The 144,179-nt window shown below is 42.6% G+C and overlaps 1 protein-coding gene across 2 annotated transcripts; it reads left to right on the top strand.

The window, feature by feature from the left end:
• Positions 1 to 29,866: 29,866 nt before the first annotated feature.
• On the top strand, positions 29,867 to 111,701 carry ints13 (integrator complex subunit 13). 2 transcript variants are annotated; one of them, XM_072562333.1, is made up of 18 exons: positions 29,867 to 30,260; positions 33,202 to 33,288; positions 40,683 to 40,757; positions 53,861 to 54,063; positions 56,578 to 56,658; positions 57,413 to 57,503; positions 59,518 to 59,646; positions 59,797 to 59,820; positions 66,506 to 66,590; positions 83,429 to 83,518; positions 86,713 to 86,802; positions 95,035 to 95,213; positions 97,115 to 97,285; positions 99,291 to 99,445; positions 103,490 to 103,720; positions 109,731 to 109,870; positions 110,947 to 111,082; positions 111,356 to 111,701. In XM_072562333.1, exons 1-18 carry the CDS (start codon positions 30,036 to 30,038, stop codon positions 111,393 to 111,395), a joined length of 2,232 nt encoding a protein of 743 aa, XP_072418434.1. In that variant the 5' UTR covers positions 29,867 to 30,035; the 3' UTR covers positions 111,396 to 111,701. The 2 variants fall into 2 exon arrangements, with proteins under 2 accessions (XP_072418434.1, XP_072418435.1); XM_072562334.1 differs by lacking the exon at positions 59,797 to 59,820 and having other exon boundaries at positions 29,869 to 30,260.
• The last annotated feature ends 32,478 nt before the right edge of the window (positions 111,702 to 144,179 follow it).

Raw genomic sequence — 144,179 nt, 5'->3', positions numbered from 1 at the left:
CAGCTATGGCCTAACTAATGTTATATACTGCTTCATCATAACCTCTGAGTTCTCAAGAAGAGACACTGGGCTTGAAACTTTAACTCTGCTTTTTCTCCACAGACTGACAAACCTGCTGAGTTTCTTCAGCAATTCCTGTTTTTGTTTGCTCCATCATAACCTCCTTGGTCTTGCGTTCAGTCCCTTGACTAATAAAGTCAAGAATCCTATCTGGCTTCCTACCCACCCTACCTACCCATCCTCTTACCTTCAAGGATCTATGGACAGGGACACCTCTGTACTTCCTGGGGTCTTACCATACACCATATGCCTTGTTAGTCCCTCCAAAATGCATCACCTTGCACTTTTCAAAATTAATCTCCATTTGTCACTGTTCCACACATCTGACCAGCCTGTCTATGTTGTCTTGTAGTCCTACACTTTCCTCCTTCTTATTTATCATACCACCAATTCATCTATGAACTTACTGATCATTCCCCCTACATTAATATCGAGATCATTAATGTACTCAACAAACAGCGAGGTGCCCAGGTCTAACCCATCCATGGTTCACCAATGCACATAGGGTTCCAGTCACAAAAAATACCCATTGACCATCATCCTCTGCAACCTGCCACTAAATCCATTTTGGATCTAATTTGTCAAATTTCCCTGGGTCCCTTGGGTTCTTACCTTTTTGATCAGTCTCCCATGCAAGACCTCATCAAAAGCTTTACTGAGGGTGTGTGTAGAGTCATAGAGTTATAGAGATGTACAGCCTGGAAGCAGACACTTCTGCCCAACTCATCCATGCTGACCAGATATCCCAACCCTATCTAGTCCCACCTGTCAGCAGTTGACCCATATCCCTCCAAATCCTTCCCATTCACATACCCATCCAGATGCCTTTTAAATGGTGCAATTGTACCAGCCTCCACCACTTTCTCTGGCAGCTCATTCCATACATGTACCATCCTCTGTGAGAAAACGTTACCCCTTAGGATGCTTTTATATCTTGCTCCTCTCACCCTAAACTTATGTCCTTTCATTCTGGACATCCCCTCAACCCAGGAAAAAGACCTTGTCTATTTAGCCTATCCATGCCCCTCATGATTTAATAAACCTCTATAAGGTCACCCTTCAGCTTCCAATGCTCTGGGAAAACCAGCCCCAGCCTATTCAGCCTCTCCCTATAGCTCAAATCCTCCAACCCTGGCAACATCCTTGTGAATCTTTTCCGAACCCTTACAAATTTCACGACATTCTTCCAATAGGAGGTGGGCGGCACGGTGGCACAGTGGTTAGCACTGCTGCCTCACAGCGCCAGAGACCCAGGTTCAATTCCCGCCTCAGGCGACTGACTGTGTGGAGTTTGCACTTTCTCCCCGTGTCTGCGTGGGTTTCCTCCGGGTGCTCCGGTTTCCTCCCACAGTCCAAAGATGTGCAGGTCAGGTGAATTGACCATCCTAAATTGCCCGTAGTGTAGGTAAGGGGTAGATGTAAAGGTATGGGTGGGTTGCGCTTCGGAGGGGCGGTGTGGACTTGTTGGGCCGAAGGGCCTGTTTCCACACTGTAAGTAATCTAATCTAATCTAATCTAAAAGGAGGGAGACCAGAATTGCACACAATATTCCAAAAGTGGCCGAACCAATGTCCTGTACTCAATGCTGTGACCAATAAAGGAAAGTATACTAAATGCCTTCTTCACAATGCTACCTACCTGAAACTCCACTTTCAAGGAACTATGAACCTGCACTCCAAGGTCTCTTTGTTCAGCAACACTCCCCAGGACATTACCATTAAGTGAATAAGTCCTGCCCTGATTTGCCTTTCTAAAATGCAGCACCTCACATTTATCTAAATTGAACTCCATCTGCCACTCCTTAGCCCATCAGCCCATCTGATCTAGATCCTGTTGTACTCTGAGGTAACCTTCTTTGGTATCCACTACACCACCCAAATTTCTATACCGATGTAGTCTGCTTCATCATTGTGACACCAGCACCATAGGACAGAATGTAATACCACAAACACACTGCATGGGCAGCAAGTAGGCAGTCATGTCTCAGTCTGAGGGAACATACCTCACCAACATGGATCTCCATATCAGTCAGGGGGTCAAAGGGCAGCCTCCAATATAGTCCATGGGCTTGGCCACGATCAGGTGTTCATGGGTGCTCCTAGTCAGGAGGTTCATGCTTCCATTCCAGGGAATGGGTCACCAGTCCAGGGGGATGGAGTCAGGGGCATGTATAGGTGCCAGTCAAGGCCCAGGTCTGTCTGATTATGTTGCTCATGGTGGGGGCTGGGCCATAGTCAGTCACATATTACACACAACCCTTTGTTAGACACTAATGGTCCCCAGTAACAGCTATTCATTCCCCTAGCCTGACCATTATCCATTCCTTTGGCTGTCCAACTGTTCTCTCTCTTTGAGCTCTATCTCCATCTATCATTTACTCTTTAATCCCCTCTCCCCCAACTCCCATATCTTCTGCATTTTTCCTAGGTACCATCAGATCTGAGGAATGGTCACTGGACCCAAAACACTATCTCTGGTTTCCTTCCACACATCCTGCCAGACCTGCTGATCTTTTCCAGCAATTTCTGTTTGGTTTTTGAAATTTTGAAACATTTTGTTTACTTTCACCTTCTTCCAACTTGCTCGTTGCAATCCCCATCTCTCCAGGTTCCTGTGTTCTCAAGGCACTATTACCCAGAAGGCCTCCGTTGATCGCTGGTGGGTAACATTCGCAAAGTGACGGCTGAAAGATGCAGTGAATATAACACCTTGGGAAGGGCATATGGCTTAAGGGTTGGAACATTTCAAGATCAAAATCGTAATTTCTTTCCCAATGAGACTGAACTATGGAAATTTAATCCTCAGTCTGACATGAGATCAGAAATTTAAAACAGTGCGTTATTTACATTCACAGACACAAACAAGGTTAGGGAGCGGAGCATTCTGCAAGATGGATAAATATTTCAATTAATACTGTAGGGGAGATGTTGGTGCAATGCTATTGTCACTGAGGGAGTAACTAAGTAGGTAGAGACCTAGATGGGCGGCACGGTGGCTCAGTGGTTAGCACTGCTGCCTCATAGCGCCAGGGACCCGAGTTCAATTCCTGCCTTGGGCAACTGTCTGTGTGGAGTTTGCACATTCTCCCCGTGTCTGCGTGGGTTTCCTCTGGGTGCTCCAGTTTCCTCCCACAGTCCAAAGATGTGCAGGTCAAGTGAATTGGCCATGCTAAATTGCCCATAGTGTTAGGTGCATTAGTCAGGGATAAATGTAGGGGAATGGGTCTGGGTGGGTTGCTCTTCGGAGGGTCGGTGTGGACTTGTTGGGCCGAAAGGCCTGTTTCCACGCTGTAATCTAAACTCACACCCTGAGAATATCTCACCAACAAATAAAACTGGGATATAAAGGGATATTATAAATTATCACCATTATGAAAACCCACCTGATTCACAGATACCCCTTAGGGAAGGAAGTCTGATACCTGCCCTCTAAAATGGGGCAATTGGGGATTGACAAGAATCTGGGGCTCTTGTGATGCAGCGATAGTGCTTGTACCTTTGGGCTAGAAGGATCTTGTCAGGGTGGTGGCCTGCCTTGGGGGAGAACTCACAGGAGGTGGTGTCCCATGTATTTGCTGGCTTCATCTTTCTAGATGGCAGAGATCATGGGATTTTGAAACAGAATGGGTGAAATCATGTAGGCATTAGATGTGTGTCAGTGGCAGAGGGAATGAATGTTGCTATGGTACTAATCAAAGGGGTTGCTTTGTCCTGGATAGTGTTGAATTTCTCAATTAATGAAGCTCCACTTATCCAGCCAGATGGTGAGTATTCTTTAACATCAGAGCAGAATTACTTCCTGACTTGGACCTTGTAAATAGCAGACAGTCTTTAGGGAGTCAGAGGCATTACTCAACACTGAATTCGCAGCCTCTGGTCTGTTCTAGTGTCCCCAGTATTTCTATGTTTGGCCTAATTTCTGGTCAATAATGACCACAGGGTAGTGGGGCATATATGTAATAGTAGCACCATTGAATGTCAAAGGGAAAAGGTTAACTTCTTCCTGAGATGTTAATGTCCTGGCACTTACGTGGGCAGGAATGTTAATCCACTGTGAAATTGTGCTATGGGCATCTTTAAATTCACTTGACTGGTTTAAATTGTCACCCAGGAGCCTTACATCAGTGGTGTGCAAGTTATTGGAGGGAAACCTGAGGGACAGGATGTACATGTATTTGGAAAAGAAATGACTTTGTGTTTGGTGTTTGGTATGCTTTCCTTTATTAGTCAGAGTATTAAGTACAGGAGTTGGGAGGTCATGAATTTGTGCGTGGGAAATCATGTCTCACAAACTTGATTGCGTTTTTTTGAAGAAGTAACAAAGACGATTGACGAGGGTAGAGCAGTAGACGTGATCTATATGGACTTCAGTAAGACATTCGACATGATTCCTCATGGTCGACTGATCAGCAAGGTTAGATCTCATGGAATACAGGCAGAACTAGCCATTTGTATACAGAACTGGGTCAAAGGTAGAAGACAGAGGGTGATGGTGGAGGGTTGCTTTTCAGACTGGAGGCCTGTGACCAGTGGAGTGCCACAAGGATCGGTGCTGGGTCCACTGCTTTTCATCATTTATATAAATGATTTGGATGTGAACATAAGAGGTACAGTTAGTAAGTTTGCAGACGATACCAAAATTGGAGGTGCTGTGGACAGCAAAGAAAGTTACCTCAGATTACAACAGGATCTTGACCAATGGGCCAATGGGCTGAGAAGTGGCAGATGGAGTTTAATTCAGATAAATGTGAGGTGCTGCATTTTGAGAAAGCAAATCTTAGCAGGACTTATAGACTTAATGGTAAGGTCCTAGGGAGTGTTGCTGTATAAAGAGACCTTGGAGTGCAGGTTCATAGCTCCTTGAAAGTGGAGTCACAGGTAGATAGGATAGTGAAGAAGGTGTTTGGTATGCTTTCCTTTATTGGTCAGAGTATTGAATACAGGAGTTGCGAGGTCATGTTGTGGCTATACAGGACATTGGTTAGGCTATTGTTGGAATACTGCGTGCAATTCTGGTTTCTTTCCTATCGGAAAAATGTTGTGAAACTTGAAAGGGTTCAGAAAAGATTTACAAGGATGTTGCCAGGGTTGGAGGATTTGAGGTAGAGGGAGAGGCTGAACAGGCTGGGGCTGTTTTCCTTGGAGCATCGGAGGCTGAGGGGTGACCTTATAGATGTTTACAAAATTATGAGAGGCATGGATAGGGTAAATAGGCAAAGTCTTTTCCCTGGGTTTGGGGAGTCCAGAACTAGAGGGCATAGGTTTAGGATGAGCGGGGAAAGATATAAAAGAGACCTAAGGGGCAACTTTTTCACACAGAGGGTGATACATGAATGGAATGAGCTGCCAGAGGAAGTGGTGGAGGCTGGTACAATTACAACTTTTAAGAGGCATTTGGATGGGTATATGAATAGGAAGGGTTTGGAGGGATATGGGCTGGGTGCTGGCAGGTGGTACTAGATTGGGTTGGGATATCTGCTCAGCATGGACGGGTTGGACCGAAGGGTCTGTTTCCATGCTGTACATCTCTATGACTCTATGACTATGACTCTATGAGGACTCATACACTTAGTAGTGAGGTACTGGAGAATGTTGCTGAACAAAGTGACCTTGGAGTGCAGGTTCATAATTCCTTGAAAGTGGAGTCTCAGGTAAGTTGGATAGTGAAGAAGTCATTTGGTATGCTTTCCTTTATTGGTCAGAGCATTGAATATAGGACTTGGGAGGTCATGTTGCAGCTGTACAGGACATTGATTAGGCCAGTTTTAGAATATTGCGTGCAATTCTGGTTTCCCTCCTATTGGAAGGATGTTGTGAAACTTGCAAGGGTTCAGAAAAAATTTACAAGGATGTTGCCAGAGTTGGAGGATTTGAGCTATCGGGAGAGGCTGAATAGGCTAGGACTGTTTTCCCTGGAGCGTCAGAGGCTGAAGGCTGACCACAATGGCGGTTTATAAACTCAGGAGGGCATGAATAGGGTAAATACACAATCTCTTTTCCCTGGGATGGGGGAGTCCAAAACTCGAGGGCATAAGTTTAAGGTGAGAAGAGAAAGATTTAAAAGGGACCTAAGGGGAAAAACTTTCACTCAGAGGGTGGTGCGTGTATGGAACGAGCTGCCAGAGGAAGTGGTGGAGGCTGGTACAATTACAACATTTAAAGGGCATCTGAATGGATACATGAATAGGAAGGAATTGGAGGGATATGGGCCTCACAGCGCCAGAGACCCGGGTTCAGTTCCCGCCTCAGGCAACTGTCTGTGTGGAGTTTGCACATTCTCCCCGTGTCTGCGTGGGTTTCCTCCGGGTGCTCCGGTTTCCTCCCACAATCCAAAGATGTGCAGGTTGGGTGAATTGGCCATTCTAAATTCCCCCTCGTGTTAGGTGAAGGGATAAATGTAGGGGAGTGAGTCTTGGTGGATTGTTCTTCGGAGGGTCGGTGTGGACTTGTTGGGCTGAAGGGCCTGTTTTCACACTGTAAGTAATCCAATCTAACCTAATCTAAGGTGCTGGCAAATGGGACTACATTAATTTAGGATATCTGGTCAGCATGAATGAGCTGTTTCCGTGCTGTACATCTCTATGATTCTATGACTCTATAACTCAACATCTCCAACAGTGCAGCACTTGCTTAGAATTGCACTGGGGTCTCAGCCAAAACAACATGCCAAACCTCTGATGTGAGGCCTGAACTCACAGTGTTCTGACTGAAAGGTGAGCGCGAACCACTGAGTTACAGCTAAGAGTCTGACGTTAAATGGATAATACTTCATGAAGTCAATATTACAACGTCAACAAAGTAAACACTATGCTGTAAAGTATTTGCTAATTTAATCAATAAGTCACCGGGTCTATCAGTATTCTCCGAACATGTAGACATTCAGATAAGTTGTAGAGTTTTCTTGTTTAAAGTACTTTCTTTGAAAATAAAAAGTGTGAGGAGCTCCGGGCAATTCCTATTTATAAATTAATAAGTGGCTGAAATGACTACGTTTGTGTGTCCAGCCTGAATTCATAAAGCGCCCTTATCATATTAAAGCATCTCACAGTGTTTAAAAGAGGCATTATAAAAGATATATACTGAGCTACTGAAGGAGATATTAAAGCAAGTTACAATATACATTTTTAAAAATTTATCTGTTGATGCAAGTGAGCTTTGCTAATAAGACCAGCATTTATTTCAATTCCCTAATTAGTCTGGAGAAGGGATTGGTTAAAGCCTGGTCAAGCAAGTAGCTTAAAGAGTGTATCGAAGGCAAAAAATGAGATAGAAAGGCAGACAGGTTTAGGGGAAAAAAGTCCTGAGCTTAGGACCCCTCACCCCCGACCCCAACCTCCTGAAGGCACAGCAACCAATATCAGAGCAATTACAATCAGAGGTTCTCACCGAGGCTGGACTTAAAGAAATGCAGATACCTCACAGGGTCAGAGGGTTGAAAGAGACTGCAGAGATAAAGAGGGGGCAGACCATAGAGGGATTTAGAGACAGATTAAAATTTAACATTGAAGCATTGCTTCACTGGGAGCCAGTGTAGGTCAGAATACACATGTCATGATGGTTAGGAGATTAGACTCAAGTCAATACACGGGCTAAAGAATTATGGATAATCTCCGGTTTGTGGATTGCAAGATGTCAGAAGCCCACCCTGAGTGGTGTGGAATAGTTAGCTCTCATGATACCAAAGGCATGAATGAGAGAGTCAGCTATGAAGAGCTGAGAGAGGGCAAATTCAGGAGATGTAGTTAAACTCATCTGGGGTTCAGATATAACACTGAGGCTGTGACCAGTCTGGTTCAGCTTCATTTATCTGTCAGGAAGAGGGAGGGAGTAAGTGATCTGGGAACTGAGTCTGTGACAGCAATCAAGTAGGATGGGTGCAATTTTCCCTTCACTACCCATTTGCAGAGAGGTGCGGAGCTGGGTAAATAATGGGGCAAGTTGGTTTGAGAGAGGGAGTACACCCCTTCTCACCACCTCAGCAATTAATTGTTTGGTGTGCAGGTCTGTTAGAGATTTGTTTGACTCACAAGCATTTAAGGCCCTTAAGTGATCAATTAATGGCCTTAACCCATCAATTCCCTGATCACCTCCATCCTTGGCAGGAGAGGAAGATAGCTAGTTTCCCCAATTGTGAAACCATGGCAGCCTGCCTTGCTTGGGAGGTGGCCTATTGCCCCAAACTGGGGCAGTTCAACCACATACCCACACCATCACTTAGGAACACCTAATTTGTATCAGCACCTGAATCAGCTCTCTCTCAGCTCTTCTGTAGCTGACCCTAAAACTGGAAGCATGGATGGTGAGGCAAGGAAATAGTCTCTGAAACCTACCCCCCTGACATTAGCTTGGACTCCCAGATACCCTTCTTCATGTAAATAATTTAATTCTAGGTGCTGGATGCCCTAAGGTGTAGGACCCAGACGTTACTGGCCTATAATTGGCTGGCTTCTCCAGGTCTCCACTGTTGAGGCCTGTAATTGGTCAAGGAAAAGGCCAATGCTCTTAGTGAACTGGTTGCCAGGCAACGGGGTGAGTTATCTCACCAACTGGTATTGCATGTTAATTGCCCCTGATCACACCTTTGCCTGCACGTCAAAAAAAAAATTCTGTCCAATACCTTTGCTCCTCGCACTATTTAATGGGGGATCTTTCTGCTTATTCAGTACTGTACATAGGATAAACGGTCTGATATTTTATAGACAGTGACAACACTGAATAAATAACCCTGGAGATGAGAAGGAACTAAAAATAGGTAAGAGTGACCAGAACGGAAGAGTTACTGGGTACAATACATTTCTGTTCATGAAACATACAATCAAATTTTCACAATGGGCCTGTTTACTTCTCAAACTGAGACTAAAACCTTGCGGGTTTTGAATGACTGTTTTTTTTAAAATCAATTAACTATCTCGAGGGCAGAGACATCTGCAGAATTCTTCTAAGCAGAGTAATGTAGCTGTGGAGACTCTAAAAACAAGCACTGGCTATTGACATAAGATCCAGGCTAAATTCTGATTGCCAATTGTATTTGAAAAAAAAATCTCTCAACACCATGGTTTCCATTTCAAACAGAAATCACCTACCAGTTGGCAAATTAGAAAGGTGTTGTGGTTAAGCATGAATATTTTTATAATTGTACCAAGTAACATATAATGACCCCAAATCAAAAAAACTCATGTGAAATGTGGGGATTATCAGTGAAAATTTATCCTCTTTTGTTATCTCCGTACACCATCTGAAGATTTACATCAAAAAGAACGTTTTGTGCATTTAGCTATCAAAAGAGAGTTGAACCATAGCTTTTTGCAAACTTTTTAACATTGAGACAAAGTAAGTAGTGTTGCAAAGCTCCTGGTTTCCTGGAAATTTGTCTAAATTTAGCCAGTAATCCGTAAGATTGGACAATTGAGGAATGATCTGATTGAGGTATTTGGAATGCTAAAAGGATTCAATAGAGGGATATGATAAAACTATTTCCTCTTGTAGGGGAATTTAGAACATGGGGCATGATTTTAAAAAGTAATGTTCGAATGGAATGGTGGAACATGGTCAAGGAGCTGAATGCCTTCCTCCTGTTTCCAAATCTTACAATTTATTACAGATACAGTGATTTCACAAAAACACATTTTAAGAGATTTATCTCTTAATCCTGAAATTTCAGCAGTTCAGAGTCAATGTGAAGTGTGTTATTATTTATTTCAGAGATATTAAAATTGAGCACACATTCCCTCAAATTTAATGTTGCTTTCTTAACATTGTAAAGGTTGATGAAATGGTCATGTCACCACCTAGTGATAAAATTAAGAATATACAAGAGAGTTAAGCTATCACAAAACTGTGGGATGGATCAGGCAGTATAGTTTGTCTGTTTATTCCAGCTTGTGACTTAAATCAATACTGCAGCCTGCACAGTGAGATCCCAGTCTGAAGTATCTCTGATGTACCTGTGTCGTTTTTTATTCATTCATGTGATTAGGGCATCATTGTCTAGGCCAGCATTTATTGCCCATTCGTAATTGCCTAGAGGGCAGTTAAAAGTCAATCATATTGCTGTGGTCTGGAGTCACATGTAGACGGGAACAGCTAAGGATGACAGTATCTCTGCCTAAAGGACATTAGTGATCCAGATGGGATTTTCCTGATGATCAGCAATGGTTTCATGGTCATTAGACTCTTAATTCCAGATACTTATGGAACTAAAATTCCACTATTTACTGTGGCAGGATTCGAAACAGGGTCCCCTGACATTATCTGGCTCTCTGGACTAGCAGTCCAGTGATAATATTATTAGGTCATTGCCTCCCTCTAACAACCAGCGTTCATCTGCAATTTGACCCTGGGATCTCTCTCATGCCAGTCAAATACAATTTCCTAAGCGAGAATCATACACCTAGACTAATTCATGATGCAGGTCTGTTCATAAACAGTTCCTAAGACTGCTTGTTGCTGATTACTAAGTAGGCTTTTCAACTCCTTATGCACTGTACCACCCTTTATCCTGTAGATAGCCAGCCAAACAAATCAGCCTCACTATGACTGGATTCCCAACACAGTGAAATTAAAATGACTTGCAGGAGAGAGGGAGAGAGAAAGAAACCCACACTGCTAACTGACACAGCAGTGAACCTGCACAGTTACTGCCTTTGCTGTTTAATTCATGTATTGCTGGACACCAGAGTGCGTCTGGGAAAATTAACTAACAGTGAAATTCACAACTGATCGTGAAGGAACTTGTTTGGGAGAGGTCACAGCACAGAAACAGATAAGTGAATAGTTTTAAGTGTAGCCTTGGGGCTGAACTGTAAATCTGCAGTAGTGAATAGAGTGGGTTCTTTCTTGACGATATGTTTTATTGAGATATGTCTCTTGATTAAACTTAAAAATATAAGCCGTAAGTATTAAGTTAGCCTGGAGCAGCATTTTGTAGAGGAATAAAACAGTGCTATTTTCTGAGTCTGCAGATTGGAAGAAGCAAAAATGGTCCTCAGTAGAGTGATATGGTCTTCTTGTCGGATGTGGGAATTTAGGGAGAGTTTACAGGTTACTGAGGATTATATCTGCAATAAATGCCATTGGTTGCGAATCCTATCAGATTGAATGGAACGGTTGGAGCAACAGTTAGAGGCTATGAGGAATTTACAAGAGCAAAGGGGTGTGATGGTTGGCACTTATAGGAAGGGAGAAAAGTCACAGATACAGTCACATAGATGGGTTAACTTCAGGAAAAGTAAGAGATGTCGGCAGTTAGTGCAGGAGTCTTCTGTGGCTATCCCTATTTCAAACAAGTATGCTGTTTTGGAAAATGTAGGGAGTGATGGATTCTCAGGGGAATGTAGCACGCACAGCCAGGTTTCTGGTATTGACACTGGCTCTAATGCAATGAGGGATACGTCGGGTTCCAAGAAATCGATTGTGTTGGGGGACTCTCCAGTCTGAAGTACAGACAGACATTTCTGTAGCCAGCAGCGAAAAATCAGAATGGTGTGTTGCTTCCCTGGTGCCAGGATCAAAGGTATCTCAGAGAGGATGTAAAATGTTCTCACCGGGGAGAGGGACCAGCAGGAAGTCATTGTACACATTGGAACCAATGACATAGGAAGGGAAAAGGATGAGATTCTGAGGGGAGAATACAGAGAGTTAGGCGGGAATTTAAAAAGGAAGTCCTCGAGTATAGTAATTTCTGGATTACTCCCGTTGCTACAAGCTAGTGAGGGCAGGAATAGGAGGATAGAGCAGATGAATGCATGGCTGAGGAGCTGATGTATGGGAGAAGAATTCACATTTTTGGATCATTGGAAACTCTTCTGGGGTAGAAGTGACCTGTACAAGAAGGATGGATTGCACCTAAATTGGAAGGGGACTAATATACTGGCAGGGAAATTTGCTAAAGCTGCTCGGGAGGATTTCAACTAGCAAAATGGGGGGGCCGGGACCCAGGTAGATAGTGAGGAAAGAGATCAATCTGAGACTGGTACAGTTGAGAACAGAAGTGAGTCAAACAGTCAGGGCAAGCAGGGACAAAGTACAGAACAAGGTAGGACTGATAAATTAAACTGCATTTATTTTAATGCAAGAGGCCTAACAGGGAACACAGATGAACTCAGGGCATGGTTGGGAACATGGGACTGATTTATCATAGCAATTACAGAAACGTGGTTCAGGAATGGACAGGACTGGCAGCTTAATGTTCCAGGATACAAATGCTACAGGAAGGACAGAAAGGGAGGCAAGAGAGGAGGGGGAGTGGCTTTTTTGATAAAGGATAGCATTACAGCTGTACTGAGGGAGGATATTCCTGGAAATATATCCAGGGAAGTTGTATGGTGGAACTGGAAAATAAGAAAAGGATGATATCTTTTTGGCTTTGTATTATAGACCCCCTAATAGTCAGAGGGAAATTGAGAAACTAATTTGTAGGAATATTTATTATTTGTAACAATAATAGGGTGGTCATGTAGGGGATTTTAACTTCCAGACATAGACTGGGACTGCCATAGTTTTAAGGGTTTAGATGGAGAGGAAATTGTTAAGTGTGTACAAGAAAACTTTCTGATTCAGTATGTGGATGTACCTACTAGAGAAGGTGCAAAACTTGACCAACACTTGGGAAATAAGGCAGGGCAGGTGACTGAGGTGTCAGTGGGGGAGCACTTTGGGGCCAGCGACCGTAATTCTATCAGTTTTAAAATAATGATGGAAAAGAATAGACCAGATCTAAAAGTTAAAGTTCTAAATCGGAGAAAGGCCAATTTTGATGGTATTAGACAAGAACTTTCAAAAGCTGATTGGGGGCAGATGTTCACAGGTAAAGGGACGGCTGGAAAATGGGAAGCTTTCAGAAATGGGATAACAATATTGCAGAGAAAGTATATTCCTGTCAGGGTGAAAGGAAAGGCTGGTAGGTATAGGGAATGCTGGATGACGAAAGGAATTGAGGGTTTGGTTCAGAAAAAGAAGGAAGCATATGTAAGGTGTAGATTGGGTAGATCAACTGAATTCTTAGAAGAGTATAAATGCAATATGAGTATACTTAAGAGGGAAATCAAGAGGGCAAAAAGGGGACATGAGATAGCTTTGGCAAATAGAATTAAGGAGAATCCAAAGGGCTTTTACAAATACATTCAGGAGAAAAGGGAAACTAGGGAGACAATAGGGCCCCTCAAAGATCAGCAAGGCAGCCTATGTGTGAAGCCGCAGGAGTTGGGGGAGATACTAAACGAGTGTTTTGCATCAGTATTTACTGTGGAAAAGGACATGGAAGATATAGACTGTAGGGAAAGAGATGGTGACATCTTGAAAATGTCCATATTACAGAGGAGGAAGTGCTGGATGTCTTGAAATGCATAAAGGTGGATAAATCCCCAGGACCTGATCAGGTGTACCCGAGAACTCTGTGGGAAGCTAGGGAAGTGATTGCTGGGCCTCTTGCTGAGATATTTGTATCATCGATGGTCACAGATGAGGTGCCAGAAGACTGGAGGTTGGCAAACGTGGTGCCACTGTTTAAGAAAGGTGGTAAGGACAAGCCAGGGAACTACAGACCGGTGAGCTTGACATCAGTGGTGGGCAAGTTGTTGGAGGGAATCCTGAGGGACAGGATGTACATGTATTTGGAAAGGCAAGGACTGATTAGTGATAGTCAACGTGGCTTTGTGTGTGGGAAATCATGTCTCACAAACTTGACTGATTAAGTGTATAAGTCCTGCTCTGATTTGCTTTCCCAAAATGTACCACCTCAAATTTATCTGAATTAAACTCCATCTACCACTCCTTGGCCCATTGGCTTATCTGACCAATTTCCTGTTGTAATCCAAGGTAATCTTCTTTGCTGTCCACTACACCTCCAATTTTGGTGTCATCTGAAAACTTACTAACTGTACCTCTTATGCTCACATCCAAATCAGACACTGAAAAAAATCTTTGTGATATGGAGTTTCCTGGAAGAATTGGCATCGGACAATGGACCTCAAATTGTAAATGATTTCTGGAATGAGCTGAAAATGTGTTGCTGGAAAAGCGCAGCAGTTCAGGCAGCACCCAAGGAGCAGGAGAATCGACGTTTCGGGCATGAGCCCTTCTTCAGGAGCCCTTCCTGAAGAAGGGCTCATGCCCGAAACGTCGATTCTCCTGCTCCTTGGATGCTGCCTGAACTGCTGCGCTTTTCCAGCAACACATTTTCAGCTCTGATCTCCAGCGTCTGCAGTCCTCACTTTCTCCTAAATGATTTCAGGAAGACAAGCATCAGCCAAGTGACAAGTTCCCCACTCCATCCTCAGTCACATGGAGAGATGGGAAGACTGGTCAAGAGTGGAAAGTTGCTGACACGTAGGAATCCTGACTGGAAATTAGCTCAACTCAATTACAGAGCAACCGTTGAATAAGGGGTGATCCCCAGCAGAACTGCTACTCGGGAAGAAGTTAATAATGGATGAACATAACCGCAAGCCAAGCACAACCTCTGAAGACTGCAGGAAGGTAAAACAACTCGAGAAAAAGCAGCAGAGATTATACAACTGTAGATACAGGGAACAAAGTGTGTCAGCCTTAAAATCAGGGCAGAGGGTCTGGCTAATGGACAGGCAGCCAGAAGCCATGGTTGTTAGGGAAACAGAATCAACTTATATTGCTGGAATACCTGAATGAACATTCAGGAGGAACAGTAAAGTGTTTATCTTACTCAAACCACAAAGTAAGACCAAGTATGATTATCACAAAATCTGGGACAGCCGGACCTTAACTGTGTCAGTGTGGGACAGTGAGACCTATAAGCTATCAGATAATGAGGGACAGTCAGACGTATACTGTGTCAGTGTGAGCTATGATGAGGAAGTGCCAGTGTTGGACTGGGGTGGACAAAGTTAAAAATCACACAATACCTGCTTATAGTCCAACTGGTTTATTTGGAAGTACTAGCGTTCGGAGCACTGCTCCTTCATCAGGTAGCTGTGGAACAGGATCATAAGACACAGAAGTTATAGCAAAAAAGCTATCACTTCCAAATAAACAAGTTGGACTATAACCTGGTGTTGTGTGATTTTTAACAGTGTGAGATAGTCAGACCTATTCTGTATTAGTGTGGGACAGCCAGACCTATACTGTATAGGACAGTGTGGGACAGTGGGGTTTGGATTGTATCAGTGTGGGACAGTCAGACCAATACTTTTTAAGACAGTGCAGGACAGTCAGACCTATACTGTATCAGTGTGGGATGGTCAGACATGTACTGCATCAGGCAATATGGGACAGTCAGAGCGATACTGTAATAGTGTGGGACAGCCAGACTTATATTGTGTCAGACAGTGTGAATAGTCAAATCTATACTGTATCAGTGTGGGTCAGCCAGACCTATACTCTTTCCGACAGTGTGAAAAGGACAGACCTATACTGTATCAGACAGTGTGAGACAGACAGACATTCTATCAAACAGTATGGGGCAGACTGACCTTTATTGTATCAAACAGTGCGAAAAAGATCGACCTATACTGTATCAGGCAATGCGGGACAGTCAGACCTAAATTGTAGCGGTGTGGAACGGCCAGAGCAATACTGTTCTACCTGTTTGTGAACAGTCCGTTGTCCAAGGATTTCATGAAGACTTCATATGTATTGTTCAAGTCTGGAAACTGGCAAATTATAACTTCTTTTATGCTCTGTTTATCCCTTAATTATGTCTGTCTGTCTGTGAGTGGAGGTTTAGAACATGGAGTGTTCTTACATCAGTAATAATAAATGGTTAATTTTTACTTAAGTTATTAACTTGGTATCCAGGATCAATTCTTCATAAAGTCTGATTGACAACGGTTGGGTAACTTAGAGTTATAGAGTCATAGAGATGTACAGCACAGAAACAGACCCTTCAGTCCAACCCATCCATGCCGACCAGATATTCCAACCCAATCTAGTCCCACCTGCCAGCACCCGGCCCATATCTGTCTAAACCCTTCCTATTCATATACCCATCCAGATGCCTATTAAATTTTGCAATTGTACAAGCCTCCAACACTTCCTCTAGCAGCTCATTCCATACATACACCACCCTCTGCGTGAAAAAGTTGGCCCTAGGGCCTCTTTTATTTCTTTCTCCTCTCACCCTAAACCTATGCCCTCTAGTTCTGGACTCCATGACCCCAGGGAAAAGACTTTGCCTATTTACCCTATCCATGCCCCTCATAATTTTGTAAACCTCTATAACGTTCACTCCTCAGCCTCCGACGCTCCAGGGAAAATAGCTCCAGCCTGTTCAGCCTCTCCCTATAGCTCAAATCCTCCAACCCTGGCAACATCCTTGTAAATCTTTTCTGAACCCTTTCAAGTTTCACAACGTCTTTTTCTCTTCATATTAACTGTGGTATAACTGTTCTCTGGTTGTAAACCAATACACCTTCCACCATTATCAAGTGCTCTATCTGCTGATTGGAACTTTTGAAGCACTTGATTTGCTGGATTATATTTCAATCTGTTCTTTGTACATCCCATGTCAGATTTTTCTGCTCCATGAATTTGTCTGAGTTTGCTTTAGATGTTGATAAAGTGTTGGATATTACTGTCCAATGAGACTCCCCTGCATCAACCAGAATATGATCTTCTTTTTCTGTTGAATCCACTGTTTGCCTTCAGCGTGTATCCATTTTTCCCGCAACATTGACCGTATTAGTCTAAGCCCGGATGTTTGGATGTGCAGAATATTTTTTGAGTGTTCTTTAGATCCCAATGACATAGAACATTAGAACATAGAACATTACAGCGCAGTACAGGTCCTTTGGCCCTTGATGTTGCACCAGCCTGTGAAACTAATCTGAACCCCATCTATCCTACACTATTCCATTCTCATCCATGTGCCTATCCAATGACGATTTAAATGCCCATAAACTTGATGAATCTACTACAGTTGCAGGCAGTACATTCTATGCTCCTACTACTCACTGAGTAAAGAACCTACCTCTGACATCTGTCCTATAGTTATCACCCCTTAATTTAAAGCAATGCCCTCTCATGCTAGCCATCACCATTGCTCTCACTGTCCACCCAACCTAACCCTCTGATTATCTGATATGTCTCAATTAAGTCACCTCTCAACCTTCTTCTCTCTAATAAAAATAGCCTGAAGTTCCTCAACCTTTCCTTGTAAGACTTTCCCTCCATACCCGGCAACATCCCAGCAAATCCCCTCTGAACCCTTTCCAAAGCTTCCACATTCTTCCTATAATGCGGTGACCAGAGCAAACGTCACCAAAGGCTTATCATCTGTCACAACCTGGAATTTCAGTCCCATGTGATAGTCTGTGAATCTTTCACATCACCATGGAATTGCAAACGCTTCCTTCTCTATGGGTTGAGCATCTCTGTTCAGTCTTCATTGAGGACCTTGATGTTAAACTGAAGTTTAGGAGAATTGTGGGGGGGGGGGGAGGGATCTCATAAAAACCCATAAAATTCTAACAGGACAGGACAAGAAGGATGTTCCTGATGTCCAGGGAGTACAGAACCAGGGGACACGGCACAAGGATACTTTTAGGCCATTTAAGACTGAGATAAGGAGAAATTTCTTCACCCAGAGAGTGATGAGCCTGTGGAATTTTCTACCATAGAAAGCAATTAAAGCCAAAACATTTAATATTTTCAAGAAGGAGTTAAATATAGTTCTTCGGGATGAAGGGATTAAAGGGTGTAGGGAGAAAACAGGAACAGTGTACTGAGTTGGATGATCAACCATGACCATATTGAATGGTGGAGCAGGCTTGTAAGGCCTACTCCTGCTCCTATTTTCTATGGTTCTATGTAAATAGTTAAAAATCACACAATATTAGGTTATAGTCCAACAGGTTTATTTGGAAGCACTAGCTAACCACCTGATGAAGGAGCAGCGCTCCGAAAGCTAGTACTTCCAAATAAACCTGTTGGACTATAATCTGGTGTTGTGTGATTTTTAACTTTGTACACCCCAGTCCAACACCAGCATCTCTAAATCTATGCAAATAGATTTGTTTAAATGTTCTGCCAGCTTGCACTTAAATCAGAAATGCACCTGATTCTGACCAAGATGCATTTGAAGCTACTATAGTAAATGGGGAAAACATTAGTAGAAGGTAACTTTTCTTCAATGTTTTCAAAAATTGTTGCTGACTCCAATATCATTGTTGGCCTTTTCACAAAACTTCTCTCATGGGCTGAGTAAAGACTGATTAAATTGGGAATAAATGTTCCCACTTAATTCATCAAACCCAAGAAACATTGTATATCATGTATACACTTCAGCACTGATGTCCATTGATGGCTCTTGCCTTCCCTTAGGAATGGCATGGTGGCTCAGTGGTCAGTACTGTTGCCTCGCAGCGCCAGGGACCTGGGTTTGATTCCACCCTTGCGTGACTGTCTGGGTGGAGTTTCACATTCTCCCCATGTCTGTGTGACTTTCCTCTCACAGTCCAAAGACATGCAGATTAGGTGGATTGGCCATGCTAAACTGCCCATTGTGTCTAGGGATGTGCAGGCTAGGTGGAGTAGCTCTGGGGGATGGGGGGTGAATCTGGCTGGGATGGTCCTCAGAGGGTTGATCTAGACTTGATGGGCTGAATGCCTGTTTCCAAACTGTAGGGATTCAATGGTTCCTTGGATCCACAGTGATGCCTTTTGTAGAAATGTAATTATTTTCCAGAATTGATTTTTCTCATTAAGTATAAGGTACATGTTCTGCAGTGCCTGAGGGCATGTTCCTTCTTTGTTTTACCAATTACTGGGCTATCTTCCATGTGGCAAACTATTCCCTTCCAGGATTCGAAACATAGCTGTTTGAAAAATCTCTGGTGCAGAGAAAATCCCAAATAGTAGATGTTTGAAGAAGTACTACTTAAATGATACAGTAAATGAGGTCAGCAATCCTGATTCTTGGTCTAAGAATATCTGTGAGATCTCACTATTGGCTTCCAGTTTTGTAAAGACTTTGCTTATTGCCAATTTTGCCAAACTATCATTGACACGTGCAATGGGATGGATTTCTGTCTTCACTCCCTTGTGTAACTGAATGAGATCCACACAGAATCTTGGTTCTCCATTTGTCTTGGGGCAAGTTACTCACTCTGAGCCCTATTGGTTCTGTCACTGACAATATGACTCCGCTGTCAATTATGCTTTCTAACTGGAGTTCTGCTTTACTGAAGGATGAGGAATTTCCTGGGAGTATATGGCTATAAAGCAACTTCTTTCTTTATCCTTCATGCTTGGAACTTCTTGCAAAAGGTACTGAATCATAAGTGAAAATATTCAACAACAAGGGTGTTAAAATTCTTATCACATGCAATGACTTATTCTTTATTGTGATTTGTGTGGTGTTGCCAAGACCAGCAGTTATTGCACATCCCAAGCTGGCCTTAAACTGAGGGGTTTGCTCGGCCATTTCAGTGAGCAGTTAAGGGTCAACCCCATTGCTGTGAGTCTGGAGCAACATATAAGCCAGACCGGATAGTGACAAGATGTTAGATCTTAGATGATTGTGTGCAGAACTGCATGCCAGGAGAAGCATCATATTGATCATGAAATTGTAACAGACAAATGATTAATCTTTAATTACATTGACTGATTTAATATCTCACACTTCCATTTGAATGAGCCAAAGCACTGTGTTTTCAAAGGCCACAGAAGTCACCTGACCTGAAAGTCGACCAAACTCCAGACGGCTTTAGAAAATGAATGCTTTAACAACATTGAATGAAGAGCTGATTTGCATTAAGGTCATTGACACTGGAGATTAAAAAATCATCTTCATTGCAGGAACTCCAAAGTCAAAAATTATGACTTACCAATGCTGCCAACTCACCAAAACCTCTTGTGCGTTTAGGGATGCTGTAGATGCCCACAGGTATCTTGATAGCTTTGACAATGGGACAATGAAACCTTTTCATTAACATGGATACCCCCTATTGTGTGCCAATAGTCAATTATCACAGGATCAAAACTCCTCTTGTGAAAAGTTATAATTGTAAGCCTGTCAATTGGTTACAGAAGGCTGTAAAATCCAGAAGACTTGTGGGTTGGAATAACAGCTCTCTCAAAGGCTTAATTGGACCCTATCTTTGTTACAATTTGGAATATATCACAGAAAGGGAGAACTTAAGAATAAGAAGGATTCCCTAGAATCTTACAGCCACTCTGAGAAAGGGCTTATTGCAGTTTGGAAGACACTGCCTCCAGAAGAACATCTAGCTTCCATCAGTAACAACATTGCTGGACTTCCCGTCCACAGAAGGAACTTTGGAATGTATGATTTCTTTTCAGTTTAGACTTCAACATTTTTCCATTTCTATTTCCCTCAGATACTACTTCTCAAAAGATATTTTCTGGGAGAAGACACCCTATTCAACCAGGGCTTTAAGGTAAGTCTTTACTTGAAATGTTGATGGATACTCTGTGCTCTGATATGGTTAGATATTTCTTGATGTTCTTAGATAATATCAAACTGGATTTTAGTAGATTTGGAAAGGCATTTTTGATAGTTTTTAATATAGCTGTATACTTATTCACTTAAACAGAATTGTCTGTGAATTTTTGTCGAGTAAATTGTAAAATTAGTAAACTGTCTCATTGAAGTTCTTATTTCACAGCTAAGCAGAATCCACTCTCTGTGTACTCCTTAATGGGGGTGTGCTGGTGGGGGAGTGGAATATATTTTCTGCAGAGAGAAATCCCAGAACCTTAAAACATTTTGGATGTATATAGCATAGCTACGGCTTATTAAAATTAAAGAGGGTTTTTCAGAAGAAGCTAACATTCTTAGACAGTTTCTTCCCCTGTGGGATGGTCACGTCAAACCTACAGACTCAAGACTACGCATTTGATGGTGATTTATTGTCACTTTACTCTACTGTGAACAACACAGTAAAATACAGTGAAAAGCTTCAAATGTCGCCACAATCCAGCGCCATTCAAATACCTCAAGAACAAAAAGAAGACAAAGCTGAAAGAAAGTCCATCTTCGCTCTGCTGCCTTCACCATGAATCTCAAGCCTTGAGTCAGCTGACCAAGATGTCTGTTCTGCTGCCTGCGCTGGACTCACCAACATTGGAGTCGCTACTCTTCAGGCGCCATCTCTTTGTCACTGGACCCACCCCGAAAGGCCAACAATGCTGGGTCCCATGCTGGACCCAAACTCTTCCTGCTGCCACTGTTGATAACCAGGAATCCCTGCTTTGGTCCTACTGCAACCAGGAGCCCCTGGGTCCACTGAAGCCACCACCTCACTGAGGCCTGGAGTCCCCAGTCCAGGCCCATCACAGCCACCAAGCCAGGCCTCCACCTCACCAAGAGTTCTACTATGGTCACTGCTCTCCATGATGTCGTCTCCTCTGCCAACACCAACAGGAAGGAGACGAAGAAAATGAAAAAGAAAGAAGACAGGGTGAGGAAAGCAGGGAGAAAGCAACTGCCTAGAGCAGATGGGCCCAGGAGCCTGATTGCTGTCTATCTTGATGGAGCCGCCAACTTGCTTTTGTGGAATTGACTGACTTGAACTCAGCGGAAAGAAGTCATCAGGGAAATACTCCTGATCAAAATTATCTCTAAAACAAAATTTAAATGCAATTAATCACTTTAGCTCTGAACTACTCTACTGTAATATTAACTACTTCTCTTCCTGATCCTACAGCCACACTGCTATCTCTGAGAGTGCCACCTTCTCATAACCTCCTGTGCAAATAAAGGTTTCTCCTATTCTCTGCTCTCAACTTGCTTCTCACATTTAACTCCAACTTTGTCAAATTACTTAGAGTCATAGAGAAGTACAACATGGAAACAGATCCTTTGACCCAACTCGTCCATGATGACCAGATATCCTAATCTAATCTAATCCCATTTGCCAGCAGTTGGCCCATATCCCTCTAAACCCTTCCTATTCATATACCTATCGAGATGCCTTTTAAATGCTGTAATTGTACCAGCCTCCACCACTTCCTCTGGCAGCTCGTTCCATACACACACCACCCTCTGCATGAAAATGTTGCCCCTTCAGTCCCTTTTATATCTTTCCTCCCTCTCACCCGAAACCTCTGCCCTCTAGTTCTGGACACCCCCACCCCAGGGAAAAGACCTTGTCCATTTATCCTATCCATGCCCCTCATGATTTTCTAAACCTCTATAAGGTCACCCCTCAGCCTTCGACGCTCCAGGGAAAACAGCTCCAGCCTGTTCAACCTCTCCCTATAGCTCAAATCCTCCAACCCTGGCAACATCCTTGTAAATCTTTTCTGAACCCTTTCAAGTTTCACAACATCCTTCCTGATAGGAAGGAAACCAGAATTGCATGCACTATTCCAAAAGTAGCCTAACCAATGTCCTCTACAGCCACAACATGACCTCCCAACTCCTATACTCAATGCTCTGACCAATAAAGGAAAGCATACCAAATGACTTCTTCACTATCCAACTTACCTGAGACGCCACTTTCAAGGAACTATGAACCTGCACTCCAAGGTCTCTTTGTTCAGCAACACTCCCCAGGACCTTACCATTAAGTGTATAAATCTTGTTCTGATTTGCTTTCCCGAAATGCAGCACCTCGCATTTATCTAAATTAAATTCCACCTGCCACTCTTTGGCCTATTGGCCCATCTGGTCGAGATCCTGTTGTACTCGGAGGTAACCTTCTTTGCTTCCACTACACTACCAATTTTGGTGTCATCTGAAAACTTAATAACTATACCTCAAATGTTCATATTCAAATCATTTATATAAATGACAAAAAGTAGTGGACCCAGCACCGATCCATGTGGCACTCCACTGGTCACAAGCCTTCAGTCTGAAAAACAATCCTCCACCACCACCCTTTGTTTTCTACCACCAAGCCAGTTCTGTATCCAAATGGCTAGTTGTCCCTGTATTCCATGAAATCTAGTCTTGTTAACCAGTCTCCCATGGGGAACCTTGTCGAACGCCTTCCTGAAGTCCATACAAATCACGTCCACCGCTCTGCCCTCATCAATCCTCTGTCACTTCTTCAAAAAACTCAATCAAGTTTGTGAAACATGATTTCCCACGCACAAAGCCATGTTGACTATCCATAATCAGTCCTTGCCTTTCCAAATTCATGTAACTCCTGTCCCTCAGAATTCCCTCCAACAACTTGCCCACCACTGATGTCGGGCTCACCGATCTATAGTTCCCTGGCTTTTCCTTACCACCTTTCTTCAATAGTGACGCCAGGTTAGCCAATCTTCAGTCTTCCAGCACCTCATCAGCGATACATATATCTCAGCAAGGGGCCCAGCAATCGCTTCTCTAGCTTCCCACAGTGGTCTTCCAGCATCCTGCCTATCTGCATGGTGGTTGGGCTATGTTCACAACTCTCTATGGTTTCTTATGGTCCTGGGCAGAGCAGTTGCCATACCAAGCCATGGTGCATTTAATAAAATTGGTGAAAGTCTTACTGACCTCACAATCACTGGAAAATGCCTTGTTTGAACAATCAAAATTATGTAGTGCCTTTTAGCATTGTAGGGCATTTCAAAACATTACACAGTGGCGTTATTGTACAAACCTTTGCAGTTGTGTCAAAAGATATTCAAACAGGTGGCTAAAACCATTGATAATGAAAGAGGCTTGAAGTAGCATGGTGAAGGAGCAGAGAGCTGGGATCTTCAGGGAGGTGAACACCCCAGACTTGATCTTCAGCAGCTGAAGGTAGGCTGATAGTAGCAAAGTGAAGGAAACTGAGGAATCTGGATGAGGCCAGAACTGGGGAAATAAAGTCTATGCCCTTACTTATTATTTTACAAAATAATTCAATTTGGACTTCCTAATACGATGCAGAGGTTGACAGCTGGGGTGATTCAACAAAAGTTCATTGCTTCCCTCAGTTGCAAAGCTGGCATTTTCTTTGGCACAAGTTGCATCAATAGACAATAGAAAATTGGTGCAGGAGTAGGCCATTCTGTCCTTCGAGCCTGCACCACCATTCAATATGATCATGGCTGATCATCCTTAATCAGTATCCTGTTCCTGCCTTATCTCCATAACCCTTGATTCCACTATCCTTGAGAGCTCTATTCAACTCTTTCTTAAATGAATCCAGAGACTGGGCCTCCATTGCCCTCTGGGGCAGAGCATTCCACACAGCCACCACTCTCTGGGTGAAGAAGTTTCTCCTCATCTCTGTCCTAAATGGTCTACCTCATATTTTTAAGCTGTGTCCTCTGGTTCAGCACTTACCCATCAGTGGAAACACGTTTCCTGCCTCCAGAGTGTCCAATCCTTTAATAATGTTATGTCTCAATCAGATCCCCTCTCAGTCTTCTAAACTCAAGGGTATACAAGTCCAGTCACTCCAGTCTTTCAGCGTAAGGTAGTCCCGCCATTCCAGGAATTGACCTCATGAACCTACGCTGCAATCCCTCAAAAGCCAAAATGTCTTTCCTCAAATTTGGAGACCAGAACTGCACACAGTACTCCAGATGTGGCCTCACCAGGGTCCTGTACAGCTGCAGAAGAACTTTTTTGCTTCTATACTCAATCCCTCTTGTTATGAAGGCCAGCATGCTATTAGCCTTCTTCACTACCTGCTGTACCTGCATGCTTACCTTCATTGACTGGTGTACAAGAACACCCAGATCTCTCTGTACTGCCCCTTTACCTAAATTGATTCCTTCCCAAAGTGGATAACCATACATTTATCCACATTAAACTGCATCTGCCATGCATCTGACCTCTCACCTAACCTGTCTAGGTCACCCTGTAATCTCCTAACATCCTCCTCACATTTCACCCTGCCACCCAGCTTAGTATCATCAGCATCTTCTATATCATTAACATATATTGTAAAAAGCTGCGGTCCAAGCACTGATCCCTGCGGTACCCCACTGGTCACTGCCTGCCATTCTGAAATGGAGCCGTTTATCACTACTCTTTGTTTCCTGTCAGCCAACCAACTTTCAATCCAAGTTAGTACTTTGCCCCCAATACCATGCGCCCTAACTTTTCTCACTAACCTCCTATGTGGGACTTTATCAAACACTTTCTGAAAGTCCAGATACACTACATCTACTGGATCTCCCTTGTCCATCTTCAGAGTTACATCCTCAAAAAATTCCAGAAGATTATTCAAGCATGATTTTCCCTTCATAAATCCATGCTGACTCTGACCTATCCTGTTACTACTATACAGATCAAGCATTTCATTTGTTGCATTGTGCAAAGTGCTTTCCCCTATTGCAGAGGTTGTTGCAATGTCAACTTCCCTATTGCAGTGGATGCATTCCACTTGCTATAACTTGCATAATTTTGGTGGGAATATTGCACTGGGAAACAAATCTCAGCAGCACACAAATTATCATAAATATGAAATAATGAGGAATTTAATCTCTGCGATGGTTATTACCTGACTATGAACACTGTCTAGGATGTAATAAACTCACACTGGGTTTTATCAATGAACAAGAAAACCGAAAAATAGGGATAAAACTGAGTTCTTTGCTAAGCACAGATTGTTCAGCAGACAGCAGCTGAGAGTATAGTGAATACACAATGAAAGGTGATTAGAGGAAGTAATTGAGTCAGAGGAAAGGGCAGAGGAGGAAGAGTCCAGAGAAATGTTGGTCCTCATATATGGTTGGAACTTGTGTTCCTTAACACTTGAAAAGAAGAGAGAGGAATGTGGTAATCTGTGAAAATTCGAGGAGCCAAGAAATATCCCAAAAGTCACTATTTAAAGTAAAAATTAACAACTTTAATTATTCTCCGTCAGACTTTTAAAAATAGCTAACGACTATTTACAAATTCTTTCTTGAACCTATCTTTTACTTCCCCTTATACAGTACTGGTCCAATAAAACTCCCGATTAAGATTTAACAAAAAACTCCAATTTCAAAACAAGCCAGCTGTTGAATCTTCTCTTTGTATCTTCCTCTGTCTTCTTTTCTTCCTGGGGATTATGGTTCATAGGTTGTTGATGGATAAAAATACCTCTAATAAAGCTATTCTGCAGGCAGTCTGTATAAGTTGTTGGAATGGCAGTTCTCCCTCAACTGTTCAATGTTTTTTGGTTTTATACCCCAAAGCATCCGATCATTTAATTGGTTTTAATATTGTCAAAATACCAAATTCAAATTTGATTGGAGTTTGGTATCTTGTACATAATTTAAACTGATTGGCCAAATTCAAATTTGTTTTTGTATCCAGGCAACCCAGCTAATTAGCTATTTGACCAAATGTTACATTTTAAGTTTTCCAGTACTCTGTGTGTGCTTCTCTAAGTCCTTCAACTCTTTTAAAGGTAGAGTACTCCTACATCTTCATAATAGTGAACCACATGAAAAAGACAACACCTAGTCGTACAGAAGAGCATAACTTTTTCAAGTTTGACATCTGTGAAAGAGAGGTGGCAATGAATTAAGAATTAAACAAAAGTAAAATTATTGCAGATGCTGGAGATCTGAAACTAAAACAAAGTTTTAGAGAATTTCAGGTCTGGCATCTGCATAGAGAGAAATAGAGTTAGTGTTTTGAGCCCAATATTAGTCTTCATTGGAACTGAGGAGAAGTTGATAACAATATTTTTTTTCTGTTGGAAAAGGGGGAAAGAGCAATTGTAACAGAAGGGAGATATCACGGCTGTGCTAAAGGAGGACACTATGGAGGGCTTGAGCAGTGAGGCATTTTGCGTAGTGCTGAGAAATAAGAAGAGTGCAGTTACATTGTTGGCGCTGTATTACAGGCCTCTTAACAGTGAGCGTGAGGTAGTAGAACAAATAGGTAAACAGATTATGGGAAGATGTAGAGGCAACAGGGTGGTGGTGATGGGAGATTTTAATTTTCCCAATATTGACTGGGATACACTTAGTGTCAGAGGTCTGGACGGGGCAGAATTTGTAAGGAGCATCCAGGAAAGTTTTCTGGAGCAGTATGTCAATAATCCGATGAGGGAACAGGCCATATTGGACCTGGTGTTGGGGAATGAACCAGGCCAGGTGGTACAAGTTGCAGTGGAGGATTTCTTTGAGGATAGTGACCACAATTCTCTAAGTTTTAGAATATTCATAGACAAAGATGAGAGTGGTCCTAAGGGAAGAGTACTGAACTGGGCCAAGGCCAATTATACCAAAATTCAGCAGGAGCTGGGAAATGTGGATTGGGAGCAGCTATTTGAAGGAAAGTTCATGTTTGATATGTGGGAGGCTTTCAAAGGTACGTTGAAGATAGTGCAGGATAGGCATGTCCCTTTGAAAACAAGACATAAGAAAGGCAAGATTCGTGAACCATTGATGACAGGAGAAATCATGCAACTAGTCAAGAGGAAAAGGTCCAGGCAGCTAAGAACAGAATGGGCTTTGGCGGAATTTCAGTAGAATAGGACCAATCTTAAATGAGGAACCAAGCGGGCTAAAAGGGGTCATGAAATAACTTTAACAAGCAGAATTAAGGAGAATTCCAAGGCCTTTTATTCTTATATAAGAAGTAAGACAGTAACTAGAGAAACGGTTGGCCCACTAAGGGATAAGGGAGGAAGGTTGTGTCGAACCTGAGAAAATGGGTGAGATTCTCAATGATTACTTTGCATCAGTGTTCACTGAGGAGAGGGACATGATGAATGTTGAGATTAGAGATAGAAGTTTGTTTACTCTGGATCACATTGACAGAAGGAAGGAGGATGTGTTGGGTAGGCTAAAGGACCGGATGGGATCTATCCCAGGTTGCTGAGGGAGGCAAGAGAGGAAATAGCTGGGGCATCCTTAAACATAGGCAAAGTGGCAGAGGACTGGAGGGTTGCTCATGTTGTCCCCCTGTACAAGAAGGGTAGTAGGGACATTCCAGGTAACTACAGTCCAGTGTGCCTGACATCAGTGGTGGGAAAGTTGCTGGAGAAGATACTGAGGGATAAAATCTATTTATATTTGGAAAAGAATAGGCTTATCAGTGATAGGCAACGTAGTTTTATGCAGGGGAGATCGTGCCTTACCAACTTAATGGAGATCTTTGAAGAAGTGACCAAGTTGATAGATGAAGGAAGGGATGTAGATGTCATATACATATACATAAGGCATTTGATAAGGTTCCCCATGGTAAACTAATGGAGAAAGTGAAGTCACAAGGTGTGCATGGTGTTCTAGCTAGGTGGACAAAGAACTGGTTGAGCAACAGGGGACAGAGTAGTAGTTGAAATGGAGAAAGGTGACCAGTGGTGTTCCACAGGGATCAGTACTGGGGCCACTGTTGTTTGATATACATAAATGGTCTGGAAGAGAGCACTGTTGGTATGATCAGTAAGTTTACAGGTGACACAAAGATTGGAGTAGCAGAATGCATAGGGGACTGTCAAAGAATACAGGAGAATATAGATAGACTGGAGATTGTGGTGGACAAATGGCAAATGGAGTCCAATCCAGACAAATGTGAGGCGCTGCATTTTGGGAAGTCTAATTCTAGAGTGAACTATGTTGTAAATGGAAGAGCCTTGGGAAAAGTTGATGCGCAGAGGGATCTGGGAGTTCAGGTCCATTGTACCCTGAAGATGGCTGCACAGGTGGATAGAGTGGCCAAGAAGGCATACGGTATGCTTGCCTTCATTGGATGGGGTATTGAGTATAAGAGCTGGCAGGTCATGTTAAAAATGTACAAGACATTGGTTCGGCCGCATTTACAATACTCTGTACAGTTCTGGTCACCACATTACCAAAAGGATGTGGAAGCTTTGGAGAGGGTGCAGAGTAGTAATTATGAGGATGTTGCCTGGTATGAAAGGTGCTAGCTCCGAAGAGCGGTTGAGTAGGTTAGGATTGTTTTCATTAGAAAAAAAGGAGAATGAGGGGACCTGATTGAGGTCTACAAAATCATGAAGGGTATAGACGGTGGATAGAGGTAAGCTTTTTCCCAGGGCGAGGGATTCAATAACGAGAGGTCACGTGTTCAAGGTGAGAGGTGAAAAGTTTAAGGGGGGTTACACTCAGGAAGTACTTTACACAGGGTGGTAGGTGCCTGAAATGGGTTGCCAGCAGAAGTAGTAGAAACAAGGTAAAAACAATGACTGCAGATGCTGAAAATCAAATACTGGATTAGTGGTGCTGGAAGAGCAAGGGCTTTTGCCCGAAACGTTGATTTCGCTGCTCGTTGGATGCTGCCTGAACTGCTGTGCTCTTCCAGCACCACTAATCCAGCAGAAGTAGTAGAGGCAAGCACGGTAGATTCATTTAAGGTGCGTCTGGACAGATGTGGAGCAGGGGATACAGATGCTTAGGAATTGGGCTTAGACAGTGGATTTGGATCAGCTCAGGCTTGGAGGACCGAAGGGCCTGTTCCTGAGCTGTAAATTTTCTTTGTTCACACTTATTCTCTAACATATGGTCATATGATGCCATAGGATCTCCAGTAGACTTCCCCATTTCACTTAATACAACATGAAGCCCTATCGCATCACCTCACTTGCTACGTTTTCTCCATTGTAGTGATTGCATTGCATTTGCAGCAATCTGTTTTCCCTATTGCAGTGTTGCACTGCACTTGCTACACGTTTCCCCCATTGTAGTGATTGCATTGCATTTGCAGCAATCTGTTTTCCCTATTGCAGTGTTGCACTGCACTTGCTACACGTTTCCCCCATTGTAGTGATTGTATTGCATTTGCAGCAATCTGTTTTCCCTATTGCAGTGTTGCACTGCACTTGCTACACGTTTCCCCCATTGTCGTGATTGCATTGCATTTGCTGCACCGCGTTTGCCCTGTGGCAATGGGGTCCTCAACTGGATGGATTGGGCAAGACTGCGCATGCGGGGTATCGCGGTCGTGCAGGAGTCGGCGCGCATGCGGCCTGCCGGGTCCCCAGCTCCTCACGTGATGCAGGTGTCTCTGGGCTGTGGGTTGGTGACCCTGGGGGAAGCTGTCAACCCGCCCGCCCGCCCGTTATCATTTTAATGTTTCACAGGCCGTGCTGCGCGGTCGGCTGATTCTGTAGGTTTAACGGGTTTGACGGCGCCGCCCGCCTGCCCGCCATCTCGGTGAGGATGAAGCTGTTCTCCGAGGCGCACAAGACGGTGTTCGTGGTGGACCACTGCCCGTACATGGCCGAGTCGTGCCGGCAGACGGTGGAGTTCGACATGTTCACCAAGAACCGGGCCCCGGGCATCATCCCGCTCGCCCCCATCTCCAAATCCCTGTGGACCTGCGCGGTGGAGTCGGCCATGGAGTACTGCCGCATCATGTACGACATCTTCCCGGCTCGGAAACTGGTGAGAGGCCGGGGTCCGCCTCACAGGGGGCCCGGGGGAGGGCTGACGGACTGGGGGGGGGGGGGAGATGGAGTGGGTGTTGGGGGGGGGGGGGGTGCAGGGGTAGGAGGGGGGGGGGTAGGGGGGGGGTAGGGGCGCAGGGGGAGTAGGGTGCTGGGTGAGGGGTTGCATAGGTAGAGGAGTGGGTGCCAGGGTGTGGTGTGCGGGGGTAGAGGGTGCTGGTGCGGGGGTGCGGGTGCAGGGATAGGGGGTTGTGGGTGCAGGGGTAACGAGTGCAGGTGCAGGGGCGGAGGGGAGAGGGTGCAGGGGCGGAGGGGAGGGGGTGCAGGGGCGGAGGGGAGGGGGTGCAGGGGCGGAGGGGAGAGGGTGCAGGGGCGGAGGGGAGGGGGTGCAGGGGATGGGGATGTGGGTGCGGGGGTAGTGGGTGCTGGGGTAAGGGGTGCAGGGGTAGGGGAGTGGGTACAGGGTGAGGGGTAAGGGATGCAGGGATAGGGGAGTGGGTGCAGGGTGAGGAGTACAGGGTAAGGGGTGAGGGGTGCAGAGGTAGGGGAGGGGGTGCAGGGTGAGGGGTAAGGGTTGCAGGGGTAGGGGAGGGGGTGCAGGGTGAGGGGTTGGGGTGCAGGGGTAGGGGTAAGGGGTTAGGGATGCAGGGGTAGGGGAGTGGGTGCAGGGTGAGGGGGCAGGGGTAGGGGAGTGGGTGAGGGGTGAGGGGTGCAGGGGTAGGGGAGGGGGTGCAGGAAGTGGGGTGCAGGGGGAGGGGTGGGGGAGTGGGGTGCAGGGGGAGGGGTAGGGGAGTGGGGTGCAGGGGGAGTGGAGTGGGTGCAGGCTGAGGGGTAAGGGGTACAGGGTTGGGGAGTGAGTGAGGGCTGAGGGGGTGAGGGGTAAGGGATACAGGCTGAGGCATGAGTGGTAGGGGGTGCCGAGTGAGGAATGCAGGGTGGAGGTGGGGTGCGGAATGAGTGGGAAGGGAGGGGGCAGAGTGGAAAAAGCAGGCTGAAGGGCTGGGAGCAGGTGGTGGGAGGAATGGGGGGATGGGGAAAAGGTGCACAGTGACGTAGTCAGGAAGAAGGGCCGGGTGATAAGGGAGGGGTGAGGAGAAGGGGGCAGAGTGCGAATTGCAGGATGGAACAGTGTAGGGGAATGGGTGCAGGGGTAGGGGGTGTAGGGGTAGAGGAGTGGGTGCAGGAGTAGGTGTGTGTGGGTCTGGGAGTAGGGTGATGGAGGGTTAGGAATGGGTGAAGAGGGGGTCAGAGTGAAGGTTGGTAATAATGAGGGGGAAGCAGAGTGAGTGGGGTTGGCTCAACAAGGGGCATCATAGAATGGAATGCTGAAAGCAGAATGGGGGTATTGGTGTGAAGGGGGTGACACTGAGTGAATTCAGGGTGCGGCTGGAAAGGTAAGGTGAGCCAGCGCTGGATGGAGTGGGGTGGGGGACTGTTGGATGGCTGGAGTGTTGGGGCTTGTCCGGGTTGGAGGGCAGAGGAACGAATGACGAGTTCCTCATTAGGGATGAGTGAAGGGTCCCGCAGAGTTGATGGGGGCAACAGACTGAAGAACACTGGATGCTTGGTTGGAGGGAAGAGAGAATGAGAGACTGGGGACTATTGGCTGTGTTCAGCGGGGGATGCAGGTGTCAGAGGTAGGTTGAGGGCAGAATCGGAGCGGTGTCTGTGTGTGTGTGGAGACGGGTTTGCCAAGTTTGCACCAGAGTTAGGACAGGTTATGGGGACAATAGCCAGTGAGCACTGGGGCAAGGGAGGGCATGAAATTGAGCTCAGTGAGTTTGGATAGGCACTGGGTTGGGGGAAAGCAGTGAGTTCTCAATGGAGAAAAGTGTCCAATTTCAGCAAGATACTTCTAATGTTCTCTGTTGGCTAGGGGCCTGCAGTGAATGGTTAGCCACTAAAAATATACTAGTGTACTGTACTTAATTATACAATCACTCTACTAAACCTCTCAGTAGCTTGACACTCAATGCATTAGTAGATATTGAATCTTAACTGTAATTTTCCTTATATACAAGGGTCTGATTTTAAATAGTGGGAAATAGAAGTTAAATTAAGCCATGGTTAGCATGTAGTACAAACCAATAGTATTTACTGCTATTGGAAGTAGATGATGTCTAATGTTTTATTTCTTTATGCTTTCAATACCGGTTAGCTCAGTTATTTATCCATTAAAAAGGTGTTTTTCTTGATAATCAATGAGTTTTTGAACCTTCTAAAAACAGATTAAACATTTCCTCCTTAGCAATAATGCTTCTAATAAGTCAAAGATGTGTGGTTTTATAAATGCAGGACCCTTATAAAAGCACAACTATAATGAATGATTACAGATTCAAGTGTTGCTTCATATCAGGCTACAAGTGTCATTTATTTGCTAAATTCTCTGCATTGAGTCAGATTTGGGTTCTCATAACACTGCCTCTTTGAAGTGCTCACTTCAAAGAAACTAGTTTTAATTGTTAGGAGACAAGAAACTGGAATTAGTTTCTTTAGACAGAATGATGGGTGTTTAGTAGAAGTAATCATTATTATGGCAGGTTTAGATGAAATAAACAAGGAAGAAAATGTTTCTAAATGGCAGATGGGTTTAAAGCAGGTTGAGATTTTTTTTAATGCTGTAGATTGTGATAATCTGGGCTGCATTGCCTGAAAGGGGGTGGGAGCAGATTAGTCATAACTTGCAAAATATAGATATTGAAGGCAAATAAATTGCAGGGCTATAGGGAAAGTGCTGCTGAGAGTAAGTAATTGGTTTGATCTTTCAAAAGAGCTGTACAGGCACAGTGTGCTGAATGATGGTCTTCTGTTCTCAACAATTGCATGAAATATAGAATGGAAAGTGTGTGGTTCGTGGAGTGTTGACATTCCATTTTTAATATATATTGCCAACTGCGTATAAAATATGTTGTTCTATTTAATTTCCCTATGTATCTCAGCCAGCAACATTAAGCAGCATGACGTCAACATCTGGTGACCAAAGGCTGCTAACAGTTGCTCCAAAGCAATTAATGGGTGCAACCAGGGTAAGTAAAAAAAAGTCCTTTTGAGATGCATTTTTTTGTTGGTTTATGCTAGTGTTGAAATGGATTAACTAACAGTGAAAAAACAATACTCTAGACTCTCGAGGGTGTAACGTTTTGTTTATAATTTAGAATCAGCTGGTCTCCTAACAGAGATCAATTGGAGTTCAATTGGACCTGGGTGGAATTGCATTTGCTGCCTGTTTTTGGTTTGTAGTCAACATATGTAGATATGGTGAAAGTTCCAGCAGAATAGTAACTTTCTTTTAATTGGCAAGTGGTGGATGTTACTGATAATGCAGACCTTCGTTAACAAACCCTGGTTTGCCTGGGCAGGAGATGGTCCACAGTGAGTTGCCTTGAGCCACTTCACAACAGTTCCTTTAGTGCCAAAGGGGGTAGTGGAGGCTTGTACAATTACAACATTTAAAAAGCATCTGGATGGGTATATGGATGGGAAGGATTTAGAGGAATATGAGCCAAGTGCTGGCAAATGGGACTAGATTAGGTTAGGATATCTAGTCGGCTTGGACATGTTGGACCAAAGTGTCTGTTTCCATGCTATACATTGCTATGACTCTGGTTTGCTCAGCTGTGCTGAGGAGTACTGGCCTCGGAATTATTCGAACCATGGCACCTCTTACAGATCCTAAGTACGTTTTATAAAGTTAAAAATCACACAGCATCAGGTCCTCACAACCTCCTGATGAAGGAACGGCATTCCGAAAGCTAGTGCTTCCAAATAAACCTGTTGGACTATGAATTTTATGAATTCATGAATTTTAACTTTATCCACCCCAGTCCAACGCCAGCGCCTCCAAGTCATCACGTTTCATAAGCGTTGACTAAAAGCTTGAACAATCAAGGACCAATCTTATTTAAAAGCAAAATACTGCAGGCACCGGAAATCTGGAAAAAGAAACACAATGCTGAAGAAAGTCAGCAAGTCAGGCAGCATCTGTGGAGAGGAAAACAGTTAATGTTTTGAGTCCAATATGATTCTGAATTGAAATCATTCTGGACTTGAAACATCAACTGTTTCTCAACTCCACGGATGCTGCCAGATCTGCTGAGTTTCTCCAGCATTTTCTGTGTTTGTTTGAGTACAATTTTTAACTCTCCACTAAAACAGTAACAGATAAGTAGTCTGTAAACATGGTTTTGTAATTGCGTCCATAATGTATTTGGAGAGCACAGTAATTGTCTTGCGCTTAATGCTACTCATTGAAGCCATTTGTGTGTTAAACTGTTTCTTTTGCAAGTCCATGTTAGTGTCAAAGGAAAGCATTCAGAGGTTCTGACATGTTTCTCGTATTTGTGGCTAAAGGTAACCCCCTTTATTGAAAGGGGTGCTGTGCAGAAGGTTGAAAACTGTAATTAGATAAGTGATATTGCCTTATTTAATTGATGTTAAATCTCTCAGGAGTATCAGGTATTTTTACATGTTCTATCATTTAAAAATCATCAAATCACTTATGCCATTCAAAATTATCCTCCACGCACTTGCTAGCAGGTATTTCAGCAAAATGTGCATTTGGTAACGTCACCAGCTCTGCATCCTTGTTCATTAGCTGTTAAATGTGTCCTGTTTTAAATATTAATTATTCTCTGCTTTTCAGGGCTTTCCTTCTCTTTTGCGGTTTTTTAAATTGCAGAAACAGCTTACACTTGGATCCCGGATTCAGGGTAGTAAAATTTCCCAAGGGACTTTGCAGGAATACCATCAAAAAGAATTTGACGCCGAATAATGTAAAGTGTCAGGGCAGATAACTTGAGCTTCAAGGAGTTTTTTTATGGGAGGCAGTGAAGTGGAGTGGTTTTGGGAGTAACTTTCAGATCCAGGCAGTTGAAGGCATAGTGCCAATGGTTGAGAGATTTAAAATCAGGAATGTATGAGAGGTCAGAATTGAATCACTGTGACTGACTCGGAGCGGAGTGGGGCCATTCGGTGCAGCCATTTTGGCTCGAACGATTTGACGCGGCCTGCTTGGCGCAGCCCACTTTGCCGCAGAACTATTTTGGGCAGCTCATATTTATTTCTTTTTCAGACTTAGTTAGAAGCATTAATGAAAGCAATAAAAATAATGTTTATTCTCTTTAGTAAAAATGTTAAAAATAAAAAAAAGAAATGTTGTTGTGGTTCTGTTGTGGAAGCAGAATACAAGCACTCATAAGAAGATTTAGTGAGAGAAATGATGTTGAGTATTTACAAGGGATTGCCCATAATTTTGAATAAATGTCATATTTTAGTTTTTTTGTAGTTAACATTTCTTTTCAAAGTTTGGTAGAAGATTTGTAGCTCGGGTGCTCGTTGTTGTGGTTCTGTTCGCCGAGCTGGGAATTTGTCTTGCAAACGTCCAGCAAGTTGGCTATTGTTTCTTTGGCTAGTGTTTTGTCGATGGAGGTGAACAGTGCCGTTACATCGAATGAGACCATGCAAAAAGCACAACAAAAAAGAGTACATGCAAAAAGCACAACAACTACTTGCAGATACAGACACCTACCAAAAGAGGGAGTTTGACCCCACCCCACAGCTCACCAATAGGATAAACAACACACTGAGGAATCTACAAAAAAAACGGACATATAACTAGGTCTGACCTACAAAGAATGAAACCTGAAAGCAACAACACCCCCAGATTCTATGGACTACCCAAAGTGCACAAACCAGACATCCCACTCAGACCCATAGTATCACTACCAGGGACACCATCACACAAACTGGCCAAAGAACTACAGCAGAAACTGAAACACCTGATCAGCAGATCCAGACAATCTATACAATCGACACAGGAATTCTTGGACATCATCAGAAATATACACATGGACAAGGAAGAAACTATAGTCTCATTCGATGTAACGGCACTGTTCACCTCCATCGACAAAACACTAGCCAAAGAAACAATAGCCAACTTGCTGGACAGACATAACAGACAACAGGACGTTGAACCTATCAACAAAGACGGCATACTTAAACTACTGGACTTGTGCCTCACAACACACTTCACATTCAACAACCAAATATACGAACAAATCAACGGAACACCCATGGGCTCACCGATCTCTGGACTCATAGCAGAAGCAGTAATGCAAAGGTTAGAACAAACAGTCTTATCACAACTTCAACCCAAACTCTGGGTCTGATACGTGGATGACACCTTTGTAATAATCAAAAACACAGAAATAGAGAATACACACCAGATCATCAACGCCACACTTACAGGAATCCGATTCACTAGAGAGGAAGAAAAGGACAACCAACTCCCATTCCTAGACGTAATGGTACAGAGAACACCGAACGGAGAATTCACCACAAAGGTTTACAGGAAAGCCACACACATAGATCAAGTCCTAAATTATGAAAGCAACCACCCCAACACACACAAACGAAGTTGCATCAGGACACTATTCAAAAGGGCCACAACACACTGCAGCACACCAGAACTACAAAAAGAGGAAGAGGAACACCTATACAATGTATTCACCAAAAACGGATACCCTCGCAATTTCATCAACAGATGCCTAAGGGAGAGACAACGGAACGAGGACATGCCGCAACCCAAAGGACTAGCCACACTACCATACATCAGGAGCATTTCCGAACTGACAGCCAGACTACTGCGACCACTGGGACTCAATACAGCACACTAACCAACAGCCACTCTCAGACAACAACTCACCAGAACAAAGGACCCAATACCCAACATGAGCAAAACCAATGTAGTGTACAAACTACCATGCAGGGACTGCACAAAACACTACACAGGACAAACAGGAAGACAGTTAACGATCCGTATACACGAACACCAACTAGCCACGAAACAACACGACCAGCTATCCTTAGTAGCCACACGCACAGACGACAAGCAACATGAATTCGACTGGGACAACACTACTATTATAGGGCAAGCCAAACAGAGAACAGCCAGGGAATTCCTAGAGGCATGGCACTCATCCACAGATTCAATCAATAAGCACATCGACCTGGACCCAATATACCGGCCACTGCAACGGACAGCTGGAACTGACAACCGGAAGCGGCAGAGACAGGCCACTATAAATGCCGGAGGAAACAACACAGAAGCGTTTCACAGGAGGCTCCCAAGCACTGAGGATGTCACCTAGACAGGGGACGAAATGTTTGCAAGACAAATTCCCAGCTCGGCGAACAGAACCACAACAACGAGCACCCGAGCTACAAATATTCTACCAAACTTTGAAAAGAAATGTTAATTACAAAAAAATCTAAAATATGACATTTATTCAAAATTATGGGCAATCCCTTGTAAATACTCAACATCATTTCTCTCACTAAATCTTCTTATGAGTGCTTGTATTCTGCTTCCCTAAATTTCTTTAATTTCAACGGAATATCATGCCCTGCTGCGAGATGCTCATAGTAAATGTCCCTTCCTCTCTGAACTTTTCATAAACTGTCAATAAATTTCCAAATAACTGGATGTTCCACTCCAAGTTTGCATTGTAATCTCCTGTGGGCAGCTTCTGCATGATTGTTTGTTCTGTCCTCATTGTTTAAAGTTCTTTCATATAAATTCCACATTCCAACTGGAAAAAGCAATGGATGCCTACCATTAAAGAAATTCAGGGAAGCAGACACTAGAACACAAACACTCGTAAGAAGATTTAGTGAGAGAAATGATGTTGAGTATTTACGAGGGATTGCCCATAATTTTGAATAAACAACATATTTTAGACTTTTGTAATTAACTTATTTCTTTTATTGTTTTTTCTTTTTAGCATTTTTACTAAAGAGAATAAACATTATTTTTATCGCTTTCAACTAAGCCTGAAAAGGAATAAATATGAGCTGCGTCTAAATGGGTCTGCGGCAAAATGGGCTGCGCCAAATCGCTCGCGCCAAGATGGCTGCACCGAATGGTCCTAAACTGTCTTGGAGTGTTATAGTCATGGTGCTAGTTATGGGAAAAAGAAGGGTTATGATATAGAGGGATTGGTAGACAAGGATGCCAATTTTAAAATGGAGACCGTCCTTACCTGGGAGCCAAGCTCAGCAAGTGTGCCATGGGTGATGGGTAAATATGACTGCGCAAATGAGAGTATAGACAATGGAGTTTTGAGAGGATTCACATTTGGGGAATCTTGAAAGCTGGCTAGGAATGTTTTGGAGCAGTTAGTTCACAGGGAGCAAAGTATTGATGCACGTTTCAACAGCAGATGTTATGGAAGTGGAAGGAGATTTTATTAGCGATGCTGCAAATATATAGGTGGAAACTTAGCTTGGGGCCATGCTTGGCACCATGGTACGAGCAGTCTAGTTCTCTCCAAAAATTTGCCAAGATAAAAAGTGGAACCAAAGGCTAAGGTACAGAGTTTGTACCAGGGACAATGGCTTTGGTCATTAGAATAACTTAATTCTTCATAATTTTTTTTGTCTGGTTGCACGTCATGCTTTATTCTTAACTGTTTGGCTCACCTCCATTTATCCTTGTTTTAGTTTTCTTCTAGACTAACATGTTATTGACATGAGCTGACCTTTCTTTAATATTAGTTAGTTCTTGCTCGTAATTTTAAGCAACATCTTTATTTAGTTGTCTTTACCAAATGTTTGACCATGACCTTAATCCTAGTATTGATAAAATTTGTTTTCTTTGCAACTGAAGCATTTTACGTTGTACACAGATATGCTCCATTAATAGGTTTCCAGTTGATTTATTTTTATCGTTGCATTGTATAGAACCAAAGAAGGCTGCAGCACCAAAAGAGACATTTTACCCTTTTGAGTCTTTATTGACTCTTTGCAACAGTAGTCCCAAAACTAGTCCCACTGTTTTCCCCAAAGGTCGATATAGTCTTCATTGTCAAATACCTATCCAATTATTTTACTGCAGTAGTCTGAGAATTTATTGCATCCTTTAAAAATAAATAAACTGCCTTAATGCCTGCAGATGCTTTCAAATTCTTCATAATAGTTCTGCAGGTTGCAGGGTTCAGCTGCAACAATAAGCTAAATTTCAAGATTATGTTGTGTGGGATGGATTGTAGTCTCTTGCCCTTGTTTTTGCTTAAAATGAGATCCTATGGGTGAATGCCTGTTTAGTAGTGTTTATCTGCAAAGAGAGAAAAGTGATGAGTTTTCAATTATTAGAATAATTTGTTCACTAAATGCAAATTCTATTATTTATTTAATGATGCGGCATGTGTTTACCACTTATTATTTGGAAACTATAATCTGTGAGGTCGTAGATTCATTTGCCGAGCTGACAGGTTTTTCTGTAGATGTTTCATCACCTCGCGAGGTGACATTGTCAGTGTGGCTCTGATGAAGCGGTGGTCTGTCCTGCCTGGTATTTAAGTCTGTGTTCTGGTTCTTCCGGTTCTGTATGCGACTGGTTAGTATCCTGCTTCCCTAAATTTCTTTAATTTCTTTAATTTAAAGAAATTCAATATGCTTGTTAATTTGAGTTCTGGTTGGTGTGCCAGGCTTCAAGGAATTCTGTCGCATGTCTCTGTTTTGCCTGTGCTAGGATGATTGCATTGTCCCAGCTGAATTTGTGTCCTTCATTGTCTGTGTGGGTGGAAATGAGAGAGTACTGGTTGTGTACGACAGCGGTGAGCTGATGTTCATACTCTTGTATAGTAAGTTTTCTTCCTGTTTGTCTTATGTAGTAATTTTTGGTCTTTGCAGGATATCTTGTAAACTAGACTGTCGGATGTGGGTGTCAGGTCTTTATCTTTTATGAAGAGCTGGTGAAAGGTGTTTACAGATTTGTGGACCGCTATGATTCCTCAGTCTGAATAGTCAGGTAGCCATTTCTGGTATGTCCTTGATGTACGGTATGGTCGCTATTGTCTGGCTGCATGGTGTTTTCTTCTTTAGGTTTGTTGCGTTAAGTACAGGAGGATAGAGGTCTTTGGGCGCCTGTTCCATTTAAATCCCTTCAATAAGTGTTCCTGTTCTGCCCTCTGGATTTCTGGGTTGCTGCAGTGTGACCGTGCCCATTTAAATAGTCTCCTAATGCAAAGCTTCACTGGAGGTGCACTGATGATGTGACCTAGCGAGGTGATAAAACATCTGCAGAAAAACACGCAAGCTTGGTGAATGAATCTACAACCCACAACCTGAGCCACAAATCTTTTCGAAGACTCTAACTATAATTATGTTGAAGTGCAGTGATCACTATATCTGAAAAACAATACAACGCTTGTAAAAATCTGCTTGCTAAGTTTGGATGAAATGTGTTGCAGACAGTTCTCTCAATATGTGAATAATTATTATTTCTAAAGATTGAATTATCATATGCCAACTATGTTCTGTAAATTTATTGTATTTTGTTCACCCTTTTAAAGTACTTTAACATTTACTTCATCTGTATGTTTATCGCACTCATTTTTAGTTTTGACTTTGTGTTTTTCAGGTGAATTTCATTGTCAGTGACTCAAGAGCACACACCTTGAACTCCTGGGGGCAAGAAGATCAGAACCTTCAGGAGGTATAGCAAAGTTTGTTGATTTTAGAGTAGGGAGTGAATTGTTACAATCACCTGCATTGGCCTCGATAATTTTCAATCTTTATAGTTCATTTTCTAGCAACTGTTCTTGAAAGCACTGTTGCATTTCAGATACAAATGATTTAGCCTATTTACCTATTGTCTGGTTGCACTTCATGCTTTGTTTTCTAACTATTCTTCTCATCTCCATCTAACATTAGTGTTTTTCTTCTTAATAAATATATTATTGACATGAGCTGACCATTCTTTAATATTAGCTATATCTTATTGTAATTTTAAGGATCATTCAGTTTGCTTTACAAATGTTTGATAACCATGACCTTAATCAGGTTATCGATAACATTTGAAACTGAAACATTTTACTTTGTAGAAACTACCACAGAAATGCTCCATAAATAGATTTCCAGTTGGTTTATTTTCTGTGGTTGCACTTTATAGAACCAAAGAAGGCTGCAACACCAAACTAGACATTTTATCCTCATGTGTTGTGTTTTTGCAACCGTAGTCCCAAAACTAATCACTGTTTTGCCCATAGTTCAAAATTATCATCTTCATCAAATACTTATCCAATTAGTTTACTGCAGTAGTCACTGAAAATTTGTGGTACCCTTTAAAAAAATAACCTACCCTAATACCTGCAAATGCTTTCAAATTCTTCATAATATCACTGCAAGTTTATTTTAGCCTAAAATTGAATAACTGAAGGGCCAAGTAACCTGATAGCACATGAAAAGCATATCAAAAAGCAGGAAAGTGAATCTAAGTCGATTTAGCTAGGGATTTTCAGTCTGAAGGTTGCTTCTGAGTGTCCGCAAAGTCAAGCAGAAAACTTAATGGGAAAACAAAACCATGGAAGAATACTTAGATATGCTAAAGTAGGTGGAACAGAGTGCAAATATGTAGAATTTATAATTGAACAACAGCATAGGCCAAACCACAGGGATGGAGTTTCAGTAGCTTGGTTGAACCAGAGCATTGAAGCTGTTTCGGGAACAACCATAGGCTATCAAAATCAGAAAAATGTCAAGTTGACAAGCTGGCGATTAAATTCACAAGGAGTGAATTGTTTCTCCGTTTGGAATTGGGACTTGATTTTTATCTAAGTATCATTTAAATTGACATTACACTAACTGTGTAATTTACTGTGACAAATAATTTTTATATTTTTGAGATGGTGCATAGAAACCTCTAATCAAACTCACTCCGAGAACATGTACAAATAACTGAAAAATGCTGGTGAATGTGATTTCCTGGAATGCTATCTTTAATTCTGCCACCTATTCTCACTAGTGTCTTTGTCCGGTGGGGAATAGAAATTAGTGAGTTAACTACTTGGTTGGCTCAATAACTTCACTAATGTCATTATATTTGCATCCTACAGTTTCAGCTTGTTTATTGTACCACCAGATGCAGAATAAAACTTGCATTGATTTGACCTAAAATTTACCATCACCCCGCAATTGCACCAGTCAGTCTTTCCTTTTTGCATGATTATAGTTCAGTTGTTCACCCCAAAAAGTCTTCTGAGTTCATAACAAAAATATAGGTCGGAAGTGGCAATGAAGGTTTCTTGTGGTGCAGTGGTAGTATCCCTACCTCTGGGCTAGGAAATGTGGGTTCAAATCCTACCTGCTCCAGAGGCGTGATCATCTCTGAACAGATTATTTCGGAAAATAAACAGAAATGAAGATGATTGCATGTTGCTTAGTACCGTTCAGAGTTCCTCAGTTATTAAACTATCCTTATCCGCATCCATCCTGTGAACTGGGCAATACTCAGACCTGGCCTGTGCTGATGATTGAAAATTCACATATGTGTCACATAAGTGACAATGACTATCTTCAGAGGATCTAACTATAACATTCAATGACTATATCATTGCAGAATCTCCTGACATCAATGTCCTGAACCGGCCATGTAACTTCTGTGGCTGCAAGTAAAGTTCAGAGGCTGGGAATTCTAAGGTGAATAACTCATCACCTACCTCCCCAAAGCCTGTTCACCATCCAAAAGAGACAAATAATGAGAGTGATGTGGGTATTCTTACCTGAACAAGGCCAACTCCTACAACACTCAGAAGCTCCATACCATTCAATACAAAGTAGTCTGCTTGATCAGCCACCTATCTACCACCTTCTACACATGCACTTCCTCCTCCTCCACTGATGCACAATAGCCACAGTGTATATCATCATAACAAAATGCATCACTATGACTCCACCAACTTCAAAAACACCTTCTAAATCCAAGACGTCTTCTATCGTGAGGTGCACATGCATGAGAACACTATCACCACCTGCAACTTTCACTTTAAACTACACCGTCTCCTGATTTAGAGTTAATGTTTATCACCATTCCTTCACTGTATCCAGTGACACACTCATCTAATGAAAGAATAAAAGAGAAATATTCAAAATTAAAGCACATCATAAATGTTGACTGAAGCAATTCCTGAACACATCGATTAGAACTAAAATAAATCCTGAACGTTTCCCATCTCTGTTGGGTAAAAAGAATACAAAAATAAAGTCACTGTAGTCTTGCCAGACCATAGGCCTGCTCTCTCATTAGAGAGGGATGACTGGTGGTGGTTTAACATGAGGATCACCACACCTCAGGGAGAGGCTGAGGAGGAGTCTCTCTTCAAGTTAAGGTTAGCTGGTCCAGGGATCAATGCCCTTTTTTTATTTGGTAGGCCTTTTTAGAAACATAGTACACTTCCAACAAAACTTCCAATTTTTGCAATTCTTGTTCTTGCCACTATCAATAATACTATAAAGAATTACAAAGTTGATGTTCCCAGTGCAGTAAGTAAGTCAGATATTTTGGGTGGAAGCAGGTATTCTGTGGGTAGTTTATACCTTATTGTGTACTTATCCAGTGCACTTAATCAGCTGTTGTGCAAGCTGTAATCTGACACTACTCAGCATTGACTGCAGCCTTAAAGTAGATAGTACTGTTGTCAAGCACAAATTAACCCACAGATAATCTTTCATTTCTGCTGTGGCCTGGCCAACACTGCCAATCCTTAGAATGCTATTGCATGTTTCAACTTGTTAAAAATTGATTCTTGAATCGACCCGGGAAAATGGGAAGGCAAGTACAGAGGATGACGCAATGATTCTACAGAGAGATACAGATATGTTAATGAGTGGGCAAAACATGACAGATGAGATACGATGTGACGAAAATGTTATGAGCTGAGTATTATCCGAATGGAGCGAAACTGCAGCATAGAAGGATTTTGGGTAGCTCGTGCATGAATCCAAGTTTAGCAGATAAAAAGGAAGGAAAAAGGACTGATGGCTTTCATGTTAAAGGAAATACAAGGCACTGGTCAGACCACACCTGAAATACTGTGAGCTGTTTTTGTCCCCCAGTCTAATGAAACACATGCTGACAGTGCAGGCAGCCCAGAAGAAGCTTACTTGGTTGATTCTAGGTATAGAGGGTTTTCTTCATAATGTGAGTTTGAATAGATTGGGCTTGTACTCATTGGAGTTCAGAAAAATGAGAGCTGATCTTATTGAACTCTTTACTGTAAGATATCTGCTGAGGCACATTCTAGACTGCGATAGATTTTTAATTGGTAATGGGGGGAAAGTGGACTTGAGGGTTATCAGATTAGCTGTGATCTCACTGGTGGAGCAGACTTGCTGAGCTGAAATTTCTGCCCTTGTGTGTTAGCATCTTAAGACACTGAAAGAACAATGACGTAGTTCAAAGTCAGGGTGATGTGCGACTTAGAGGGGACTTTGCTTCCATGTATTTGCTGTCCTTGACCATCTAGGTTGTAGAGGTCCCTAGTTTGGAAGGTGCTGTTGAAGGAGCCTTGGCAAGTGCCCCTGCTCTTGTGTTGTGGACAAAATGAATATTTAAGGTGGGGTGCTGATCAAGCCAATCAAGTTTTTGGTTAAATTGGTGAAGCCAGTTTCTGGAATTAACATTAACTGCAATACTTGTATTTCAGCACAGTTCAACCAGGAGAAGCTTTCTTCTTGGTAATTCTATCGTCTACATCAAACATTCTATTGTAGGGGAAAAATCCTTTACTCATTTTGGAATTTTGAAAGAATGCAGTTATTCATGGGCTTAAAAGGTCTTAAAATTGACTCTGTACCACGTTTGCATACATTGGGATGCAATGGCATGGTGGCATTATTGTTGGACTAGTAATCCTGAGGTTACGTTTTGGTTTGCAAGCAATGGTCGACTTTGAATTCAGGAAGACAGTCTGGAATTGAAAGTCTGAGCATGACCATTAAACCATGGCCAATTGGAAAAACCCATCTGATCACTAATGTCATAGAGTCATAGAGATACACAGTACAGAAACAGACCCTTCAATCCAACTCATCTATGCTGACCAGATATCCTAAACAAATCCCATTTGCTAGCATTTGGTCCATATCACTCCAAACCCTCCTTATTCATATACCCATCCAGATGCCTTTTAAATGTTGTCAATGTACAAGTATCCATCACTTCCTCTGGCAGCTCATTTCATTCAGGTACTACCATCTGTGTGGAAAAAGTTGTCCCTTGGGTCCCTTTGAAATCTTTCTCCTCTCACCCTAAACCTATACCCTCTAGTTCTGGACTCCCCCATCCCACGGGAAAGACTTTGCCTATTTACCCTATCCATGCCCCTCATGATTTTATAAACCTCTATAAGGTCAGTCCTCAGTCTCCGATGCTCCAGGGAAAACAGCCCCAACCTATCCAGCCGCCTCCTATAGCTCAAACCCTCCAACCTTGGCAACATCCTTATAAATCTTTTCTGAATCCTTTCATGTTTCACAACATCCTTCTGATAGGATGGAGACTAGAATTGCACACAGTATTCCAAAAGTGGCCTAACTAATGTCCTATACAGCTGTAACATGACCTTCCAACTCCTTTACTCAATGCACTGACCAATAAAGGAAAGTGTACCAAACACCACCTTCACTGTCTTAACGGCCTGCAACTCTACTTTCAAGGAACTGTGAACTTGCACTCGAAGGTCTCTTTGTTCAGCAATAGTCACATGTACCGAGATATAGTGCAAAGTGTTGTTTTGCATGCTTTACAGGTAGATTGTACTTACAAAGTGCATCAGGATAGCAGAACAGACTGCAGAATACAGTGTTACAGCAGCCCAGAAGGTGCAGAGAGAGCAGTCAACATTAACATGAGAGGCCCACTCAAAAGACTGATAACAGCAGGGAAGAAGCTGTTCTTGAGGAAGGGTCACTCTACCTAAAGCATTAACTCTGATTTCTCTCCACAGATACTGCCAGACCTGCTGAGCTTTTCCAGCAAGTTCTGATTTTGAAGCCCTTTAGGAAAGGAAAATTGCTGTGGCCTGGTCCAGTTTGCATGTGACCTCAGACCCACAGTAATGATTGACCTCCTTTAAAACAAGGGACGGCGCGTTGGCTCAGTGGTTAGCACTGCTGCCTCACAGCACCAGGGCCCCAGGTTCAATTGGGTGACTGTCTGTGAGGAGTTTGCACATTCTCCCTGTGTCTGTGTGGGTTTCCTCCCACAGTCCAAAGATGTTCAGGCCAGTTGAATTGCTAAATTGCCCGTAGTGTTAGGTGTATTAGTCAGAGGGAAATGAGACTGGTGGGTTACTCTGCGAAGGGTCAGTGTGGACCTGTTGGGCTGAAGGGCCTGTTTCCACACTGTAGGGAATCTAATCTTAAAAACCCCACTGGCCTAGCAAGCCATTCAGTTGTATCAAACCATTAAAAAAAACCGAATGAAGCCAGACAGATACCTGGTATTAACCTAGGCACCAGAAACGGCAGTGGCCTTGTAACTTCGTTGCTAATGGGAGATAGTGGCAAAATATGAAGAGCTTTCATATGAAAAGTCATATCATACACTCATACCTTATAGGAAATATGCAAAACAACAACAATATCATCCCTGGGTCTGTCCTCTCCCACCAGCAGTCCAGGCTCAGAAAAGTGTTGTGCACTTGGATGGACTTTGTGCTGGGAAACTCCACATTAATGTCAGACCCCACCCAGTCTTGTGGTATCAGAACAAATATGGGCAAGGAAACCACCTGCTGACTGCCATGTGCTTGTCAACCTGCATGCTGCAGATGCATCTGTCCAAGACAGGATCAACAGGACTGAGCACCTCACAGTCCTTATTGAGATGAAGTCCCACCTTCACATTGAGGATGCCCTCTATCGTACTGTGTGACACTGTTGCAGTGCCATATGAGAGAGTATTTGAACAGATCTAGCAATTCAACACTGGGGATCCATGAGGTACTGTTAGCAGAATTGTGTTGCACATATGTAACATCATGACCTGGCCTACCACTTATTCTTGCAATACTGTCAAGCCAAAGCATCAACCTTGGTTCAGTGAAGAGGGCAAAAGGGCACACCTAAATATGAGATGTTTACTTGGTAAAGCTACAACACAGTGCTGCATTCACATCAAACAGCATAAGCAGAAGTTAACAGAGAGGGCTAAGCAATTCTATCAAGCAATGGATCAGATCTAAGCTGTGCAATCCTGACACACCCAATTGTATATGATGGTGGACAATTAAACAAGTCCCCCAAGGAGGGTGTTCCAGAAAAATGAGATGGGTGAGGCAAGCATATCAGTGCAATATATAAGGCTGAATCATTCACAATGGTTCTCAGCCAAACTGCTGACTGCCATGTGCTTGTCAACCTGTGGATGATCTGACTCATCCTCTTACAAGATCACAGATGCCAGTCTTTAGCCACTTTGATTCATTCCATGTGATATCAAGTAGCTGCTGAAGACACTATATATTGCATGGTCTGTGGATTCTGACAATGTTCCAGCAGTGCTACTGAAGACTTGTGCTTCAGACTGTGCCATGACCCTAGCCAAGCTGTTCCAGTACAGCGACTAGGAGAAAGTGAGGACTGCAGATGCTGGAGATCAGAGTCAAGTGTAGCGCTGGAAAAGCACAGCAGGTCACAGCACCAGTGAAGCAGGAGCATCAACATTTCAGGCATAAGCCCATCAGGAATGTGGAGGTGGAGCGAAGGGAGTGAGAGATAAATGTGGGGTGGCTGGCTTTGGGGGGGGAGGGAGGGGGAGTGGGGGAGGAGGAGGTAGCTGGGAAGTTGAAGGTAGATGCAGGCGATAGTGGTAGGTCAGAGGGGAGGGTGGACCGGATAGGTGGGAAGGAAGATGGACAGGCAGAACAGTTCAAGTGGGTGATTTTGAGTTGGAGGACTGGATCTGGGATGAGGTGGGGGGAGGGGAGCTAAGGAAACTGGTGATATCGACATTGATGTCATGTGGTTGGAGGGTCCCAAGGCAGAAGATGAGGCGTTCTTCCTCCAGTCATTGGGAGGATGCCCAGGACTTGCATCTGCTTGGCCAAGTTGGGCAGAACGGGGAGTTGAAGTGGCTGGCCACAGGATAGAGGAGTTATTTGCGTGTCCCAGAGATGTTCCCTGAAACGTTCTGCGAGTTGGCGTCCTTTCACCCTAATGTAGAGGTGACCACATTGAGAGCAGCACACACAGTAGGTGAGGTGTTTGGATGTGCCGGAAAATCTCTTCTAGATGTGAAAAGATCCTTTGGGGGGGGGGCCTTGGACGGAGGTGAGGCGGGAGGTGTGGGTGCAGGTTTTACACTTCCTGTTCCAGTACAGCTACAACACTGGCATCTACCTGACAATGTGAAAAATCCTCCCAGCGCATTCTGTTTACAAAGGGATGAATCCAACATGGCCAATTACTGCCCCATGAGCCCCTCAATCATCAGTAAGGATGGAAGGGGTTGTCAGCAGTTCAAGAAGTTGCTCATGATAGTGTGGGTTATTCCAAGACCAAAATTAACCTCTTTGTGGTTCAAGCATGGACAAAAAGCCTGAATTTCAGATGAGGTGAGGTGTGAATGACTGAGCTTCATACCAAGGCCGTGGGTGGCTGAATGTGGCAGAAAGAAGCCCTACGAAACTGGAATTGGGGGGAGATTCTCTCCATTGGTTGTAATCATACTAGAACAAAGGAAGATGGTTGAGGTTAGTGGAAATCAGTTATCTCACCTCCGGGCCAGCTCTAGAGAAGTTCCTCCAAATAGTATCCTCAGCTCTATCAGCAACTGCTTCTTCAATGATCTTACTTCCATCATAAGGTCAAAGTGAGAAGTGCTGTGATCAGAGCTCAGTATCATTTGCAACTCCTGAGAGAAGAGGTAGTCTGTCTAAATGCGGCGAGACATGAATAATGTCCAGGCTTGGGCTGAAGAGTGGCAAGTAGCATATGCTCCACACAGGCAGTGATCCTCTCCAACAAGAGGGAATCTATCCATGCCCCAAGACAGTCAATGGCATTACCATCTCTGAATCCAAAGACTGAACTGGATTAACCATATAAATGTGTTAACAAAAGCAAATTAGACGTCCTTTGAGTTGGAATATTATAGGTATGAAGAGAAGCTGGATAGGCTGGGGTGATTTTCTTTAGAGCAAAAATCTGAGGGCCATTGAGGTATACAGCATTGAGCAGTGTGAACAGAAAGCAGTTGTTCCCCCTAGTTGAAGGGTCAATAATGAGGGGGCATAATTTTAAGTTGAAGGGAAGGAGGTTTAGAGGGGATTTGAGGAAAAATGTTTTCACCCAGAGATTAGTGGGAATCTGGAATGCACCACCTGGGAGGGTAGTAGAGGTTGGTAACTACTCAGATGAGAACTTGAAATGCCATCACATTTAAGATTATGGGCCAGGTGCTGGGAAGGGATCAGTGTAGATAGGTTGGTGCAAATTTGATGGGTCAGTAGGCCAGTGAGCCTCTTCTGTGTTGTAAGAATCTATGACTAGAGGTAAAGAATCTTGCTGCAAGCAATTGACCACCTACCTCCCCAAAGCCTGTCCACCATCTATAAAGCACAGGTGCGTGACTGAATACTTGACTAGGAGTGCAGCTCCAACACTTGAAGGTTGACACAATCCAGGAGAAAGCACACTGCTTAATTTGCACCACATCCAGGAACACTTAGCTCTATAGTAACTAATGCACAGTAACAGCAATTTAATCTATTTACAAGATACCATGCAGAAATTCACCAAGACATTAGCTCCACATGTTCACTGTTTGATGTATTATAAACCTATGCTTTTAAATGTAATATTTATTTGAGACAGATTCTAGTTGAAAGAGAAACAGAATTATAAAGGGGCATGAAAAGGTAGATAAGGAAGGTAACCAACCTTCCCATTTTATAAGAAGACTAAAAGCAAACTGAGATTTAGAAGCCAAAATTTCTAGCACATTGAACCTGGTTAACAGGCATAAAAGAACACATTAGACTAGCTGTACTAACCAGAGATTGATGAGTCCCTTGTGCATTTCCAACTTGAAGAAGATGAGAAGTTAGATCCAGAAGCTGAGAATACATTGCTGTCACTATTCCAATCTGTAGCTGTGTGAAGCTACTGCCCATGGAACTCTGGTGAATTGTGTGTTATTGAGAGTTCAAGATCAGACCTGCTCCTGGAGGAGAGGAGCTGAAATCCCTCATGAGAAAGACACAATACTTGTGTACTACACTTCCAATTCCTATTATACACCTTCGTTGTATCTGCCATTTAAATGTACAATTGATCATTTATTTTTGACCACAATTTGCCTGCTAATGCATAGTTAATTTTGAGTATCACAGTACAAGATAAAATTTAATGTTACTTTGATTTTTGTATTGTGAAAAATGTAAACTGTAGATTCGTATGACTTAATTCTTTTAATAAATATCTGGAATTTGAATTTTGTCTACTCTCCAAAAAAGCTGCTAATGATCTTTCTCAAGATCATGGTAATAGTTAAGGTACTGTATTCAGTGTGTTCTAATAAACAGGAGAAAGATAAGCCATCTTAACACGTGGAAATTTTGATACCACTGGAGATGAGATTAATTACTGTTTGAATGCACTGACTTAGGGTTCAATAGAGTACAGAGTTGAGTGCCAAGGGTCATTTGTTATTTATATGGACTTTATGCCCGGTGAAGTAGCACATAATAAATGTTGCAAGTTATAGGGAAAGAAACTGTATGGGTATAAAGTTGGCTAAGGGAGAAAAGAGCATAGAGTCACAGATGTCCAGCACAGAAACAGACCCTTTGGGCCAACTCGTCCATGCTGACCAGATATTCTAACCTAATCTAGTCCCATCTGTGAGCACTTGGCCCATATCCCTCTCATGTTACAATTGTACTAGCCTCTGGCAGTTCATTCCATACACACACCACCCTCTGCGTGAAAATGTTGCCCCTTAATTCCCTTTTATATCTTTCCCCTCTTATCCTAAACCTATGTCCTCTAGTTCTGGACTCCCCCAACCCAGGGAAAGGACCATGTCAATTGATCCTATCCATGCCCCTAATTTTATAAACCACTGAAGGCACCCCTCAGCCTTCTTTGCTCCAAGGAAAATAGCCCTAGCCTATTCAGCATCTCTGTTTAGCCCAAACTCTCCAACCCTGGCAACATCCTTGTAAATCTTTTCTGAATCCTTTCAAGTTTCACAACATCTTTTCTATAGGAAGGAGACCAGATTGTATGGAATATTCCAAAAGTGGCCTAACCAATGTTCTATACAGTCATAACATGACCTCCCAACTCCTGTACTCAATGCTTTGACCAGTAAAGGAAAGCATACCAAATGCCACCTTCACTATCCTATTTACCTGCGACTCTACTTTCAAGGAGCTATGAACCTGCACTCCAAGGTCACTTTGTTTAGCAACACTCCCTAGGACCTTATCATTAGGTGTATAAGTCCTGCTATGATTTGCTTTTGCAAAATGCAGCACCTCGCATTTATCTAAATTAAACTCCATCTGCCACTCCTCAGCCCATTGGCCCATCCGATCAAGATCCCATTGTAATCCGAGGTAACCCTCTTCGCTGTCCACTTTTGATCCAATTTTGATGTCATCTGCAAACTTACTAGCTATACCTCTGATGCTCACATCCAAATCATTTATATAAATGAAGAAGAGTAGTGGACCCAGCACTGATCCTTGTAGCATTCCACTGGTCACAAGCCTCCAGTCTGAAAAACAACCCTCCACCACCACCCTCGACCTTCAAGCTCTGTATCCAAATGGCTAGTTCTCCATGTATTCCATGAGATCTAACCTTGCTAATCAGTGTCCCATGGGGAACCTTGTCGAACACCTTACTGAAGTCCATATAGATCACATCTACTGCTCTGCCCTCATCAACCTTCTTTGTTACTATTACTGAAAACTCAAATCAAGTTTGTGAGATGTTATTTCCCACACACACAGCCATGTTGACTGTCCCTATTCAGTTCTTGCCTTTCCAAGTACCTGTAAATCCTGTCCCTCAGGATCCAACAGCTTGCCCACTACCAGTGTCAGGCTCATTGGTCTATCGTTCCTGGCTTGTCCTTGCCACCTTTCTTAAATAATGGTACCACGTTAGCTAACCTCCAATCTTCTGGCACCTGTGACTATCAGTGATACAAATATCTCAGCAAGGGACCCAGTAATCACTTCCCTAGCTTCCCACAGAGTTCTGGGGTACACCTGATTAGGATTTATCCACCTTTATCAATTTCAAGACATCCAGCACTTCTTCATCTTTTAATGTGTACATTTTTCAAGATGTCACCATCTCTTTCCCCACATTCTATATCTTTCATGTCCTTTTCCACAGTAAACACTAATGCAAAATGTTTGTTTAGTATCTTCCCCATCTCCTGCAGCTCCACACAAAGGCTGCCTTGCTGATCTTTGAGGGTCCCTCTTTGCTTCCTAGTTACCCTTTTGTCTTTAGTGTATTTGTAAAAGCTCTTTGTATTCTCCTTAATCCTATTTGCCAAAGCTATCTCATGTCCCCTTTTTGTCCTCCTGATTTCCCTCTTAAGTATACTCCTACTGCCTTATTCTCTTATAAGGATTCACCCGACCTCTCCTGTCTATACCTGACATATGCTTCCTTCTTTTTCTTAACCAAACCCTGGTGAACAGTTGTTTATTTGTTAATATTCAGTGATCATTTCCAAGGTTGGTAGAGAATCACTACACTATTTTGATACGTAACTGACCTGAACGTGGGTATGCAGGGCAAAATCTTAAAGTTTGCAATGACAAGAAACTTGAACATATAACAAATAACGGGACAGGAATGGCTTTCAGGAGGGTATAGGTGGCCTGGCAAAATCGTCAGCCTTGGAACAAATTAAATATTAATGCAATGATGCATGAAGTAATAGATTTTGATAGAAAGAAAGAGAGGTAATATCAACTAAATGAAAGAGTAGATTATTGTGCTGGAAATCTGAAATGAAAACTTCAAGTTGTGAATAATCAATGCTGCTGGAAAAAGTAATTGATGTGAAGCATGAATTAAATGATACAATTTCGAAGCAGGTGTAGGAACAGGGACCTGGGGTGCGTGTACACAAATCATTCAAGATGATAGGGTAAGTTAAGAAGAGTTTTATTTTTAGAAAAGCAGTATGTGGAGTTTTGTTTTTGAAAAGACAGTTCAAAGTCAAAGTTCTGCTAAATTTTAATAAAACTCTGCTTTAGGTCCCAGGTGGAGACTTGTGTCCAATTCTAACACCTTCCAGTTCAGGAAGCAGTGAGAAGAGATTGACCAGAATGGTACTAGAGATGAGGGTCTTCAGTTACGTGGAGAGGCTGGAGAAACTGGGGTTGGCCTCCTTAAAGTAAAGGATAAGAAGAGGTCTTTCTAGAGGTATTCAAAAGCATGAGTGATTTTAGATTTTAATAGAGTACATGAGAAACTGCTTCTACAGACAGGATTTGATATGCTTGACAGAAGAAACTGAGGTGACATGAAGTATTTATTTTACATAGTTGGCTTGAAAAGAGAATTAGATTAAAAGGAGGAGATTTGGCCTAAATTATTAGCTTTGCCTTTTGCATAATGGGCTGAATAGCCCTCCTTTGTCTATCTATTATGATTTTATGACTTGGTTTCAGAATTTCTCATTTTTCTGAAATAGCTATCATTATCAACTCTATGCAGTATGATAATTCACCAGAGTTCTTTTATTGCATCAATAATAATGGATCATATTTTCTGTACCAGTTGATGGCAGCCTTAGCGGCCATTGGGCCTCCGAACCCTCGCATGGACCCAGAGTGTTGCAGTGTGCTGCATGGTTTAGTCGAAGCAGTGGAGGTCCTGTGCAAATGTACCGATTATCAGCATGAAGCCCGGACCACATTAATGGAGAATGCAGATCGTGTCAGCAATCGGGGTCGTATCATCTGTATAACTAACGCCAAAAGGTGTGCTGCTTTGGTATTCTCTGTAGCATTTGCAATAATTCTTATTCAGTATTTTGTTGGCGTCTATTAGATTGATAACTTGAATTGCTTTAAATTGATTATTAATTTCTGAACAAAATGCATCAAAACACACAAATTTGTCATCTTTGCAGAAAATGCTTCCATTAATTTGATTTATATTTTGGGAGGATGCATGAAACCTCTTTAATGGTTCACATTATCCACTATACAGTCGTTTTATGACTTACAATTTAACTGTAGTACTTTGGAACATAACTGAATATATTTAAAACCTTTTAATTGAACTCAGACCAATTTAGATTGTTATAATAGATTTTGTTGTGATCGGAGTATAAATTTGGCATCTTCATCAAACTAAAGCTTGTTTCAGATTGATTTTTGTCTTGTCCCTTTTTGCACAGATTACTTCTAAATTAGCAGCCATCACCTGCTGCATCAAAAATCAAATCTTACAGCTTACAATTCTGTCTCTTGATCTCTCTCCAAAGTCCTTGAATATGTTGCCTCCCAAATTTGCGCCCATCTTGCCCAGAATTCCATGTTTGAATCCCCAAATAAGTTTCCACACTGAAACCGAACAAAATACCACTTACCAAAATTACTAATTGTGTTTTTTTAATTCACTCACGGAATGTGGGCATCTCTGGCTAGATCAGCATTTATTCCCATCCCTGATTGTCCAGAGGACAGTTAGAAGTCAGCCATATTACTGTGCATCTGGAGTCACATATAGGCCAGACTAGGTGAGGATGACCGATTTCCTTCCCGAAAGGACATTAATCAATCTAGTTTCTCGGGTTTTCCAACAATCGATAATGGTTTCATTGTCATCATTAGACCCTTAATTCCAGAATCATTTTATCGAATCATGATAGGATTTGAACCCAGGTCCCCAGAACACTAGCTGGGTTTCTGGGTTAATAGTCTGTTATGATACCACGAGGCAATCACCTCTCCACATTGTCTCCCATTCTATATGACTGACAAAGGTAAGTGTTGCCTCCTTGCACTTGTCTGCAGCCTTTAACATCATTCACCAAGCTATCCTATTTCTTCACCACTCCAGTTTTGTCACTCTGCTGGGATTGCACTCACTCAATTCTGTTTTTATCTGTCTCCCTAGCCAGAATATCACTTGCAGTGGATGATCTTTCCACTTTTTCCCTTTTGCCTCTCTTGTGCCCCCAGTAAGCTATTTGTGAACCCCATGCTATATCCTGTAGTACCCCGGGGAGGCTTTGAAATTGCATTGTTAATTTTCACAAGTGCGCCGACAGCACCCAGTTCTACCTCACCATCACCCCTCTTGATGCTACTGCTGTGAATGAAATTATCAAGTTTATCCAATATCTAATATCAGAAGAACATAAATGTGAGCTGTTGTCATCAACTCGGAGGACGCTGTTGAAAAGACATCTGGATCGAAACCAAAAAATGCTTGGATCTGTGTTAAGAATTTTTTTATTTCTTATACTGAGAATGTGTTTACATATGTTGTGGTTCTGTTCACCGAGCTGGGAATTTGTGTTGCAGATGTTTCGTCCCCTGTCTTGGTGACACCCTCAGTGCTTGGGAGCCTCCTGTGAAGCGCTTCTGTGATGTTTCCTCTGGCATTTATAGTGGTTTGAATCTGCCGCTTCCGGTTGTCAGTTCCAGCTGTCCGCTGTAGTGGCCGGTATATTGGGTCCAGGTCGATGTGCTTATTGATTGAATCTGTGGATGAGTGCCATGCCTCTAGGAATTCCCTGGCTATTCTCTGTTCGGCTTGTCCTATAATAGTAGTCTTGTCCCAGTCGAATTCATGTTGCTTGTCATCTGAGTGTGTGGCTACTAAGGATAGCTGGTCGTGTTGTTTCGTGGCTAGTTGGTGTTCATGGATGCGGATCGTTATTGTCTTCCTGTTTGTCCTGTGTAGTGTTTTGTGCAGTCCTTGCATGGGATTTTGGACACTACATTGGTTTTGCTCATGCTAGGTATCGGGTCCTTTGTTCTGGTGAGTTGTTGTCTGAGAGTGGCTGTTGAGCCAAACAGAGAACAGCCAGGGAATTCCTAGAGGCATGGCACTCATCCACAGATTCAATCAATAAGCACATCGACCTGGACCCAATATACCGACCACTGCAACGGACAGCTGGAACTGACAACTGGAAGCGGCAGAGACAGGCCACTATAAATGCCGGAGGAAACATCACAGAAGCGCTTCACAGGAGGCTCCCAAGCACTGAGGGTGTCACCTAGACAGGGGACGAAACGTCTGCAACACAAATTCCCAGCTCGGCGAACAGAACCACAACAACGAGCACCTGAGCTACAAATCTTCTCACAAACTCTGTGTTACATATAATTAATCAGATACTATTGATTGGCAAGATTGCTTCAAGATTTTAGTTTGTGATTTCTATATTGCGATCACTGTACACTGTGAACTCTGAACTATTTTGCCAAGTTCATTCTGATTCCCTGCTATTTCTCTGTTCTAAATCTGTTGTGCAGTGACAGCCATGTGCGAATGTTGGAAGACTGTGTTCAAGAGACTATCCATGAGCATAATAAGTTAGCAGCCAGTTCTGATAAGTAAGTTTTGGGTCTGTTCTTCAATGCAAAGAATTTACTTGAACAATATTCATATCGTGCGTTGTATTTAACAAAAAGCTTGGTTCCTGAGCAGTTGTCTCATGGAAGAATATTTTTTCACAGTTAACAAACGTGTAAGTTTCTAAATACTCAGTATTCTGATGCATCTGCTCTCTTTCATGTCAGTAATGTGTCCAAGTGGTTTAAAAAAACTTGCTTTCTGAAGAATCATCAGACTTAAAATGTTAACTCTGCTTTCTTCCCACAGATGCTGCCAGACCTGCTGAGTTTCTCCATCAATTTCTGTTTTGTCCCTTGGTTTTGCTGTTTTGTTTTGATTGTAATTCAGTATTGTTCTAACTAGTTTTATTTGGACATTCTCTTTTTGTTTTTGATTGAAGATAGGCCAATTTGGAAATAATACCGATGACATGAGTAATGTCAAGTGATGATTTTTAGTTGATTATTTCCAAGTCTCTTTGTGGCAGCTTTGTTCAAAACTTGCTGAACACAGATTGCTTTGCATAGCAACCTCATCTTAAAAGTTTACCAAATTTCCTATTTAGCATGGAGTGAAAAGATCTTGGTTTTAAAACATTTAATGTTTATTGATCAAAGTTAAGGACAAGTATGCCAAATTAGCTTATCAATTCAGTGAGAAATGTGATGGACAACTGCTGATTTACAGTAGGTGTAGACATGCGGCATTGTCTTTGCACAGATGGTCTGCTAAATATTTCTTCTTTCCTTTCAGCTTGATGCAAATTCAACATTGTGAGCTGGTCTTAATACATACCTACACTGCGGGTGAAGACAGCATAGTTTCGGATCGTCCAAGGAAAGATGTGAGCCCTACTTACAATAAAGATTTGGCACATTTTGCATTTTAGCTTCGATTTAAACTCTTGATTATAGGGACAAATCGTATATGCAATGTCCTTATTTTAACGATGTGCAACAGACAATATATTCATGTCCTAGTTGGATGCAAATATAAAGCAGTGTGAGAGCATCTTGGGGAGAAAGGTATTCCAGGACATTTAGGCGTCATGCCATGGGGTCCCATATGTTCTCTGAAACAGAGCAGGATTTGGTTTATGTTTTGACAAAACAGCTGTTGCTGCTCTTTTTAAAAAAACGTGTGACGGAAAATGGTGCTGTGTGTATACACATAATGTTTGTGCAGACTCCTCACTGGTGTCTGGATCACAGCTTATGACAAAAAAAATCAACTGTTTTAAAGGCTGTGACTAGCAATCGGTAGCATGTGGTGGGGCTGTGTGGTGATGGCTTGTCACTGGCCAGCCGTGTGATGGACCTGCAGCTTGAGTCTTCTAGAAAGGAGAAACCAATGCCATGAACATTACAAAAAATTGAAGGAGCCGAAGTTGATGTACTTAATTAAGATGTATATTTAATTAATATGCAGCAATAGAACAGTAACCAAAGGCTGTATATTTACAAATCTGTTTCATTTACAAACAATAAATGACGCTGAAATTAAACTGTGCCATTCATTGTTTTCTATTAAGTGCTGTAGTTTTTAAATAGAAAGGTGATAAAATAATATTTTCAAGGATTATTTTATTAAAATGGTTTGTTTAGATGTGGTCAGTTTTTAGTGCTAGAGCTAATCATATTGCTGTTAAGGTTCCTAAAATGAAGCTCATTTCTTCCGTCCCTGTACTAATTTAATTATTGCAAAAAGTGTGTTCCCTGTTTTGTTTTGAAATAGTTTTTTGAAGGAACTTTTGTTGAACTGTGGAGTTTGCTGGGTTTATTAGTGTCACCGATGATGCAAAACAAAATGCAGCATCCCCAGAGAATAATGCAGTTCCAGCTGTGAATAACCTTGGAAAGTTCAGAGCTGACTTTCTTCAATGTTTGGGATGCTTAAAGGAGTTGAAAATAACGGGAGTAATTTAGTTTTTGTCAATTGGTATAAGATAGCTGGCATTGAATTAGCTGCATGTTCTGATGATTTCTTTTTTTCCTTTCCCTCTATTGACTTCAATGAGTGGAAATTTGAGCATGGTAATAAACTATTTTAAAATCTAGCCCCTGACTTTAGAATTTCCCACCCAAACTTCTCAATCTCTTTCTCCTTTAATGATGCTCCTTAAAATCTACCTCACTGACCAAGCTATTAGTCAGCTGTCCTAATATTTCATCCTTTACTCAATGTTGAATTTTGTATAATTTCAATAGAAGCACCTCATGATTTTTAATTATATTAAGCATGCTAACCAACTAGCCACAAAAAGACATGTCCCTCTCTCACTAGTATCCTCACATACGGATGAGGAAGGACACCACCTTGACTGGGACAACACATCCATCCTAGGACAAGCCAAACAAAGACACACACGAGAATTCCTAGAAGCATGGCATTCCAACCAGAACTCTATCAACAAACATATCGAGTTAGACCCCATCTACCATGCCCTGAGAAAAGGAACAGGAAGTGACTTCATCACAGGAAATAACATCACATGAAGTGGCATCACCAATCCAAAGAAACCCAAACATATAAATAGCAGGAATTTTCAGCATTGTTTCGCATGAGGCCCACTGAAGATGTTACCTAGTAGGGTAACAAAACATCTGGAAATGAACCTTGCAGCTCAGCGAGCAAACCTACATTCCAAACTTGCTAAATAAACAAAAAATAGTTTAAAGTTATTCCTAATTAAACAGACATCTTAATTTTGTTGTAACTTTAGGTATTTAGGATCAGTGTTCTATTTTACATCTTGACTGTTAAAGGGGTGAATATATCCTATTGGTGTCTTGTAAAAACAATGTTATTTAACTTGGTTGTCAAAGATTTTGGTCACCGTTTAAAATTGTTTTTTGTAGATCTCTTTGGCTTTAACGAGTGAAGTACACAGTGTCCGTGCAGGAAGACAGTTACCTGCAAAGCTCACTTCTCTTGTTCAGCAACACTTTGACCTTGCCTCCACTACTATAACTAATATACCCATGAAGGTACGTTTTTTCTTCCCCTCAAAACTGTCTATTTAAGTAGAGTGCAGCATCTAATTGTTTTTTAGTTCTTATTTTCAGTTTGTGAAAATTAACATTTTTCAAAGTAATTTTCGAATTATTTTCTCTCCACATCATATTTCTGTTTGCTAGCCTACATTCAGTGTCAGTGAACAGGTTAGTAAATTTGATTTTAAATCGAACATTAGATCATGAAAACTGATCAATAGGTTATATTGCATGTAACACGTGGCGGTGTGCAATATAATCTTTCTTTTTGGTTGGATAGTTTTCCTTTTCAATTTTGCAGTCACACTCAAGCTGTCTGCTCTTGTAACATTACTTTATGATCCTTTGTATGATAATGTTGCTGAGACTGTTACCCTATGTCTGTACTGTTCCTCCCATTTTATGTGTTTATATGTATTACCCTGTATCGTATTTGTGTGGCATGCAGTGATAATGTACCTGCTGCGATTTGTTCATCATTGAAAGCTTTCTACACCCTGGGACCGGGTAAGGGGAGAAAGTATTTTATTGAATTATCAAAATAAATGACATTCATTGATCTTTTGCATTGTTGAAATGCTGTGAGGTTCAATGTTTCTTAATTTTGCTGTTCAATGTACAGTGAGATTACTAGGACAACTTTGAGTGTTAATTGTGTTGTGTATTTTACTGGAACAACTTGTGCCAGTATTCCCTGATATGTTTAACTACTCTATCAAGTGAACTGGTTGCAAGGCAGCCACAAGGTGGCATGATAATCCAATCAAAATACCAGGTTTTAAGTGTGGGAAAGGGGAATTGGGATTGTTCCTTCCCTATCAACATTGTGTTGACTTAAAAGGAAGGGTAAAGTTAATGAAAATTACAGATTAATATTTTTGAAAATAACTTCAAAGCCTGTTAAAGTTGTAATCTACATAATTTATTTAGAATTCAGTGATAGAACAGAAGCTGCTGGAAATATTTCAGTATTGCAATATTGGAGAGAGAAATGGAGGTTAACATTTTGTTGCCAACCCCTCCTCTCAAATTTTATTTCAGATTTGGCATCTGCAATATTTTGCTTTTTTTAAAAAGAACTTTAAGGGCTAGCAGTTTTCTTGAGTTTGCATATGATTCTGATTGAGCTGATGAGGCAAATGTGGAGCTGCCAAAGGTCCACTAATTCCTTTAGGGAAGGAAGTACGTCATCCTTACCTGTTGGATCTACATATGACTCCAGATCCACAGTGATGTGAAAGACTCAAAACTGCCCTCTTCAGTGGTCTAGTAAACCACTCAGTTCAATTAAGTATGCAGACAAAATGACACGAATAGACATGAATGCGAGCATCTGAAATAGGCCATTCAAACCCTTGTGTCTGCTCCACTATTCAGTAGAATCATAATTAATCTGTTGTGTTTTGAACTCCAAGCCACCTACCCTGATAATCTTAAATTCCCTTCTCTAACAAGAATCGATTTACCTCTGCCGTAGAAATGTTTGTTGACCCTGGCCCCATTGTCTTCTGAGGCAGAGTGTTCCAAAGTCGCACTACCCTCTGAAAGGAAAACAATCTCCTTACCTCTGTCCTCTAAGGGCAACCTTCATTTTTAAACACTGCCTCAGGTTCTGGGCTCACCCACATGTTCACGTCGTCAGGACCATTAGAATCTTGTAAACTTCAATCAAGTCATCGGTTCTGCTTCTGAAGTCCAGTTGAAATAAGCCCAGCCTGTCCATTCCATTCCTATAAGGCAATCTACTTATTCCAGGTATCAATCCAGTGAACTTCCTCTGAACTGCCTCTAATACATTTACATCCTTATTTAAGAAAACTAAAACTCTGTACCATTTTCCAGATGTCTCATCCGTGTTCTGTATAACTGAAACACAACATTCTTAGTTTTATGGTCAATTCCTCTTGTAATAAAGGATAGCATTCCATTAGCCTCCTTAATTGCTAACTGTATCTGCATCTTAATTATTGTAACTCTTGCACTAGAGCACCTAGATCACCTAGATCACTGTACGTTGCTTGCTTCGTTTATATTACACTCTGTTTTTAGTTCTTCCTGCCACAGTGAATAATGTTTTCCCACATCTTCTAGAAATTTGCTCACTCACTCAGTCTGCCTGTACCAGCCTTTGGCCTCCTTACATCCTCTTTACCTTTGTGTCATTTGCAAATTTAGTCTTCATCTTTGATCCCTTAATTGAAGTCATCAAGACTTTCTTGGTATAATATGTAAAAAGCAGCTCCCTTTAGGAGCCTCCTTGCAATGTCATACCAATCAGATAAAGACCCATTTGTGTGTTGTTTCTTGCTATCCAGCCAATCATCATTCCTTGTTAGTATGTTCACCCCAACATGCTGAGGCTCCTACTCTGTGCAGTAAATATTTTAGGTGGCATCTTCTCAAACGCCTTCTGACAATCCAAATTTAAATCCCTATAACTGCCGTTCCAGTTCCTCAAAGCACTATGATAATCTGTTTAAACATGATTTTCCTTTCATAAAATCATGCTGACTCTTCTGATTACATGGAATATTTGTAAGTGTCCAGCTGTGATCATCTTTATGGTTTGTCAGGGGGCACGTGTTTGAATCAGATGTCAAGCTAACCGGTGTTTAGTTTCCTATTTGCTGCCTCCCTCCCTTGAATGGAGGAGTTATATTTGCTACTGTCCAGAATCCAGCAAATTTTGGAAAATTAACGCCAACATATCTCCCATTTTAGCCACCTCTGTTATGACCAGAAAATGAAATCCATCTGAACCCAGAAACTTGTCAGCCTGCCCCTCCAACAGTCTGCTAAGTCCCACTTCCCTGGTGATTGACATTTCACTAATCTCTCATTCTCCTTTCCACCTTCAGATTTATAGCTATTATTGGAATGTTTTTGTATACTTTGTAGCGAAGATGGAAGTAAAATATTTGTTCATTTCTTCTGCTATTCCTTATTATTTGTTAACTCCCTTTTCTCATTCCTTATAGGACCAACACTCAATTTATTTACTCGCCTTTTTAAATCGCAGTAAAAACATTTGCTATTCATCTGAGCATTTCTAGCTTGCTTCCCCTCATGCTCAAGTTTTTTTTCCTCCTGAATAATCTTTGAGTTATTCTTCTGCTGTTTTTTGTTCCGTCCAATCCTCTGACTTGCCTCTCATTGTGCAATTGTACATTTTTCTTTAATTTGATGCTCTCCTTAACTTCAGTTAAACATTGACGGTTGGTCTTCCACTTAGAATTTTTCTTTATAATAAGAATATACATATTCTAAGTACTGTGTTCTGAAATATCTGTTTAAATAAGTTTCTGTAGTGCAGTGATTATCACATTCGCCTAACATGCGAAAGGTGTCTGGTTCGGAACCGGACAGCTACCGCTTTGTTCACGACTGAAGTCTTTTGATGGGAGGCACAGTGGCTCAGTGGTCAATACGGCTGCGTCACAGCGTCAGGGACCTGGATTCGATTCCCACCTCGCGTGACTGTCTATGTGGAGTTTGCACATTCTCCCTGTTTCCTCAGGGTGCTCCGGTTTCCTCCCACAATCCAAAAATGTGCAGGCCAGGTGTATTGGCCATGCCAAATTGCCCATCGTGTTAGGTGCATTAGTCGGGGTAAATATAGGGTAGGGGAATGGGTCTGGGTGGGTTACTCTTTGGAGAGTCGGTGTGGACTTGTTGGGCCGAAGGGCCTGTTTCCATACTGTAGGGTATCTAATCAAATGTCTGTCCCTAATTCTCTGTGTGGATCTATCCCCTAGCATAGCTTTCGAATTCAGTTAAGCTAGTTCAAAATAGTTGACCTTATTTAGGTTTGAAATATCAATCTTCGATCCAATCTTCTCACTTTCAAACTGAATATAAAGATTCATCATATTGTGGTCAATGCTCCCTGCGGATGCCTTTACTCAGAGGTCATTAATTCTGTCACATTACATAAACCTAACTCTACTAGAGCCTGCTGTCTAGTCTGTTTCATATGTGCTGCTCTAAAAAACTATCTCAAAAACATTGAGTTCTTCATGCAGACTATCATTGCTAGTGTGACTTTTCCAGTAGACTAAAATGAATTAATTATTGCCATCACTTTATCACAAGAATGCAGTATTCCTTGTGTACTTTGTCCACATTGTGGTTACTTCTGAGGGGCTTGTAGACCACTCTCACGAGTCATTTATTTTCTGCCTACTATTCCTCATCTCCATCCAAACCGGTTCGACAGCCTCATTTTCTGAACCAAGCTCATCTCTAATTAATGTACAAATGTCATCATCATTAAACAGAGCTGATCCCCTGTATTCCCTTTCCTATCTTCCTGTTTTTGTTGAACCCCATATGTGCCTCAATATTCACGATACAATCCTTGTCATCCTGTAGCCACATATCCGTAATGGCTCTCTGAGAGGAGAGGCAATGGTGGTAATATCATTGGTATCAATCCAGAGAATGTTCTGGAAATGCAGGTTTGATCCCGCCATGACAAGTGGTGGATTTAAGTTTGATAAGAAAATCTGGAATTAACATTCCAATTGTGACCTTGAAATTGTTGTCAGGAAAAATTCATCTGGGTCACTGTGTGCTTTAGGGAAGGAAACTACATGTGGCTCCAAGCTGCTAGCAATCTGGTTCACCCTTGACTGTCCTCTGGGCTTTAGGGATGAATGATAAATACTGGTGTCCAGGCATTAATTTAATTTTTAAAAATCTGCTGTGGTCAATCTGAAGGCATGGGAGATCATCAGAGATTTCATCACTGCAATAGGTGTGCTTAGGGAAGATTACCGAGTGAGTGGGTTCCCCACGCCAGCTTACTCCCACTGCTATCTAAATTGGGCTCATTTCTCTCCAGTGAGGATGGGCATTGTGACTGTGTAATGATATCAATAAATGTTTTGTTGAAAGATTAATACCTAGAGTAGCCTTCTAGCTGAGGTAGATGCACAAGGAATAATGGAGCCGTTCATAAAACAAATGGGGATTAATTGGTGTCTGTAAAAGTGTGGACTTGATGGGCTTATGCCCGAAACATCGATTCTCCTGCTCGTCAGATGTCGCCTGACTGGCTGTGCTTTCCCAGTGCCACACTTTTTGACTCTGATCTCCAGCATCTGCAGCCCTCACTTTTTCTCTTAATGGTCTTGATGGCCCAAATACAACCAAGTAATGGTGGTTGAGAGTTTTAGTGAGAGAAGGAAAACTAGAAATTAGTCAAATCTGAATGGCTATGGCATCACTTGCGTAAAAATCTATTTCAAGCCGGTTGATTTGTGTTAGGAAATAAAACTTCAATTGTTTTAAACTTTGTATACATCTGATATCTTGACTGGATATGCATTGTTTCTGTCACCTTCTCAAAGTTGTAAACCATCTACAGAGATGAGACTTGATGCTGCAGCAAAGCGATAGGACTCAACAAATTAAAAGTTGCAAAGTGGTTTAGCAATTGTGAAGGTCCTGCACCATCTAATACACTAAATGTTATGGAAGTATTTATAGTAACATGGTGAAATTCACACCAACATTGTTCTTGTAAGTTCTGTGTGTACTGTCTGAATATTGCAATCACATGTGACCACAATTTGTATATATACAGCATGCTTAACAAAATATCCTGAGGAGCATTATGAAATAAAATATGATGTAACCTGGATAATGACATTTGATCAGATGCCCAAAAGCTTGCGTAAAGAATTTAGGTTTCAGCAAAACCAAGGCAGAGATGATTACGAAGGGTATTGTCTAGTTTGGAGCTCAGGTAGTGCAAGACTTGATCAGCAGTAATAGAGCAAATAAAATCAGAGATGATCAAAAAGCCAGCATCAGAAGAATTCTGATATCTCCGATACACTACATGGGAGGAGAGAGGTCATCATGTAAAGGGCAAATTGTAAATGATGAATAGGAGGTGTGAGGGGGCTGAGGATAAATCCTTGGGAACAATAGAGATAACCATGCTGGAGTGGGAAGAGAAGCCTTTGTGTACACACACACAAAACTAATATGTTAGTCATCTTGTTGCTAAAGATGGATAAGATCATTTTTGCTTGCCTACATACAGAAAAGAACAAACATAACATTACTGTTCAGGCCACTTGTACAAAGCATAAGCTGTATGCAAGGATTAAATGGTGCTGAAGGTAATAGAACAGTATAACCTTTATTGTCATGTATAGTGCAGGACAGAAGCATAGGAGTACAGTGAAAAGTTTTTACAATGGCTGTTTTTAACGGTACCACCTTAGGTACAAATACCTAAGTGCAAATCTTGGATACAAAAGAGGAATAAAAGGTAAGTAGTAGCATTACTTGGTATCCAAAACATTAGTTAGAAATAACATAGGAGTGTGAGGGGAAGCCTGGATTCCAGAGCAGCGTAGCTGAGTGTCGGAGCGGAGCGGACTGGAGGCTTGGAGAGAAGCAGAACGTTTGTTGGACTGGTGCCTGGCGCGGATGGTCCGACCACATGCTGAGCTGCTGCTATTTGAAATTCTTTACTGGTTGGAATGTTATAGCTATCTTACTTCTAACTTATTTTTTAGACACTAAGTAATGCTACTACTTTGCCTTTTATTCCTCTTTTGTATCCAAGATTTGTTTCGCACTCTGATGTGGTGCTACCCTTGAGCCAGGTCGTACCTTACTTTGCAGGTAAACTACAAAAAATTCTCTTCTAATCTTAAAAATGTGCTTTTATTAAAGCCAAAACTGACCTATCTTAATGGCCCCAAAAGATAAGTACAAGTTGGAAAAGGATTTTATTGATGTGGTCAGTTCCCTGCAGCTTAGGTATATAACATTGGTTTATTGACTGTAAGCAAATACATATTACCTTTACATTCTGACTGTCCTTCATTTAAAGGAAGAACAACATGCAAACACTTCAGCAAATTATGACGTAGAGCTTCTCCACCAAAAAGATGCCCATACTGAACTACTAAGAAGTGGTAAGTGACAGTTTGGACTTGATCTAACCAATACTTGGACCATGTAGCATATAGTTCTATAAATTATTATGTGCGAGGATTTAAGGAAAAATAAACCCTCTCCTTTAAGTGTTCATTCCTTTGGTTCCAAGAGCACTTTTTATCAACTAGGGATCAAACACCATTGCATTCTTGACTCCCCTCCTGACTTATATCCCATGAAGAGCTTGTACAAAACTCTGTATCCCATCCTGCAGCCTGCCGTGTTCACCCATCTCCCCAGTGACAGCGTGCTATAACCATCATTGGCAATCGATATTTCAATTTAAGAGTTCTTGGTATCATTGTTTTCTAATCCCATTGTGGTTTTGCCCCTCTACCTCAGTTATTTCTTCCAGCCTGGTGATATAAAATGCTCTACAAGGATTTTGAGGAAAGAATATATCCTGAAACATAGAACCATAGAGATATACAGAACATAAACAGACACTTCAGTATGACTCAGCCATGTTGACCAGATATTCTAAATAAATCTAGTCCCATTTTCCAGCATTTGGCCCATATCCCTCTAAATCTTTCCTATTCCATATACCCATCAAGAAGCCTTTTAAATGTTGTAATTGTACCAGAGTCCATACAGCTCATTTCATACACGCACCATCCTCTGCGTGAAAAAGTTGCCCTTTAGGTCTCTTTTAAATCTTTCCCCTCTTGCCTTACATCTTAGCCCTCTAGTTCTGGACTCCCCCACCCCACCGCCACCACCACCACCACCTTGTCCATTTACCCTATCCATGCCCCTCATGATTTTATAAACCTCTATAAGGTTGTAGCTCAGCCTCCGATGCTCCATGGAAAACAGCCCCGGCCTGTTCAGCTTCTCCCTATAGTTCAAATCCTCCAACCCTGGCAACATCCTTGTAAACCTTGTCTGAACCCTTTCAAGCTTCACAACATCTTTCCGATAGGAGGGAGACCAAAATTGCACGCAACGTTCCAAAAGTGGCCTGACCAACGACTTGTGCAGCCACAAGATGACCCCCCAATTCCTGTACTCGATGCTTGGAACAATAAAGGAAAGCATACCAAACACCATCTTCATTATCCTATCTACCTGCGACTCCACTTCAAAGGAATTATGAACCTGCACTCTAAGGTCTCTTTGTTCAGCAACACTCCCCAGGACCTTACCATTAAGTATATAAGTCCTGCCCTTATTTGCCTTTCCAAATGCAGCACCTCACATTTATTTAAATTAAACTCCACCTGCTACTTCTATGCCCAGTAGCAATGTTCCTCAAGAGTTGGCCCACTCTGAAATAGGAAGTCAGGGAAGTGGAAAAGCCTCAATATAACACTTTTTTTTCCATACAGCTCTAGCACTTTAACATTTCTAGCTATCATATTCATGGTTTGTAATCTACTGAGGAAAGATTGAGCAAGTTGTTCTGAACTTGGTGGAATTGAAAAGAATGAGAAGTGATCTTATTTGAAACCTACAAGATTTTAAGGATGCTTGAGGGGAGATAATGTAGAAGAATCTAAAACTAGAGGACACTCTTAAAGATCAGGGAACTCTTATTTAAGATGGAGAAGAGGGATTCTCTTCCAGACAGAATAGTGGTGGTGAGGACATTTAATTTATCTAAGGCTGAATTAGACAGATTTTGATCAGAAAGAGAGAATTGTGGGAGTTACAGGAAAGCTAAGTCACAATCTAATTAGGCATGATCTTATTGAATGATGGAGCAGTCTTGATATGGCAAATGGACCACTCCTGTTCTCCTTGTAAAATGTTGTTAGATAAGCTCATGTGATATCCAGCTAATCAGTGAGTTCTACACTGTTGTCAGTTTTCTTCATTAACGTTTTGGACAAAAGTGACATTGAGTCACAAAACACATTAGCGCATCTGACCAAACATTTCTTCAAAAAGCTAGGTTTTCAAATGGCATCTGAAAGAAGGAAAGTGAATAAGTTTAAGGGGGGATTGCAGATGAAGGCACAACCACCATTGATGGATATAGGGAATTATGAGGATTCCTGAATAGCCTGGGTTCTCAATGTCAGATGGAAGTTTGTCAGTCTACAGGAGGCTACAGAGATAGCTTGGGGTGAGACCATGAAAAGATTTAAACTAAGGTTGAGAACTTTACAGTTGAAGTGTTGATACGGTAAAAGCCTCTGCAGGTCAGGGACCACAGAGGTCAACTTAATCAGACTTGTAACAAGTTAGGACACAGGCAGCAGAGTTTTCAATCAGCTCAAGCTTATAGAAGAACTAGCAATCAACATTACAGAAAAATGCAGTTTGACCCTTCACATCTGCTCTGGTCAAAAACAACTCCTAACTATTCTAACCCTATTTTCTAGCACTTGACCCATAGAGTGTACATTTAAATATTTAAGTTCTCAGTGTTTCTGTCTGTACCACCCTTTCAGGCAGAGAGTTCCAGCTTCCTGCCACCTTCTGGCTGAAAAAGATTTTCGTCACATCTCACCAAACCTTCTGCCCTTTACCTTAAATCTAGCTCCCAGTCATTGATCCCTCCATCAAAAGTTTTTTTCCCCTGTATAGCTTACTCTGTATTCCTCCTAATTTAATACTTCTCAATTATGTCCCTCTCTTAATCTGCTCTGATTCAAGGAAAACAACCCCAGTCTGTCCAATTTCTCTTCATAATTGAAACTCTCCAGCCGAGGTAGTATCCTGTCAAATCTCCTCTGCACCTTCTTCAGTGCTCATATCCCTCCTATAATGTGGATTCCAGAACTGCACACAAACTCTAGCTGTGAACTAACCAATGTTTTATGCAATTACAGCATGACCTCCCTGCTCTTGACCTTTATGCCCAGCTAATCAAGGTAAGTATACCCATATACCTCCTTAACTACTTTATCTACCTCTCCTGATACGTTAAGGGACCAGTGTACATGCACACCTAGGTCCCTCTGATCCTTGGTGTTCCCCAGGGTCCTAATGTCTATCATATATTTCCTTACCTTGTTTGTTCTGCCCTACTGTAATACCTAATTTATTTGGATTGAATGCCATTTGCCACTGATCAGCCCATCTATATCCTCTTGTAGTCTGAGGCTGTCCTCCTCACTATTTACTAACCTAGCAATTTTTGCATTATTTGTGAACTTTCTGATCAACACTTATACATTTTAGTCAATTTTGTTAAAAATTGCATCCACAAGGTCCCCAGCTCTGACCCCTGCAGGACCCCCGCTGGACAGATTTCAAGTTGGAAAAACGCATTTCAACCATTGCCCTCTTCCTGCCACTCAGCTGATTGTGGATCCAATTTGCCAAATTTCCTTGGGCTCTTACCTTTGCTATAAGTTTCCCATGCAGGACCTTATCAAAGGATTGTTCCCACTTAACAGCTTGAGGGATAATGCTGTATGCTTATCAACTGCCAAGTTACCTACGCAACAATAACCACTGTTCAAATGTGCTTTATTATAAAGTGCTTTAGATATCTGAGATAATGGAAGCTGTTATGCCATCAAAAGTCCTTATGAGATAACTATTGATTACAATTCAAAAGGAAACAAAAAGATAAGTATACATGTAACAAAAAAATAAGAATTGCTAGGGAAACTCAGCAAATCATGCAGCATCTGTGGGGAGAAAGCAGAGTTAATGTTCGAGTCCAGTGATCCTTCAAAATTGTACTTGAAACATTAATTCTGCTTTCTCTCCACAGATGCTGCCAGACCTGCTGAGTTTCTCCAGCAATTTGTTTTTACTTGATTCAGATGTCCACATTCTTTATTTTATTGTTATGTGCATGTGTAGTAGCTTCATATACCAGAGAGCATCTGTCTTCTAAATTGTGTACCAAAGGAAAGTGTCCAATTCAAGACAGGCATATTTTGTCAACCCACTGAAGTAGAGGTTGTCATTTGTGCAGTTATTTTTCTCATGACTGGCCTTTTAATTGTTCTTCCACAGAATGGAAGAACATGACACCAATGACATGTTTGTTAAATTCTAACATAATTGAATTGTAATATTGGTATAACTAATGTAGATTTTTTTTGTTGTTTTAATTAGATTATCCACCAGCTGCTACAGGGTAGAATAACAAAATACGTTCTCTACAAAGAAAAAAAACATGAGAAATTGTGAAGTTCTAATTCTGCAGCAAGTGATTTTTTTCATTTTAAAAACAATCCAGTTTTTGTGTGCATTTCTATTACCATGTTCCCTCCTTTTGACAGAAAGTAATAGTTACAATTAGATTGTTGTTACAACCACTCTTGATCAAATAATGGGGGTCCATGAACCCTCTATCATGATGGGCTGTATTAATTTGCCAGCCCCATTGAGATGAGGATCCTTCTGTGAAGTCACTGGTGTTAATTCTCCAGTTGCCTTTCAAGCAAAACATTTCCCATCATAAAACCTAAATTCAAACTTGAATCTACAAGTTTAGTACATCAGATGCTGAGTTGGCTCAATTTCTAAATGCAAAACATTTGTGATTTAAATTAAGAAGTTCACGATACCTTTCTTTTACAAAATGAAACAGCAGGAATAGACAGGGTTGATGCAGAAAAAACATTTCCTCTGGTTAGGGGAGTTTAGAACTGGATGCACCATTTAGGATTGATATCAGGAGAAAATCTGTTTTAACCACAATGGTGAATCTTTCGAACGTTATAACCAATGGACCGTGGAAGCTTAGTTTTTGGGAATATTTAAAAATGTCGATAGATTTTTGATTATCAGTAGTGTAAGAGAAATGGAGATAGTGTAGATAAAAGGCAATGAAGTATTTGATCAGCCATAATCATATTAAATGATGGAATAGGCTGAACTGTCTATTGCTGTTCCTATGGTTGTGTAATATGCTGCTTGTTTTTAATCTCTCACTGAGCACACTTCTTGCCAGCAAGGAACAGACCAAAAGTTTCACCTATGTAACTATTTATCTGCTTGTAGGTTGAGTGCATGCGGATAGTAATGAGGTTTTGGTGAGTTAGAATGTTATCAATGGTGGCAGTCTCATCTTAGACAGACCACATGCTTGACAAGGCAGTCTTTCAGATTAATTGTACATAAGGACCCTGTTCAAGAGGATATAAAAGATCTTCAGTTACTTATATGAAGGGTAACTGAGTTCCTCAGAGGCTGACATTTGTCCCTTAATTGACAGTATCAAAACAGTTACCTGGCCTTCTCATTTGTCTTTTGGGGGAGATTTTTCCCTTATGGAGTTGATTCATAAATTTGGACAGAAAGAGGACATTTGATCTATCACGTGCATGGAAGCTCTTTGAGTCATAGATTCATAATCCCGAACTAAACTAGTCCCACCTGCCTGTTCCTGGCCCATATTCCTCCAAACCTTTCCCATTCATGTATCTATCCAAATGTCTCTCAAACATTGTAATTATACACGCATCCACCACTTCCTCAGGAAATTAATTCCAAACATGAGCATGTGTGAAATTTGCCCCTCATATTTTTTTTAAATCTCTCTCTTCTCACCTTAAAAATGTGCCCCCTAGTCTTGAAATTCCCCATCCTAGGGAAAAGACAGCTATCATTAACCCTCTATACTTCTCTTTATTTTATAAATTTCCATCAGATCACTTCTCAACCTCCTACGCTCCAGTGGAAAAATGTCCCAGCCTTCCTTTATAACTGAAATCTTCCATACCTGGCAGCATCTCTTCTGAAGACTCTCCAGCTTGGTAATATCCTTCCTATAACTGGGTGACCGGAACTGGACACAATATTCCAGACGAGGCCTCACCAATGTCCTGTACAACCACAACATGACTTTCCAACTCCTATACTTAAAGGACTGAGCAATGAAGGCAAGTGTGCTAAACACTTTTTAAATGCCTTTTATGTGGTAAAAACTTCAAAGAATTATGTACCTGCACCCCCAGGTCCCTTTGCTCTGCAAACGCTACCCAAGTCTCTACCATTAATTGTATAAGCCTTACCCTTGTTTGTTGTACCAAAATGCAATACCTCACATTTATCCAAATTGAATTTCATCTGTATTTTTCAGCCCATAGACTCATTTGATAGAGATCCCTTTGTAGTCTTAGAAAACCTTCTTCACTGTCTATAATGCCACTAATTTTGGTGTTGTCTGCAAACATTATGCATGCCTTCCATATTCTGATCCAAATCATTTATATAAGTGACAAAACAAAAGAGACTCAGAACCGATCCCTGTGAAACACCGCTGATCACAAATCTCTGAAGACTAACCCTCCACCATTACTGTATCCTACCATTGAGCTAATTATGTATCAATTGGCAAGATCACCCTGAACACCATGTGACCTAACTTTACCATTTAGTCTACCTTTGTCAAAGGCTTTACTAAAATCCAACTAAACAATATCTCTGCTCTATCATCATCAATCTTTTTGGTAACTTTCCCAAAAAACTCAAGTTGTAAGACATGATTTTCCTCATACAAAACCATGCTAACTATCCCTAATCAATTTTTGCGCCTCTAAATGTCCATAAATCCTATCTTTTATAATCATCTCCAACAATTTGGTGGCATGGTGGCACAGTGGTTCGCACTGCTGCCTCACAGCGTCAGAGACCTGGGTTCAGTTCCCGCCTCAGGTGACTGACTGTATGGAGTTTGCACATTCTCCCCGTGTCTGCGTGAGTTTCCTCCGGGTGCTCCGGTTTCCTCCCACAGTCCAAAAATGTGCAGGTTAGGTGAATTGGCCATGCTAAATTGCCCGTAGTGTTAGGTGAAGGGGTAAATGTAAGGGAATGGGTCTTGGTGGGTTGCGCTTCGGCTGGTCAGTGTGGACTTGTTGGGCCGAAGGGCCTGTTTCCACACTAAGTAATCTAATCTAATCTTAAAAAAAAAATTTACCCACAACTGTAGTCAGACTCTCAGGTTTATAGTTCCCCTATTTCTCCTCACAACTTTTCTTAAACAAAGGTACAACATTAGCTACCCTCCAGTCATCGGGCACCTCACCTGTGGTTATGAATACTATCCCTACCTTTTCCCTTTTCTCCTTGCTCCTCTCTTTCCCTTCTTCGCTATTAGCATTTGTAATGATTAAGGTGAGTGGCTAATCATTCATTGAAATATTTTCCATGCTGGAACAGAATTGTAGTTTATCCAGTCTGACAAAGGTGGTTATAGGGTTGCTATTTTAATTTTGACATACTTAAGTCTTCTTGAATAATTAAGTGTTAATCTAAATGATTTAAATGATGCAGGATTGTTGATGTGCAAAATAAGCATTCTTTCAAATGTTTGCCTCTATTTGGAAAAGGTACCCAAACACAAGATTGAAACATGCTGAAATCCTCTTTAACTTGGTATCAGCATAACAGAAAATGGCTCAGTCTTTCCAGTTAGTTTGTAAATATTCTTGCTGTCTTTCTAAGTTGAGGCTACATTTCCATTGCCTTCACTGGAATAGCCACAGCCCTAGTTTGGATTTCTATTGCTTGAATTCCTCTTTATGTAAGAAGAAAAATCTTAATATTACTTCTGATGTTTGTAGGTGACCACTTCAAGGGAAAGAAAGGTAACTGATTGGTAGACACTTCTGATGGTATCCCTCACAGGAGTGTATAAAACAGGAGTTAACTTATTTACCCACAGTAGCAAGTTGACCCTGTAACTATCAATATTTTGATCCAAATGTCCATTGTAGCTATATGTAGTAACTATATGTGAATCAGTATCTTGATATTTTTAGCTCGATCTTTGAAAACAATCTCTGAAATTTGTTTAATTTTGACTATTTAAGTGTCCTACTTTGCATGAGACATCAAGACTGTAGAGGGTGGAGCAGAGTTTCATGAAGGTGGTAATGAGAGAGGAAACTCATTTTAAGGGTAGATGAGAATGGAACAACTTGCAATAGAACAGAGAATATTGGGAAAAGATGTAATCTTTTACTCAGTGCACTTTCAAAGTATATAAAAAAAGTCACAAATCCAATGGCATCATTTAGAGAACAAACGAGAGAGTTTAGGAGAGACCTCTTTATGTATTGGATTGTTTTGTTCTTTGATGGAATATGGGCATCACTGGCAAGGCCAGCATCTGTTGTCATAATTACCTTGATCTGAATGGCTTACTTGGCCAATTCAGAAAGCAGTAATGAGTCAACCACATGTGGGTCCAGAGTTGCATTTGGGCCTGACCAAGGAAGGATGGTAAATTTCCTTTCCATTAGTGAAGTGGGTTTTTATGACAATTGATTTGTCATGGTCCCCATTAGTGAGAGCAGCTTTATATTACAGATTCATTCACTCTGTCAGTAACAGATTCACATTCATTTGATTCATCATCTGTTTATTAAAAACAAGTATGTTTAAAAGAATAACTGAGGGTGGGGTAGAGGAGAAAGGGCAGGTCAGTGGGTTTAATGGAAGTCTTTTTTTCAGAGAGCCAGTCCAGGTGTCATGGGCCAAATTCCGGTTTACCAATAAACTGCAATGGTTGTTTATTTTGAAGTGGATGTGTTTTTGTTTTTCTGTGAATTTTATTTGGAAGTTGTTGGTTAAGATTTATAGCAACTCATCAAATATGTGATGTATGCTCCCAGTGCAAAGGAAAGGTATGTACTCTTGCTAATTTTAAAGAACTTGACCAAGTTGGAGCTTTTGTTTTTCTCGTCCAGTCACGTTCATTTGAACCAGAAGATCATAACACAATGAGATATAGGAACAGAAATAGCCCATTTGGTCCATCAAGTCTTTTCAGTCATTCAGTTAATCATGGCTGACCTGACAATCCTCATCTGCATATCCTTTGTTATCCCTAATATCCTTGAATCACTTACTGAATAAAAATCTGCCCGTATCAGCCTTGGATATGCTTAACAGTCCTCCCTGTCAAGAATTCCACAGATTGCAACTCTGAGAGAATAGATTCCTCATGTCTTCAATGGTTTACCCTTATTGTGAGTTTATGCTGTCTGGTGTTTGACTCCCCACCAGGGGAAACGCATCTGGGCATTTACCCTGTTGTGCCCTCTAAGAATCCATTTTAATAAAGTATCCTCTTGTTCTTCTAAACTACAACGAAGACAACCCAATCTTCTCAAGCTTTCCATAAGAAAATCCCCTATACCTGGAATTAACATAGTGAACTTTCTTTGCACTGTCTCCAATGCCATATACCTTTCCTTAGGTAAAGAGACCATATGATTGCCAGAGGATACGGTAGGCTACAGATAGGCTGGAGACTTGAGTGGAGAAATGGCAGATGGAGTTGAACCTGAACAAATGCAAGGTCGTTTTGGAAGATCTACGCAGGAGTAAAGTATACAGTAAATTGCAAAACCCTTAGTAGCATCAATGTGCAGAGGGATCTGGGCATACAGGACCACAGTTCCCTGAAAGTGGCAACACAAGTGGATAAGGTGGTCAAGAATACATATGGCATGCTTGTCGTCTTCAGTCAGGGCATAGAGTATAAAAATTAGCAAATTTTGGAATATTGTGTACAGTTCTGGTCATTACCAGAGGGATATGGATGCTTTGGAGAGGTTGCAAAAGAGGTTGATCAAGATGTTGCTTGTTTTGGAGGGATTAACCATGAGTAGAGATTCGACAAACTTGGTTTGATTTCACTTCAGTGTCAAAGGATGACGGGTGACCTTTATAGAAGTTCACAAAATGAGGAGAAGAATAGAATGGACGGTTGTCGTCTTTTTCCCAGGGTGGTAAATCAATACATGGATTTAAAGTAAAAGGACATGAGTTTACAGAAGATCCGAGAAGCAAGTGTTTTTACACAGATGGCAAATGCCTTGAATTTGTTGCTAGAGGAGGTGGTGGAGGTAGATACAATAGCAGCATGTAAGAGGCATCTTGACAGATATATGAATAGGCAGGGAGTAGACAGATATAGGCCATGTAGAGACAAACAGTTTTTAGTTTAGAAGGGAATTGTGTGTGGATTGTTCCTGTGCTTTACTGTTCTTTGTCCTTTGAAACTGTTCATGCTATTCCATTTATGCCTTGCAAAGATTTAAAAAGACACCCCTACCTTTATATGCAATCTCATTTGAAATGAAGGCCAACATTCCATTTTCCTTTTCTATTACCTGCTGAAGTTGGATGAATCATGCAGAAGGGCCCTCAAATCTTAGTGTTAAATCTTTCTTTTTGGCCCCATATAAATAATATTTAGTTCTTCTGGTCTTCTTGTTGAAGTGGATAATTTCACATTTTCCCACAATATGTTCCATCTGCCGAGTTTTCACCCAATCATTCAACCTGTTGCTATCCCTCTGTAGACTTTGTCATCCTCACTATTTGCCTTTCCACCCACTTTTGTGTCAACTGCAAAATTGGCAACCGTGCACTCACTTTCAACATCCAAGTAATTAAAATAAACTGTGAATAATTGACTCCAGCACTAGTCCCTGTAGAATACTAATGCTTACAGGTTGCTATACTGAAAATACCCCTTTTATCCCAACTGTGTGTCTTCTATTAGTTAGCCAATCCTCTATCAAGCCATGTTGACTCAGCTTTCCAATCAGGTGCAGAGGAATGAGAGTGATTTAATAAATAATGGAAATAAAATACAAAAGAGACAGCAGATCAGGTGATGCGTTCCAAATGCAGCATATGGGAACTGCTGGATGCAAAGGTGATCCACAATTAATATGTCTATAGCAAGTGTTTGCAACTCAGGTAACTTCAGATTTGAACTGAGGAGCTGTAGTCCAAGCTGTGGACATTGTGCTACATCAGGGAGGGAGCAAGTTACCTGGACACTTTGCGCAGGTCCTTAGATTAGGTAATCCAAACCTGGTCTTTGATCAAGAACAGGGGGATTGATTATCAGTGAGACAGGCATGGAGACCAAGAGAAAGCCCCTGCAACGGTCCAACAATCTTGCAAGGTGTGTGGACATGTGGGAATGGATAAGCAAACTGGCCATAACACCATTCAAATGGGGTAAGAAATAGAACAGCCAGGGTGAATAATATAATTAGGGGATGGATTCTGTGCAGCTGTAATCATGAGATCTGATGGCTGTGGTTTCCTGCCTAAAGGAAATATTCTTAGGGTTGGACAGGAACTTCGGAGTGGGAGGGAGGGATCTGGTTGTCATCATCTATACTAACATCAATTACATGAGGGGACTGGAAAAGAGGCTCTGCGGGAAGAGTTTGAATATTTGGAAACCAAACAGGAAAGAAAAAGCAGAACCTCCGAGATGATATTTTCAGGATTACTACCTGAGCCATGGATAAACTAGCACAAGGTAAAAATCAAGGAATAAATGCGCTGCTGTAAAGAGTGATGTAGCAGGAATGGTTTTCAGTTCATGGGGCCCTATCACAAGTACTGGGACAGAAAGGAACTATTGACATGAGCATAGACTCTTATTGGAACTGTGCTTGAACTTATGTCCTGGCAAATCAAATACCTAGGGATATAGTGAGGGCTTTAAACTGTTCAGAGTGGTGGCGGTGGTGTTGGTGAGGGTGATGCATCGACTTATAAACAAAAAGATATGACATTTCAGGTCAACAACTTTGATTGCCAGAGAACGTGTATAAGCATTTTTGAAAAGCAGCAAATAGGGTGGAAGGGGAGGAAAACTGGTAAAATTTAATGGCTCTTTACTTAAAGGTTTGCAGTAATCAGACCAGAATAAATGAATTAATGACATACACAGAAGTGGTATGATCTTATGGCCATTACAAAGAGACTTTTGAAAAGACAGGCACGCAGTAATGGGGTAGCTTTCTTAATACAAGATAGAATAAGTACAATAACAAGAAATGACCTAGGATCAGATGATGTAGAATCCATGGGTAAGAAATGAGGAAAGCAATACTGTTGGGAGTAGTCTATAGTCTAATCGTCACTGTTCTAAAGACGGAGAATAAAACCAGGCTTTTTTTTAGAAGAAAGGCAGTTCACCAATCACGTGACTTTAATCTTCAGGTTATTTGGAAAATCAAACTGGCAAAGATAGCTATGAAGAGGAATTCATTATGATTTGAGACTTTCCTGAAACAATATGTTCTGGATCTTCCATAAATCAGATTGGTTCTGAATCTGACGATGTGTACTGAGGCACATTTAGTAAATGATCTGAGTAATATATCCTCTAGGGAACAGTGGCCATCACATGGTAGAATTTAGCATTCAGTTGAGAGGAGAGAACTCGGGTCAGAAGCTACTGTGCTCAACACAAATAAGGGTAATTAAAAAGGGATGAGTGTTGCTTTGGCTAGAGTAGACTGGGAAAGAAGCTTGGTAGAAAAGATGATAGAGCAATGTCAGATGTTTGGGAAAATTGCTCATGACTAACAGCAAAGACATATCCCAATGAGGAAGGGCAACTCTGTGAAGGGGATAAATTGGCCATGGTTAACCAAGGATGTTAAGGATATTTAAAGAAAAAGCATACAATGTAGCAAAGATTAGTGGTAAACCAGAGGTTTGGGCAAGTTTTAAAATCAAACAAAGCATGACCAAAAATACTGGATACAGAATTGGCTGGCCCACAGAAGGCACAGGGTGATAGTAGGTGGACAGTATTCAGCCTGGAGCTTGATGACCAGTAGTGTTCTGCAGGGATGTGTTCTGGCACCTCTGTTCTTTGTGATTTTTATAATTGACTTGGATGAGGAAGTGGAAGGGTGCATTAGTACGTCTGCTGATGGCACAAAAGTTGGTGGAGTGGAGGACAGTGTGGAGGGCTGCTGTAGGTTGCAATAGGACATTAACAGAATGCAGAGCTGGGCTGAGAAGTGGCAGATGGAGTTCAACCTGGAAAAGTGTGAAGTGATTCATTTTGGAAGGTTGAATTTGAATGTAGAATACAGGGTTAAAGGCAGGATTCTTGGCACTGTCGCCATCCAAGTTGATAGGGTTGTTAAGAAGGTATATGGTGTGTTGGCTTTCATTAGTAGGGGGATTAAGTTTAAGAGCCTGAAGTTATATTGCAGCTCTGTAGAGCCCTGAATAGCCCTGGAATGTTGTGTTCAGTTCTGGTCGCCTCATTATAGGAGGGATGTGGAAGCTTTAGAGAGGGTGCAGAGATTTACCAGGATGCTGCCTGGATTGGAGGGCTTGCCTTATGAAGAAAGGTTGAGGGACCTCGCGTTTTTCTCATTGAAGTGAAGAAGGGTGAGAGGTGACTTGATTGAGGTGTGCAATATGAGAGGCCTAAATAGAGTGGATAGCCAGAGATTTATCCCAGGTCAAAAATGGCTATCTGAAGGCGACATAGTTTTAAGGTAATTGGAGGAAGGTTCAGGAGAGGTTGGTACACATTGTGGTGGGTGCATGTTATGAACTGCCAGCTGTGGTAGTAGAGTCAGATACACTCAGGGCATTTAAGAGACTCTTGGATGCCCATGGATGATAGTAAATTGAAGGGTTTGTGGGTTAGAATACGATAAAAGGTCAGCACAACATCAAGGGCTGAAAGGCCTGTACTGTTCTATAGACTACAAAGTGATATAAAAACCAACAGCAAATATTAAACATAAAAACAGAGGCACCAAAGTGAGCATTGGCCAGTCAAGAGAATTAGGTTAGGGAAATGGTGGGAAACTGCAGAGGAGTTGAATAAATACTTTGCAACTGTCATCACCGTAGAAGACGCTAATAGCCAACCAGAAATACTAAATCAAAGGGCTAAAGTGGGGCTTGGGGCTGGAAGTAAATGCACTAACTATCACTAGAGAAAAAGTACTAATGAAACGAATTGAAATAAAGACCATTAAGTCTCCTTGACATGATGAGTTGCTTCCTTGGAATTTGAAGGAGGCATCTACAGTGATGGTGGATACACTAGTGGTAATCTTTCAGAAATCGTTATGAAGCGCTAGAGAATTGAAAAATTGTCTGTGTAAAACCCCTAATAAAATGGGAGACACAAAGAATTAGTAACATATAGGCCAGTCATCTTAACAGCTGTCACTGGGATAAGTTAGATTCCATTGTAAATGAAGTAATAGTAGAGCATTCAGAAATACATAATACAATCAAGCAGAGTCAACATGGCTTGATAGAGGATTGGCTAACTAATGGAGAGATAAAAGGAGTATTTTCAGGACGGCAACCTGTAAGCATTAGTATTCTACAAGGACTTGAGTCAGAGTCACAATTATTCACAGTATATTTTAATTTACTGGATCCTGGACTTCCTGGCTGGGAGGCCTCAGTTAGTCCGGATTAGGAACAGCATATCCAACACCCCTCACTGAGCACGGGGGCCCCCCAGGGCTGTGTGTTCAGACCACTGTTGTTCACCCTGCTGACACAGGTCAAATCACATCATCACATTTGCTGATGATACGACTGTAGTGGATCTCTTTAGCAGGAGCAACAAGTCGGCATACAGAAAGGAGGCGTAGTGGCTAACAGACTGGTGCAGAGCCAACAACCTGTCTCTGAATGTGGACGAAAGTGATGGTTGTTGACTTCAGGAGGGCACAGAGTGACCACTCTCCACTGGCCATCATTAGCTCCCCCTTGGAGATTGTGAAGAGCATCAAATGTCTTGGCATCCACCTAGCGCAGAATCTCACCTGGACTCTCAACACCAGCTCCATAGCCAAGAAAGCCCAGTAGTGTCTCTGTTTTCTGCACAGACTGAGGAAAGCTCACCTCTCAAATCCCATCCTCACTACATTCTACAATGAGTTCATTCAGAGAGCCTGAGCAGCTGCGTCACTGAATGGTTTGGGAATTGCACCCTCTTGGATCGTAAGACCCTACAACGGATAATGAGGGCAGCTGAGAGGATCATTGGGGTCTCTCCCTCCTCCATTACAGATATTTACACCACACGTTGCATCCGAAAGGCTACGAGCATTGTGGAAGACCCCACCCACCCCTCACTCAAACTTTTTTCCCTCCTGCCATCTGGCAGAAGGTACCGGAGCATTTGGTCTCTCACGGCCAGACTCCTTAGCACAGTATGATCAGACTTTTTTTTTCCCCATCTGAAATTCTTTGCATGATTCAAACTGCTGCTAGAAAAATGTCTTAATTATCTTTCTTCTGAGAGACTGTAACCTGCGTGTTTTGCACTTATGCACTTTATGCCATGTACGATTGTGTAGTTTGTACTGTCCACGTGGCACCCTCTGTCCCCGAGGAATGCTGTCTCATTATTACGGTGTCAGTTGTATATGGTAGAAATCACAAAAAACTACTCTATTCTAACATTCTTGCTGTTTTGACTTGAAGATCTCTATTCTGAAGACTTTATTTTTTTATCACACTAGCATTAATCATGTACATAAGTTATTTTTGAGGAGGATAAAAGAGACCTAATCACAATCTAAAGATCTTTTAATTTAAAGACTAGAAGCAACCATCAATCCCACTGACAAATTAGCTACTTGTTTAGTTAAAAGCAAACAAAGCCTTCTTCCTGCGATGAACACTGACAAACTGTTGTAAGTCTTGTTCCTTGAGGTGCTACGTTGCACTGTTTGCTACTTATACATGTTCCCAACACAAGGTGTAGCTCGTGGTTAACAAGGAGCCAGTTTCAATTAATTCCTAATTAGGCTTCTCTTTCAATGCACCCCTTAAAAATAAGCCTACTCGAAGCTCTCAACTGCAGAAATTTAAACCGTCAATTTTACTTTAATGTCAAGTACCAATTACAATCTAAACTCAGATAAATTATGTTTGTATAATCTCGTGGTTGCGGTTATGTACCGTAGAGTGTACAGGAAAGCCACACGCACTGACCAGGTCCTGAATTACAACAACAACCACCAAAACACACACAATAGAAGCTACATTAGGATTCTGTTCAAAAGGTCTACACTACACTGCAGCAATCCCCATCTACAAAATGAAGAAGAACACCTCTACAGAGTCTTCGCCAAGAATGAATATCCCCACAGTTTCATCCGCAGATGCCTAGTAGACTGGCAACGTGACAAGTACATACCATGCCCTAATTCACTAGCCGCGCTACCTTTCATAAAAACCTCTCTGAACTGACCGCCAGGCTTCTCCAATCACTTGGGTTCATGACAGCCACGCTCAGACAATGACTCACCAGGGTAAAAGACCCTCTACCCATCATGTGCAAGACTAACGTAATTTACAGGATTCCATACAAAGCCTGCACGAAACACTGTACAGGGCAAACAGACAACTAGCAATCCACATCCACAAACACCAACTAATCACTAAACGCCATGACTAGCTGTCCCTAGTAGCCATGCACACAGATGAAAAGGACCACAAATTCGACTGGGACAACACAACAATCATAGGACAAGCTAAACAGAGGACACCCAGAGAATTTCTCGAAGTATATCACTTATCCATGGACTCCATCAACAAGCCGAAACCAGCAACTAGAAGCAGCGGGAACGGAACCAAGTCACTTCCAGAAGACAGTGCAGCAGCACTTTACAGGAGGCTCCAAAGCACTGACGATGTCACTGAGACAGGGGACGAAGCAACTGCAAGTCAACTTCCCAGCTTGGTGAACATACCCACAACTATGACAACTGGCACCCGAGCTACAAGTTTTTACACACAAACATATACTCAGTATTTTCCTGTTCACTAATTGCTGAATTGTTGATGAGAGCCATCGGGAATGCTGTGGAACATGCATGTTATTCTCCTGCATGTGACTGATATGAGACACACTTGTTAAAAAGTTGGCTGCAATAATAGTGGTTAAGTTATCAAAGTCTGTTTGGAATAAGCTTTAGTTGAACACTTGCAAGGGAAGAATTTTCATTTTATATTTTAGAGTCATCTTTTCTATTTTTGATATCTAGAGCATTAAGATGGAATTGTAGTTTGCTCAAAATGTTTTGAAATTTAATTGTTCATGCAAAATGCTATCTGCTGTTTTATCTTGCAGCTGATCCACATTTGAGCAGTACCAATAGAGATAGTGCTATCAAAGAAACTGTGACATTAAAATGGTGTACCCCACGAACTAATAATGTTGGTAAGTATCAAGTAAGGTTAAACTAATGATGAAAATGATTTTATCTATTGAATCGTTTTTAAAAAAAACTTTCAGTTGTATTGATTGTAAACACTTGTTCCTACAAAAAGAGCCAGTAGAATGGAATTTGGAGGTGTTGGGATCATTTGTCACTACTCAATTAAACATCTCAGTTAGCGTTTGCTCAGCAACAATGCAAAATGTAGGGGAAGGGTAATAGTCCCTAAATGTTAGTTTGTTTCTTATGCAGAAAGAATCCAGTTGCTTGGAGTACATGCCAGCTCACCATAGAACATCTAGTCAATCCTAATCTGCTCAATCCATGTCACCCTGCAAGTATATTTCCTTCAAGTATCCATTCAGTTTCTTCTTGAATTTTCCGAAATGAATTTTCTTTTTTGCAGACTAATTGTGGAGTTGGGTGTTAAAGCAGGAGGGATTTCCAGTCGGGGCTGATTTGGGGTTTCCTGCGTGATTAAGTTCTCCTCTGCTCACGTGCATACGCTAGTGAAATGACACATTTAATGGGCAAAGCGTTCTGAAGCCTGCCAAGCCTTTTCAAGCTCCCATATCAGGGCATCATATTCAGAAGAAAAACTGGAGAGCACTTGTCTGTCTGCAGTTCAGGAGTATCAGTCATGACTCTACTGATCACCCCTGCAGATATTAGAGACCAGGCAGAAAGTGGTGTCATGTTTTCATGAATCCTCTCAAGAGGAACTGGTCTTTTTCCATGCTGTACGTCTCTATGACACTATAGAAAAGGCAAGTTCTTTGCCTAGGGATGGCAACAGGAGGCTATTCCATCTCATGAAGGCAGTCTGAACAGAGGTAGCTGCAGAGGTTAGTGCTTGAGAGAACCACATTCCAATGCCTCAACAGGTTGAAACATCTGCTGCACTCTGCCTTCTCAATGCTTCCTGCTGCAGTGAGTGAAAGTTAGTATTGTAAGGTGGACAGTGTGGAGGTCTGTCACACAGGATATTGAGTGCCAGTCATCTCCATCTGTTGCGTAGTGCAAAATTAGTGCTTGTCACTTAATTCCACTTAGTCATATATCGCTACCTGGACAACAGCGTTACTGCTTCTCTCACATCTACCAAGATACACACTCGAGCATTAAAGGAGCTGCAACTGAGTAGCTCGCATGCCATCATGTCACTGATCTTTCATCACAACTCGGAGAATTTACACCTGTTGTTCACCAAAGGCTTGCAGGAGACCAAAGGTGACCTTTTGAGTTGAATCTCCTTTGCTCTAATAAGATGTGATGGCATTAGCCATGTTGTTGCATTGTTTGTGTAAGCTTATTGGCTTGGTCAGATTTCACTCAAAAACTATTGTGTTTAACCACATAGCCAGACTGCATATGACTTGAGGTTTGTCATGAGCTGATTGGGGTGGAGAGCCAGTGCCCCTCAATTATTTGCTCAAAGGAACATTTTGATTATGATGGACCCAAATAATTGAAAAAGGTTTGTACTCACCAAAGCTTGGAGGAAGAAAGCTACCCTGCCAGGGTTCATACCACCTATATATAACTGAGTTTGTGAATGTATGCAAAATGGGTAATGCAATCCACCTGGAAATTTGAGAAATTATGTTTAACCCACATCAGGAAAGTGAATTTATACCTCTCAGCCAATTATGTTCTCCCACCTATTCTTCTAAAGACCTGAGAGTTCAAAAAATTCTATGCATCATTTTCACTTTGCCCATCTTCATAGGCAGTCAGTTCCAAGTCATTCCTATTCTGTGCAAAGCAGGTCTCCTCCACATCCCCTCAGGATTCTTAAGCTTGTGTCCCCTCATCCTTTTATTATCTGATAATAAAAGGAGATTTTCCCTGTCTACCTTATCGAATCTTGTCAACATCAGTGCCCAGCTCAGCGAGAGTAGACATGTAGTAGCATATGACTAATGATAGAAATCCCTGAGGCATTCGCATTTCACAACTTCAACATGACTCCACCCGTAAGGTAGACTGAGTTTAAGATGCAAAGGTTTTTTGAAGGCAGGAAATGTGGCATCTCCACTTAGCCTGGGTGGAAATGAATAAGTGAGTAATCTTGAGTAGTGGCATTGTTGCCTTTGAGCAGCTAAGTATACAAGCATACACTCCTAGAGTTTTTATAGCATGAGAAAAGACCTTATTGTGTTTCATCTAGCATCAGTCTGCTGTAATCCCATTTTCCAGCATCAGCCCAAAGCCTTGAATGCTACTTCATTTCAAGTGAAAGTACTTCTAGTCTAGTAAGGACAAAAGGCAAGTTACTATGCCGACTATCCCAATACAGTCAGACAACTCACTCTGTGTTGTCATGTGGAATGACATGTCGATATGCAATCAGGCTCCACATCCATCAGGATGTACATCACTGAGGCTAAACTGAAAGAGGCATGTTGGGTTCCCAAATTTGTTCATTTAATCTGTGTTTCTCTTTCTACTGTGGGGTCAGTGATTAGTTAAAAATTTCCCCCCACATAATCTTTGCAACAACATTGGAAGTGAGAGTAGGATAATCTGAACTCTACTTCACTTGATCCTGGAAGTATATAGAATCGACCACATTCAACAGCACCTCCCAGACTTCCATAATTTAGAAGGCCAGGACAATAGTTTCATTGGGGTGCAACCACCTTGAATATCCCTTTAAAGTCACACCTCGTACTCACTGGTACTTGTGTTGCCATTCTTCCATTGCGGTGGAGAACCTTCGCTACAATGATGAAAAGGTGGGTCAGTGAGGAATGGTCAGTGAATGCTGGTCATTAACACCTAGAAATGAATTTTTAGAAATGCTTGAGAAGACATGGGGAAGAAATGGAGGGAATCGTGAGTGCCAGAAACGCTTGGCATGTCCTTCTGTAAATCATGCACATATTGAGCTATTTCATTATTGTTTTGACCCAAGTCCCACTTTAAGGACCAGCAAGCTATTGTGTTGTGCTTCAGTGCAGTTTCCTGTACTTGAACAAGTTAAGCTGCTTTGTCTGACTGTCCTTGTGCTATTGTTCTTCTATATAATTTCATTCCTGTGTGGCTCTCAGGGTATTTTGCCATATGAAGGTAAAATGCTTTGACTTAGTGAAAAAAAATGCATATTTTTACTTCTAAATAGAATAGTTTTTTAAATTTATGTTGGTTTTTTTTTAATATGCTATTTTACATGGTGATACAATATTTCTTTCAGAGTTGCACTATTGTACAGGGGCATACAGAATATCACCTGTAGACGTAAACAGTAGACCCTCTTCCTGCCTAACAAATTTCTTACTGAACGGTGGGTAATTTTTCTATATTTAGTATTTTCTGTATTTGATTTGAAAGTATCGTGACAAAGTCACAATATTACCAACAAAGTTGTCCCAACCAGAATAGCCAGGACTGTGTGCTGGTAGTGTCAGTGTTTGCTGTTGTAATTCCACAGAAGCTGGCAGCAACTTCTGGGGGTTTGGGCACATTCACAATGATGTGGGAATCCAGAGATGGTTGTCCATGAGTTTATCCTCCTCTGTGTGGTGTGCTGCAGAGGTTCCCACAGACTACCATTTCCCTTTACAATCATAACTGACAAGAGCTTCCATTCCAACCCTGTTCACCTGACTGTAAAATCCTGGAAAAAGCTACACTTTATTGACTTGCAAAGGGGATTTTAATGGTATACGAACTTCTTCGTTATTGCTAAGTAATCACTCTGGTCCTGAAAAACTGCTTTCATGTTTGTGGAATTTCAAAGTTCTGTGCAATTATTTTTAAATTCTGTCTTTTACAAACATTACCTTTATTAGTTTTCTGTGTCGCTTATTTCTATTTTAATAGTTATACATTGAATGCTCTACCTGAAAATATAAGCTAGAAGTTCACTTAAAAGATTTTAAATACTTTTAGCTTTGTAGTTTGGTTGAATTCTTACTTATTGTCAGCAGTGCTGCTGCCCTTGATTTAGTGCCAGATTTAAACTGTTACAGAGAAAGGGGCAATCCTAGTCACATGGTTCTCAAACTTTGCAGATGGCATCCTCCAGGGTTAATGGTGAACACTTTTTTGCACCATTGCTTACTGCGAAAAAAAAACAAGCAGTTGACCCACTCCATCACACTCAGAATCACCTTATGCCAAATACCAGGGAGATTTGATTACCAGTTGTAAACACTCCTCTCAGCAACAGCTTAATTGACAAGAGTATTGATATCTAACATATCAATAGGTATAATTTGAAATAGATAGAAGATATGTGTTGTCTGTATTTGGTTTATAATAATCATGGTCTAACAGTGGTGGTGTCCCTAACTCTGGGCCAGAAGTCCATGTCTGAATAGATTGATTGAAAATAGCAACAGTTGTTACCCTAACTCCCCTCTGCTACCGATGGTATTGATACATAGATACTGTTTGTGAATCCTACATTTATAAAGACTAGTTTTTCTAATTGGAGTATTAATGCAATCAATTTAAAATGGCTGATTTGTCGTTGATGCAGTAGGAAAATTTGGTATTTTAAATTGTAAATATATTACAAAAGCCTTTGAGAAAATTAAGACATATTCTATTGTGGAAATTCTTCTGGAGTGTGTTCAAATAAGTCCTGGATGTTTTAACTTGGTCTAAATAAGCACTAATTAGTGCCCATTATCTCAGTGTCACTTTTGGACAGGAGCCAAGTTGTGTCCAGATTTTTAAAAAAGCATCGGTTTCAATTCTTTTATTTATTTCACCATCTGCAATTGAAAAGACAGGAAGGGTAATGATTTCCCCTTGAGAACCTGTATTTTCTCTCCCATTTTGTTTACATCCATTGAAATTAATTATTTGAGCCTTTCTTTGTAAATAAGAAGCAATTTTTGTTTTGAAATATAAGATTCAGAGAGAACTTGACAGGGTAGATGCTGAGAGGATGTTTCCTCTTGTGGGGGAGCCTAAAATTAGATGTCAGAGTTTAACAATGAGGAATGTCTCATTTAAAACTGACACTGGGGGGATTCCTTCCCAGAAGGTTGTTAATCTTTGGGATTCTCTTCCCCAGTGAACAGTGGAAGCTGGCCTGAATGTACCTATGGCCAAATTAGATATTTGAACTTAAGCATTGATGTGGAATTTAGGCCGCAGTTAGATCAGCTCATTATCTTATTGTATGATTGAGCAGGTGGGAAGAGTGAAATTGTTCCCTCCTGTGCCTATTATTTATGCTGTCATGCTCTAAGAAGTAAAGGTACATTTTGTTTTGAACAAAGTTCTATCCCAAATGACTGTCCCTTCCAGCCCTACTGTTCCCAAAGCTAAGTAATAAGAATTCTGGCCCAGAGTCACGTCCTGCTCCAGAGTACAAATCCAAGTTGATACTTCAGTGCTATGCATTGGAACCAGTACATTTTTAGATGAGACAGCTGCCCTTTCCGGTAAAAGTAACAGATTCTGTGGTACCAGTTTGAAGATCGAGGAAGTTATCCCCAAAAATATCACTTTTAAAAACAAAAGTTCTATCGCTATGCATGCTATCACTTTGTTGGAACTTGCTGGGTGCAAATTGGCTGCTGTGTTTCCCACATTACAGCTGACAAAACTTCAAAAGTACTTGATTGGCTGTATAGCACTTTGATATCAGATTGCAGATGATACTGTAAAAATGTAAATTTTCTTAATCACCTGACTAGTGAGTGAGACCGAAGATTATTCTCTGATCCTGAGGCACCTTCCACTTCTTAAATGAATGATCATCTCCTGACCACAGGTCTCTGTCTGTTGGAATCATAGAGATGTACAGCACGGAAACAGACCCTTTGGTCCAACCTGTCCATGCCGACCAGATATCCCAACCCAATCTAGTCCCACCTGTCAGCACCTGGCCCATATCCCTCCAAACCCTTAATATTCATAGACCATCCAGTTTCCTTTTAAATGTTGCAATTGTACCAGCCTCCACCACTTCCACTGGCAGCTCATTCCATACATGTATCACCCTCTGTGTGAAAAGGTTGCCCCTTAGGTCTCTTTTATATCTTTCTCTTTTCACCCTAAACCTATGCCCTCTAGTTCTGGACTCCCCCACTCCAAGGAAAAGACTTTGTCTATTTATCCTATCCATGCCCTCATGATTTTATAAACCTTTATAAGGTTTTTAGAGGTATATAAGCCTCTGACGTTCCAGGGAAAACAGCCCAGTCTATTCAACCTCTCCCTATAGCACAAATCCTCCAACCCTGGCAACATCCTTGTAAAGCTTTTCTGGACCCTTTCACAGCATCTTACCGATAGGAAGGAGGCCAGAATTGCACGCAGTATTCCAACAGTGGCCTAACCAACGTCCTGTACAGCTGCAACATGACCTCCCAACTCCTGTACTCAATACTCTATTATTCAATATCTCTGCATGGCATAATCATGCCTTACATGTGATTTGATTTATCAGCAGCTCTGGTTTGACAAGCTTTCTTTCCGCTCTCTGCTTCATTTGCCAAAGGATCTAATCTAACTTTGCACATGTACATACGTAGGCATAAGTATCCTGTGCCAAATTTGTCCCTTTGTTATCCTACTCTTCTTGAGCTGAACTGCTTAAAACTTTTTCCTGTATCAGGGCTTAATTAATGCTTGAACTTTGACTTTGCACTTCCTCAGATTAAAAGACATTTTAAGTTGAGCATGTACTGCACCTCTATTGTCCTCTTATATAGCAAGGCTGCATTTAGGGGCAATGCCACATCTTTGTGAAGTCTTGCAGTCCCAGAGTCGGAGAGATGCACCTGACTGCACATGGCTAAACCAACAACATCAAAGTTAGGTTAGATTCCCTACTGTGCGGAAACAGGCCCTTCAGCCCAACAAGTCCACACCGACCCTCCAGAGAGTAACCCACGCAGACCCATTCACCTACTCCCTACTAATGCACCTATCTCTGTGGGAAATTTAGCATGACCAATTCACCTGACCTGCACATCTTTGGAATGTGGGAGGAAACCGGAGTACCCGGACCAAACCCACGCAGACACAGGAAGAATGTGCAAACTCCACACAGACGGTCGCCCGAGGCTGGAATTGAACCCGGGTCCCTGGCGCTGTGAGGCAGCAGAGCTAACTGCTGAGCCGCTGTGCCACCCTAAATTAATTCTAAGCAAAAAATAAATAAGCAGGCTGCAACACTTACATTAAGCTTTAAGTTAGTTGTAAGATTCAGAAAAAATCTGTCAAACTTCTTTTCTAAGTCAGTACTTCTGGACTACGTTAGCGATGGTGTCATGTTGACTGACAGTTAACCATTTTTATTGAAATTAAGGTCTCCAGCTCTAAAGAAATTTAAGATAGCATTGTTGCTGTTTCCCAAATCATACAAATAACTTAAAATTTAATATACCGCTGTGATGTCAGAGGTGCTGCTGGACCGTAGCCATGTTTGGAAATGCCCTCCCTCATTCTCCATACTGCCCCCTCTCTCTTTGGATAGCAGGATACTGCAGATGGAAATCTGAAATAAAAAATGCAACAGCGGAAATATTCAGGTTGTGGCAGCACCGTGGAGAGACAAACACAGTTACTGTTTCAGGCCTTTCATCAGGATACAAGCCTGCTCCTTCCTTCACGTGGTGAAGCACACGTTGCATTTTGCTTCACAAACTGATGGTCTTTTCCCAAACTATTTCAATGCCCTTTCAGCAAAGATGACTGATTATAATATTCTGATTTTGGTCTCAATCTTCGTTAAGCCATTCTTTATGGATTTATGAGAGTTCACCATTTAAAAAAAAATCTTGTTGGCGATTAAATGACTTTTCTTTTTCCAGCTGTTTAAGTTGTGATTAGTCAGAATCACCAGGTGAAGTTACCTTTATTTAGGCCACCGTGTGATCCCCAGGCCATCACTCTTTTGTTATCTCTAAACTCTGATTGACCGTCTGGTTTTGGTTGTTATTTGGTGAGTGTTGTTTGTTCCAGAAGTGTGTATGTGGCAGAATGTTGAACAGTCATTTTGAGATTTTCTAGAGCTGAGCTCGGAGTTGAAAGCTATTTGTGAGATCCTTTTCACAACATCACTTGAGGTTTCTTTCAGTCCTTTTATTCGAAGGGGACACATTGTAGACAAGTTTCCTTTCAGGTTATCTTAAATGAAACCGGGCTAAATTTTTCCAGTGAATAAATGTATTCTTGCTTGGCTTGCTCTGTTTTAATGACACCCATGAACAGAAAGTTGAGAAGCAGCATTGATACTGGCTGTGGAGAAGTCTGTGGGGCAAAGCTGTCTTGTCAAATTCTGTCAAAAGGAGAACAGAGGAATTTATTCATAGAAATTACATCAGTTTTCAAACTCAGACCTTCATGCTCAGTGTAAAAATAAGGTGAAGAGATGTTAGCATTTCTTTTCAGTCTCCTCTCTCTTGCTGGTTGGAGCCTCCAATTTTTAAACACAATTCAGCCTCACAGTCTATCTCCTTTCTGTCCCATTGCTGTCACGCGTGCATGTGAAAGGTGGGAGGGGGGGGGGGGGGGAACAACACACTTCCTCTCCACACTGATCAGCTACATCATTACTTTCCTGAACTATTTGTCCATCTGCCAGTTAGCATGTAGCTCAGAGTATTGTGCCGATTGCTTCCTTCACAGTTCTGTCTTGTTTGTTATACTGACTTAGCAGGACTCTTCATCTTCTGCAATGTTGTAGATTCCAAATTAAGGCACAGCAACTAACTCGCCTCCACCTTTAGCTGTGTTTCCCCTCCAGCTACTTTGTCATTACCCTGACAACATGCCCTTCTGACTGTCGATAGTGACTGCAGTGAATATTTCAATGTCAGTTGTGTTTTTTTTCTTGTAATTGGATCTCTCCAAACATTGTGACCATATTCTGCTGTGAAATATCTAGCTATCTTCCACTCCCAAATCATAGATATTTGAAGCACAAGTCAATTCAGCTTCTTGGACCTATGCTGTCTCTTTGAAACAGCAGTCATAGTTATCCCTGAGTCCCTGACTTTTATCTATAATCTTGTCCATTCCTCCTCAAATACCATCCAAATTCTTTTTAATATCGTTGGAAAGATATGGAAGCTAAATCCACCAAGCAGTACATCACACATCCTGAGAACTCTTTGGGGAAGAAGATTTGGGGTGGTGGAGAGAGACATTAGTCAAACTGATGTCTCTGGTCTGCAAAAATCCCCTCTGCTTCCCCCAACTGACTTAACCAACCTCAATCCTAACAGACCACCTCTGTCCAAACCAGAGGGAATGAGCTTTAAGGAGAGGCTAGAAAAACTCTAGTTGTTTTCTCTGGAGCAGCAGAAGCTGAGGGGTGACTTGATAGACGTCTGTAAAATCATGAGATGCATAGATAGGGTTGGTTGTCAGAATCTTTTTCTCGGATTCGAAATGTCTAATGCTAGGGGTCATGTATTTAAGAAGAGAAGGGGAAAGTACAAAGGAGATGTGAGGGGCAGGTTTCTTACACACAGAATGATGGGAGTCTGGAACGTTCTGCTCAGGGTGGTGGTGCAGGCAGATAAGATAGGGGTGTTTAAGGAATGTTTATCTTAGCACATGAATATGCAAGAAATGGAGGGATACGGGCCAATGGCAGGAAGAAGGGATTTGTTTAAATTGGCGTTATGCTTATCCCAACATCCTGGGCCGAAGGGCCTGTTACTGTGTTGTGGAGTTCTATGCTGTTCAAATGTTCATGTATTCAACATCTTCTGCAGAACCTTGACCATTCTTCTTTCATGCTTTACCAAAGAACTCAGTCAATTTAATTCACGCAATTTGCCTTTAACAATTCCATGCTAGTTCTCCTTCATTTTTCTGTGAAAGTTTGTTGTCTTTGTCCCTGATTATGGTTAAAGGTTGATACTCAAATACATAAATACTCAGTCTATACTAGTAGTGATGCAAGATCTCACTCTACAGCAGATTCTGGAGAGAGGTGATTCTGGAATCATAGAATCCCCACTGTGGAAACAGGCCTTTCGGCCAAACACGTCCACACTGACCCTCTGAACAGTAACCTACCCAGACCCATTCCCCTTGTTATCCTATATTTACCCCTGACTAAAGCACTTATAACCTACACATCCCTGAACACTATGGGCGATTTCCGGCTCAGGCAACTGACTCTGTGGAGTTTGCATGTTCTCCCTGTGTCTGCGAGGGTTTCCTCCGGGTGCTCAGGTTTCCTCCCACAGTCCAAAAATGTGCAGGTCAGGGTGAATTGGCCACTGAGCCACAGTGTCGCCATTAAAAGTGTGAACTTGCATCTTGCAAATGCTAATGACATACCTGGTCAGTGTGGGGATTGAACCCACAACCATAGCGTTATTTGCACCACACTCTAACTACCTGAACTAACTGACCTCCCCTGCTGTGTACAGCCTTGTGCTAAGCTTAATCATGTAAATAGTTAGCAGAATGTTAAATGTAAAGATAAGATTATCATCAGCTCTGACTTCTTAATACGGTTAGTCACTTTTCATCAGGATCAGTAATGTAGGATCAACAGGAATGCTAATCATTCTTAGTCCATCTTCTCTGCCCTATTATCATCCTTTCACAGCTTCCACCTTCTCTTCCAATGTCAATACTTTGCTTCAAAGACATGTGCAATGTACTGATTAAACCATGTCCTCTGTCTCCATATGAAGGTGTTCTTTATAGCCCAGCTTGTTCCCTAGCTAGCTATTTAAATGTTCTATAAACATAGTGTTTAGTTTGCAGTTTAATATCTCTTGCTAATCTATTGTGTTTGTTATTTGCTGTAAAGTCTGCTGAATTATCTGCAATATTAATTGAGTAATGACTTCAGTTGTAATATATTTTATTTGCATCTCTATTGTTTAAAGGTGTCTCATGTATTTTTTCAAGTTGCTTAGGCCCTTAACTACTTGTACAGACATAGTCTGCCATGTGTGCATCGAAGAAAAGAGAATTCAGAAGAAACAATAGTGTATTGCGTATTCTTCTGGCATTGCAATAAAACTAGCCAAATAATCCAGTTTGTACCAGTTTGAGTAAATCCTGCTAACTCTGCTTCCGCTGATAACAGAATTGTGGGTGTGTTTTCACTACATCCTTTTGTTTTGTTTTTGAGGGAGCTGAGTTAAAGTTGTGGCAACCTTAGGGATTCCAGTCCATACATGTCTATGTGAATAATTTTCATTGCTAGATAAATCAAACTGATGAAAATTCTTATCTGAAACTGCAGAGCTTGGTTCTCCTTCTGCAGTTTACATGTGACATTGCTTATGTAGTGTGTGAAAGAATGTTGTTGCAACATTAATTGCTTGCACAGTCTCTTTAGTGCGTGTGTATAGTCTACCCCTTTGTAAATCAACTTCCACTTTGCCTACTTGCACTATTCCTAAAAGGAAGCACTTGTATTTCTCTGCCACCTTTCAAAGGTTTGGGACTTTGAAACATGAAACAGTTAATGAAGTATCATTGAAATGGGTTACTGTTGTAATGTTGCAGTGTAGGAAACTAATGTGTTTTTTTAATATAAAAACTAATACTTATATCCTTTTGTATATGTCAGGTCGATCAGTTTTGTTGGAACAGCCACGTAAGTCGGGTTCCAAAGTGATTAGTCACATGCTTTGCAGCCATGGTGGTGAGATTTTCCTGCATGTTTTAAGCAGTGTTCGTTCCATTCTGGAGGACCCCCCATCGATTAGTGAAGGGTGTGGAGGAAGGGTTACTGATTACAGGATTACGGTTAGTCACTTTGCAAAAATATAAGTATTTCTAATTTGTTCTTATGTCCTGATATCAATAATAGTCAGTACGGACTGGCTGCTTAAAAACTAAATTAGCAATGTAAAATGAAAAAAGTTGATGCTTGAACAAATTTACATCAATTCTTAAAATAGCCTTCCATATACTTATAAAAGCATTAAGTTCCTGTTTATTTGAAACTGACCACCTCTGTCTTCTAATCAAATTCTAATTCATTATTGATTGTGTCAAGAATTGAATCTTTAATGCATTCTCTAATGGCACACAGAGTACTTGTCTTCAAATGCAGTAATATTGTAGATGCATTGTACTGTATCTGCATTAGCTAAGCTGAATGCAGAATCACTTCATTTGATTCTCCATGGTGTGTGTCTGCACAATAATAACCTGAGATTTATTTACGCTCCACTTAAACTCGAAATTTGGACGACTCTACCTAGATCCATACAAATCTACACAAATGGCACTGAAGACAAATGTCCTGCAGACAGCAGCCTGTAATAAACTCCTTATCCATCAAACGTGTAATCAAAAAACAAGCAAATTGAGGGATGGACTATAAAACTCCTCTCTGATCGTCTTGGGTTATCAAGAGTATCAAATTTGTCCTGATTAACAACACAGGTTACACTAAAGCGTGCTAATGTTTGAAAGAAATGGTCACAGATTTTCCCCTCCCATGGACACTGATGTTTGGGTATAGCGACATGGGCACTTTCTGATGCCTTGGCCAACTCTTAGTCATCTGGTTTGAGATGTTGTGTATCAGTAGGCTGTTTGATTCAATTCCCTTCCTCCTTCTGTCTGTCTGATCATTAGCCATTCCAGTTCGGATTACTGTGTATTGGTCAGGAATGTGGACCCTTCCCGATTCTTGGAGAAAGTGAGGACTGCAGATGCTGGAGTACCAGAGTTGAAAAATGTGGTGCTGGAAAAACACAGCAGGCCAGGCAGCATCCGAGGAGCAGGAGAATCGACGTTTCGGGCAAAAGCCCTTCTTCAGGAGTGAGGCTGGTGTGCCAAGCGGGCTGAGATAAAAGGTAGGGGGGGGACGGAATTTGGGGGAGGGGCGCTGGGAATACGATAGGTACCTATCGAATTCCCAGCGCCCCTCCCCCCTACCTTTTATCTCCGCCCGCTTAGCATACCAGCCTCATTCCTGAAGAAGGGCTTATGCCTGAAACGTCGATTCTCCTCCTCGGATGCTGCCTGGCCTGCTGTGTTTTTCCAGCACCACATTTTTCAACCCTTCCCGATTCTTGTCATCCTTAACTTGGTAACCCAGTGGCCATTGTTAAGCTGCTCTGCTATCCTAGCTGACTTGACACAGAACAAGAATTAGGCTGGAGCTCCTAACTCTGGTTCTGTGACACCTCACTGTTAACAACTGAGTCAGCAGGCTAGCTTCCTGCACTTATTTTTCTGTTAGATTTTCGATTCTGTGCAAGATACTCCTTTGTGTAAGACATAAATAATGTGTAATATAAATGGGACAAGAAGAATCCAAATGCCAGTTTATTGTTATTAGTCAGAGTCCTACAGCACAGAGTCAGGCCCTTTGGCCCAAACTGGTCTGTGCTGACAAAATGAAATGAGGGCTTGTCCAGGATTTGAACCCAGGACCTCTCATATGTCAGCAATGCACAGGGCCCTATATCAGAATCATACCCCTGGACAGCACATCTCCAACTGGCAAATTAGAAGTCTGGTGAGAGAACTTAAAATCTAATCCTATAGGTATGGTTGATGGTCTATCCTTTTTATTACAGTCAAACATTGGAGTTGTTATAAATGTTCATTTTTAAAAAGAGACTTGAATTCAAGAAGATCAGTATCACATCCAGTGTTCTGGGTTCACGGTACTGTTTTTGTTTTATTAGGACTTTGGTGAGTTCATGAGGGAAAACCGGTTAACTCCTGTAATGGAGAGGGGCTATCTGATGGATGGAAGTATGGAAGTGCCACTCGAGAGAGCAAAGGCCCAGCTGGAGAGGCATACACGCTATTGGCCAATGATTATATCTCAGACTACAATCTTCAACATGCAGGCTGTAAGAAAATTTCTGTTGATTCACATGCAATTTCCACAAGTTGAGCATGCTGTTGGTGTTCATCCTCAGGTAATGGGATCAATGTCCACCTGTACTGTGCAACTTTCAAAGCGTTGGAGCAGCACGATTTAGCAATATGGCATATTTTAATTAAATACAAAGGCAATGACTTTTGAATGAGAATTAATTAGTTCTCTTCCTTCAGTGATGGTCTTATGACACATAGTTCACATTATATATGACCTATTGGAAATTAAAGTTGTTAAAAGTTGACCGAGCTAAGAACACTTCCTCCTGATGTACTGTAGTTCCCTATGTTGTTTTGAGCAACATTGCAGAGGCAGTAAGGAGCACTTTAAAGTCTCAACGTTCCTTACATTTGGTGATGTTTGCATGTGGGCATTGATCACCTGACTTCCAAGTGCTCCCCAAGTGGTAGGAATCAAAAGTTTGAAAGTCAGGGCAGGAGGAGAGATTCTGCTTATTCCACAGATGAGAGGACAGTTTACTTTGTACAAAATGAACATTGGTATTTTAACTCTGGTAAGATTTGTTTCAGCAGATTATTTTTAAAGGATGCCTATTTTGTTTCAAGAAATATTAGACAGTATTTAGAGAATTGACCTGAGGTGACTCTTACTTTCTTAAATATGTGCGGGGGTAAATGATAAGTCACTTAAATCCCTGTAAAAGTGCACAGCATGCGTATCATCTGTCATTGTGTCACTTGAAACTAATTAAAATAGAGAACCTTGAATACTAAAGGAATAAGTGTTCTCTGTCAAAGTCTCTACAAGTTTTATTAAGGTTATTTTGAATGAAGGAAATATCATCACCTGGCATTAACTTGGATTTGTGCACTGATTCTTTTATATTTAACAATTTATTTGCAAGTAGTTTCAGCTGGAAATGCACAGTGCTGTGCGTTTAGGGTACACCAGTTCAACTTGTACATTGATTTTTTTTGTGGTTAGAAATGACGCTTTTTGACATTGATTCCAATGGGAATCCTTGATTCACTTAGCTTTTTCATTTAAAATGTGCTTTCCGAGAATATAATTTAAGGTATTAAGTGAGGAATTACTGCATTCTGCAATTGCACGCTTTGAGCAGTTTTATTTTGCAGACCTTGTTGGTAAATGTTGCTGGCTGGATTCTGTTGGGACTGTGACTATTTATGGATATAAAGTTATTTCAGAACTGGTGCAGAGTTATTCTAATATCAAGGATATTCTTAAAGCAATGGTCCAAATTTCCAATTTGAATTTTCATTGGTTAAAATGAAATAATATGTCTTGGTTGGTCTGCAAAAAGTAGGTTGGTCATTCATGTTTCAACACAAGATGGACTAGCATATATTTACATAAAATTCTGTCACATTACTTAAAGGATAATGATGAGAAGAATGTTACCAGTTGATGTGTTTTTGGGGTAATGTTGGCTAGTACACAGGGAAACTTTCTCCTCCCTGAAATATTATTATCGGATTCTAATTGGCTAATCTACTGGAGAGGTCTGACAAAGCTGTGGTTGAGATCAGTACCTTTGACACTATTGTACACAGTGCTAAAATAGAATATCAGCTCAGATTTTCTGCTCAAGCCCTGGAAAAGGGCTTGAACTAGGGATGCTTACGTTTACCTGGCAGTATTTATTTTAGTATCTGCACAAGCACTGTATAAGTTTTTGTGTTAGGCTAATGTTTCCTGGCACTTTAAATGTGACCACCAAGAAACCAACCATTGAAATTCACTTACGGCACTATGGGTTAGGAGTGAACTTATTTGAGAATTCTGACCTTATCAATGCATTTCTACCTGGTACTGGTCTCCCTTTGCAAGACAGCATGATCCACTATCCACAATGGGCTGCTGGCTAATGCAAGTGGAGGGAGGTGTTTAACAGAAAAGATACTTCTAGCTGTTGCTCCCTGGTATGTTCAAAGCTGCCAATTACCTGTTTGTTCAATTTACTCATGTTTTCTCTTTTTCTTTTTGATGCCCAGGTTGTACCTTTAGCCAGTCTAATTGTGAAGGAGAGCCTAACTGATGACGATGTCCTTAATTGTCAAAAAACTATCTACAATTTGGTAGATATGGAAAGAAAAAATGATCACTTGCCCATTTCAACAGTTGGCACCAGAGGCAAAGGCTCCAAAAGGTAACACGTTTCCTTAAGAGTGAATTTTAATTTTCTAATACTTCATTTCAGCTAGCCAGAGTTTTGCTGTGGACATGTCCAGTTTTTAATGTGATATTTGTTGTTTTCCTCAAAAGAAACTTAACTTCAGCCCCCTGGGCACTAAGCTCTGGGTGTTCTCTCCCTAAACCCCTCTACCTTGCTTGCTTTTTAATGTGTTACTTTAAAACCTACCTCTTTCTAGCCAAGACTTTTGATTATCTCTGAATTGTGAGAGACATTTAGCATTGAAGTGTTTCTGTGAAGTGACTCGGCATGTCATTTACAGCAAAGGCATGCTATCAATGAGTTAAAATATTTTCTATTTTGCAACTCTAATACCTACCTACCCTGACAAAGCCCCATACCAACACTTGTACTGCTTGTCCCAGGAGCCTGTTACAGTCTCTTTATTTTACTGTGTTGTTTGTCCATGGTAGAATTTTCCTTTTCACATTCGTCTCCTGTCTTTCTGATCCAGCCTCATTGCTTTTGTGCTGGTTCAGTTACCTTTTGGAGCTCTGCATCCAATGTTCACTTTGCCCATCCCTACCAGAATTCAGTGTTTCCATTCTTTTGGTATCATTATCTATAGCTTAATCTTTTGTGCTTCTTCTAATCTGCTTTAAATCTCAATCAATAAGTAGAAAGATTATTATAATGTTCCTTCATTTGTGTGTTTTCTTCAAGAAATACTACGTGTACTTTTATCTGTTTAAAATTTTGGAGCTAATGTCAACCTGAATTGGAAGTGGGATCTCCAGCAAACTGTGTATTTTGCAGCAGAGTTTCTGTGTACTAAACCAACCAATCCTCCAGTGAAAAGGACTATTTCTTCAAAATTGATTGCTTGTTAGTTGCATAATATATATATTGTCAGCGTGAAGCAGTTTTCAGTAAATTAAACCATCATTTTCAGTCATTCGATTTGGGATTTGTCATGTCATTATATGATCCCTGAAGTGTCATATCAATATTGTGTGTTATTGAGTGTGGTCTCAAATTTGTGTCATGGGCTATACATTAAGCAGTAGCTCTGCAGCGAGAGAGCTGGTGAAGGACAGTCTCTGCTTGTTTGCATATGTTCAACTCACTAGCAAGTGAAAGTGTACTTACTAGTGAGGCCACGCCACCTTGATAAACAACTGGATTAAATGGCAGCAGTTCGCTTTTTGTAAGAACATTGGAAACAGAAGCAGGAGGAGGCTATTTATCCCCTTTATTCCATTCAGTTGGCTCATTTTCTGCTTTAGCACCATTTTCTTGCTCAATCTGTATACTGTTTTTAATTCCTAGAAATCTATCCATCTTACTCTGAAACATACTTGATGACAGAGTCTCCCCCAGCCTCGACTAGAGAATTCTGGTGGTTCACAACCCTCTAAGTGAAGGATTTCCTCCTCATCTCAGTCCGAAATGACCTACTTATTCTGAGACTTTGTCCCTGGTCTAGGAATGTCCTTTCTGCATGGAACCTGATAAGCCCTGTAAGACTTCTGTATGTTTGAATGAGTTCACCTCTCATTCTTCTCAACTTCAGAGAATAAAGTCTCAGTCTGTTTAGTCTGCTGTGATAGAACAATCCCTCCATCTCAAGAATTAGTTTGTTGAGCCTTTGTTGGACACACACTGTGGCCATTATATCCTTCCAGAGGATTGGACGCCAAAGTTGTATGCAATACTCCAGCTTAATTTTACCAAATCTCCCAATATAATTGCAGTTGGACATTTTACTCCTATATTCAAATTCTTGTGTGATAAAGGCCAACATCTCAGTTACTTGCTGTATCTGAATGTTAACGTTTGGTGACTCGTGAACAAGGGCATCCAAGTCCCTTTGAAGTTCAACAATACCAGCCACTCACCATTTAAGAAATACTGTTTCTGTTTTTCTGACCAAAGTGAATAACCTCACATTTCACAACATTGCATTCCATCTGTAAAGCTTTGCCTACTCACGCAGCCTCTTCTAGCAACTCTCATTCCACCTTGTTATATAAACTGCAAATTTGGAAATATTACATTTAATCCCTACATTCAAATCACTGACATAGATTGGGGCCCTTGCACTGGTTTTTATGGTACTCCACAAGTCACAATCTGACAGAATGAAAACAACCAATTTATTCCTACACACTGCTTTCTGTCTGTTAACCAGTTCACAGTACAGTTCCATGTGCTCTAATTTTGTTTATTAACCGCATGTAGGACCTCCTCAAAAGCTTTCTGGAAATTTAAGTATACTACATTTGCTGGTTAACCCCTATATCTTTTCTGCTAGTTGCATTCTTACAAAGTTCAAGTTTGTGAAACAAAATTTTTATTTTATAAATCCACATTGACTTTGCTGACTCATAGTCATATAGCATGGAAACAGACCCTTCGGTCCAGTTCAGGCATGCCAACCAAGTTTCCCAAACTAAACTAGTCCAATTTGCATGTGTTTAGTCCATATCCCTCTAAACTTTTGTTATTCATGTATCTTTCAATGTCATAAAAATGTTGTAACTGTACCTGCATCTCCCACTTCAGGCAGTTCATTCCACTTAAAAGCGTTGCTCCTCAGGGCCCCATTAAACCTTTCTTCTGTCACGTTAAAAATATGCCCCCTAGCTTTGAACACCCACCCTAGGCTAAAGACCTTTGTTATTCACCTTGTGTGTGCTCTGATTTGAGAGACCCCTCAACCTCCTGCACTCCAGGGAAGAAAATCCCAGCATATCCTTATAACTCAAACCCTCCAGTCCTGACAACATCCTGGTGAATCTTTTCTGCACACTGTCCAATTTAATAATAGCCTTGCTATAGTAGGTGACCAAAACTATGCACACATTCCAAAAGTGGCCTCACCAACATCCTGTGCAACCTCAACATGACATCCCAACTTCTTTACTCAAAGGTCTGAGCAATGAAGGCAAGCATACTAAACACTGCCTTAACCATCCTGTCCATCCGTGATGCAGTTTCAAAGAACTATATAACCTGAACCCCGTAGTCTCTCTGTTCAACAATAATTTTGGCCCAACAGTGTTCAACTGCTTCATCAATCACCTTCCCTCTGTCATAAGGTCAAAATTGGGGATGTTCGCCGATGATTGCACCGTGTTCACCGTTTGCGGGGGTGGGAGGGGTTAGGTTAGGTCTGGAACGTCAGTATGGACTCGATGGGCCAAATGGCCTGCTTCCACACTATAGGGGTTCTATGATGATTTAAAAAAAAACAAATGCCACTCTCTCTGTCTTTTGCCTCCCTTTCTATCCTTCCTATAGTGTCTAAACCCCAGAACATTGAGATGCCAGTCCAGTCCCTCCCTCAGCCTTGTTTCTATAATAGCAATGATGTCTCAGTCCCATGTTCCCATACAACCCCTTACATTGAAATAAATACAGGTTAATTATTCAGAGTTACCTTGTTCTCTGACTTGTTGTTGCTTATGTTTTCTAATTAATTTGCTCCGTTTAGCTTCAGAACAATCCTCATCTATCTCTCTATTCTCACTATTACTTAGAATATTCCGGCTTCTCACTCTCCACTTTGACATTATGCTGCAATCATTTTGAGACATCCTTGAGCCCGGTACTGGAGTGTCAACATACCATCCTGAACACTCTCTCACGGCTGCAGAATCCCCTGTCTGTGCCCCTGACAGAAGAGTTCCCCATAACAATTACTGCTTCGAACGCCTGCCATTTTAACACAGGCCCTGTTCTCAATCCTTCTTATAGATTGTACCAATTTCTTTACAGCTTGTGTTAGGCTAACAGGTATGGTTCCCTTTATTCTCTTGCCCTCCTTTCTTAAGTAGTGGGGTTATACTTGCTGTTTGCAAACTGGAGAATCCATTTCAGAAACTGTAGAATCTCAGAAGATTACTATCATTGCATTTACTATTTCTGTAGCCACTTATTTGAACATTGTGGGGTGTAGATCATGAGTCTAATTATGTTAATGCAGTTTAATAATTAAATATTTTGAAGTTCCTTTGCTACTTCTATCCAACTATGGCCTTCCAATTTCCTTTGCAGAGATGAACAGTACCGGATAATGTGGAATGAGTTGGAAACCCTGGTCAGAGCCCACTTAAACAATTCCGAGAAGCATCAGCGCGTTCTGGAATGTCTACTAGCTTGCAGGAGTAAGCCGCCTGAAGAGGAGGAGCGGAAGAAGAGCCGTAGGAAGAGAGAAGATAAAGAAGATAAATCAGAAAAAGTAGTGAAAGATTATGAGCCTGAGAAATCTTGGCAAGATTCTGAGCGGTGAGTACAGACTTGTTGAAATGAAGAGGTAATTGATATTAGTAAGCAAGCTATCACTCAAGGTGTTACTTTTGTCTCAAGGTACTCCTCTTACGAAATTAATTTTAATAGGCATCATTATTTTGTTGCAAAAATCTCCCATTTCATGAATTGGTTAGCCTGCGGACAGGATGTCTTTCCTCAGTTGACCATACCAACCACCTCAATTAATGGGAACAGATCAGCAATTAAGCACTTCTCTGGTAACCAGTTTTTATATGCCTTCACCCAAGCATAGAATGAAGTACCCCACTGTATGGCTACTCATAGCTCAGCACCAATTGGCATTGCCATTCCTATAAGGATGTAAGATGGCTGCTGTCAGGGATGAAAGGAGCCTGATTCACTCTGGAAGCAGCAGCAAAGGTTCCCTGCTAATGATGTTGCACTATCTGTCACCTTTTACTGACAAAGCAATCTCTGGTGTGGTAGCCCACCAGGAGAGAGTGCTGCTGATTGGGGAAATTTAATCTTGTTTTGAATGATAGACAGAAATATTGTTTTGTTCTCTGGGCCATGGTTTTAAAATTCACATTTATTGGTAACCATGATCTCCGCTGCCAAGGCCTTTTACTCCTTGTTTTCTCTGTTAAAATTTACTTGTTTGGCCTTTATTTTTCTAGTTGATATTAAGAAGGACTTTAATGTTAACTATTACATTATTTCTTTATTTTTCTGCTTATTCTATGAAAGTCTGTGAAGCTTGACTTTTTAACTTCGTTTCTTTTACTACTTTGTACCTGAATGTTTTGTACCTAGGGACCTTTTGTACCGAAGATGACAAGTGTGTGTGGTGAAATTAGACACTTATCACTGTACTTCTGTACTTGAGTACACATGACAATGAAATCTATATCTAAATTAATTCTGAAAGTTTGGTCATCTAACCTAATATTTCCTTATTTTGCCTGCTGTCAAATTTTGTTTTATCATCAGCTGTCCCTTGGTTTGAGGATAGCAATTTAGTCATGGATTTTCGCCCTAAGTCTACATGCCACTAAAGATGCTGATGCTGAATCCTCAGACCTTCGAGCTGGGTTGATAGGAGCTTTGTGGTGTGCAAGGACAGCAATATGGAAGAGACTGGGGGAGCTTGCGAATCTGGTGTAGATTGAGTAGTAACACTGCAGTCACCTATAAACTGTGGATCGTTTATGTTGAGAGTGGACAATTTTGTTTTGGCATGAAAGCAACTAAGATTATCGAGCTTTCCATCTATTAATGGCAGAATCCTATTGAAATTAAAATATTGTTAATTTTAATACCGACGCAATTGGCCTGTTGCTCTTTGATAAGAATGCGTTGTAATAGGCTATCACACAGCATGATCTGACACTGGATATTAGAGGCATTTGTTACAGATCTCCCTAACCCGTTGTCATCAAATCATCTAAATTCTGCAATTTCTTTATGAATTTTCTTGGGCATCCAAGTTTTTTAAGCACAATCTGTAGAGCCTTGCAACATATGGAATGAAGTGCTTCGGTCAAGTTGAGAAATGAAGAGTTTCTGGTGTCATTCTTGACAGTTTTATGTTCTATAACACCCCAGTGAAGTGCTCTGGGAGGATTTATTGTATTAAAGGTGGTGTTTACATGCAAGTTGTTAAGAAAGTCTAGTAACCTTATGAACAGCATAATTTAAGGTTAACAACATAGAACATAGAACAATACAGCACAGAACAGGCCCTTCGGCCCACGATGTTGTGCCGAACATTTGTCCTAGCTTAAGCACCTATCCATGTACCTATCCAATTGCTGCTTAAAGGTCACCAATGATTCTGACTCTGCCACTCCCACAGGCTGCACATTCCATGCCCCTACCACTCTCTGGGTAAAGAACCTACCCCTGACATCCCCCCTATACCTTCCACTCTTCACCTTAAATTTATGTCCCCTTGTAACACTGTTGTTTCTGACTGTCCACTCTTATCTATTCCCCTGATCATCTTATAAACCTCTATCAAGTCACCCCTCATCCTTCGCCGTTCCAATGAGAAAAGGCCTAGCACACTCAACCTATCCTCGTACGACCTATTTCTCCATTCCAGGCAACATCCTGGTAAATCTCCTCTGCACCCTCTCCAAAGCTTCCACATCTTTCCTAAAGTGAGGCGACCAGAACTGCACACAGTACTCCAAAATGTGGCCTAACCAAGGTCCTGTACAGCTGCAACATCACTTCACGACTCTTGAATTCAATCCCTCTACTAATGAACGCTAATACACCATAGGCCTTCTTACAAGCTCTATCCACCTGAGTGGCAACTTTCAAAGATCTATGAACAGAGATCCCTCTGCTCTTCCACCTTACGAAGAACCCTACCGTTAACCCTGTATTCCACATTCTTATTTGTCCTTCCAAAAGGGACAACCTCACACTTGACAGGGTTGAACTCCATCTGCCACTCCTCAGCCCAGCTCTGCATCGTATCTAAGTCCCTTTGCAGCCGACAACAGCCCCCTTCACTATCCACAACTCCACCAATCTTCGTATCGTCTGCAAATTTACTGACCCACCCTCTGACTCCTTCTTCCAAGTCATTAATAAAAATTACAAACAACAGAGGACCCAGAACTGATCCCTGCGGAACTCCACTTGTAACTGGGCTCCAGGCTGAATATTTACCATCTACCACCACTCTCTGACTTCGACCGGTTAGCCAGTTTTCTATCCAACTGGCCAATTTTCCCTCTATCCCATGCCTCCTGACTTTCCGCATAAGCCTACCATGGGGAACCTTATCAAATGCCTTACTAAAATCCATGTACACTACATCCACTGCTCTACCCTCATCCACATGCTTGGTCACCTCCTCAAAGAATTCAATAAGACTTGTAAGGCAAGACCTACCCTTCACAAATCCGTGCTGGCTGTCCCTAATCAAGCAGTGTCTTTCCAGATACTCATAAATCCTATCCCTCAGTACCCTTTCCATTACTTTGCCTACCACCGAAGTAAGACTAACTGGCCTTTAATTCCCAGGGTTATCCCTATTCCCTTTTTTGAACAGGGACACAACATTCGCCACTCTCCAGTCCCCTGGTACCACCCCTGTTGACAGTGAAGACGAAAAGATCATTGCTAACGGCTCTGCAATTTCCTCTCTTGCTTCCCATATAATCCTAGGGTATATCCCGTCAGGCCCGGGGGACCTGTCTATTCTCCAGTTGTTCAAAATACCCAACACCTCTTTCTTCCTAACAAGGATCTCTTCTAGCTTACCAGTCCGTTTCACACTCTCCTCTTCAACAATACGGTCCCTCTCGTTTGTAAATACTGAAGAAAAGTACTCATTCAAGACCTCTCCTATCTCTTCCAACTCAATACACCATCTCCCACTACTGTCCATGATCGAACCTACCCTCGTTCTCGTCATTCTCATGTTTCTCACATACGCATAAAATGCCTTGGGGTTATCCTTGATCCTATCCGCCAAAGATTTTTCATGCCCTCTCTTAGCTCTCCTAATCCCTTTCTTCAGCTCCCTCCTGGCTATCCTGTATCCCTCCAACGCTCTGTCTGAACCTTGTTTCCTCAACCTTATGTAAGCTGCCTCCTTCCTCTTTACAAGACATTCAACCTCCCTCGTCAACCAAGGTTCCCTCACACGACCATCTCTTTCCTGTCTGACAGGTACATACATATCAAGGACACGTCGTATCTGTTCCTTGAAAAAGTTCCACATTTCCACGACATCCTTCCCTGACAGCCTATGCTCCCAACTTATGCTCCTCAGATCCTGTCTTACAGCATCGTATTTACCCTTCCCCCAATTGTAAAACCTACCCTGTTGTACGCACCTATCTCTCTCCATAACCAAGGTGAAAGTCACAGAATTGTGGTCACCATCACCAAAATGTTCACCCACTAACAAGCCCATCACTTATCCCGGTTCGTTACCAAGTACCAAATCCAATATGGCCTCCCCTCTGGTCGGACAATCTACATACTGAGTTAGAAAAGCTTCCTGGACACACTGCACAAACACCGCCCCATCTAATCTACTTGATCTAAAGAGCTTCCAATCAATCTTTGGGAAGTTGAAATCGCCCATGACTATTACCCTGTGGCTTCTGCACCTTTCCAAAATCTATTTCCCAATCTGTTTCTCCACATCTCTGTTGCTATTGGGGGGCCTATAGTAAACACCCAACAAGGTGACTGCTCCTTTCCTATTTCTGACTTCAGCCCATACTACCTTCAAAGGGAAATCCCCCTCGAACTGCCTTTCTGCAGCCATTATACCATTTCTAATTAGCAATGCCACCCTCCCTAATCTTACTGAAACATCTGTAACCAGGATCCTCCAACAACCATTCCTGTCCCTCTTCTATCCACGTTTCCGTGATGGCCACAACGTTGTAGTCCCAGATACCGATCCACGCCTTAAGTTCACCCACCTTATTTCTGATACTCCTTGCGTTGAAGTATACACACTTGAGCCCATCTCTGTGTCCACAAGTATTCCCTGTCAGTGCTACCTTCTCCACAGCCTCCCTATACTCTTGGACGTCCTGACAAACTGCTAGCCTACTTGCTGGACTACAAATCCAGATCCCATCCCCCTGCCAAATTAGTTTAAACCCCCCAGAAGAGTGCTAGCAAACCTACCTCCCAGGATATTGGTGCCCTTCTGGTTCAGGTGCAACCTGTCCTGCCTTACTGATGAACATATCAGGAAAAACAATTCTGCAACATCACTTACACTTGCAGTTGCACCATGTAGAAATAGGTCTTTACACTGCTGTTCATCAGTAAGGCAGGACCTACAGGATGTGTTTATAAATACAGATCATATGATGTAAAGGACCTCCATTTAAATTGGGCACTGGATAAACTTAGCAAAGAGTATATAGTATTTTATAGATTATTGCTATTATTGCTGATTAGTCATTGTTTTCAATAAGTCTGTGAAATACACTGGGTATTTTGATAAACTGCAGTTGGCTATTACACTTAATGTAACCACATAGAAAATCTAGCAGGATAGAAGCTGGGAAGAGCTAACTAATCTCTGCAGCAAGCCTTGATATGGAGTCAGCATATCTTGTCAGTTCAGCAATTGTATAGAACAATAGACAGTTCCAGTAATACCTCCCATCAAACCGATTACAAGATATCTTTGTACGGTCACTAGTGGGGACATTAGCTATGAAATAGCAAATTTTGAAGTGTAAGTTGTCCAATATGTGTAATGTGCAAAAGCGCTGACAGTCCAACTATAAGCAATATGGGTCTAATTCTTTTGGAAAATGATATGCCTCAGTTTAAATTTCCAGCAGTAAATCCATTATTCTGTATTGGTTTTATTTTCTTCTTTGATCTTGCACTGCTTTCCAGAAGTTATTGAAGGCAGATTACCTCTGTCATGATCTCTTCCCATCCCAGTGTTTTTTTTTCTGGTGGAGTTTCCGTAGCTGGAAATATGTCGAAGTTTCCATAAGGTATTGGTTATAGTGCTGGTTCAGTAACCTATGGAGTATAAATTTTCCACAATTTGAACAGAATTGATCTGGTTGTTTGTGGGCTATAATATAGGCAGCAAGTAACAATGTAAGCTGCTGCTTTGTTATAAAAGCTTCATCTGTCGTCTTCGTGAAAGGAAGTTTACCACTGTTCATGTTCCAATGTCACTCCTGCCCTCTCTATGGTGGTTGACTCTTAATAATTTCATGGTACTTGGGTATGGGGAATAAATGCTATCTGTACTGACAAAAAAAATACATAAAATAAACTCAGGGTAATGCCTTCTATTGTCTTAATGGAGGAAGGGTGGTTACCATGTTCACCCTATCCTCACAGCAGCACTGGCGTTTTGTTTGTCACCAGCTGCTCTGGTGTGTTTTACTAGTGTTCTGAAATATTTAAGCTTGTGTCACCCTCTCAATATAAGTGATCTAATGCAGTGTGATTTGACGGTATGTGTATGCAGTCACAGATAAACATTTGAGTCTTTTTTTTTGTAAAGCCTAAAAGGAACACTGGAACGAGAAAAAGAGGAGTTGGCTGAAGCAGAGATAATCAAGGACTCTCCGGACTCCCCTGAACCCCTGAATAAGAAACCCCGAGTTAGCATCGGAGAAATACAACCTCCTGAAAAGGTTAAAGGTGAGAAGCTGTGTTACTTGCAAGTATCTGTTAACCTAGTTATGATTCTATCCTGTATTCAATGTGTGCATAATACAATAGATTAAAGTGTAGCAAAATATCATTTCATGCTGTGCAAAATGTAGTCTGAATATATTCTTTATAATATGATATAAAGCCACAGAATTGTTGGACACAATGGGGAAAGAGATTCAGATTGCTTGTCTTAAAAAGAGACATTGTATGAAGTTGGAGAGTATGACGCTAGGTGTGTGGATGTTATTTACTCCACACGTCTAATTCATAATTTCTAATGTTTATGAAATCCGTTATAAACAACAAATATAGCGGCAAAAACGGTGGCAGTTTGGGAAATAGAGGTGCTATGGTGTTCGGAACTCTTGGCCGTACAGTCTGAGGATCTGGCAATTGCACAACTGACATGCTACAGTATCACTACTGATGGGAGAATGTAAATGTCATGTGACAAATTCAGGTTAACAATTCTGTTAGTATGGGCCGCAATCTATAATAGAACTCAGCTGACAAAAGTGTGATAATAAAAGGTCGGGATTTGTAGGCACACAAACAAAGATCATCAAATAGCACAGCTCAGAAGGATACCATTTGGCCCTTCAAGTTTTTTGCTAGCTCTTGCACTGAACAAACCCAGTTAGTCTGTGATCCAAGGATTTTTTCCAGAATCCCAACAACCTTGTTTCTTCCCAAGTATTTTAACCTTTTTGGAAAGCTATCAAATCCGTATCCAGGACCCTTCAGGCAGTTCATTCCAAATCCTTACAAGCTGTTGCATTTTTTAAATAGTGTAACCTCACTTTGCACCTCCAATGGGTTTTGTACGCACTTGATGTGCAGCTGTTATGAGAAAGAAATGTTTGTATCTGTTCTCGCCAGCACCACCTTTTGCCCGTGTCTCTCAGGAAAATTCTGTAACTGCTGAGTTTAAGATTAATTTAAACAATTGGCAGGATACTACGTGCTATACGTTTATAGGTGCAGGTAAGGACTTGGAAGGTACCTGAAGTGTGAGGAAAGAACTGATTTATTTTTTCCATTCATCTGTCTCAATTTTCCAGGTCCAATTTCCTTGCTTGCAATGTGGACTAATAGAATCAACACAGCAAATTCAAGAAAGCATCAAGAATTTGCTGGTCGCTTGAATTCTGTTAACAACAAAGCTGAGTTGTACCAGCATCTTAAAGAAGAAAACGGGTCAGTAGCATTTTCACATTTTTGTACATACCTTCATCTGTGCGATAAGTCTTGGCTATTCATTACACTTAATGGGATGGTAAAATGTTAGATAAACTCTTTGAAAGAATGGGAGTTGAAAATTATTTTTATTTTGATTCACTCTTCTATGATAGTATGTAATATTTGTATGACATTGCTTTGTAGAGTCTTAGCGGTGTAACCATATACTTGTAATTCAAACATTTTTAACAATGGCTTTAGATTGACAACTTGTGTTTCTGTGTGTTATAGAATGGAGACACATGAAAATGGCAAAGCCAGCAGGCAATAAAGAAAAGATTCATCATGTAATGTAACAGAAGCACCTGGTCAGCTGTCATACTGTTTGTAAATTAATGATTTCTACTAAAGACCCACAACATTTTAAGTAATTTGACCTCGTCTACCTAAATGCTGCTTCTGAAATAACTTGTAATAAAATGTACAGTTTACAAGTTGAGCTGCGAAGCTTTAGAAGGATTTTACTCTTTGTTAAAGTTGGCATTTTGTACTGTAGAATACATTGACAATTTTAGACAAGGTTTACATAAAATTTGCATTGTTGTCAAAAAAAATAAAAGTTCTGACTTTACGCAAATTTCAGTACCCTACTAACTCCAAAATGCTCTTCACACACGACACACAACTTGTTATGAAACATTGTCTCCTATTTTGTTGCATCTAATTTCTCACATTATTGTATGAAGTTAATGTTTCCTTCTTGTTTATTCTTTAGGATGTTTGGTGTGTTTTTTGCCCATCACACCCGTTGCACTGTGAATGTAACCTGCAGCTTTAAGTGGCTTGTTAGTCCTTGACAGAAGACATCAAGAGTTGACTGTCTCAATTATTGGACCACTGTCTCGTGAAGGACATTGATTTTCACAGTCAGGCAGCTGTCATAGTTTTCCCACAAATGATCACAATCAGTTTAACTTACCATTGAAATTTCACTTACTTACTTTGGAAGGCAATCACCAGATTATTAATTCAGCGACCCAGGTTTAGCTGGCAGAATTTGAATTCAATAACAATCTGGAATTAAGAGTCTAATAATGACCATAAATCCATTGCCAATTGTTGTAAAATCCCATCTGGTTCACTAATGCCCTTTGGGGAAGGAAGCTGCCATCCTTACCTGTACTGGCCTACATATGAGTCCAGACCCACAGGTTGACTTTCAGCTGCCCCCTGGGCAATTAGGGATGGGCAATAGATTCTAGCCTGGCCCATGACATCCACATCCTGTGAATGATTTTTTTTAAATGGTGGGATTTGATCTTGCAATCTCCAGATTGTTAATCCACTATTAATCCATAGCTAGCATGTGGTTCTTAAAGACAGATGAGATGGTCCTATACTTAGAAAAAAAACAGCTCTTTAACTATACTCGATATTAGTATGGTCATTTTAGACTGATGTAAAGTATAACCCTTGGATTTGTTCTTGGGCAACTTAATACAAGAATTCTTTGTCTCCAGTGCAGAAGACCAGGTCAGTCAGTGAACTGTAATTTTACACTATTTGATTTGTGAATATTCACCGGCTTTTTAGCTTTTGAAGCCAGATTGTTTCATGCGAAAGCCCATACATTCTCCTCGTGCAGTGCACATTAACTTTTCTGAACTGACCGGTACTAAATGGTGTGGTTTCAAAATGATTTAAAGCTTATAAAACAAATGAAATTAGATTTTACTCCTGTGTCTCTGATGATACACTGGTTGTCTTTTAGATTACTACTTCTAAGGAGGGGTTAGTTGATGTTCTGGTGGTTCAAATTGAAAATTAGGCATCCCAAAATGGGTGGTAAGTTATATTGTGCTACTGCCTATTAAGTGTATGCCCTGTTGATATTGTGGAGGTGGAGGACGGTTTGCCCAAGGTTGTAATAGCAGGGACACCTCAGGATAGTCAGAGATGGCTTTCTCACTCATTACACATCCATCTGTAAATAGTGACTGCTTGCAATTGATCGGTTTTCTTGAAAACGTAGGAAATGCGATGATCTTCTAAGTATCTGCATAAGTAATAGATTGCGGTATTAGTTACAATCCGAAGAATAAGGAACAACATTGTGAGAATGACAGGCCAGACGTTTGTCAATAAATGAGAGCTCTGAGGTTGAATAACTGTGGTATTGAGACCTCCTATGATCATAATAGACAGGCAGACTCTACCATAAGTGTTTGAATTCTGTACTCTGGTAACATTGTCTTGACAGAAGATGGATGCACATGCAGGGCCATCTGACAAGCGGATTAGTTTGAACAATTCTTGAATGGCATTCATTTGGACATACAGCTGAACACAAGGAATTGTCATAGTATTGTGGAACCTGGTTTTATGGAGAATAGAGTAATGCTGTTACTACTGGAATTATTCAGATACTGGAATTTTTCATGGAAGTATACCACTCCGTTTCTACCTCTGCAAAAAGAATTGGAAAAGGTTTTTTTATTTCTGACTAGATTACATACCCTGCTACTTATATAGTAACTCAATTTCAGTTGCCATTGCTTCTTGGACACTAAGTCCATCTGAATTGGTTCCAGTTAAGACACCCCCTTGTGAATACTGACAGTCTCAAGCAATTCTATAACTTGATTACATTCCACCCAAGACTGTCTTTCTGAAGGGGCTCCATTGACTGATTTACTTTCTGGCATTTCCATCCTTTTGACCTAGAATACTGTCTGCAGATATTGAATGATGAAATCTAAATCTTACCGATGCCAAGATTAATTTAGTTGGGTTGATGACTGTCAGAGACTTATTGTGACCTAACTGAACGTTGCAAAAGAAAAACAATACTGTTGTAAATATTGTGGAATAATCATTTAATTCTTGTTTTCATTTGGTTATGGCATGGAGAATTATGTCACTAAGAAGTGCCTGACTCTCCATGAGAGATTGAGGTGAGGCCAGACAAACTTCAGAGACTTGATGCCTCATAATACCCTGATATTATTTTATGCCAAGTCATGTCTGTTGTTTGATGACCTGAAAGTGAAGTATAACTGGGAAGGCGATCTGATTCCAGAGTGCATTGAAACCCAGAATGTGCAAAAACTGTCTTAAGCAAAGCATCTCTTACAGCCCTGGCTTTACACCAGGTACAGAATCAGTCCAGCTTGGTGCAATATCAGCTTTGTGAGGTGTCCTCAAGGGTCATCTGAACCTGTGAATTACTTGAAAGAACTCTTGCTCCCATTAACTTTCTCCAGGTGAGTGGATGAAGAGGAGAGTACATTGTGGGCCTTCATGTAGAGTTTGTAAACCAGTGAGTATAATGCCATGCTTCATCACTTTAGACTGCTCTCTTGTAGTAATAATGGAAATGATTAAGCAGTATTAGTGGAAGTCTTAGGCATTTACTGCTTTCTGCTAATTGGCTGTGGAGTCATGTGGGGTATGAGAACATGAAAGGACATGTAAAAGAGTGGAAAAAAGGTCAGAGTTGCACTGCACAGAAATAGTCATTGTTCATATTGATTCTACTGGCCCATTTCCAGCACTAGCCTTGAGTGTTTGTGTTCGCCCATCTCACCATCTTGCCCCACTCCCAGACCAATACCCTCCCCCCGACTCTTTATCTGCAGCTCCCCCTACCCTAACCTCCATCCCTGACATCCAGTACGTTGACTTCTCCACCTCCTGATGATGCCTGGCTTGCTGTGTTCTTCCAGCCTCCTGCTTGTCTCCTTTGGTTTCCAGTATCTGCAGTTTTTTGGTCTCTAGCTGACATTTCAGGTGGGCATCCAAGTACTTTTAAAGATTGTGAGGTCACTATTGCCATTCCAGGCAGTCACATGGAGGGGGGGGGGGTGGTGGAGTGGAAATAATGTCTTCACATTGCCTGTAAACCTCCTGCCTTTCACTTTATTTTACACTCATTATTTATCCTTCAACTGTTTACTATGCACCCTGTCAGTGCCCTTCATAACCTTACACACCCCTATTGGGTCCCTCAGCCTTCTCTGGCTAAAGAAAACACCTCAAGTTTATCCAGACTCTCTTCATTGCTGAAATGCTCCATCCAAGGCCACACAGTGTCATAGAGATGTACAGCGTGGAAACAGACCCTTCAGTCCAACCCGTCCATGTCGACCAGATATCCCAACCCAATCTAGTCCCACCTGGCCCATACCCCTCCAAACCCTTCCTATTCATATACCCATCCAGATGCCTTTTAAATGTTGCAATTGTACCAGCCTCCACCACTTCCTCTGGCAGCTCATTCCATACACGTACCACTCTGAGTGAAAGCGTTGCCCCTTAGGTCTCTTTTTTAAAAATCTTTCCCCTCTCACCCTGAACCTATGCCCTGTAGCTCTGGACTCCCCCCACACCAGGGAAAAGACTTTGTTTATTTACCCCATCTATGCCCCTCATGACTTTATAAACCTCTATAAGGTCACCCCTCAGCCTCCGACGCTCCAGGGAAAACAGCCCCAGCCTATTCAACCTCTCCCTATAGCTCAAATCCTCCAACCCTGACAACATCCTTGTAAATCTTTTCTGAACCCTTTCAAGTTTCACGACATCTTTCCGATAGGAAGGAGACCAGAATTGCACGCAATATTCCAACTGTGGCCTAACCAATGTCCTGTACAGCCGCAACATGACCTCCCAACTCATGTACTCAATACTCTGACCAGTAAAGGAAAGCATACCAAACACCTATCACTATCTACCTGTGACTCTACTTTCAAGGAGCTAGGAACCTGCACTCCAAGGTCTCTGTTCAGCAACACTCCCTAGGACCTTACCATTAAGTGTGTATGTCCTGCTAAGATTTGCTTTCCCAAAGTGCAGCACCTCTCATTTGTCTAAATTAAACTCCATCAGCCCATTGGCCCATTTGATCAAGATCCTGTTGTAATCAGAGGCAACCACTACACTATCCACTACACCTCCAATTTTGGTGTCATCTGCAAACTTGCTAACTATACCTCTTATGCTCACATCCAAATCATTTCTGTAAATGATGAAAACATCCTGGTGAATTTCCTCTGCACCCCCTTCAGTGCAACCACATCCTTCCTATAATGTGATGACCAGCACTGCACAGCCTACTCCAGGTGTAACTTAACCAAAGTCCTGTCTAGCTCCAGCATGACCTCCCTGCTTTTAATAAAGACAAGAATTCTGTATAGTGCCTTAACAACCTATTAACCTGTCTTTCCACCTTCAGGGATCTGTGGACAAGCATGTCAAGATCCCTCTGTTCTTTTGAACTTTCAAGTGTTTTGCCATTTATTGAGTACTCATCGGTAATGGAAAGCAACAAAGACTATGACTTAATTCTGGATAGTAATTGTGTGTTGTGTTGCCCTTATTTAAAGTATAACTTGGTACTGGCATTTATTCTCAAGGTTATTGTGATAGACATCTCCATGGAAACAGCTGTTTGCACCCAGGAAGAAGCCAACACATCAGTAAAGAATACATTTTTTCAGTGTTCTGGCATCTGGAGTCTTGATCATGGAGCACACCTGGTTTTAGTAGGCATAAAGTATGAATATCTTGAGGTGGGGTAGGGGGAGAGAATATAAGAACAACTCCTCTGATGGTATGTGACTGGCCTGACATAATTCACAGCAACAGCTTGCCTTTCTTTTGGATCTTAGAGTAAAATATCCCAAGTGACTTCCCAGGAGTCAACATTTTCACATGTGGCCACACAAGGTATAGGGCAGCTGGCCAAAAGCTTGGTCCAAGGGGTAAGCACAATGGCAAGAAATAGGAGCAGATGTAGACCTCTGAACCATCAGACGCACTGCCCCATTCAATAAGATCATGGCTGATCTTGGGTTTCTCTCCACCTTCCTGTCCACTCCCAGATCCCTTGATTTTTCTGAGAAACCAGAACTCTGTTTAACCCAGCCTTAAAGATTTAAGCATCCACACCTTCAGAATCTCATCAGTTCACAGCCCTTACATTTATGCTCATCTCAGTCCTAAATGATTAGCTCCTTTATCTTGAGACTGTGACCCTGGGTTTAGATGTCTCAGCCTGCAGACATCATCTCTCCACAACCACCCCATCAAACCCCTTCGCAATTGGGCATCTTAAGGGAAAAAAGAGAGGGGCTTAGCGAGGGAATTACAGAACCTGGGGTTTAGGAACCAGAAAGTCAAGATTCAGAGACTCAAAGGTAGCAATCTCATTCTGCAATCTAGTCTCACTGTCCAACATAAAAGCACAACATCTCTCAGACATTTGCAAGACACAATGGCTTGAGAATTTATTGTTTGGTTCCTGAGGCGGCCTGGTAAATAATAAGCCTTCCAGATGCTAAAGAACTTGTGTCAGAATTAATTACTTGTAGAGTTATTGTAGAACTGAATAATCGTGCGTAAAAGATTGAGTTAATATCTAACTGTAAGAGATAAAATGGAGTGGAATGATTTATACTCATTGCAGTGTTATGAATTGCATCCACATGTACACATTAGCATTCGAGTTAGGAGCCGTTGTCAACCCCTCTTGATTCCTGAGCCATTCGAGAAGATTGTCTCTGATCTGATTATGCCACAATCCTGAGAACCTTTCACTATCCCCTCCCCACCAACTTATCAAGACTCCATCTACCTCTGGCTTAAACATTTCAAAGACTGTGTTTTCACCTTCTGGGGAAGTGTGTCCAAACTCAGGATCTTCTGACAAAAACTGTTTCTTCCTCACTGTCTGAAGTGAGTAATCCCCTGTTTGGAAACAGTGAACCCTGGTTCTCGATTCGCCCAAAACAGGAAGCATCCTTTCCAGATGCTTTGGCCTTTGGGCAGTACGGTGGCCTGGTGACTTATTGGTTAGCACCGCTGCCTCTCAGTGCCAGGGACCCAGGTTAGATTCCGTCCTAAGCCGCTGTTTATGTTGAGTTTGCACATTCTCCCCGTGTTCCCGTGGGCTTTCCTCCAGGTGGTCTGGTTTCTTCCAGTCCAAAGGTGTGCAGGGTAGGTGGATTGGCCATGCTACCTTGTCCCATAGTATGCAGGGATGTGCAAGTTAGGTGGACTAGCCATGGGATGTGCAAGGATAGTGTAAGGATTTGGGCCTGGGTGGTATGCTCTTGTAGGATCGATGTGGGCTGAATGGCCTGCCTCCAAGCTGAAGAATTTCTGTGATTCTATGCATCCTGTCACTATCCTGCCCCCAACCCCACCCCACCAGGACCTTGTATGTTTCAATAAAGCAGAAGACAATTAAGCTGGTTCATAAAAAAAAAGGCAATTGTTGTTCCTCACTGCTGTACTTTAAGACTGGCATTTTGAGAATGGTTGAAGTCATTTTGGCTGTGTCTTTGGGGTTCAGACTTTCAATTTCATGTTGTTTGAGAGGAAATTGAAATCTTTATGCATGTATTCTCAAGAGTCCAACTGTTTATGGCATGTGATTTATGTATTAACCCTGAGACAATGGAATTGTTTGACTCAACCAGTATGTGAATGCTGGACTCTTGTCAAGGCTATAAGTAGGAATGTTGAAACTTGGCTGGCTGGGCACTCAGGTATTGGTTTAAAGGACACTTGATATTCTGTGGAGTTGTAAATGTTTTGCCAAACCTCTCTGGAGGTGGCTGACATTTCAATCATTTGAGCACTGACTGATGGGATGTGTGTCACCAGAGAATATTATGGAATAAAATAAATCTGCTGTCGACGAATGGAGTAAACTCTCAGATAATGGCTTCGTCTGCAGCAGAAATGAAGTAGTCTTTGGTAATTCTCCAGATATAACAAAATGATTAAAAATGACATATCTTAAGTCCACCTGAGGTGAGAATGAAGACATGATAGGCTATCATCTGTCACTTGGGTAGTAATGTGCATGGTCAAGGTGACACTATGGGCCTTAAATTTACAAAAAAGGATAATGTTAGCTGCTCGCTAGAACTGAAGAGCTGAAAGTTTCTGTAATATTTCAAGGATGTGCAGGTTATGCGAATTGACTGTGCTAAATTGCCCGTAGTGTTTCGGGATGTGTAGGTTAGGTTCATTAGTCAGGGGAAATGTGGAGGGGAATGGGTCTGGGTGGGATACTCTTTAAAGATTTTGGGCCAAACGGCCTGTTTCCACACTCGGGATTCAATGATTAATTAATGGCATATGATCCACAAATAAAGGAGAGAAACTGATGAAGCTGTCTTTGTGGAACTGATCTGTGATGTCTCCGAACTGGGAAGAGGATCTAGAACTGTGGACCAAGAAAATAGTTCAGGCAATGGGGAAATCGGAAACATTGTTAAGATGAATGGAGCAGGATTCTTTCTGCATGATGAGTAAGATATAGCAGAGATAGACGGAGAGAGGACCAGGTTAGTGACTGAGGTTTGTGATTTATCACTGAGAGAAGACAATGCTATTATAGCATGAGGCCATCACTGGGAGAGGTTAATGCATCAATTGAGTCCCAGTTAGATTGACTGCCTGGGAGTGAATGTGAATTCATTGAATGGGTGGATGCCATTTGAGTTTACTGAAAAGAAACTGACGTAATGTGCGATATTTTGATGGCCACTTGCTTTACAATTTCTCTCTGGTGTAGTTAGTGTGCCAGGTGAATGGGTGCCAAAGATGTTTGGGTGCCAATAGATAACTTGTAATTCCTTCCCTGCTGCCTTTAGATAACAAGACTGCTTGAATCTTAGTTAAGTTAGTAAATGGCACAGGGAGGTTCAGTCATGTGTCTGTTTTGTGTATTCAATAAAGCAAGCTTGTCATATCGATTAAAGCGAGCTCTGTTGATCACCTGATCTATCACCTGATGAAGGAGCGTCGCTCCGAAAGCTAGTGTGCTTCCAATTAAACCTGTTGGACTATAACCTGGTGTTGTGTGATTTTTAACTCTGTTGATCAAAGCATGCTGTCCGCTGGCGAGAAAGGCAAGCCTTTGTTTATCCTCCTACTTGCTGAGGCTTCTATAAAGGCTATTGTTTGATGGCCAATTGCTTTGTGATTTCTCTAATTGACAAACAAGATACTGTTTCAAAACAGTGAAGCAAACTTGAGGGGCTCCTTCATGTTGGTATATACTGTCAACTGGGGAATTAACTTCTGGCTACTTGGTAGAAGAGAAACATTGGAGATTGACTGATTCGGTAATTTCTGAAAAGAGGTGAAAAGGACTAGCCAGATTTTGACTTGTTTCAGCCTTAGTAATTGATTCAGAATTGTATCTTCTGCCCTTAGTGGGACTGATGTAAGCAACACTGTCTTCAGTTACTCTGTACATCCCTGTTTTAAGGTGGAAGAGGAGAAAATAGTTAAATACTGAAAGTAATTTAGTCTTTTGAGCTTGTATTACAAATGGTTTTCGATACAGAAAAATGCAAAGAGATGCACTTTGAGAGAAGGATTAAAGAGGCAATTTGGAAAAGGAAGTCTAAATGGGGAAGGGCAATGAGACCGAGAGATCAGATTCACAACGACTTAAAAGGAGCATGATGTGTCTGCAGGGACAGAAAGTTTAAGGTGTCGACTGCTGTCAGGAGGATGATGGTAGAGCGGTTATCTAACGGGAATCCTAATCCAGAGACCAAAGCTAATTGTCTGATTACATGGGTTCAAGCATCACCCATTACAGCTGGTGCAGTTTGAGATACACCAATAACTGTAGAATATGAGGCTGGTCTCAGTTATGGTGACCACGAGAACTCTTACTGATTGTCATAAAAACATATCTGGTTCACTGACTGAAGGAAATCTGCTGTCCTTACCTGATCTGGCTGAAATGTGTAATTAGATTGCCTCTTACCTCCCCTCTGAAATAGTGTGGTCAGGGATGTGTCCATGCTAACAACATCCACATCAAATGAAAGAATTAAGAAGAAGAAGGTAATTTGGGTGTCTCGATGGTCAGCTGTGTTCGATTCCAGCCTCTGGCGACTGTCTGTGTGAAGTTTGCACATTCTTCCTGTCTCTATTTGGCTTCTCTCTGGGTGCTCCAGTTTACTCCCACAATTCAAAGATGTACAGGCTAGGTGGATTGGCCATGCTAAATACTCCATCGTGTCCAGGAATGTAAATGATGGGGGAGTGGTGAATCTGGGTACGATGCTCTTTGGAGGCTTGGTGTGGGCTCGATGGGCTGAATGGAGTGCTTCCATGCGGTAGAGCTTCTGTCACATAAAGGTGGGCACGTCACCTCCTCTTTGTCAGCAAGGAATATTAATGAGGAGTGAGAGGAAGAATCTTATCAGTTGGGAACCTATGGCTGAGTATCAGCTGTGTTTGTAGACATGGGTCAGGTTGAAGTACCAGTCATGCATGGTGCAGCAACAGTGTTACTGTTTATAAACAACAAAACCTTGCTATCGAAAGAGGAAATTGGTACCAAGTGGTTAAGAAATTAAATCAAACTACTTACCTAATAAGCATGTGTTCCGAGAAATTGTTGAAAGTGAGTTAAAGGTATTGGCAGTATCATCCAGAATACATGCATCGGAGCTTGAGAGAAACGGGGATCAGAGTACTTGCTCATTGGAAGCTAGCAGGTTTGTCAGTGATTCCCACAGAGGTTGAGGAATGAATGGGAGGAGTTTGGGACAGAGGTTTGTTTTAGACCTATAATGGATAATGATGGTAGAGAGCTGGCAATGGGAGTAAGGATTTTGGACTAGCTAATGTACTATAAGTATAATGTACTGATGAAGGCCCTGTCTTGTCATTATGGCAAGCAGCCAAGAATGTTGGTGTATTTTATCACCAGTTGGTATACTAAGCGTAACCGAAATCACTGGAAAAACTCAGCAGGTCAAGCAGCATTTGTAGAGGGAAATCAGAGTTGATGTTTTGGATCCAGCGACCTTTCATCAGCAAGGGTATACCAAACATTCAGTCGTGTGGTTTTTATCAACTTGTGATGACATTGGAGATCATGGGCTTGGACTGGAAGTAACTAGCGTGTTCCATCTGCTCAGCGTTGCAGGTAAATGTTCAGTTGTCATGGAAGCAAACTCTACCGCAAGTGATGATGGTGGTGGAAATGAGGACTTAACCAGAGAAGCTATCCCAGTAAATCTGTGAAATGGTCATAAGCTTGGGGGTCAGACAGATGTAAGCTTAGAGTCATAGAGATGTACAACATGGAAACAGACCCTTCAGTCCAACCCGTCCATGCTGACCAGATATCCCAACCCAATCTAGTCCCACCTGCCAGCACCTGGCCCATATCCCTCCAAACCCTTCCTATTCATATACCCATCCAGATGCTTTTTAAATGTTGCAATTGTACCAGCCTCCACCACTTCCTCTGGCAGCTCATTCCATGCAGGTTCCACCCTCTGCATGAAAAAGTTGCCCCTTAGGTCTCTTTTATATCTTTCCCCTCTCACCCTAAACCTATGCCCTCTAGTTCTGGACTCCCCCACCCCAGAGAAAATACTTTGTCTATTTAACTTATCCATGCCCCTCATGATTTTATAAACCTCTATAAGGTCACCTCTCAGCCCCTGCTGCTCCAGGGAAAACAGCCCCAGCCTGTTTAATCTCTCCCTATAGCTCAAATCCTCCAACTCTGGCAATGTCCTTTTCTCTGGTATTCACCTGCTGTTGCTAGTTGAACTGCCTTGCACCTTAATTTGGACGTGCCCTCTGTCCACCATGGTTGCAGTACTGTGTTTGGTACAAAAGCTTTGGTAGGGATCCAGGGAGTTAATGCAGCTTCAGGCCTGGTGAGGCATGTTGGTTTGGGCACTGATATTGTCAGGATTGCTGAAAACTTTGAAACTCATTGGCTTTTCTGCTGAACGTGTGTGACCTCTTTTTTTTAAAAGATCCTCCAGCTGGCAAGTTACTGCCTGAAATATCGTGAGAGGTGACCTGAGATGACGGCATGATTTAAGATCTGAATGAGTTCTTGCAACATGTCAACCCTCCAAATGCTGACTGGCCAGTACGTTTCTGCTGCTGCTCTGCCTGTTGATCTCCTGTTGCCACTTCCAGATGTCAAACTGTGGATCCTTTCCAGTTTAAGATTTGCCACAAGGCAAATTGTGGTAGCATGGTGACTCAGTGGTTAGCACTGCTGCCTCTCAGCGCCAGGGGCCCAGGTTCGATTCCAGACTGGGGAGACTGCATGCAGTTGCACATTCTCCCCGTGTCTGCATGGGTTTCCTCCCACAGTCTAAAGACGTGCAGGTTAGGTGGATTGAACATGCTAGGTTGCCCATAGTGTCCAGGGATGTGCAGGCTTTGGTGGGTTAGCCATGGGAAATGTAGGGTTACAGGAATAGGGTGAGGGGGTTCTTTTCAGAGGGTCAGTATGGACTCGATGGGCTGAATGGTCTGCCTGCACATTGTAAGATTCTATGACCCTGAGCGGGCACAATGTTAATGAAAAGGAATCTGTCTGTAGATACCTCGCCAAGAAGGTGATGAGAGAAATGTGACTACTTATTCCTAAGGCGTTTACATCTTCCTGGAAAATAAGACTCGTGTAAACAATCCTGTACATCTTGTCAAGCGAAAGATGAAGACTGGGAAATAATGGTTATAGCAACTTAAATCTGCCACATTTTAGTTGTTTCATAAAACCAGCTACAGTGGGGTGGGGGCATTATAGGTACTTTTTGCAAAGGTGAATCCAATTTTACTTTGTAATTCTAATTCTAATTCTGCCCTTGGTTAGTGCAAGTTCATTTAAACATGTCGTGCACTTCACTCAGTCAACACTAACTTTTAAGACCAGGTTTTGATAAGTAACTACAACAGTCCACAAAGGAAGTTGGCAAGAAGAGCAATGTTAGACAGAGGTTATCCTTGAGCAGTCATTTATACTTGACAACCTCGATTGTATCAAGAACAGTTTGTACATCATAATACTAGTTTGAAAAACTTTTCTTTTACTGACATGAACAGTAATGATCTAAATCATACTTAGCTGATGTTGGAAAATGCTGCTGTTTTGTGCCAATCCATTTGTTGAAGTTTGAAACATCGTTCAAAACCAACAGCTGGAAAGTTGCAAAAACTTGGCTTGAGTTGTACTGAATGTTTCCCTTTAGTGAGGCTGGAGCATATAATATAATTATTGGCAGGCCATGAATAGACCTGGTTTTTGGGCTGTATTCCAGGCACTTGGGCAGAATGGGTTCACCAACTCAGGAGACCTGGTTTGATATACAGCTTAAAGTGAGAGTAGTTTTTGATCTAAATCATCTGCCTCTCAATGCGTATTATAACACAGTGCTTTTACTGTGATAACAGTGTCCCAGAGCACTTTGTAGGAGTGTAGTTGGACACATTTTTAAAAATTGACACAAAGCCAAACCAAGTGGAAAATTAGGAAATCTTGCTCTAAGACTTATTTGCAAACTTATTTAAAGTAGGAAATTCTTGATCATGGGAGATGAAGTGGAGGTGCCGGTATTGGACTGGAGTGGGCAAGGTCAGAAGTCACACAACACCAGGTTATAGTGCAACAGATTTATTTGAAATCACAAGCTTTCAGAGTGCTACTCCTTCATCAGGTGAAGTGAAGTGTAGGAGACCAAAGTAGAGGATGAGGTGTGTGTACAGGCTAGGATTTAACAGTTTCCCAGAATGGCCATATTCAACTGTTTCTCCCTCTACAGATCTGCAGTATTTTTGCTTTAATGCTTCCCTGGAGGTTGGCCATTAAAGTGTAAAGTAATTATGTCGTGTATGCCTGGTTGCCCCATTGATTGACAGATAAATGATCTATCAGAACACCATCATTTCAACATAGAGTGTGCCTTACAGTGCCTGTAAAGTGACCACACCTTAAGAAGGCTATATTAGCTTTGGAGGCAGTACAATATAGGTTCGCAAGAATGATACCTGGACTTTAGGGGTTAGGTTATAAGAAGAGATGATACAAATTTAGCCTGTTTTCTGTCGAATTTAAAGATTAGACTAATCTAATTGAAATCTTGAAGACATTAACAGGAAAAGACAGGGCAGATAAAGATAAACTATTTCCACTGGTTGGTAATTCTAGAACGAGAGGGCATAGTCTGAAAATTAGGGTGAGCCCATTCAGGAGATACATTATGAAGCACTTCTACATATGAGGGTGATAAATGTTTGGAACTCTCTTCCACAAATGATGGTGGATGCTAGATCAGTTGTTAATTTAAAATCTGAAATTGATTAACCAAAGGTGTGAAGGGATATGGGCCAAAGGTAGGGCTATGGAGTTAGAATCATAGAGTCCCTATAGTGTGAAAGCAGGCCAATCGGCCCATCAAATCCACACCGACCCTCTGATGAGCATCCTGCCCAAACCCACTCCATCCCTGTAACCCTGCATTCCTCATAGCTAATCCAACTACCCTACACATCCATGGACACCGAGTAATTTAGCATGGCCAATCCACCTAACCTGCACATTTTGGGACAGTGAGAGGAAACCAGGTGTAGCTGGTTGAAACCCATGCAGACATTGGGGGGGGGGGGGGGGAGGGAATGTGCAAACTCCACGCACTCCGTCACCCAAGGCTGGCATCAAACCCGGGTTCCTGGTGCTATGAGGCATTAGAGCTAACCACTGAGCCACCGTGCCACCCTATTAGACCACAGATCAAGGAAGAAAATCTGCAGGAAGCAGCAACACAAAGGGACTTGGGAGAGCTTGTACACAAAACACAGAAAGATAGCAGTCTGTGAGGTCAGAGGAAATCAGGAAGGTTAATGGAATGTTGGTTGTTATTTCAAGGCGGTTAGAATATAAGAGCCGGGAAGTCTTACTGCCACTGAGCAAGGTGCTGGTGGGACCACATCGAGAGTACTGTAAGCAGTTTCCAAAATATTTCATTGGAGGCAGTTCAGAAAAGATTTGCTCGGGTGATCCCTGGATGGAGGGATTGTCCTATGAGCAAAGTCTAAACAGGTTGGGACTCTACTCCCTGGCGTTTAGAAGAAGGCAAGGGGAGGTCACTGAAGATTCTTAAGGCTAAATACTGAGAGGATGTTTCCCCTGGTGGGAGAGGCTAGGACCGAACGCACACACTGAGAATGAAGCCACTTCAGTTTAAGATTCCAATGAAGGCGCATTTCTTCTCTTGGATGGTTGTGAGACTCTTTGGAGCTCTTTACCCCAGAGAGCTGTGGGGCAGTGTCCTTCTGTAAATTTAAGGCTGTGATTGACTCTTGATCAGCCGGAGAATCAAGGGTTACAGGGAAAGTGCAAGAAAGTGGATGGGAGGAATATTGGATCAGTCATGATCCTATTGAATGATGGAGAGGCCGTGAGGGGCTGAATGGCCTACTCCTGTTCCTATTTCTTATGATCTTATGGTTTTATTGAATGGTGGAACAAGGCTTGAGGGACTGAGTCATTGATTTGTGTTCCTATATTCCTATGCCTCACCTCAGAGCCCAGAGTACATAATCATGGAATACAGGGAGAACTAGCCATTTGGATACAGAACTGGCTCAAAGGTAGAAGGTGGTGGTGGAGGGTTGTTTTTCAGACTGGAGGCCTGTGACCAGTGGAGTGCCACAAGGATCGGTGCTAGATCCTCTACTTTTTGTCATTTACATAAATGATTTGGATGTGAGCATAAGAGGTACAGTTAGTAAGTTTGCAGATGACACCAAAATTGGAGGTGTAGTGGACGGCGAAGAGGGTTACCTCAGATTACAACAGGATCTGGACCAGGTGGGCTGAGAAGTGGCAGATGGAGTTTGATTCAGATAAATGTGAGGTGTTGCATTTTGGGAAAGCAAATATTAGCAGGACTTATACACTTAATGGTAAGGTCCTAGGGAGTGTTGCTGAACAAAGAGACCTTGGAGTGCAGGTTCATAGCTCCTTGAAAGTGGAGTCGCAGGTAGATAGGATAGTGAAAAAGGCATTTGGTATGCTTTCCTTTATTGGTCAGAGTATTGAGTACAGGTGTTGGGAGGTCATGTTGCGGCTGTACAGGACATTGGTTAGGCCACTGTTGGAATATTGCGTGCAACTCTGGTCTCCTTCCTATCAGAAAGATGTTGTGAAACTTGAAAGGGTTCAGAAAAGATTTATAAGGATGTTGCCAGGGTTGGAGGATTTGAGCTACAGAGAGAGGCTGAACAGGCTGAGGCTGTTTTCCCTGGAGTGTCAGAGGCAGATGGGTGACCTTATAGAGGTTTACAAAATTATGGGGGGCATGGATAGGATAAATAGACAAAGTCTTTTCCCTGGGATTGGGGAGTCCAGAACTACAGGGCATAGGTTTAGGGTGAGAGGGGAAAGATATAAAAGAGACCTAAGGGGCAACTTTTTCACACAGAGGATGGTTCGTGTATGGAATGAGCTGCCAGAGGAAGTGGTGGAGGCTGGTACAATTGCAACATTTAAGAGGTATTTTAATGGGTATATGAATAGGAAGGATTTGGATGGGTATGGGCCGGGTGCTGGCAGGAGGGACTAGATTGGGTTGTGATATCTGGTCGGCATGGACAGGTTGGACTGAAGGGTCTGTTTCCATGCTGTACATCTCTGACTCTATGACCTCAGTGCGATGCTGAGGGTCTACCACACTGTCAGGGGTGCTGTCTTTCAGGTGACATGTTAAACTAACATTTCATCTGCCATATGGGTGGGTTTGACTCAATGGCCTCTTATGGTTTCTATCCATCACTCAACTGTTCTATAGGGTAATGGTTCCAAAAGGGTTAATGTGCATGTTGCATTGGCTATGCCCATGTTACTGATGTTACATAATGTGGATGGAGTTTGTCTTTAGCTTTTGGTGGGAGCAGGTGTATCTATACCGGCTCTGTAAGGTCACTTTCCTGGATCAAATGTAGTTGTACCTGTTGTTATTATATAATAAACCTTCTCTTTAATGGACACCAGTGTAGATACCCTGCAGTGGTTTATTCTCTCTTTAATCACAAGACAGGCACAGGACAAAGCAAAGGAGAATTGGTGGCAGCAAATTACCTTAAACAGCCTTCACCAAGGGGCATGTACTGATTGAGGTGGTAAATACCACATCAAACAACACTGCAAGCACAGATCACTCTATCTTGCTGTTTAGATTAGATTAGATTAGATTACTTACGATGTGGAAACAGGCCCTTTGGCCCAACAAGTCCACACCACCCCGCTGAAGCGCAACCCACCCATACCCCTACATTTACCCTTTACCTAACACTGCAGGCCATTCAGCATGGTCAATTCACCTGACCTCCACATCTTTGGACTGTGGGAGGAAACCGGAGCACCCGGAGGAAACCCACGCAGACACGGGGAGAATGTGCAAACTCTATACAGTCAGTCGCCTGAGGCGGGAACAAGAGTTTGAGAGAGTTGTATTTCATTGTCTTCTGTGTTACAGCTACAATCGGTGAAGAAGTTCCTGAGTGTGAAGGGCTTTGAGATGTCCTGAAATGATGAAAGACTTTAACGTGGGCTCTCCTAGATCCAAGGCAAATGGAACAATATGATCTTGTTCCCTTTGGGACTGGGGGAAACAGCTAAACTGAATCCAATATGGTTTCCCTCACCTCTTCCACATCCTGCTGATCAGTGCATGCAGTAACCCCATGACATGATCAAAGTATCTCTGACTTGGTTCCGTCAATTAACCGTGAGCTTGTCTCAATTGCCTGCGTCTCCAAAGGAGGGCTTCAGCTTCTTGCACATTAATCACTCCTACAAGGCATCCCACCTCAGTATGGGCTGGCAATTTCATTCTCTCTATGTCACTACTATGTGAGTGGTGGTTGAAGGGGGGGAAATGGGAGGAAATGATAGGTTCCACGCTGATAAATTAATCCTGCCAGGTACAAGTGTGACGTGCTTTTGTGAGTGTTTTAAAGTGGGGCTTATTCAATGCAAAATTTTTTAATTCCACAAATATCAAATAGCTTCCTTCTGTGAAGCACAAGATATTGGATGTTCCCAAACCTCAGTCCCTATCTCCCTGACCTTATTCCCTTTCTCAAACCATTTGTTATCTTTCAGTCCCAACCCCTCTTAGCTCTATATCACATAAATACCCTGCACATGATAATTTCCTCTAAACTTGTGGTACACACGAAACCACTTTAAAAGATTGTGTCTCCTCCCTGGGTCCAGGGCTAAACAATAGATTTTTGGGATCAAAGCCTTCTGCAACCTGCTCTCCTCTTGAACAACCAGAGATACTTGTCTGGAATATGTGACATATTTTGGCAGGGTTTTAGTGTTGCTCCATTATAGTCCCCATCACATTGAAATCTAAATGATGTACATCAATAACAGCCTTAAAATCACTTCTCTACGTTTACCCCATTACACTCCACTGAACAGTCTATATATTTGCAAAAGTGGCCATCAAACATTATATAAGGCCCTTGGGACAATGGTTTGCAATATATATGCAATGGATTTTCATTTAGCCTTGATGCTGTACTGAGAAACAGTGTCTCTCTGATTCAATTTTCTCCCATTGCATGTCTCCATTTTTGACTCCATTATCATTTACAGTTGGCTGATTTGACAGATGGCTCTCTTGGTACCTTTTATATTTTCAGAGGTTGGGAATTTTGCAGCAAGTAACTTACCTTCTGACTCCCCAAAGCCTGACCACCATCTACAAGGCACCAGTCAGGAGTGTGGTGGAATACTCCCCACTTGCCTGGATGGGTGCAGCTCCAACAATACTCTAACTTGATACCATCCAGGGCAAAGCAGCCCACTTTATTGGCACTACATCCACAAAGATCAATCCCCTCCACCACAGATGCTCAGTAGCAGCAGTGTACCATCTACAAGGTATGCTGCAGAAATTCACCAAGGATCCTCAGACAGCACCTTCCAAACCCTTGACTACTTCCATCTAAACGGACAAGGGCAGCAGCTACATGGGAACACTACCCCTTGCAAGTTCCTATCCAAGCCACTCATCATCCTGACTTGGAAATATATTCCTTCAATGCGACACTGGATCAAAGTCCGGAAGGGCTTTTGCCCGAAATGTCGATTTTCCTGCTCCTTGGATGCTGCCTGACCTGCTGTTCTTTTCCAGCACCACACTCTGGACTCTAATCTCCATCATCTGCAGTCCTCACTTTCTCCTTGAATTCCTTGTCTATCTGTAGGTGGACACAGCAGTCCAAGGAGTTTCAAGACCTTCTGAAGGGGCAATAAAGGCTGTCCCAGCCAGCGATACTCACATCTGATGAATGCATTTTTGAAAATTTATGGATTATCGCATCAGACAATCGTTTGAGGTTTATCACAGCCTTGGCATCCCTTAGTCTGCACTGGAGTAGAAAGGTACAACGATAAACCAGAAAAATGCAGCAACCAATTTATGCACAGCAAGACTCAGCCAGCATTGAAGTAGATCACCCCCAGTCAGCTGTTTGAATGGTGGTTTACTGGCCTGCTAATGCAGCTGCTTCATATTAATGGGACCCGGGTTCAAATTCCATTGTGGTGATGGGTCAAATTTAAACAATGCAAATTCAAAGCTCGTAGCTGTAATGTTGACTGTGCATTTGTTGGTTGTCATTTTTTTAAAAAGCTCATCTGAATCACTATCATCTTGAGGAAGGAAATCTGTCATCCGTATCTGATCTGCAGACGCAGTGTGTGTGGTTAACTCTTAAGCTGTCCTTGAAATGGCCTCACAGGCCACTCAGTTTTATAGGATACCCCCCAGCACTGTGGGTGTACCTGCAGCAGATAGACTTCACCATCCACCTCCAAGGGCAACTGGGGGATAGGTTGACAAACGCTGGCCTTGCTACTGATCCTCACATCCTAAGAGAGCAAAAAATTAGAAATATTTACCAGAACAACGACACTGTTCTTCAACAAGTACCATTGAATCCTTTACTCTCTGAGTAGTCAGGTGGGTACTGAATGTAACATTTCATCTTCATCCCAAGACTTGTGTCTCTGAAATGCATTGAGCAGGTTATTGGAACCTACAGCCTCCTGCCTGGGGTAATATTCCAACCACTGAGTAAGGTGAACAACTGCAGGTAATAGTTAATATATAACCAAAGGCCAATGACTGAGTAAGTCTGTTGTGTTTTTATTGAAGAGTTTTGTAGCACTGTCGGTGAAGCTTAGGGGCTTAGATATCATGATTCTCTGCACATTGATGTGGAAAGTTAATCATCTACTTTTATAGAATCCCTACAGTGTGGATACAGGCCGTGAGGCCCAACAAGTCCACATCGACCCTCTGAAGAGTATCCCACACAGACCCACTCCCCTACCTATTACTCTACATTCCCCCTGACCAATGTACCTCATTTACACACCCTGAACACTACGGGCAATTTAGCATGACCAATTCACCTAACCTACACACGTTTGTGACTGTGGGCAGAAACCGGAGCACCCAGAAAAAAAACCCACACAGACACGGGGCGAATGTGTAAAGTCCACACAATCAGTTACCCGAGGCTGGAATTGAACCTGGGACCCTGGCACAGTGAGGCCGCAGTGCAGCCCCACTTGATTACAGTTAAGTGGTATCCGAACTTGAATTAACTTTATCTTGTTTTTAAAACGCCAACACACAGCAGAAGGTTGTAAAGAGGCTGTCTGTGTGGAGTTTGCACGTTCTCCCCGTGTCTGCGTGGGTTTCCTCCAGGTACACTGTTTTCCTCCCACAATCCAAAGATGTGCAGGTCAGGTGAATTGGCCATGCTAAATTGCCCGTAGTGTTAGGTACATTAGTCAGGGGTAAATATAGGGTAGGGGAATGGGTCTGGGTGAGTTATTCTTCGGAGGTGCGGTGTGGACTTGTTGGGCCGAAGGGCCTGTTTCCACACTGTAGGGAATCTAATCTAACCTAATCAAAAATGAACGATTTCCCATTGAAACCAAAATAAGGAGCACTTTCTTCTCAGGAGGCAGTTAACATTTGGAATTCTCTCCCCAGCGAGTACTGGAGGCTGGGCCATTCTGTATTCAAGACTGAGTTAGACAGGAACTTGATTGACAAGGGACTTGAGGGAGATCAGGAGGAAAGGTAAGGCAGTATCAATGAGCCTTAAGCCTGTTGAATGAAGGAGCTGTTTGAGAGGCGTGAATGGCTTCCTCCTGTCTCTATCTCTGACAATCTTATGTAAGAATTCAAAATTCCATGGAACAGGAGAGTGTAGTCAAACGTTGAGGTACAATGAATATGAATAATACTCTTCATAGGCTCTCACCAGTTGGGTTAAATTAAACATTTAAACCTTTCTCTAACAAAAAAAAACCCCTCAAAGCCTGTCCACCACCTGCAAGGCACAAGTCAGGAGTGTGAGGGAATACTCCCCACTTGCCTTGATGGGTGCAACTCCAACAACACTCAAGAAGCTTGACACCATCCGGGACAAAGCAGCCTGCTCGATGAGCACCCACATTCACAAACATCCACTCCCTTTACCACCAATGCTCAGGAGCAGCAGTATGTACTATTGTAGAAATTCACCAAAGATAATTCAACAGCACCTTCCAAACTCAACCAGTACCAACTGGAAGGACAAGGGCAGCAGGTAGGTGCGGACACCACCAAGCTCCTGTCCAAGCCACTCATTGTGCGTCAACCTACAGCACATGGACTGCAGTGGTTTAAGCAGGCAGCTCATCCCCACCTTCTCGAGGGCAGCCAGGGGTAGGCAGTAAATGCTGACCCAGCCCGTGATGCTCATGTCCCACGAGTGAAAAGCAAGCCCTTGCCTGGGTGAGTGCAGCTCTAACAACAGTCAAGAAGCTCGACAACCACAACAACTTCCGGCCCAGTGACCTCCCTGACAAGAAGAACATGGGAACATCATGTTCCCCTTCAAGCTACTCAGCATCTCGATTTGGAAATCGATCACTTCCTTCACAGTCACTGGGTCAGAATCCTAGAACTTAGGGGTGGCTCACATCACCAGGGTCCCAGGTTCGATTCCAGCCTCGGGCGACTGTCTGTGTGGAGTTTGCACATTCTCCCTGTGTCTGTGTGGGTTTCCTCTGGGTGCTGCAGTTTCCTCCCACAGTCCAAAGATATGCCAGTCAGGTGAATTGGCCATGCTAAATTGCCCGTAGTATTAGGTGCATTAGTCAGGGACAAATATAGGGTGGGCAAATGGGTATGGGTGGGTTACTGTTCAGAGGGTCATGGTGGACTTGTTGGGCCAAAGGGCCTGTTTCCCATACTGTAGGGCATCTAATCTAAACTTGCTCCCTTGCAACACTCTGGGTGTGATCAGTGCTTATGGTTCAAGAAAGTGACTCACTACCACCTGCTCAAGGGCAATTACAGTGGGTAATAAATGATGGCCCAGTGAAGCGATTATAAGTTAAATAGGCATCCCAGCCAGGAGAGGAACAGAACCCATGTTCTTAGCACTTATAAGTACGAAATGTACTGCCATCTCAGTTAACCAGCTCTCATATTGCAGTGATGGATGTTAAACCCATTATAGAATGTTCTTGTATGACAGCTATAACATCCTCACCTGGTACTAGTCTATGGGCAAGAGAAAGCAGATGTTAGTACAGGGTTGTAATATTTTCCCAGTTCTGGTGATTGACCCTGATCGATCTTCCCCAGTCCAGAGGTGGGCGTGGAACTGCTTGAGTACGACAGGCCTGATTAAGAAACTTAGTAAGTCCTGTCACTACCACCAAAAGAAGCATGATGCTGCCTGGCTTGCTGTATTATTCCAGCCTCCTACTTGGCGACCAATGGAAGCAGCAGATGCACTCATTGACCAGGCTGTGAGGGGGGGTGGTCGACATCACTCCATACAGACCAGGCTGTGAGGGGGAGTTGGTCTATATCACTCTGTACAGATCAGACTGTGAGGGGGAGGTGGTCTATATCTCACAGTACTGACCAGGCTGTGAAGGGGAGTTGGTCTATATCACTCTGTACAGACCCGGCTGTAAGGGGTGGGTGGTCTATATCACACAGTATAGACCAGGCTGTGAGGGGGAGGTGGTCTACGTCACTCTGAAGAGACCATGCTGTGAGGGGGAGGTGGACTGTATTACTCTGTCGAGACCAAACTGTGAGGGGGAGGTGGTCTACATCACTCTGTGCAGAACAGCCTATGTAGGGGAGGTGCTGGATTAGTGGTGCTGGAAGAGCACAGCAGTTCAGGCAGCATCCAAGTAGCTTCGAAATCGACGTTTCGGGCAAAAGCCCGTCCTGATGAAGGGCTTTTGACCGAAACGTTGATTTCGACGCAACTTGGATGCTGCCTGAACTGCTGTGCTCTTCCAGCACCACTAATCCAGCACCTCCCCTACATAGGCTGTTCTGCACAGAGTGATGTAGACCACCTCCCCTTCACAGCCTCGTCTGTACGGTGAAGGAGTGGTGGTCCATATCACTCTCTACAGACCCGGCTGTGAAGGTGAGTTGGTATAAATCAGTCTGTTCAGACCAGGCTGTGAGGGGGAGGTGGTCTATATCACTCTGTACAGACCAGGCTGTGAAGGGGAGTTGGTCTATATCACTCTGTACAGACCAGGCTGTGAAGGGGAGTTGGTCTACATCACTCTCTACAGACCAGGCTGTGCAGGGGAGGTGGTCTACATCACTCTGTAGAGACCAAGCTGTGAGAGGGAGGTGGTCTGTATCACTCTGTCCAGACTAGACTGTGAGGGGGAGGTGGTCTATATCACTCTGTATAGACCAGGCTGTGAGGGATCGGTGGTCTACATCACTCTGTACAGACCAAGCTGTAAGGGGAGGTGGTCTACATCACTCTGTAGAGGCCAGACTGTGAGGAGGAGGTGGTCTACATCACTCAGTAGAGACCAGGCTGAGAGGGGAAGGTGGTCTATATCACTCTGTACAGACCAGGCTGTGAGGGAGAGGTGGTCTACATCACTCTGTACAGACCAGGCTGTGAGGAGGAGGTGGTCTGTATCACTCTGTCCAGACTAGACTGTGAGGGGGAGGTGGTCTACATCACTCTGTACAGACCAGGCTGTGAGGGGGAGGTGGTCTACATCACTCTGTACAGACCAGGCTGTGCAGGGGTAGGTGGTCTATATCACACTTTACAGACCAGGCTGTGAAGGGGAGTTGGTCTATATCACTCTGTACAGGCCAGGCTGTGAGGGGGAGGTGGTCTATATCACTCTGTACAGACCAGGCTGTGAGGGGTAGGTGGTCTATATCACACAGTACAGACCAGGCTCTGCAGGGGAGATGGTCCATATCTCTCCGTACAGACCAGGCTGTGAGTGAGAGGTGGGCTATGTCACTCTGTAGAGACCAGGCTGTGATTGAGAGGTGGTCGATGTCACTCTGTACAGACCAGGCTGTGAGGGGGAGGTGGTCTACATCACTCTGTCCAGACCAGGCTGTGAGGGAGAGGTGGTCTACATCGCTCTGTACAGACCAGGCAGTGAGGGGATGTGGTCTACATCACTCTCTACATACCAGGCTGTGCAGGGGTAGGTGGTCTATATCACACTTTACAGACCAGGCTGTGAAGGGGAGGTGGTCTTTATCTCTATACAGACCAGGCTGTGACGAGTGGTCTACATTCTCTGTACAAACCAGGCTGTGAGGGGGAGTTGGTCTATATCACTCTGTACAGAGCAGGCTGTAAAGGGGAGGTGGTCTATATCACTCTGTCAAGACCAAACTGTGAGAGGGAGGTGGTCTGTATCACTCTGTTGAGACCAGACTGTGAGGGGGAGGTGGTCTACATCACTCTGTACAGACCAGGCTGTGAGGGGCAGGTGGTCTATATCACACAGTACAGACGAGGCTGTGAGGGGAAGGTGGTCTATATCTCTGTTCAGTCCAGGCTGTGAGGGGGAGGTGGTCTACATCACTCAGTAGAGACCAGGCTGTGAGGGAGAGTTGGTCTACATCGCTCTGTACAGACCAGGCAGTGAGGGGAGGTGGTCTACATCACTCTCTACAGACCAGGCTGTGCAGGGGTAGGTGGTCTATATCACACTTTACAGACCAGGCTGTGAAGGGGAGGTGGTCTATATCTCTCTATACAGACCAGGCTGTGACGAGTGGTCTACATTCTCTGTACAGACCAGGCTGTGAGGGGGAGTTGGTCTATATCACTCTGTACAGAGCAGGCTGTAAAGGGGAGGTGGTCTATATCACTCTGTACAGACCAGGCTGTGAGGGAGAGGTGGTCTATATCACACTTTACAGACCAGGCTGTGAAGGGGAGTTGGTCTATATCACTCTGTACAGGCCAGGCTGTGAGGGGGAGGTGGTCTATATCACTCTGTACAGACCAGGCTGTGAGGGGTAGGTGGTCTATATCACACAGTACAGACCAGGCTCTGCAGGGGAGATGGTCCATATCTCTCCGTACAGACCAGGCTGTGAGTGAGAGGTGGGCTATGTCACTCTGTAGAGACCAGGCTGTGATTGAGAGGTGGTCGATGTCACTCTGTACAGACCAGGCTGTGAGGAGTGGTCTACATTACTCTGTACAGACCAGGCTGTGAGGGGGAGGTGGTCTATATCACTCTGTACAGACCAAGCTGTGAGGGGGAGATGGTCTATATCACTCTGTACAGGCCAGGCTGTGAGGGGGAGGTGGTCTACTTCACTCTGAACAGACCAGGCTGTGAGGGGGAGGTGGTCTATATCACTCTGTACAGACCAGGCTGTGAGGGGTAGGTGGTCTATATCACACAGTACAGACCAGGCTCTGCAGGGGAGATGGTCCATATCTCTCCGTACAGACCAGGCTGTGAGTGAGAGGTGGTCGATGTCACTCTGTACAGACCAGACTGTGAGGGAGAGGTGGTCCATATCACTCTGTACAAACCAGGCTATAAGTGGAGGTGGTCAATATCACTCTGTACAGACCAGGTTGTGAAGGGCTGGTGGTCCACATCACTCTGTACAGACCAGGCTATGAGTCGGAGGTGGTCTATGTCACTCTTAACCGAACAGGCTGTGAGGGGTAGGTGGTCTATATCACACAGTACAGACCAGGCGGTGAGGGGGTGGTGTTCTACTGCACTCTGTACGGACCTGGCTGTGAGGGGGAGGTGGTCTACATCCCTCTGTACAGACCAAGCTGTGAGGGGGTGATGGTCTACATCCCTCTGTACAGACCAAGCTGTGAAGGAGTGGTGGTCCATATCACTCTCTACAGACCAGGCTGTGAAGCTGAGTTGGTATAAATCAGTCTGTTCAGACCACGCTGTGAGGGGGATGTGGTCTACATCACTCTGTACAGACCAGGCTGTGAGGGGCAGGTGGTCTATATCACACAGTACAGACGAGGCTGTGAGGGGAAGGTGGTCTATATCTCTGTTCAGTCCAGGCTGTGAGGGGGGAGGTAGTCTGCATCACTCTGTAGAGGCCAGACTGTGAGGGGGAGGTGGTCTACATCACTCAGTAGAGACCAGGCTGTGAGGGAGAGGTGGTCTACATCGCTCTGTACAGACCAGGCAGTGAGGGGATGTGGTCTACATCACTCTCTACATACCAGGCTGTGCAGGGGTAGGTGGTCTATATCACACTTTACAGACCAGGCTGTGAAGGGGAGGTGGTCTTTATCTCTATACAGACCAGGCTGTGACGAGTGGTCTACATTCTCTGTACAAACCAGGCTGTGAGGGGGAGTTGGTCTATATCACTCTGTACAGAGCAGGCTGTAAAGGGGAGGTGGTCTATATCACTCTGTACAGAGCAGGCTGTAAAGGGGAGGTGGTCTATATCACTCTGTCAAGACCAAACTGTGAGAGGGAGGTGGTCTGTATCACTCTGTTGAGACCAGACTGTGAGGGGGAGGTGGTCTATATCACTCTGTACAGAACAGGCTGTGAAGGGGAGGTGGTCTACCTCACTCTGAAGAGACCAAGCTGTGAAGGGGAGGTGGTCTACATCACTCTGAAGAGACCAAGCTGTGAAGGGGAGGTGGTCTACATCACTCTCTACAGACCAGGCTGTGCAGGGGTAGGTGGTCTATATCACACAGTACAGACCAGGCTGTGAGGGAGAGGTGGTCTATATCACACTGTTCAGTCCAGGCTCTGAGGGGGAGGTGGTCTATTTCACTCTGTACAGACCAGGCTGTGAGGGGTAGGTGGTCTTTATCACTCTGTACAGACCAGGCTGTGAGGGGGAGGTGGTCTATATCACTCTGGACAGACCAAACTGTGAGGGGGAGGTCGTCTATATCACACATTACAGACCAGGCTGTGAGGGGGAGGTGGTCTATATCACTTTGTAGAGGCCAGGCTGTGAAGGGGAGTTGGTCTATATCACTCTGTACAGACCCAGCTGTGAGGGGTAGGTGGTCTATATCACATAGTACAGACCAGGCTGTGAGGGGGTGGTGGTTTACATCACTCTGTACAGACCAGGCTGTGAGGGGGAGGTGGTCTACATCACTCTGTACGGACCAGGCTGTGAGGGGGAGGTGGTCTATATCACTCTGTATAGACCAGGCTGTGAGGGAGAGGTGGTCTATATCACTCTGTACAGACCAGGCTGTGAAGGGGAGGTGGTCTTCATCACTCTGTACAGACCAGGCTGAGAGGGGGACGTGGTCTATATCACACATTACAGACCAGGCTGTGAGGGGGAGGTGGTCTACATCACTCTGTACAGACCAGGCCCTGCAGGGGTCGGTGGTCTATATCACACTGTACAGACCAGGCTGTGAAGGGGAGGTGGTCTATATCACTCTGTACAGACCAGGCTTTGATGGGGAGGTGGTCTACATCACTGTGTAGAGACCAAGCTGTGAAGGGGAGGTGGTCTACATCACTCTGTACAGACCAGGCTGTGAGGGGGAGGTGGTCTATATCACACTGTACAGACCAGGCTGTGAAGCGGAGGTCGTCTACATTACTCTGTACAGACCAAGCTGTGAGGGGGAGGTGGTTTACATCATTCTGTACAGACCAGGCTGTGAGGGGGAGGTGGTCTACATCCCTCTGTACAGACCAGGCTGTGAGGGGGAGGTGGTCTACATCCCTCTGTCCAGACCAGGCTGTGAGGGGGAGGTGGTCTACATCACTCTGTATAGACCAGGCTGTGAAGGAGAGGTGGTCTACATCACTCTGTAGAGACCAAGCTGTGAAGGGGAGGTGGTCTATATCACTCTGTAGAGCCCAAGCTGTGATGAGGAGGTGGTCTGTATCACTCTGTCCAGACCAGGCTGTGAGGGGGTGATGGTCTACATCACTCTGTACAGACCAAGCTGTGAGGGGGAGCTGGTCTATATCACTCTGTACAGACCAGGCTGTGAGGGGGATGTGGTCTACATCACTCTGTACAGACCAAGCTGTGAGAGGGAGGTGGTCTATATCACTCTGTATAGACCAGGCTGTGAAGGGGAGGTGGTCTACATCACTCTGTAGAGACCAAGCTGTGAGAGGGAGGTGGTCTATATCACTCTGTACAGACCAAGCTGTGAAGGGGAGGTGGTCTACATCACAGTGTACAGACCAGACAGTGAGGAGGAAGTGGTCTATATCACACTGTACAGACCAGGCTTTGAGGGGGAGGTGGTCTACATCGCTCAGTAGAGACCAGGCTGTGAGGGGGAGGTGGTCTACATCACTCTGTATAGACCAGGCTGTGAAGGGGAGGTGGTCTCTATCACTCTGTATAGACCAGGCTGTGAAGGAGAGGTGGTCTACATCACTCTGTAGAGACCAGACTGTGAGGGGGAGGTGGTCTATATCTCACAGTACTGACCAGACTGTGAAGGGGAGTTGGTCTATATCACTCTGTACAGACCAGGCTGTGAGGGGGAGGTGGTCTATATCTCACAGTACTGACCAGGCTGTGAAGGGGAGGTGGTCTACATCACTCTGTACAGACCAGGCTGTGAGGGGGAGGTGGTCCATATCACTCTGTCCAGACCAGACAGTGAGGCGGAAGTGGTCTATATCACACAGTACAGACCAGGCTTTGAGGGGGAGGTGGTCTACATCACTCTGTACAGACCAGGCTGTGAGGAGTAGGTGGTCTATATCTCACAGTACTGACCAGGCTGTGAAGGGGAGTTGGTCTATATCACTCTGTACAGACCCAGCTGTGAGGGGTAGGTGGTCTATATCACATAGTACAGACCAGTCTGTGAGGGGGATGTGGTCTACATCACTCTGTACAGACCAGCCTGTGAGGGGGAGGTGGTCTATATCACACAGTACAGACGAGGCTGTGAGGGGAAGGTGGTCTATATCTCTGTTCAGTCCAGGCTGTGAGGGGGGAGGTAGTCTGCAACACTCTGTAGAGGCCAGACTGTGAGGGGGAGGTGGTCTACATCACTCAGTAGAGACCAGGCTGTGAGGGAGAGGTGGTCTACATCGCTCTGTACAGACCAGGCAGTGAGGGGATGTGGTCTACATCACTCTCTACATACCAGGCTGTGCAGGGGTAGGTGGTCTATATCACACTTTACAGACCAGGCTGTGAAGGGGAGGTGGTCTTTATCTCTATACAGACCAGGCTGTGACGAGTGGTCTACATTCTCTGTACAAACCAGGCTGTGAGGGGAGTTGGTCTATATCACTCTGTACAGAGCAGGCTGTAAAGGGGAGGTGGTCTATATCACTCTGTCAAGACCAAACTGTGAGAGGGAGGTGGTCTGTATCACTCTGTTGAGACCAGACTGTGAGGGGAAGGTGGTCTATATCTCTGTTCAGTCCAGGCTGTGAGGGGGGAGGTGGTCTACATCACTCAGTAGAGACCAGGCTGTGAGGGAGAGTTGGTCTACATCGCTCTGTACAGACCAGGCAGTGAGGGGAGGTGGTCTACATCACTCTCTACAGACCAGGCTGTGCAGGGGTAGGTGGTCTATATCACACTTTACAGACCAGGCTGTGAAGGGGAGGTGGTCTATATCTCTCTATACAGACCAGGCTGTGACGAGTGGTCTACATTCTCTGTACAGACCAGGCTGTGAGGGGGATGTGGTCTACATCACTCTGTACAGACCAGGCTGTGAGGGGCAGGTGGTCTATATCACACAGTACAGACGAGGCTGTGAGGGGAAGGTGGTCTATATCTCTGTTCAGTCCAGGCTGTGAGGGGGGAGGTAGTCTGCATCACTCTGTAGAGGCCAGACTGTGAGGGGGAGGTGGTCTACATCACTCAGTAGAGACCAGGCTGTGAGGGAGAGGTGGTCTACATCGCTCTGTACAGACCAGGCAGTGAGGGGATGTGGTCTACATCACTCTCTACATACCAGGCTGTGCAGGGGTAGGTGGTCTATATCACACTTTACAGACCAGGCTGTGAAGGGGAGGTGGTCTTTATCTCTATACAGACCAGGCTGTGACGAGTGGTCTACATTCTCTGTACAAACCAGGCTGTGAGGGGGAGTTGGTCTATATCACTCTGTACAGAGCAGGCTGTAAAGGGGAGGTGGTCTATATCACTCTGTACAGAGCAGGCTGTAAAGGGGAGGTGGTCTATATCACTCTGTCAAGACCAAACTGTGAGAGGGAGGTGGTCTGTATCACTCTGTACAGAACAGGCTGTGAAGGGGAGGTGGTCTACCTCACTCTGAAGAGACCAAGCTGTGAAGGGGAGGTGGTCTACATCACTCTCTACAGACCAGGCTGTGCAGGGGTAGGTGGTCTATATCACACAGTACAGACCAGGCTGTGAGGGAGAGGTGGTCTATATCACACTGTTCAGTCCAGGCTGTGAGGGAGAGGTGGTCTACATCACTCTGTCAAAACCAAACTGTGAGGGGGAGGTGGTCTATTTCACTCTGTACAGACCAGGCTGTGAGGGGTAGGTGGTCTTTATCACTCTGTACAGACCAGGCTGTGAGGGGGAGGTGGTCTATATCACTCTGTACAGACCAAACTGTGAGGGGGAGGTCGTCTATATCACACATTACAGACCAGGCTGTGAGGGGGAGGTGGTCTATATCACTTTGTAAAGGCCAGGCTGTGAAGGGGAGTTGGTCTATATCACTCTGTACAGACCCAGCTGTGAGGGGTAGGTGGTTTACATCATTCTGTACAGACCAGGCTGTGAGAGGGAGGTGGTCTACATCACTCTGTATAGACCAGGCTGTGAGGGGGAGGTGGTCTACATCACTCTGTACAGACCAGGCTTTGCAGGGGCAGGTGGTCTATATCACACTGTACAGACCAGGCTGTGAAGCGGAGGTCGTCTACATTACTCTGTACAGACCAAGCTGTGAGGGGGAGGTGGTTTACATCATTCTGTACAGACCAGGCTGTGAGAGGGAGGTGGTCTACATCACTCTGTAGAGACCAAGCTGTGAAGGGGAGGTGGTCTACATCACTCTGTAGAGACCAAGCTGTGAAGGGGAGGTGGTCTATATCACTCTGTACAGACCAGGCTGTGAAGGGGAGGTGGTCTATATCACTCTGTACAGACCAAGCTGTGAAGGGGAGGTGGTCTATATCGCTCTGTACAGACCAGGCTGTGAGGGGGAAGTGGTCTATATCACTCTGTAGAGCCCAAGCTGTGATGAGGAGGTGGTCTGTATCACTCTGTCCAGACCAGGCTGTGAGGGGGTGATGGTCTACATCACTCTGTACAGACCAGGCTGTGAGGGGTGGTGGTCTATATCACTCTGTACAGACCAAGCTGTGAAGGGGAGGTGGTCTACATCACACTGTACAGACCAGTCACTACAGGGAAGGTGGTCTACATCACTCTGTACAGACCAAGCTGTGAGGGGGATGTGGTCTACATCACTCTGTAGAGACCAAGCTGTGAGAGGGAGGTGGTCTATATCACTCTGTACAGACCAAGCTGTGAAGGGGAGGTGGTCTACATCACACTGTACAGACCAGACAGTGAGGAGGAAGTGGTCTATATCACACAGTACAGAAGAGGCTTTGAGGGGGAGGTGGTCTACATCGCTCAGTAGAGACCAGGCTGTGAGGGGGAGGTGGTCTACATCACTCTGTATAGACCAGGCTGTGAAGGGGAGGTGGTCTCTATCACTCTGTAGAGACCAGACTGTGAGGGGGAGGTGGTCTATATCTCACAGTACTGACCAGACTGTGAAGGGGAGTTGGTCTATATCACTCTGTACAGACCAGGCTGTGAGGGGGAGGTGGTCTATATCTCACAGTACTGACCAGGCTGTGAAGGGGAGGTGGTCTACATCACTCTGTACAGACCAGGCTGTGAGGGGGAGGTGGTCCATATCACTCTGTCCAGACCAGACAGTGAGGCGGAAGTGGTCTATATCACACAGTACAGACCAGGCTTTGAGGGGGAGGTGGTCTACATCACTCTGTACAGACCAGGCTGTGAGGAGTAGGTGGTCTATATCTCACAGTACTGACCAGGCTGTGAAGGGGAGTTGGTCTATATCACTCTGTACAGACCCAGCTGTGAGGGGTAGGTGGTCTATATCACATAGTACAGACCACGCTGTGAGGGGGATGTGGTCTACATCACTCTGTACAGACCAGCCTGTGAGGGGGAGGTAGTCTATATCACACAGTACAGACGAGGCTGTGAGGGGAAGGTGGTCTATATCTCTGTTCAGTCCAGGCTGTGAGGGGGGAGGTAGTCTGCAACACTCTGTAGAGGCCAGACTGTGAGGGGGAGGTGGTCTACATCACTCTGTATGGACCAGGCTGTGAAGGGGAGGTGGTCTACATCACTCTGTACAGACCTGGCTGAGAGGGGGAGGTGGTCTATATCACTCTGTACAGACCAAGCTGTGAGGGGGAGGTGGTCTACATCGCTCAGTAGAGACCAGGCTGTGAAGGGGAGGTGGTCTATATCACTCTGTATGGACCAGGCTGTGAAGGAGTGGTGGTCCATATCACTCTCTACAGACCCGGCTGTGAAGGAGAGTTGGTAAAAATCAGTCTGTTCAGACCATGCAGTGAGGGGGATGTGGTGTACATCACTTTGTACAGAGCAGCCTGTGAGGGGGAGGTGGTCTATATCTCTCTGTACAGACCAGGCTGTGAAGGGGAGGTGGTCTATATCACTCTGTACAGACCAATCCGTGAAGGGGAGTTGGTCTATATCACTCTGTACAGACCAGGCTGTGAGGGGGAGGTGGTCTATACCACTCTGTACAGACCAGGCTGTGAAGGGGAGTTGGTCTATATCACTCTGTCCAGACACAGCTGTGAGGGGTAAGTGGTCTATATCACATAGTACAGACCAGGCTGTGAGGGGGTGGTGGTTTACATCACTCTGTACAGACCAGGCTGTGAGGG

This window comes from Chiloscyllium punctatum, chromosome 44, assembly GCF_047496795.1.
Source record: "Chiloscyllium punctatum isolate Juve2018m chromosome 44, sChiPun1.3, whole genome shotgun sequence".
Classification (NCBI taxonomy): domain Eukaryota; kingdom Metazoa; phylum Chordata; class Chondrichthyes; order Orectolobiformes; family Hemiscylliidae; genus Chiloscyllium; species Chiloscyllium punctatum.
The sequence above is the reverse complement of the archived record's forward strand: the minus strand, read 5'-3'. Positions and strand labels throughout refer to the sequence as shown.

Excerpts from the sequence above, each read along its gene's own strand:
- ints13 (XM_072562333.1), top strand. The coding sequence starts at position 30,036 with ATGAAGCTGTTCTCCGAGGCGCACAAGACGGTGTTCGTGGTGGACCAC. Across the intron at positions 83,519-86,712 it reads CCCACGAACTAATAATGTTG|AGTTGCACTATTGTACAGGG; the intron begins GTAAGTATCAAG and ends TATTTCTTTCAG. Across the intron at positions 109,871-110,946 it reads ACCTCCTGAAAAGGTTAAAG|GTCCAATTTCCTTGCTTGCA; the intron begins GTGAGAAGCTGT and ends TCAATTTTCCAG.